Below are 144,179 nucleotides of genomic sequence, written 5' to 3'. Positions count from 1 at the left end.
CAGTTGGTTAGCGCATGCTCGGAGTACACGTCCTTGTAATCCGTCTGGCCCTGCGGCCTTGTGAAAGTTGACCTTTTTAAAGGTCTTACTCACATCGGCTACGGACAGCGTGATCACACAGTCGTCCGGAACAGTTGATGCTCTCATGCATGTTTCAGTGTTACTTGCCTCAAAGCGAGCATAGAAGTAATTTAGCTAATCTGGTAGGCTTGTGTCAATGGGCAGCCTGTGGCTGTGCTTCCCTTTGTAGTCTGATATCATCAATGTTTGGAATTAGGTTTATATACGAAAAGTTCAGGGGTCACCATGGTTGTCAGTCTTCTTCATCCCCTTCCCGAGCAGGCTCTGTTAGCCTATTTACAGTGGTGTCAGAGACACTGGAGGGACAGAAAAAGTGGTCAGCCGAGATGAACAAGACCATAGTGGAAGTACCACCAACAGGTTGTCACTGTTCACCAAGTTTTGAAAGCTTAGGAAAGCCACAAAGATGACCATCTTGAATTTATACATCGTCTCTGTTACTTCACTGAGTGCTGTGTTAGCAACGTTGTATTTATGAGTATCAGAATTTCAATGAGAAATAGTATACGTCAATGAGTAGTAACAGTGTATGTTGTTCTCCTGCCATTGGAGGACCTTGAGTCAAGCTACGTGGTTTGGAATTAGCTAGCTGGATAAAAACAAATCATATTTTGGTCATGGTTGAGATGATTTGGGTTAATATAAGTAATCTCCCTCTTATTGGATTCAGATCAGGGTGATAACAACAGCATGTCATTACACAACCTCTGTTGTTTTTCTTGTCAATAAGCTTTAATTGTGTTGGTTTCAGCCACCCTTATTTTTCATATGCGGCATCATTCAGCCTTCCTCTGTGGCAGTGACTGCCTTCGGACAAACACAGCAGATATAATATAGTGGATGGCGTAAAATACAGACCAGCTCTCACTAATAATGAAAAGGGATGGGTAGCATCCTTTGCGTGTGAAGAAATTGCAGAGAATCGGCCAGAAGAGCAGCTGGCGTGTTTGTCATGTTTTTTAGAAATGGACATCTTCAAATGTCGCTCCCCAGAGGCGACACTCAGAGGAAAGTGCTATTTATAGATAAGTCTGAATATCTTGTCAGATTTATGTTTGAACGGCTTTGCTGTTTTTGTGGGTTTGTCCTGTAAACTTGATTCTATTGTTGTGTCCTTGGAGAAACTAACAAATAAATTATTTATTCAAGAATAAATTCATGGAAGTTGGTTGACAATCAGCACTTCCACTTGAAATTAGAACAAAATGTCAAAGACAATATCCACTTGTGTCCTGAATAACTATACATGTTTGCTGTTCTCTTGCCAAACTATTTAAATACTCCTCATTTCCTGCCTGTGAACTAAAATGTATCTCTACATCATCAGGGCTATAACTGAGGAAAACATCCACCCAATGGCAGCTATGTCGTTCCCGACCCCTGCCCACTGAAGCGCCATCGTCCCACCCCAGTCCTTCAATGAAACCCATTGTTTTACAATGAGAAGGGCCATTCTAATACTCCCTGCTGTCACTTCTTGTTTCTGTAGGAGCCTACCCTCACGATGTGACAGTCGCCCTGCTATGCTCCACAGCCAAAGTTCCACTCCGATTCGTCACCAGCCACAGCGCCCATCACCACCGCTCTCCAAGTTTGTCCAATTAAGGGATGTGTGAGGACTAAGAGGCCAGGATTTCAGACCACATTAGAAAAAAACTGACGAGATCCTTGCTGGTGCAGATGGGCAGAACACTGTTGATTGTGAGTATCTTTATTGCTCTTTGTTGACATACATCTTAACTTCTCACCAGTGGTAAAGCTGCCATTCTGGTCACACACATTGGTCAATTTCCAAAGGAGCAAAAGTATTGTACGTAGGGAATGCACTGTCTCTAGCCAAAACAGACCACAACTATTTAATTCAACACTGAGTTTCCAAGAAAAAATGCATTGGAATGAGTTGTATATCAGGAGGCAGCCATTACGGGGCCAGAGGCCTGCTAATAGGTGTGCAGTTTCTTATCCCTCCGTTAACTACCATATGTGTATCCACACACCGAGCAGAAACTGTCAGGCGCATGCTGCCCTGTGTCGTGTTGCCCTCTGTTTTGTTTCATAGCAGATGAACAAATGCACTGCTGAATTATTTAGCAGCATTTTCAGCTAAATTTAAAAGTTATGACAATCACTCCTATATCGGGGACGTGATAAGTGGGATGATGTAGGTTCAAACAGGGCTACCTCCGCCCCTCCTCCTCTCTGTGCACTATTCCATTTTTACAGGGGATGGAGGGATTAGGAAAACGACAGGGGCGAAATGATCTGACAGATCCACTTATTTCAACCATCTGTGAGCCCCTGGCCCTGATATTATTAGAGCCAAATACCTCCGAGTTGAAGAGGTAGACGTTGTCTTGAGAGGGGAGAGGAGAAGGAGGTCTGGAAGGAAGATGTCGGTGAATGTGATGGAAAATCAGGAGAAATAAACTTCCGAGGTGGAAGGAGGTGGAGAGGAGTGAGTAAGCTGGCGGATGGAAAACGCCTGTGGGTGCTGCCTGACGTCTCCTGGGTACGGAGGGAAATATTGTGCTTCTCGACTTAAAAGCCTTGGGCCAGATGAATGCATTCCTCATTCTCCCCCCTGCCTTGCCCGATACAAATAAGCAATGCTGAAATAAGTCTGGTCAGCACGCTGTCTACAAAACGTACATAAAATAATTTTACTACAGAACCCAAGGAGACAACTACTACTCCTGTTAAGTGAGATCTTATTTGTTAGAAACAAAAGGTACAAAGGAATATTGGATGTATTGTTCCCAGTGGTGCCTAGTGTTTTTTAATTGTTGAATTGTCGCCTTTGGTATTACACACAAAAAAACTGTTGTATGTGACTTCCTGTTGTGTTGTTTGGCAATGGTTGAATAACTGGATTGGATAATTGTGATTTATAAAGAAATTTGTAATGAAAAAGCATAGACATTGTGTTATAATATCTTTATAACTGTAGGTACATTGGTTCCTTCTGTTCTACCGTGGGCAAATAACGTATTGTCTGTGTTGTCAGTAATGTGCTATAAATTATATTCTCATTACCTAAATAGGTGGAAGTTCAATTATTTCAGACCAGTGGTTCCCAAACTTTTTATAGTCCCGTACCCCTTAAACATTCAACCTCCACCTGCGTACCCCCTCTAGAACCAGGGTCAACGCACTCTCAAATGTTGTTTTTTGGCATCATAGTAAGCCTGCCACACACACACTATAGGATACATTGATTAAACATAAGAATGACTGTGAGTTTTGTCACAACCCGGCTCGTGGGAAGTGACAAAGAGTTCTTATAGGTCCAGGGCACAAATAATCATATAATAATCAATAATTTTGCTTACATATAAAACCTTATTTGTTCATCAATAATTGTGAATAACTCATCACAGGTTAATGAGAAGGGTGTGCTTGAAAGGATGCACATAACTCTGCAATGTTGGGTTGTATTGGAGAGTGTCTCAGTCTTTGTAACGGGTGTTCTCCTCCTCTTCGTCTGAAGAGGAGGAGTAAGGATTTGACCAAAGCGCAGCGTTGTGAAATGACATAATGATTTATTAGACAAGACGAAAACGAACTACACTTGATAATTAACAAAACAAATAAACGATGTAGACAGACCTGGACGTAAGAACTTACAATATAACGAAGAACGCACGAACAGGAAAAATGACTACACAAACGAACGAACGAACAAACAAACAAACCGAAACAGTCCCGTGTGGCGCAACATACACAAACACAGGAGACAACCACCCACGACAAACAATGTGAAACCACCTACCTTAATATGGTTCTCAATCAGAGGAGATGAAAACCACCTGCCTCTAATTGAGAACCATATCAGGTCACCCATTTACCAACATAGAAACACATAACATAGAAATGCCCACCCACACTCACGCCCTGACCGACTTAACACATACAAAAACAACAGAAAACAGGTCAGGAACGTGACAGTCTTAAATCATTTTCCACACACAATCTGTGCCTGTATTTAGTTTTCATGCTATTGAGGGCTGAGAATCCACTCTCACATAGGTACGTGGTTGCAAAGGGTATAAGTATCTTAACAGCTTGATTTGCCAAGGCAGGATACTCTGAGCGCAGCCCTATCTAGAAATCTGGCAGTGACTTCAGAGCCGCTTGTTGCAATTTCGATGAGGCTCTCTTGTTCAGATATGGGTAAGTGGACTGGAGGCAGGGCATGAAAAGGATAATGAATCCAGTCAAATCAAATCTAATTTTATTGGTCACATACACATGGTTAGCAGATGTTAATGCGAGTGTAGCGAAATGCTTGTGCTTCTAGTTCCGACCGTGCAGTAATATCTAACAAGTAATCTAACAAATTCACAACAACTACCTTAAACACACACAAGTGTAAAGGGATGGAATAAGAATATGAACATAAATATATGGATGAGCAATGGCCGTGCGCCATAGGCAAGATGCAGTAGATGGTATGAAATACATATGCGATGAGTAATGTAGGAAATGTAAACATTAATAAAGTGGAATTATTTAAAGTGACTAGTGATACCTTTATTAAATCCATGTATTAAATATATTAAAGTGGCCAGAGATTTGAGTCTGTATGTTGGCAGCAGCCACTCTATGTTAATGATGGCTGTTTAACCTCTTGCAACTATAGGGGGTGCTGTTCCGCATTAGCATATTTGTGTCTCCAAATTAAACTGCCTCGTGCTAAATTCTTGATCGTACAATATGCATATTATTGTTATTATTGGATAGAAAACACCGTTTCTACGTTTCTATAAGAAGTTGGAATTTTGTCTCTGAGTGGTACAGAACAATTTTTACAGCACTTTTCATGACAGGGTTCAGATTTCAGAAATTTTTACCTCTGATCTGGGTCTGTTTATAAGGCCACAGTGAATGCTATGAAGGAACCGACACTGCCTACGTCTTCCTCTGGGTGTCTGTACGTCATCACGTTTTCAATGAAATCGATGGGACGTTCACAGCAATATAAATGACAAAAATGATCAGAGACCCTCTTTCTCAATGTGCGCCTCAGCGTGAAGGCCATCGGACCTGTCTCGTTCCAAATCGTTTTCTAACCACCAATATTTCTCCGGTCATGTTTTCAGTCGTTATAGTTGTTAAAAAATCATAATGTAGTGAATTTGAACGTTTTATATCAATTTATATCCGTTTAGTGGCGATTTTGAGGAATTTCTTTGTTGTGCGTTCTGAAAGTTTGGACACACGTTTTAGGGAGTCGGTCGTTGGTGCTGGACATTTCGAAGGACAGAGGACATCTATCGACCAAAAGACGTTTATAACATAGAAAGGATACATTGCCCAAGAATATGATGGAAGCCAGCTCAAAGTAAGCAATATTTAATTATGATAAACCGTGTTTCTGTCGAAATATTTTAAACGCATAATTCGCCATTTTGTTTGGTATAGCTTCACTTGGCCAACCTGTATTGAAAAGTAAGGATAATTTAAAAATGTAAATCCGCGGTTGCATTAAGAACTAATTTGTCTTTCGATTCCTGTAACCCTGTATTTTTTAGTCAAGTATATGATTAGCTTTCATTAAACTGATCACTCTGATAGATGACGTCAGACATATTGAGGCTTGATTCCTAGTATTTTTATTGTGTAACCACGGTTTTATGGCTAAATATGCACCTTTTCGAACAAACTGTATATGTATATTGTAAAATGATGTTACAGGAGTGTCATCGGAAGAATTCTGAGAAGGTTAGTGAAAAAATTAATATATTTTGGCGGTGATTACGTTATGCGTCTTTTGGCTGGAATCGATGCTCTGGAACGTTGTTTCATGTGGTATGCTAACTTATCGATTTATTGTGTTTTCGCTGAAAAACGCTTAGAAAATTGAAATATGGTCTGAAATCACAAGAACTGGGTCTTTCCATTGCTATGCTTTGTCTATTTTTATGAAATGTTTTATGATGAGTAAATTGGTCATACACGTTGCTCTACCTAGTAATTCTAGTCGATTTGTGATGGTGGGTGCAATTGTAAACTGTGATTTCTACCTGAAATATGCCTTTTTCTAACAAAAACTATCCTATACCATGAATATGTTATCAGACTGTCATCTGAAGAGGTTTTTTCTTGGTTGTGGATATCAATATCTTAGTTGAGCCGAATTGGTGATAGCACCTGAAGGAGTAAGAAACTGATGGAGTTAGAATAGTGGTGTATTTTGCTAACGTGTTTAGCTAATAGATTTACATATTTTGTCTTCCCTGTAAMACATTTTAAAAATCTGAAATGGTGGCTTTATTCACAAGATCTGTATCTTTCATCTGGTGTCTTGGACTTGTGATTTAATGATATTTAGATGCTACTATCTACTTTTGAAGCTATGCTAGGTATGCTAATTAGTGTGTGGGGGGTGGGGGGTGCTCCCGGATCCGGGTTTCTGAGGCAGTAAAAGTTAACAGTCTGATGGCCTTGAGATGGAAGCTGTTTTTCAGTCTCTCGGTCCCAGCTTTGATGCACTTGTACTGACCTCTCCTTCTAGATAATAGCGGGGTGAACAGGCAGTGGCTCGGGTGGTTGTTGTCCTCGGTGATGCGTTGTGCAGATTGGACTACCCTCTGGAGAGCCTTGCGGTTGAGGTCGGTGCAGTTGCCGTACCAGGCGGTGATACAGCCCGACAGGATGCTTTCAATTGTGCATCTGTAAAAGTTTGTGAGGGTTTTAGGTGACAAGCCAAATTTCTTTAGCCTCCTGAGGTTGAAGAGGCGCTGCTGCGTTTTCTTCACCACGCTGTCTGTGTGGGTGAACCATTTCAGTTTGTCCGTGATGTGTACGCCGAGGAACTTAAAACTTTCCACCTTCTCCATTACTGTCCCGTCGATGTGGATAGGGGGGTGCTCCCTCTCCACGATCATCTCCTTTGTTTCGTTGACGTTGAGTGAGAGGTTGTTTTCCTGACACCACCCCCCGAGTGCCCTTACCTCCTCCCTGTAGGCTGTCTCGTCGTTGTTGGTAATCAAGCCCACTGCTGTTGTGTCGTCTGCAAACTTGATTATTGAGTTGGAGGCGTGCATGGCCACGCAGTCATGGGTGAACAAGGAGTACAGGAGGGGGCTCAGCACGCACCATTGTGGGGCCCCAGTGTTGAGGATCAGTGAAGTGGAGATGTTGTTTCCTACCTTCACCACCTGGGGGTGGCCCGTCAGAAAGTCCAGGACCCAATTGCACAGGGCGGGGTTGAGACCCAGGGACTCAAGCTTAATGATGAGCTTGGAGGGTACTATGGTGTTGAATGCTGAGCTGTAGTCAATGAACAGCATTCTTACATAGGTATTCCTCTTGTCCAGATGGGATAGGGCAGTGTGCAGTGTGATGGCAATTGCATTGTCTGTGGACCTGTTGGGGCGGTATGTAAACTGAAGTGGGTCTAGGGTGCCAGGTAAGGTGGAGGTGATATGATCCTTGATTAGTGACTCAAAGCACTACACGATGACAGAAGTGAGTGCTACGGGACGATAATCATTTAGTTCAGTTATCTTTGCCTTCATTGGTACAGGAGAAATGGTGGACATCTTGAAGAATGTGGGGACAGCAGACTGGGATAGGGAGTGATTGATTATGTCCGTAAACACACCAGCCAGCTGGTCTGAGGACGCGGCTAGGGATTCCGTCTGGGCCAGCAGTCTTGCGAGGGTTAACAGATTTAAATGTCTTACTCACGCCAGCCACGGAGAAGGAGAGGGGGGACTGCAGTCCTTGGTAGCGGGCCGTGTCGGTGGCACTGTATTATCCTCAAAGCAGGCAAAGAAGGTGTTTAGCTTGTCTGGAAGCAAGACGTTGGTGTCCGTGACATGGCTGGTTTTCTTCTTGTAATCCGTAATTGCCTGTAGACCCTGCCCCATACGTCTTGGACATTGAATTGCGACTCCATTTTGTCCCTATACCAACATTTCACTTGTTTGATTACCTTGCGGAGGGAATAAGTACACTGTTTATATATTCGGCCATATTCCCCAACCTCTTTCCATGATTGAATACGATGGTTTGCGCTTTCAGTTTTGCTCGAATGCCGCCGTCCATCCACGGTTTCTGGTTGGGGTAGGTTTTAATAGTCACAGTGGGTACAACATCTCCAATGCACTTCCTAATAAACTCACATCGTATAAATCGATGTTATTGTCTGAGGCTTCACGGAACATTTTCCAGTCCACATGATCAAAACAATCTTGAAGCATGGATTCCGATTGGTCAGACCAGCATTGAATGTTTCTAGTCACGGGTACATCCTGTTTGAGTTTCTGCCTATAGGACAGTATGAGCAAGATGGAGTCATGGTCAGATTTGCCGAAGGGAGGGCGGGGGGAGGGCCTTGTATGCATTGCGGAAGTTAGAGTAGCAGTGGTCCAGTGTTTTGCTCAAGCGGGTACTACAGTCAATGTGCTAGTAGAATTTAGGTAGCCTTGTTCTCAAATTAGCTTTGTTAAAATCCCCATCTGCAATAAATGCAGTCTCAGGATATATGGTTTCCAGTTTACATAGAGTCCAGTGAACTTCTTTCAGGGCCATCGAGTTATCTGCTTGGGGGGGATATACATGTCTGTGACTATAATCGAAGTTAATTCTCTTGGGAGAAAATGCGGTCGGCATTTGATTGTAAGGAATTCTAGGTCTTTTGGGTCAGCCTCTGGGATTAGATCCAATGAACAAAGGATCCGCTTCGGGAAAGTTGTATTCCTGGTCGTAATGTTGGTAAATTGAAGTTACTCTTTTATCCAGTAGTTCTTCCCGGCTGTACAGTATGTAATAACACTTAAGATTTGCTGGGCTAACAATGTAAGAAATAATACATTAAAAAAACAAATTACTGCAGTTTTATTAAGACTTGAAGCGAGGCGACCATCTCTGTCGGCGCCATCTTGTTAATTCGTCCGTTTCAGGAAAGTACCTGCGTAATTGCGCACCCAGCTCACTCAAGTGCTTCCCTAAAATCATACAATGATGGAAAGACCTGTATGTTGTCCTTGTTAATGCAGACAGAGAAGAGCTCCAAGTTCTTAATCATAACCTCAATTCTGTCCCGCACATTGAATATAGTTGCGGAGAGTCCCTGTCCTACTAGATTCAGATCATTCAGGTGAGAAAAAACATCACCCAGATAGGCCAGTCGTGTGAGAAACTCATCATCATGCAAGGGGTAAGACAAAAAAACTTTAAGCTCGTCTCTCAATAAAAAAGATGTCAATACTTTGCCCCTTGATAACCAGCGCACTTCTGTATGTTGTAAAAGCGTTACATAGACGCTACCCATATCATTGCATAATGCAGAAAATACACAAGAGTACAGGGGCCTTGCTTTAACAAAATTAACCACTTTCACTGTAGTGTCCAAAACGTCTTTCAAGCTGTCAGGCATTCCCTTGGCAGCAAGAGCCTCTCGGTGGATGCTGCAGTGTACCCAAGTGGCGTCGGGAGCAACTGCTTCCACTCCACTGTCTCCCTGTCATGACTGTTGTGCCATCAATACAGATACCAACACATCTTGACCACCAAAGTCCATTTGATGTCACAAAGCTGCCCAGTACCTTAAAGATATCTTCTCCTGTTGTCCTGGTTTCCAGTGGTTTGCAGAAGAGGACGTCTTCCTTAATATACCCCCCCATAAACATAACGGACATATACCAGGAGCTGTGCCAGGCCCGGCACGTCTGTTGACTCATCCAGCTGTAACGCATATAATTCACTGGCTTGTATTAGAAGCAGTAATTGTTTCAAAACATCTCCTGCCATGACACTGATGTCACTTTGTTGTTTGATGAAGGTATTGTCTGTATAGTATTTTTTGGCCTTTTCCCCCAGCATTGTCCCAGCCATACCCATGGCAGCAGGAAGAATGAAGTCCTCCACAATAGTATGGGGCTTGCCTGTCTTAGCCACTCGGTAGCTCACCATATAAGACGCTTCGAGCCCCTTCTTATTAATGGTATCTGTTGCTTTTATACGTGTCTTACTACTTAAAAGTTGTCTTAATTCTCACTCAAAAAACTCCTGTGGCTGATTTTTCAAATTGGCATGTTTTGTTTCTAAATGTCTGCGCAAGAGTGACACATATATCACACTGTGGCTGAGGAAAGGCACTACTCCCAATATAATATATATAACTCCCAATCAATGTAGTTCTCATCATATTTGTGCCTCTTCGATGGTCCAACGTCTGTCTGTTGTTCGGTGCTTTCCCGGGTAAGGGGGCAGTAGCTTTTCGGCTGCATCAGATGTCAGTGTCCATGCTAGCTGGGATAGCAACAAATGTAGAATTACTGATGCTAGCATTGGATGTGCTCGTGGAAGCAGAACAACTTGTGTCGTCGACAGGTGCAGGTGTAGTACTGCTGGTAATAGCAGTACTACCAATAGAGCTGGTATGTGTCTCTATGGACGCGGGCCTTACTTTTTTTAACCATTCATCTATTTTCAAGCAAACAGAATAAGCATCAGCTACGTTTGGCTACATTCGGACCGTTAGTGGAATTCCCGTGAGAGAGTAATGTTAATTATTTGACTAGGCTACCTGTATTTGACATTGTGTTGTTATTTTGCTGAAGACTAGATGGTTTCATTTTGGGGGGGGGCAGTGAAAGGAGGCTACTCAGGAAAATCTAAATGGATTGTTTTGGAGTACCCCCGACGGCATTGCGTACCCCAGTTTGGGAATAGCCGGTTCAGACCAACCAATCTGGTAGTCTCTCGTCAGATTTACAGACCGTGATTGACTGCTGTGAGGGCTAGCTTAGCTCTGCCAATCTGTGGGCCCAGTGAAATGAGACGTTGAAAGAATCCTTCCTGCTACAGACAGATTCAAATAAAGAGAGAGAGAGAGAGAGAGCTGTCACATACACACACTGAGTCCTAGAGCACGGGAGACCGGGTTGAGCTGAATCAAACTGAGAGGATGTCCTTTCCCGCTTTGCAGAGGACCACAGAGACACATCCGCCCCCACTGTTTTAGAGCAGATACAGAGAGACAGAGAGTAGGAGAGAGAGGGCTGCAGCTTCCTGGCAGCCCGCGACCCTTCAGCAACCCTGCTTATTAACAGCAGAAATACAACATCTGCCCTGCAGACCTGCAGACCCCCGAACCCTGCTATCTCTGCTCCTGTCCCGCTCTGACCAAAGCATGTAGGGGTCAATCCTGTTAAATAAATAATAATGTTTTAAAGAAGGAAAACAAACTAATTGAGTATTGTGATATAACTAAGTGTATTACCTCCACAATGACAAGAATACAGCTGGCTAGCATAGTAATTCCTCACCACTCATACTGTATGTTGGTATCTCGTTGTTGGGATAAGATGCTGGGTTGCTGCAATGTGCTGGAGATGGATTTTGGAGGGCTACTAATTTCTAATGCTGCTTCTAAGGTCTAAAATATGACATAATATCCCCTTATCACAAATACTGTACATACTAAGATGTTTCCTTATGTTAGTCCACATCCACCCCAGAAGAATTGCTATCAGATGCAACTGCATTTACCATTCTGCTGGGGTGTACAGAGTTTCTCCCTTGGCCTGGATGAGAAACACCCCAGAGACAGAGGTTTTTGTGTACAGAGTTTCTCCCTTGGCCTGGATGAAAAACACCCCAGACACAGACACTCCAGAGACAGAGGTTTTTGTGTACAGAGTTTCTCCCTTGGCCTGGATGAAAAACACCCCAGACACAGACACTCCAGAGACAGAGGTGTTTGTAGAATAAGAAATTGGAACATAAATTATAGAATGAGAACTCTGCCCCCAAAAGCATTCATTGTATTTCTCCCTGACAGGGAAAAATACACATCCATGAAATGTTCCACAACTGCATCTAAATGTGAGAAGAAGGAGCAGTGAGCTGCAGTCTTGACTTCTTACCTGAGATTCATTCATAATGGTGGGAATAAATTCCTAGGCTTGTATGTCCGCCATCTCAGAATATGAAAGGGAAACTAAAGCTTGTCACACCTTTTGTTATTTTCCAATGCGTTTGTACAGCATTGAAAAACAGCTTGGCATGCTGAAATTAGTGCTCTCTTCACAGCATAACTGTATAGCTAAAATGTCCAGATTCTAATTTGAAAGTCATGACTACCTGACTCCTACTGTAGTTACTAAAAGCAGTTAAAACAATTAATGCTTAGGGCACATCATTTACGTGATTACTTTATTAAAGCTAGTCACTACTGTACATCCATTTTTTAATGATATATACCTTCTTGAAGAAAATCCCTTACAGTTTAAATGCCTCATGAGCTTAGTTCAACTGTCATACCCCATCAGAAACCAAAATATAAGCTTGTTTTACTCCAATGTTTGTAAACAATGTAAATGTTTACAAACACTTTATAGCCTCAAGACATGGATCAAACTATCATTTGTATCTCATGGATGGTCAGTCATAGCTCCGTCTATGAATTTGAGAGTGGTTACATTTCTCCAGGCTGATCCCTCAGCATTTTACCAAAACAGAGGCTGGGTGGACGATTTGCTATTGTTTCAATTAAGGACTGGCTTTAATAGCAGGAATACATGTAATAACACATATTTTTTTAACCTTTTATTTAACTAGGCAAGTCAGTTAAGAACAAATTCTTATTTTCAATGACAGTGGGTTAACAGTGGGGTAACTGCCTGTTCTGGGGCAGAACGACAGATTTGTACCTTGTCAGCTCGGGGATTTGAACTTGCAACCTTTCAGCTACTAGTCCAACGCTCTAACCACTAGGCTACACTTAATATATCAATGATATGAGAAGTAATGTACTTTAATTTTAATTAATAGGGTTTTGCCACCTACGCTATAGTCAATACATTATGGTTATTTTCTCGAGTGTCAATTCAAGTTCAGGAGATGGAGACTAAAGCTCCATATACAAATAACTGAACTAGACATTTTTAAGTGGCTGCTGCCCTTAAAACACTTTAGATTGCTATTTCTTATGGCAAGAGTGCCACATGGTCTGTCAGACATTGCAAATTGGTTTGAAAGAGAAATGGAACGCATGGATTGGTAGTCACTTTCTTTGGCATTTCTATCAAAAGTTATGTGCTGTTTGTTTATAATGACCCATCCACTCTCTGACTGCACTTAACATCCAGCAAACTCTGTTTCCAGTAGTTTGAAGGCTAAATTGTGCACTCATGCCATTTTATAATATACACTAAATACCCCTACAATACATAGGCATTGATTTATCATCAATGGCCAAATAACAATTATTACAGTTGTCATGACGTTGGCAGTGGGGGTAGGTTTATGACAGTCATAAATACCTCTTTCCCCCCTCCCCCGTTCCTCTTCCCTACTGATGTGACATAAGAAAACCCCTTGGTTAACATAGAGATTCTGGGGACATCAGAAGGTGGGGGGGAATGAACTATATTCTGGTAATCCGACCAACTGAACATATGCGGTGGTACTTAAGGTATATTATGTCAGTTCGGTTGCCCTCTGACACATTCTCATCAATGATAGAATGACATAAACTCTACTGTGGAAAGTCTAAACGTCAGAGGTATCGGATTCACATGGAATTGTTGTTTAATTCAAATGTTTGAATATGAGATTATTTGTGAAGAGATTAAATGTAATTGTAGCTTCCAAATGAGAGATCTGGGTTTTCATAAATTTGGCTTCTGCTCAACCAGGGGCCCGCCCCTGTGAAGAGGCATGGGTTATAAACTTTTCAGACACACCCCTCTCCCTCCACTATAAAAGCCATTGACAAGAATATAACTTCCTGTTCCGGGTACACTAGGATGACGATCCGGTGTCAGAATGGTTCAGATAATAACTACAGAACTAAGCCAACATCAGAATGGACTTTGGTTGCAAATGGTATGAACTTTGAACTCGTATTCACTACTGAAGGGATACCTCCTAGCCGTTGAGTTAGCAACAGCTGCTACAAACGTAGGTTAGGAAGGACAGTCAGAGTATCCCGTCTACTACACACGACGTTACTCCAACGTATCCAGTGATCACCAGAGACATTCTTCAAAGGACAGAGGACTCGGGTTGGCGATACGGTCTTCCATCTACCACCAACCTACTGAAGCGCAGCTCAGAGTAAATATTTATTGCATTTTCCTTTTCAAATGGGCGGTAATTTAGAATGCATAAGATACTGTATTTACGATAGCACAGCTTCGGCCCTGTCCCAGTCTCCCGCCCTTTCACCAACCCGCCCCTTTTCTTTGTGTAACAAGCTGTCATATCTATTCCGCCCGCTAGGGACGTTTTTCTGTATGACGTACTTTGTAATCAAGTTATGATTTAATTGTGTATGTGTGTTTCTGTGTGATTAGTTAGGTATTTAGTAAATAAATAATTAAACCCAATTTTGTATTGCTGATTCAACTTGTTAGCCAGGATTCTTGCAGATAATCAAGGATTTACAACTTTCAGATGAGACTGAATAAACTGACGATTAAGGTGACTGCTATGGATGTAAACTATTACTAAATCTTTAAGAGTTTATTCGAAAGATAACAGCTCTATAAATATTATTTTGTGGTGTCCCTCTCTAGTTAATTAATATTTACATGATTAGTTCAATCAGGTAATATTAATTACGGAGAAATTATTTTTTAGAATAGCATGTCATAGCAATTAATCTGGCATAGTCAAAGACACGACACAGTATTATTTAGAACCTGGATAATTCTTAAGTGTGCTGCCGCTCAGGTTTTGGGAGTAATCTTATTCGCGTGGGGATTGCAGTTACAGTGCCTTCGGAAAGTATTCATACCCCTTGACTTATTCCACATGTTGTTGTGTTACAGCCTGAATTCATAGATTTTTTTCCTCACCCATCTACACACAACATCCCATAAGGACAAAGCTAAAACATGTTTTTAGAAATGTTAGCAAATTTACTGAAAGCATTATGATGCACGGCCCCGTGTCGCAAGGACCTGTACACAATTTCTGGAAGCTGAAAATGTACCAGTTCTTCCATAGCCTGCACACTCACCAGACATGTCACCCAATGAACATGTTTGGGATGTTCTGGATAGACGTGTACGACAGCTTGTTCCAGTTCCCGCCAATATCCAGCAACTTCGCACAGCCATTGAAGAGGAGTGGGACAACATTCCACAGGCCACGTTTCAACAACCTGATCAACTCTATGCGAAGGAGATGAGTCGAGCTGCATGAGGCAAATGGTGGTCACACCAGATACTGACTGGTTTTCTGATTCATGCCCCCTACCTTTTTTTAAGGTATCTGTGACCAACAGATGCATATCTGTATTCCCAGTCATGTGAAATCCATATATTTCAGAAAACTTTAACCAGACCACTCAGGAACATTCAATGTCGTCTTGGTGAGCAACTCCAGTGTATATTTGGCCTTGTGTTTTAGGTTATTTTCCTGCTGAAAGGGGAATTTGTCTCCCAGTGTCTTTTGGATAGCAGACTGAACCAAGTTTTCCTCTAGGATTTTGCCTGTGCTCAGCTCTATTCCATTTTTTTTATCCTAAAAAACTCCATGGTCCTTGCCAAGGACAAGCATACCCATAACACGATGCAGCCACCACCATGCTTGAAAATATGTAGAGTGGTACTCAGTGATGACTTGAATTGCCCCAAACATAAATTATTTTTATTCAGGACATTATATTCATTTCTTTGCCACATATTTTGCAGTTTTACTTTAGTGCCTTATTGCAAACAGGATGGATGTTTTGGAATATTTTTATTTTCTACAGGCTTCCCTTTTTTACTCTATCGATTAGGTTAGTATTGTGGAGTAACTACAGTGTTGTTGATCCATCTTCAGTTTTCTCCTATCACAGCCATTAAACTCTTTAACTGTTTTAAAGTCACAATATGCCTTATGGTGAAATCCCTGAGCGGTTTCCTTTCTCTCCGGCAACTGAGTTTGGAAGGAACCAAATAAGGAGTGAACCTGTTCAGTCTAATTCATGTGAGGCGGTGCTGCATGGATTTACCCCAGCACTAGTTGGCTGGCAGTATGCTAAAGTACCTGCACACTGTAATCCCTGGAAGATAAGACAACTAGTCCTCTGCTTAGGCGTTTTGCTGTGAGGCGCTGCCTGTGACATCCCATGGACCTGCTGCATGAAGCGACTTAATCTCACTGCAGCAGATCACAGCCTCACAGCCAACCATCACTCCCCAGAGCCAGTCAGAAGGTGGAGGTAGTGGAGACAGCCAGCCAGATCTGAAACACAAAACTCCCAGATTCTCTGCATCTCCGTAGAGGCCGACCGGGGGAGATGTATGCCCAACTTTTCGGCAGCAGTGCGGTGCGCCCCGCGGCAAAACCTCAGTAACAATCCTCGCTAAGGCAATCTCATGTCAGCTACTCTATTTTCTGGTTTAACATATGGCCACTGTGTTACGGTTTATGGGGTTAGAAAACAAGGGATTGGCTCTCAGGCCCCAAGTGATTACTAGACTTCTATAACGCAGTGGGGTTGAAAACCAATTACCACATGGCATGCGTTGCTTCTTTTCTAATTCAAATGTACTGTAACAATGTACTGTGACTGTAATGTACTATAACTGTTGTAGTAAAAAACAAACTGCAACATTAGCAATGAGTCAGAGTTAGGATGAAGAACTGCAACATGATTAATGAGTCAGAGTTAGAATGAAGAATATGGAATGCAAAGTCAGACTAAGGTACACTACATACACATAGGCATATGTACGCAAGCAATTTGAGCCGTGGAGATTTCCCTCATAACTCAGGGATCTGTGTATTGTAGAGCCTGGAGAAACCTTGAATCTCCTCTAGCCCTGAGATGTGTAAAATCAATCTGTTCTCTTCAGTTTGAGCCCTGTGAATTGGAGAAGGAATTACAATATATGCTTGAGCAGCAGCAGACCTTTTTCATTCCCAGAGTAAAGGTCTTTACCACAATATGGCAGCCTACGAGAGAATAGGAGCCATTCCCCTGCCTAATGTGTGCATTCTACTATTGCATTCCCCACCAGACAAGGACGAGCTGGGCAACAGAACATATCCACAGCTGTAATCCTTAAACAGTGCATACTGTCAGTGTCCACATAATGCCGTTAAACATACAGGATTATTATATTATTGTAATTGTATGAACGATTTGGGCTGACTTGTCTGCAATGAGTTGAGTTCAATCAATACCACAGCACAAATCATTACTCTAGTCTAACAGGTTAGGGCCATGGGGTTAAACATATACTCAGAGTAGATGCATTCATTCATCAAGCTAAAAGAGGCAACTGTATTCCGACGGGTCACGCAAGCTTGCCAGTATCATTTGTGGCAATCCAGGAACAGGATTTACAGGACATTTACAGTGGAAAATGTTCAGTGAATATAACTCTTATTATACTCACCACCCACCCACTCAGACAGATATGTGCATAGACATAACATATAGATGGCATCTGATGAAGAAAACAAGTGACTGCATAATAATCACAATGATCACACATTACCTCTGTGGCATTGGCAATATTTCAGTGGAACATCGGATTCATATCTCAAGCACGGCATACATCAAGTCAGAATCCAAATCGTTGGATTTGTGTCACTTAAACAAACCATGCAGGGGAGGGGGAAAAAGAGCCTTTTAATTGCCCAATCAGGAGGCCTTAAAGTACCATGTCTGCAGATATAGGATTGTGTGATTGAATGCAGCACTGATGGCACCTGATTACAGTTGCCGTGGTCGCATCTATAACCTTCCCTAACTTAATTAAAGTGAAATGTTCTACCTCCATCCCCTAGAATTTACGTCTGAAAGTTTTAATTTAATCCATTTCCACTGGTAATTCTGCATCCCCTGGGGTCCTCATTAGTGCTACTGGGTCCCCTGGGTGCACCATGGTTTAGCCTGCCGGCCAGACAGACTGCATCCTTCCTGCTCCCACCAGCCAGATAAATCTTCTGTAATAGACAGTGTGAAGGAAGGAACAATTGTCCCGCTGTCTTGATTGTGTGATCCTATCACTATGCTCTAGCTGGCAAGGCTCTTGAAGGGATAGGGGTTGGAGACAGAGGGTTCATGGAAACAAAGGGTTTTATTAAGAAATCCTCTCAGATGTTTCAGGGCCACCTGGTCGTGAAGGGGAATGTTGCCATGGTTACACTGGTGCATGCTTCTTTGTTATCTATTGACTACCAGTTAGTCAAACTATTCAACAATTCCATGGTTTACCTCTAGTCCTTGTACTGTATGGATCGGATTATCCTAGTCTCATTTACAGACATTCAAATTAGATAGCTATCTCGAGATTTGATGATGGCTGGCAAGACTAGATTATCCTGACTTGAAAATAGCCTCTGAGTTTGTTGGAATTGCCAGAGGAGGGCATGCGATCAAAGTCAACGGTGAGCTCTCTGCAAAGTCATCTTCCAGCCGAGTCAGTGACAGTATACTGTTCTGTAGCATCAGCAGATGCCGAAATTCTGTCAACACTGTTCTGCATGTGTCATTTTTCTGTTCCCCCCCCGCAGCGCTTTGGAATGTGACTCTGTGTATTAGATCGCACCCCTGATGTACAAGGACAGTAGAGGTAAAAGGGCTGACAAAAATATGCCAGCCATTTGGAAATTTGAGAGGGCAAAAATAGTGGAGTATGGAGAGATGAGCGTTGAAATGTCAGAGGCCCCTCATTAATAAGTGAATTTAAATTTAAGTCAAGTCATTTTCAGTTAGGCCTCTGGATTAACTTAACAAATAGGACTAATTAATTAACACTGACGTCCAGTGTGACACTTATTTGGCATTTCACCAAGCGGTTTTAAATGTCATTGCTTCTCAAAATGTTAAAATGTCAGTCTGTGCAGAGTACACTTTGAAGTTTCTGAGCAAATGCTTCAACTCTACATTCTCTAACCGGTCTATGGACAGCTGACAACGTCACTAAACGATGTGCACGCTTCAATGGGCCAGAAGGCAGTGTGTTGTTATGATTCTGGATGGCCAGATAGCTAGAAACAATGAAAAGAAGCTGCCATGTGGGGAATCGCAGGCGGCTCGTTTCAGCTAGTTTTATCTTGTTCTTGATAACATGTCTTGTTTTGAGGTATTTTGACTGACGTCACGTCTATGCTAATATGGCAAAAAAAAATGTTTGCTAGCTAACCAACAACTGTAACAATGTATTTGAGAGACAAGCGCTCATTGTGTAAATGTATTTCTGTTGTCAATTAAAATCGAAGATGAAATATAGTTTACAAACCCTGTCAGTTTTGCCCCATAGTTGGGCACGCGCTGGTTTTGTTGCTAAACAACCAACCTGTCTATTAATTGCTGAAACTGTGTCAGTTACGCTGGATGAATTGGCTACAGTAGGTTTACCTGAAAGAAACCATTCAAAACTTGAAATATATATAAAAAGAAACATCTCTCTTTATGTTGCAGCGCTATAAGGAGAGGCTAGGCATTTCTTTATACAAAAATGGTTTATATAAAGGTCACTCAGTATGGTCAAGTGACATTTATGACATTTTGCAAAAGAGACCTTTGTCTCAATGGGACTCCCTGCTTAAATAAATAAATAAATAAGATGCTTTATGTTGTGTGCAATGACATGGCATGTTTCTTTACTGAACAAAATACATGGTGGCCTTGCTTTGACTGTAATGTTCACTATTAAGTAGCTTGATAGGCCATGCCCCCCATCATTCTGCTTTGAGTATTCTGTGGTGAATGAGATACATTCATTTATACTAGCTTTTCATTTAGACTAAAATCAGCAGCTAGGCGTGTAAATACAACACACAACTCTAAATCCAGAGTAGCCAACCCAGTGGGTGTATGAAGGTCAACATGTATTCCTGCAGGCTGCATTACCAAAATGGAATCACTCTCATATAGTAAGAAAAAGTGTGCAGGAACCAACTAAGCTAGCTCTCTCTCTAATTAGCAAATCATTCAATAAAATTCCACCACAAAATTGTTTACTTCAGGGGCTGCCTTTGAGTGACAGGTTAAAAGCTAATGACAGCATGTCATACCAACAGTCTCACGAATTATGCAACTAAGAAAACAACAGGGATGTACAGAAATGGTGCCCATGTAGACTGGTAAATGATGTGTATGGTGACACACTAATGCAAGTCTACATTGAAATCAATGTCCATTTAAAGCTTATCCCCCTTATAATGGTCGCCATCGATATAGTTGATATTCAGATTCTGAGCAAAATTCATAATGTTGTCCAGGCATTTACAGTAGCTGCTTAGTGCTATTTGATGTTCATGTTAGACTACCCTGCACTTATTGTATTACAGTCATTAAATAAACACCATCAATGTGAGTGTTACTATTTAACAAAGGTTGTTATTAACACAGCCGCAGCTATCAGTTTTAGTCTGTTCTGGTATTATTCTCTCTCCTTATCATTCCTCCACCAATTATTTTCCAAGCCCAACAAAAATCATGTACTGGCTGCCTCAGCCTTGGATGAAATCCCCCTGGTTTAATTAGTGATGATCAAATTCATAATTATACATTTTCCACTCCACACAGGCATATACAGTAATTGGGGACTTTGGCTCTTGAGAACGCTTCATGTGAACAATCCATTGTCTCTCCCTCATCAGGGGAACTTAGAGTAGAGCTAGCACTAGCTACCACAGGCCATGTTGTGGTGTCTGAGAGGAGGAATGTTGGCCTAAACTCCCACTCAGTATACTAACTTTAATGAACTCATGAATCTATCTGGGAGGCTCTTGGTGCTAACCCTTGGTCCATGTTTATGAGTGGGCCTGGTCTATGGATAGATTAATCATAAATCTCGGTTCCACACTGAACACTGGGACCTTACTATATTTACTTCTAAATGGTTAATGATTATGGCAATGAACTGAACAAGTGTACAATCTACCGTTCTTTACCAAAAGGTCTGATTCTGATACCCATTATATTTTAAAATGTTCTGTAATAGTATTCAGTACAATGCTGGTAGCTCATGAAACGTTTATTTGAGATTCATCTCACATTTTCTAGATGTCATGGAACAAATTATTGCTAAACAAGCTATTCAGTGTGTCCAGCGCCTGTGGTGTAGAATAGCCATGGATCAGCAGCATACAGCTCCACACGGCGAAATAAGAGCTTGAAAATACAATACTGTTATTTTAGGACTGAGAATCAGCATTTAAAAAATGAGCTGGTATACAATGTAACTGATGGTGTATTACTGTATCAGACAACTCAAATAAGTACACAATGAAAAAATAAAGGAAGGATGAAGTGAATACAGTGTTATGTGAGTAAAGCCTATGGATATTTTTCTGAAAAGATTCTGCTTGGTTGTACGTCACTGTTCATGCTGCATTATGGTGCTCTGTGAGGACAACGATGGCAAGCAGTATCCCCCACACAATGTACATGTTCTTTCTGTCCTAAGATCTCCAACAAGAGACAGAAGACTTAACCTTTTACTTGTTTTCCTAATCATATTAGGAACGGCCACACATGAGCCCCTTAAGCAAAAAGGTCCGAGAGGGTGTGGTATATTGGCCATACTGTTGAAGTCGGAAGTTTACATACATTTAGGTGGGAGTCATTAAAACTCGTTTTTCAACCACTCCACACATTTCTTGTTAACAAACTATAGTTTTTGGCAAGTCGGTTAGGACATCTACTTTGTGCATGTCACAAGTAATTTTTACAACAATTGTTTACAGACAGATTATTTCACTTATAATTCCCTGTAACACAATTTCAGTGGGTCAGAAGTTAACATACACTAAGTTGATTGTGCCTTTAAACAGCTTGTAAAATTCAAGAAAATTATGTCATGGCTTTAGAAGCTTCTGATGGCACTGACATAATTTGAGTCAATTAGAGGTGTACTTGTGGATGTATTTCAAGGCCTACCTTCAAACTCAGTGCCTCTTTGCTTGACATCATGGAAAATCAAAAGAAATCAGACAAAAATTGTAGACCTCCACAAGTATGGTTCATCCTTGGGAGCAATTTCCAAACGCCTGAAGGTACCACGTTCATCTGTACGAACAATAGTACGCAAGTATAAACACCATGGGACCACGCAGCCGTCATACCGCTCAATAAGAAGACGCGTTCTGACTCCTAGAGTTGAACGTACTTTGGTGCGAAAAGTGCAAATAAATCCCAGAACAACAGCAAACGACCTTGTGAAGATGCTGGAGGAAACAGGTACAAAAGTATCTATATTCACAGTAAAACGAGTCCTATATCGACATAACCTGAAAGGCCGCTCAGCAAGGAAGAAGCCACTGCTCCAAAACCGCCACAAAAAAAGCCAGACTACGGTTTGCAACTGCACATGGGGACAAACATCGTACTTTTTGTTTTCATCAGTCCATTGGTCTGATGAATCAAAAAAAGAACTGTTTGACCATAATGACCATCGTTATGTTTGGAGGAAAAAGGGGGAGGCTTGCAAGCCGAAGAACGCCATCCCAACAGTGAAGCACTGTTATGGGGGTGCTTTGCTGCAGGAGGGATTGGTACACTTCACAAAATAGAAGGCATCATGAAGCATGAAAATGATATGGATATATTGAAGCAACATCTCAAGACATCAGTCAGGAAGTTAAAGCTTGCTCCCAAATGGGTCTTCCAAATGGAAAATGACCCCAAGCATATCAATCACAAAGCCCTGAACTCAACCCTATAGAAAATGTGTGAGCAGAACTGAAAAAGCGTGTGCAAGCAAGGAGGCCTACAAACCTGACTCAGTTGCACCAGCTCTGTCAGGAGGAATGGGCCAAAATTCACCCAACTTATTTTGGGAAGCTTGTGGAAGGCTACCCAAAACATTTGACCCAAGTTAAATCATTTAAAGGCAATGCTACCAAATACTAATTGAGTGCATGTAAACTTCTGACCCACTGGGAATGTGATGAAAGAAATAAAAGCTGAAATAAATCATTCTCTCTACTATTATTCTGACATTTCACATTCTTAAAATAAAGTGGTGTTCCTAACTGACGTAAAACAGGGAATATTTACTAGGATTAAATGTCAGGAATTGTGAAAAACTGAGTTTAAATGTATTTGGCTAAGGTGTATGTAAACTTCTGACTTCAACTGTACCACAAATCCCTGAGGGGCCTTATTGTTATTATAAACTGTTTACCAATGTAATTAGAAGAGTAAAAATAAATGTTTTGTCGTACCTGTGGTATACGGTCTGATATACCACGGCTGTCAGCCATCTGCATTCAGGGCTTAAACCACCCAGTTTATAACATGAGACATGTGATGACCTGATCTTTACCCTTTGCCCGAGGTTTCGGTTTCAGTCCCCATGGTCCTATGGGACGTCTGTGTTCTTCCTACCCCAGGTGTGAGTGCCTAATCTCGGGTTCAGCCAAAAGAAGAGTCCCTGGCTGAGCTGTTGCAAATAAATTTGAGGGGAAAGTGGTAGACCGGCTGGCCAAGGCCTGTGGTTATCAGCAGAGAGAAAACCTGCCTTGGAATGGGCGCCTAAATCTTTCATCAATGCTGAGGAAGCTGGCCATCAATCAAGTGCAAAGTGCGCTGAAAATGGCTTACTTAACTATTCCTGAAAATTAAACAGCCATTCTCATCTAAATCAAATGGGAAAGTATACTCCCCGCCGCTCTTTGGAGTGATTAAGTTATTATGCAGCATTAAAGTGGACAGTGCGCTGGTCTCGTGTTAAGCAATGCGAAGAGTGTAAATCTACATGGGCTGACTTAACAGTAGGTGGAAATGAGGCGGTCTTGCATCCCCACATCCATTAGGCACATTTAGAGATGGATTACCTTTGATTACATGTCAATTTGCCCATTTTCCATGCAGCATAAACCTACTATAGGGAAATTATCATTCTTATAATAAATTGAAAATTCTTTCTGTAAAATGCCTATATTGGGGGGAGAAGTATTTCGTCACTTTGCTCTGAATTTCATATTACCAAGACATCAACACAACATCTGCCCAGACTTGGTTGGAAAACAAAGTCCTGTTTGAATCTGTCACTCTCTGTGAATCATAGCCATTGGACCAATATGTTGTGGCATTTTACTCTGCTCCAAGGGTACTCTATAGGCCCAAGTTGTTTTCTTCCATTTACCTTCATGGCTTCTGGAAATAGAGAAGGATATAAACACAATGGAGGCATCTGAGATGTACAGTTGCAGTCGGAAGTTTACATATACTTAGGTTGGAGTCATTAAAACTTGTTTTTCAACCACTCCACAAATTTCTTGTTAACAAACTATAGTTTTAGCAAGTCGGTTAGGATATCTACTTTGTGCATGACACAAGTAATTTTTCCAACAATTAATTACAGACAGATTATTTCACTTATAATTCACTGTATCACAATTCCAGTGGTCTGAAGTTTACATACATTATGTTGACTGTGCCTTTAAACAGCTTGGAAAATTCCAGAAAATGATGTCATGGCTTTAGAAGCTTCTGATAGGCTAATTGACATCATTTGAGTCAATTGGAGGATATCTGTGGATTTATTTCAAGGCCTACCTTCACACATTACTGTGCAGCCGTATTCATCGACCTGGCCAAGGCTTTCGACTCTGTCAATCACCACATTCTAATCGGCAGACTAAACAGCCTTGGTTTCTCAAATGACTGCCTCGCCTGGTTCACCAACTACTTCTCTGACGGAGTTCAGTGTGTCAAATCGGAGGGCCTGTTTTCCGGACCTCTGGCAGTCTCTATGGGGGTGCCACAGGGTTCAATTCCGGCCGACTCTCTTCTCTGTATACATCAATGATGTCGCTCTTGCTGCTGGTGATTCTCTGATCCACCCTACGCAGACGACACCATTCTGTATACTTCTGGCCCGTCCTTGGACACTGTGTTAACTAACTTTCAGACGAGCTTCAATGCCGTACAACTCTCCTTCCGTGGCCTCCAACTGCTCTTAAATGCAAGTAAAACTAAATGCATGCTCTTCAACCGATCGCTGCCCACACCTGCCGCCCGCCCAGCATCACACTCTGGACGGTTCTGACTTAGAATATGTGGACAACTACAAATACCTAGGTGTCTGGTTAGACTGTAAACTCTCCTTCCAGACTCACATTAAGCATTTCCAATCCAAAATTAAATCTAGAATCGGCTTCCTATTTCCAACAAAGCATCCTTCACTAATGCTGCCAAACATACCCTCGTAAAACTGACCATCCTACCGATCCTCGACTTCGGCGATGTCATTTACAAAATAGCCCCCAACACTCTACTCAACAAATTGGATGCAGTCTATCACAATGCCATCCGTTTTGTCACCAAAGCCCCATATACTACCCACCACTGCGACCTGTACGCTCTCGTTGGCTGGCACACGTATCACACTCGTCGCCAAACCCACTGGCTTCAGGTCATCTTCAAGTCTCTGATAGGTAAAGCCCCGCCTTATCTCAGCTCACTGGTCACCATAGCAGCACCACCCGTAGCACGCGCTCCAGCAGGTATATCTCTCTAGTCACCCCGAAAGCCAATTCCTTCTTTGGCCGCCTTTCCTTCCAGTTCTCTGCTGACAATGACTGGAATGAAATGCAAAAATCACTGAGGCTGGAGACTCTTACCTCCCTCACTAGCTTTAAGCACCAGCTGTCTGAGCAGCTCACAGATCACTGCACCTGTACATAGCCCATCTGTACATAGCCCATCGAACTACCTCATCCCCATACTGCTTTTATTCATTTATCTTGCTCCTTTGCACCCCTGTATCTCTACCTGCACATTCATCTTCTGCACATAAATCACTCTAGTGTCTAATTGGAATATTGTAATTACTTCGCCACCATGGCCTATTTATTGCCTTACCTCCCTTTTCTTACCTCATTTGCACACACTGTATATAGATTTTCTTCAACTGTATTACTGACTGTATGTTTTGTTTATTCCATGTGTAACTCTGTGTTGTTGTATGTGTCGAACTGCTTTGCTTAATTCTTGGCCAGGTCGCAGTTGAAAATGAGAACTTGTTCTCAACTTGCCTACCTGGCTAAATAAAGGTGAAATAAAACAATTATTAAAAAAACTCAGTGCCTCTTTGCTTGACATCATGGGAAAACCAAAATAAATCAGCCAAGACCTCAGATAAAAAATTGTAGACCTCCACATGTCTGGTTCACCCTTGGGAGCAATTTCCAAACGCCTGAAGGTACCACGTTCATCTGTACAAACAATAGTACDCAAGTATAAACACCATGGGACCACGCAGCTGTCATACCGCTAAGAAAGGAAACGCATTCTGTCTCCTAGAGATGAACGTACTTTGGTGAGAAAAGCGCAAATTAATCCCAGAACAACAGGAAAGGACCATGTGAAGATGCTGGAGGAAACAGGTACAAACGTATCTATATCCACAGTAAAACGAGTCCTATATCGATATAACCTGAAAGGCTGCTCAGCAAGGAAGAAGCCACTGCTCCAAAACCGCCATAAAATAGCCAGACTACGGTTTGCAACTGCACATGGGGACAAAGATCGTACTTTTTGAAGAAATGTCCTCTGGTTTGATGAAACAAAAATAGAACTGGCCATAATGACTGTCATTATGTTTGGAGGAATAAGGGGGAGGCTTGCAAGCTGAAGAACACCATCCCAACCGTGAAGCACGGGGGTGGCAGCATCATGTTGTGGGGGTGCTTTGCTGCAGGAGGGACTGGTGCACTTCGCAAAATAGATGGCATCATGAGGCATGAAAATGATGTGGATATATTGAAGCAACATCTCAAGACATCAGTCAGGAAGTTAAAGCTTGCTCGCAAATGGGTCTTCCAAATGGACAATGACCCCAAGCATACTTCCAAAGTTGTGGCAAAATGGCTCAAGGACAACAAAGTCAAGGTATTGGAGTGGCCATTACAAAGCCTTGACCTCAATCCTATAGAAAATGTGTGGGCAGAACTGAAAAAGCGTGTGGGAGCAAGGAGGCCTACAAACCTGACTCAGTTGCACCAGCTCTGTCAGGAGGAATGGGCCAAAATTCACCCAACTTATTGTGGAAAGCTTGTGGAAGGCTTTGGTTTACCCAAGTTAAACAATTTAAAGGCAATGCTACCAAATACTAATTGAGTGTATGTAAACTTCTGACCCACTGGGAATGTGATGAAAGAAATAAAAGCTGAAATAAATCATTCTCTCTACTATTATTCTGACATTTCACATTCTTAAAATAAAGTGGTGATCCTAACTGACCTAAAACAGGGAATTTTTACTAGGATTAAATGTCAGGAATTGTGAAAAACTGAGTTTAAATGTATTTGGCTAAGGTATATGTAAACTTCCGACTTCAACTGTATATACAGTAAACAGAAGGCAAATAGAACTTGGTGTGCTTCTGTTCCTTATATTACTGTAGCTCATTATGTTACAGTATTTCTTTGTATGGAGTGCCTAGATTAAGTTATAACACAAACCCTCATGCTAGTACTGTATGTGCACCCACATGACCACATTAATGGACACACACACACACACAGAAAACTATGCTCATCCTTGAATTATGGAACCTATTATTTGCAGAAATTGTATCTATTTTTCATACAGTATATGGCCCATCTTGGTTTTCTATAGCTGTATTAATTCTGTCTTCTTCTCTGAATCCAATACAAGCACAATAGAGAACACAATGAAAAGTAGAGACTGTAGAAACCACTCAGCCAGGCTGTCCATTCTTGGTCATTTCAAAAGCAATTAAGGCCGTGTGAATCAATACCTCACAAATCCAGAATTAACATTTAATGACACCTGCAGGCGAAGTACTTTTTTGGTCTGTGACAGGAACATCGATAATGACCTATTGCAGCCCCTCTATTAGAAAGTCCCCAAGACGTCATTGAAAACTGTTCCAAAGCCTGGCCATTTGGTAGGAGACCAATACATTAATAAGTAGGAGTGAATGATTGGACAGACAAGGACATAATAATACCTCCTCTGTGGCTCTCCAACTGACTCCAACTGTAGTCTCTACATCAAAATGATGCCCTGGTGAAGTGGCTAGGAAAATATGGTATTATTATTGGTATCCCAGAAATATGAGCAGATGGGAGCCAACGGGATCTCAAGTCTGAGGCAGGCTCGATTACGAACATGGAATGTTGCCCCTTTAGTAACCCTCCAATCGGCAACAGGAGTCTATAGTAACACTCCAATAGGCAACAGGAGTCTACAGTAACTCTCTAATAGGCAACAGGAGTGTCTGCCATAATGGTTTCATCTACCTTGTCCTTGCAGATACGTAAGAATTAGTCATTGCGGGAAAGGAGGGAAGGGTGCTGTTCCATTTTGGATATAAATCAAATCAAAGTTTACTGGTCACGTAATGCTTATTAGCTACTAACAAAGCAGTAAAATGTCAAACAGGTACGCAATAATCAATAAAAACAACAAAAAAAATTAAAGATCAACAAGAAATGTCGAAACATATCTAATTATCAACCCAAATACCACTGTAACAGTAATCCAAATGCAATCTATATGTACGTACACCGGATGAATCTACGCAAGATATACTAGGAATGATATGTACGCAGTAGATATATTAGAGTAAGCTATGTCAAGAATAAGGTATATAAATAAATATGTAGTGTGTATAAACAGTGTAACTAAAATGCAATGAACAGTAGTAGAAATATTAGAATGAGCTATGTTGAGAGCACACTACATAAAAACACAGTACAAAACCCCATAGCAAAACGGATAGAATTGCATGAAATTTGCTTCCGGGCCTGAATCCAAAATATAATTAATATATATGTTGAGAATGATTTGTATAGACAGTATGTGAATAGAAAAGGTGTGTATAGCAGTAGTTACATAGGATGAGCCATGACTACAATACAGTATATACTGTACATTCAAAGTGGGTAAAACAGCATGTAAAAAATGTGAGTGACCAGTGTTACATGACTATGTACATAGGGCAGCGGTCTCAAAGGTGTAGGGTAGAGTACCGGGTGGTAGTCAGCTAGTGGCAGTGTCTGAGGTTCAGGGTAGGGTACTGGGCGGAGGCCGGCTAGTGATGACTGTTTAACAGTCTGATGCTTGTGGCATGTATTCATGGATGCAAAGGGAAGCCAGGCTTCCCCCAAAAAAATTGCAAAGAAAAAATACAAAATCTAAAAATATATATTTCGTCTCTCTGTGTTTCATAATTTTACTTCAATTCTTAAGAGGCTGAATGTATCTCACAGGAGAAAGCATCCGAGCGAGCGAAACAGCGCCCCTCTGTCTTTCTACGTGTAGCCCATCTATCTGATGCGGTCTGGTCCAAACGAGTATGACATTGTTGCCGCCCGTGGCATTGAAGGAAAGGGAAGCCAGAGAGCATCTGGCCTCTCTTGACAAAAAAAGGATACAAAATTAGCCAATCAGTGTTGAGCTAAACTGAGCAAGATCAACTGTGAATGGTCCTGGCGTACCAAAAAAAAGTTTCAAAGGACGCCAGGTTTGATTTGGCGTCACTCCTATCAAATCCCATTGAAAGCATACGTCATTGACAGAAAAACTTGAATTGTTGCATCTGGTTGTTGTTGTTGTCCTCTGGTGGCTAGCTAGCCAAAATTGTCCCTTTCCTAAATTAGCCATGGATGGGGATAGGTATTTGGACTTGTGGTTTTACGTAAATCTCCGTACCTGCCAATGATTATAACGGCGATTCTGATCCAACCATTAATTCACACATTGTTGTGCCCCTGGCCTGAGAGGATGGAAGTTCAATATGTGGCTAGATGTAGGCCCAGAAGGCAAATGTTAACTAGCTAACGTTGCCCATGAATGGAAGTTAGGCTAGCGAGCAAACATTTTAGCCAGGTATCCTAGGACAACAAAAAAATAAAAGCGTGTACTGTATGACAGAGTGATAGACTGTTTTGTCAACATGAAAGAGAGGAGGATGGCATTGCTGTTTCTCGACAAGTATGTTGAGTTAAGATGTTTTTCTACTTGCACGAAAGTGCACACACACACACACACACACAGAAATCAGAACCATCCATGGACAGCCACAACATATTTAGCTTACGTTGATCGGACTAAATAGTTTTTGGTATCTTTTAGTTATCACTGTATAAGACTAAGCAGAGGTAATTTGATGATGTTGAAATGTGCTGGAATAGTGGAGGCAGCTCCTGTTTTGTTTACGACTTGTGGTAACTCTTCGTGGTTCTAAATCAGTAGTTGTTTATTTGTCTGAAACATAATGTCGGAAACATAACCTTGCTTGACCATGCTGTAGGTCATGTAACTGTCTGTTACTGTACATTCAATATGCTTTGTGGACTCCACTGGACAGAGGTTGTTATCCGGTTTTGTGACAAAACAAAGATGTGGTTGAATTTATTCTGCCACTGTGTCTTCTCATTGTCTCAGCCTTTAGGCTTATCTAGCACGGTCAAAAGGCATATGAATTAACAGGTTATAGAGCAAACAATGCAATTATCACAACACATAGGTTCAGGGCAGGGTACTGACCAGAGGCCGGCTAGTGGTGACTGTTTAATGATAACAATCTTGTGGTATATTGTGACATCCATGTCTCCTGTCTATATGAAAGTGTAAAAGGGGTGAGAGAAGAGAACGATATGTAAGACTACTATTTAGTATGCCTGGTATTGAGCTGGGACTACTATTTAGTCTGCCTGATATTGAGCTGGGACTACTATTTAGTCTACCTGGTATTAAACTGGGACGACCAGTCTACCTGGTATTGAGCTGGGACTACCATTCAGTCTTCCTGGTATTGAGCTCAGAAATTGGCATTGAGAGACATGCCGAGATTAGAATCCAGAGTCTTCACGTTTCTCATATCAACAGATGGGAATTTGGGAATGTTCTGACATGATTTTTCTAAGGATTTCTTGATGATTAAGACCATAGCTTCATCATATTCAATTAAGATGTATAACATAAGACTGTAGAGAGAAGATGAAGGCTGTCAGGATGCATCTGTTTTCTAGTTCTTTTTTAAAAAGAAAAAATGGAGTGAAATGTTGACAACTTGTTGTGTTGTACAATATCCAGGTTGTGTTCATCTTATTCTGGTTCATCACAATGTGTTGAACTGTGGAAAGGGAAGGTGTTCTTGCAGCTCTCCCATTGAGAAACATATACCCTACATCACTGTGTTTTGTGAGCATGGATTCAGTGACAATAGCAGCAAGCATGGATCTTTTTCTCTTTCTTCAATACATTGAAGTATTATCCATCGGTTCCACTTCTAGTCAGTCCATTCAAAATAGTGTTCATGATTGTCATCCTTCAATCTGATTGGTCTGAATTCTCAGAAGACATTCTTCAATTTGAGGAGAGATTGTTTAGAAATCTTGTGCACATCGAGCACATCCAACCAAGCATATACACCCCCTACCATAAACACCCCCTACTAAGCATATACACCCCCTACTAAGCATATACACCCCCTACCAAGCATATACACACCCCCTACCAAGCATATACACACCCCTACCAAGCATATACACCCCCTACCAAGCATATACACACCCTACCATATACACTCCCTATCAAGCATATACCCTCCCTACCAAATTACCAGGTCAGAGGCAATTTGCATTTATACTATGCCTCAATAAAAGACTGGGCCCCTGTTGTTCGCTCTGAAGAAGATAAAAGAAACATCTTTGCAGTTCATTTGATCTTCCATCACAAAGTCTAAATATATACACCCAGTCGCATCTGCAGCCGACCAATATTTGAGCTGCAGCCTACACAGAAAACCTGACTCAGTTTAGCGTTCCATGGCATTCATTCATTCATTTGTCATTCATTCATTCCCATGATTTTGGATGAGATAGGATGCTAATTGTTTCATAACATCACCATTCTCCATCCACAGCACCAGACTCTTAGCAAGTGACAAGGCTGTATGCATTTCTCCCAGTCTCCACATCTTAGGGAGAAATAGAAACAACCTGTCACTGCCACATATACCTCCTGTAAACAGGACCCACTGGGCACAGACATCAGTTCAATGTTTAGTTTTGATTTACATTTGATTGATTTGTCAAGTATCCTGAATTCAACATGAAATCAATAAAAAAAATGTCACCATTTCATTGGATTTAGGTTAAAATGCCCTTTTAGTTGATGACTTTTTACAAATCCAATACGTTTCCATGTAGACTCAAGGTCATCACGTCGATTTTTTGGGTTGAAATGACATGGAAACAACGTTCATTCAACCAATTTTTGCCAAGTGGAGAATGACGTAAGCCCTGATTGGAGTTCTGTACTATAGTCCTCTGCTGCGCCTGCTCTTGAACAGTAGTTCTGTGATGGTTGAGACAGGGATATTACATTGTGGATGCACATGCAGCTGAGGTAGATTGATTGGCAACCTTGTCAGATACTTCAGTACAGTTATTGATGCCTAGAGTTGGTCTGAATGGCATCCTAATGTGACTGATGTCATGTCTTCCTATAACGTGACTGACGGATGACGTCATGCGGTGACTAAGCCCTGGCCAGTTGTCTTCCATCCAGGTCTCAGGGTGGTGTTTCCTGGCTGTATGAGGAGGCATGGCTGGCTGAGATGTCGTGGATGATCACACCACTCTGCTCGACGTGCTGCTGCTGTGCGGGCCTGGCTCCTCCAGCTGCACCATTGCATCACTGATGGTGCCATGATCCAGTTCTAACTGTGGGTGAGGAATCATAGTAATTTACCATAATCATCAACATGTTTAGCACAATACATTATAGCCATTGTTGTAATATGGCCATAGGCCTGTTTATGACAGGTTTTAATGAGTGCAAAATACCATATTAGTCTCACCGCATAGATTCCTTCCACAGCACAAACACATTGATCCATCTAATCCGTCTAATCAAACACTGATTTTCCAAAGCAATGAAATGTGCATATGCAAAAATTATTAAATTATTTGTTCCAGATAGTGCCTGTCTGTATACCACAGGAGTCGGGTGGCACCTTAATTGGGGAGGATGGGCTCGTGGTAATTGCTGGAGCAGCGGAATTAGTGGAATTGTATCAAATACATCAAACACATGGTTTCCATGTGTTTGATGCCATTCCATTTACTCCATTCCAGCCATTATTATGAGCCGTCCTCTCTTTAGCAGCCTCCACTGCTGTATACAGTTTTAGATACTCAGGCAGCACAAATGGCAATTTCCACTGAGGACTTCCCTGTCTACTCTCCACTGAGGCAGGAGAAAACTGCTTAAAACTCTTCTTGCCCCATTTCTTTATCAGTGGAAGGCTTTTATGGGGCTTATGTCTCATCAGATGCATTCACACTTTGGAAATTAACTCTTTTGCCTGACAGGATGTGTATAAGTTGAGTATTTTTACGCCTGGAAGATTAATAGAATTAACGTGGTATTATGTTGCTGTGCTAAAAGACTGTCCCCTTCATCATGGTAAAATAAGTTAGTGGTTCTCTCAGCCAAGCCACCACATCTTGTAGAGTGGATCATTTAGCTAGCGGCCCTTATTGACATGTTTGTCGCTCCTCCTCTCTCCTGGCAGGTAATGACGAGACATAAAACCAATCCTGGAGATGCCGAAGAGAAGAGACATTCTTGCCATCGTGTTGATAGTGTTACCGTGGACTCTGCTCATCACCGTTTGGCACCAAAGCGCAATCGCTCCGCTGCTCGCCATCCGCAAGGGTATATCCTCCACTTTCTCATAGGTCCTCTGTTGAATGGTGTAGAAATATTCAATAGCTAATTCATCCAATCCAATCAGGTCACATGCCCAGTTACAGAACATCATGGTACAGTACATACAGTACAACACATGCCTTCCACAGAGTCTGTTACAGATCCCTATGTGGTGGTCTGCATTATCAGACTGTAACATAGGTCATTTGTCAGTTAAGGCTATCAAAAACGCACTTCTTGGTAAGTGTCCTTTGATTCACACAGCCCCATCTGCAGCTTGTGCTTGGTGCTATGGTCTTCAGCAGTCATTCAGATAATCTATTTAGCAGTTAAACTGTAGCAGACTTTTCAAATCAAAAGGAGACTAAATTAATTTCTAATGCCCTTTAATCAGCATCTGAAATAGTAATAATCATAATAATCACTGCTCCCTAATAGCTTTCAGGCAGGCTTTATAGAATCTCCTGAGTTGGTGTTTATGTGGCTCCCACATACTGTTCACAAGCCTGAGACGTTATCACACACTCACATTATGAACCCCCTTCTCCATAAATGTGACCCCAAGTGACCGTAATAAACGAACAGTCTGATATGTCAAGTACAGTACTCTGTCTAGTGAACAGAACCATATTAATAGGCCCAATGCATCTGTTTGTTTTTATCTCAATATCACATCACTGTGATTGTTTTCAATTAAAATGGTCAAAAAGAAACAAAAATAGCTTCTTAGCAAACAGCAATTTCTCAATCAAGAATTTAGCTAGGACTGTCTGGGAGTGGTCTGAGTGAGGTGCCTAATTATTCCATCCTCAATGTGGAAATATACATAAAACACAGGTAAATCACATTTTTGACTTCACTGTGCCTTTAAGGTGACCGTAAATCAATAGCGTTCTTTGCCTCCTTTCATTTGGCATCAAGGTGAAATGTAAGATGTAAAATTGGCAGGTCTCCACAAATCAACTGGAGCCGTTCCTTTGTTTTGTCTTAAGAGTAGCAGGGGTTTGCCAGAATGCTTTCTGTCAGCCACCGCAGAACATCTGGCCCTCAGGAGATTGTGTGAATCTGCTGTGTGATGTAGAAATATCATGTTTCTGTCTGAGGTGAGAACCTCCTCTCTAACTGAGCACTGATAAAGACTGCCATGAACTATGGAACAATGTGGAGAAATGAAAAATGAACTACGTTAATGATCCAATAATGATATTAGATCCATCATAGAGAGCTATGGGAAGCCACAAAATCATAGCTCCACTACTGGAATAGGCCCTGTCCCTGCCATGGCTGTTATAGCTGAATGAGTAGGGGCAGCCAGGGGAGCCGCTGCCCTAACCAAACTGTAGCCATGTTGTCCGCTCACGTCACGCTGCCTGCTTTCACTCTTTGCTGCCTGTCACCACCTAGTAAAAGAGATCTTTATCATACCAAAGAGGCTTGCAGTACATCAGCACCGACTCTCAGGTACTTGCCTCTTGGATTGTGCCACTTGAGATTATACAGTGGGAAACCCCTCCCCCGGGGCGTGCTAATGCGTTATGTCTTTCTGTTCCCCTGCAGATGACGGAGCCGACGGAGGGCGGAGGGAGGCGGGCCAGGCCAGCGACTCTAAGGAGTACTGCTCCTCTGATAAGGACATAGTGGAGGTGGTGAGGACGGAGTACGTGTACACACGGCCGCCACCATGGTCCGACGTGCTGCCCACCATCCACATCATCACCCCAACCTACAGCCGCCCGGTCCAGAAGGCAGAGCTGACGCGGCTGGCCAACACCTTCCTCCATGTGGCCAACCTGCACTGGATCCTGGTGGAGGACTCTCAGAGAAGGACCCCGCTGGTCACACGCATGCTCAGGGAAACGGGCCTCAACTACACCCACCTGAACGTGGAGACTCCCAGGAACTATAAGCTGCGTGGGGACACACGGGACCCCAGGATACCCCGGGGCACCATGCAGAGGAACCTGGCGTTGCGCTGGCTCAGAGAGACCTTCAACTCCAACAGCAGCCAGGCGGGCATTGTCTACTTCGCTGATGACGACAACACCTATAGCCTGGAGCTGTTTGAGGAGGTCAGTCCAGGCCTGGGGCTCAGTGGCATCTCATTGCTACGTCTGGTCCACTATATTCCCTTTAGTAACACTGAACACAATGGTAGTGGGGAGTTTACAGCAAATAATTTAAGAATTAATCACATTTATTTTAATTTGGAACCATTTTTCCACATTGAATGATGGCTACTTCTACTCCTAGTAGTAATAGGTTGTGGTTATTGCCTGAAGTATTTTGATTCCCATTACCAACAACAGTGGTCCAAGGATAAGTTTGAACTTGGTAATTAGTGCCTCAGGCCATCCATTTTGACTCAAGACACATTGGCTTGGCTTGAATGGATGCTGTTGGGCCCTGGGGCACTAGCCTCAGGTCTTGTTAGTGTGAACGGGGCAGGTTGTAAATGATGTGCTCTGTATCGATGGGCCTGTCATTGCCTGATTTCCAGGGAAAGGTAGAGTGCTCTCCCTCTCCCTAGTAGCCCTCCATCACTTACACCCAGCACCAGCACTCTTTATAGGGGAGAGTAACGACCTAAAGGGCTGAGCTTGAGCTAGCTGCCTTTGGGCTGACCGATAGAGAGAGTCAGTGAGAAACCACTCAGACCCAACTGACAGAGCAGTAAATATCGGTAACAGGTGTAAGTCATGGAGGGGATGGCTTTGGAGACAAGGCAGAAAACAGCTACATGTGAAGGGGTTTAAAGTAGACATCCATCCAAGAGATTGCATGTTGTTATGATCTGGACATGAATTAACCTGACTGGAAAGATGCCAGCTTGTTCAGCTTGACCTGACATTTGAAATATGAAACATTTTACAAATGAAATCATTCATTGTCATGAACTCTTGCCCAGACTTGGCAGTAATTCAATATGGAAACACGGGTTACAAATACAACAGCTGAATAAAATACGTACAGCAAGGAACTATAATGGCCAACCTAACCTTCTGGTATTGCACCATTACATAACATTAAGCAGATGCTCTTACCCAGAGCAAACCAGACCATGGGGAAACATTCCATGATGAGAGACATGGGCAGAGACTCTGCTGTAAATTGTGAAAATTAAAATAGCTCATGAAATATGCATCTGCCATAGTTAAACTAAATCACAGTAAAGGGGTGCATTAATTATTAAGCTTTCATAAAAAAAATGCTTATGTTGCCTTTCCAAAGCCACAAGGAATACTTACCGGCAGCGCCTGCCTTTTATCATATCTAGCCTTCTTCTTCAGCATCCACATTCAACATTGTGAACCAGATCACTAAGAATAGAATATATCACCTAAATCGAATACTTTTTTTAGATCATAAAATAAGTATTTGATCTAAAAGGTAAATATGATATTGCTTCTGGTTTAGGCATCATTGGGTGTACTGATGAAAATGGGGCACCGTTTAGGAGTTGAACTAAGCCATCAATTCCATGTATTAAAGACAGATAATCAACCTATAGCAGTATAATCACCCGCCAGCAGTATCAGCCTATTTCTGATGACAACTCACTTTAGAGCTTCTGTGAACCAGTACAGATCCTCATCTCGTCACCCTCTCCTGTGCTCCAGATTGATTAATACACCTCGATGTCTACCGTCTCCCTTTAAAGTTTGGGATTAGTTTCCTTTGTTGTGCTCAGACTTCAAGAACATAGGCAAGCTGTCTCTGTGGGCCTCCCCATCACTCACATCGCCCCAGTAAAGGAAAGAGTTTACACACACACAGACAGAGAGAGAGAAAGAAAGAGAGAGAGACAAGAGGAAACTTAGCAGAAACACTTAAAATCCAGAAAAATGGGGTAGCACTTTGTGGCATTTCCATCAGCTCAGCTCTAAACTGAGGAGACTGGGTGCCGTTTTAGCACTGATTCCCATTAGTGGCAGCCTTGGAAACATTCATTTTCACATTGTAGCATGGAGGGAGACGGGCAACGCCCCTGATGATGCCTGAGACAGTTTCATTCAAGAACCAAACCCTTGAGGAAAACAGCTATTTCACTCGTAGGAAAGATGCATGATCTAAACTAGTGATAAAGGTCCGTTTTCTAATTATCAGAAATCACACATGACCCTTGAGAGAAGGTGATGTCATCCCTAACACACAATTATGTGAAATATTATCTGGCTGGCTAGCCTGGCAGAGTCCTGTTCTTGGTGGCCCAGATGTGTTTCCAAACTGCACTCATAAACCCGGGCCTCCTCCATCCTGTTCTCACACACGTGTCTCCTCTCTGATCCCCTGGGCTGGTGGGTTATCATCAGATACGGCTAGAATACTGGGACACACACAGAGCGAGCCCCGTTTCCAGAGTGTTGTCCCACTCAGCACACACACACACACACACTCATCTCCTCTCCCTGCTAAACACCTCATTTAAAAAGCACTTCCACAACAGTACACCAGCACCTTTATTATTGCTTCTGCATTGAGTAAATTACTCAACAGTTCAGCCCTCCTCATTAGAACACTTCCTTTCATGATTTGGGCGGCTCTCTTTCGCTGCTAGTGGTGCAGAAATACAGTCGACAAAGAGCGGGCGGCCGGGAGATCGTTTGATACTGGAAGATTAAAGGACAAACCTGAGCCTCTGAGGAACGGAAGAGGCTCGGCACCTTTCAAGCATCTCCTCAACCAACCTGCTCTTCTTCTCCCAATCCACTCTGTATAATGGCCCTGGTCCTCAAACCCACTTAGCTCTGTCCACGTTTACTCTTCTTAGGCTGGGTCCAGCACGGTGGCCCTGTAAGGCTTCTGTGATACATGCAACATACACATCATAGCTCTCAGATTTTCTGGCTCGATTTGTATCATTGTTTGGAATTAAAACTATTGTTTCCTGTAATTAATGTATCTTGCCTTGTTGGCACATCTCATATAGACACTGATACACTGATCCTGTTCATTAAAAATACAAACAGTGCAAAGATGCTTAACTCTCTCTGTCCTCTCTTCTTCTCTATCCAGATGAGGTCAACAAGGAAGGTATCTGTATGGCCCGTGGCCTTCGTTGGTGGTCTGCGCTATGAGTCGCCCAAGGTCAACGCAGCAGGCAAGGTGTACGGCTGGAAGACCGTATTTGACCCTCACCGGCCCTTTGCCATCGACATGGCAGGCTTCGCCATCAACCTGCGGCTCATCCTCTTCAAGCCCCAGGCCTACTTCAAGCTGCGGGGAGTGAAGGGAGGCTACCAGGAGAGCAGCCTGCTCCGNTGATGTCATCCCTAACACACAATTATGTGAAATATTATCTGGCTGGCTAGCCTGGCAGAGTCCTGTTCTTGGTGGCCCAGATGTGTTTCCAAACTTCACACAGACACGTCTCCTCTCTGATCCGCTGGGCTGATGGGTTATCATTAGATACGGCTAGAATACTGGGACACACACAGGGAGAGACCTGTTTCCACAGTGTTGTCCCACCCACCCACCCACCCACCACACACCTCCTCTCTCCACTGCACACCTCATTTAAAAAGCACTTCTACAACAGAACACCAGCACCACTATTATTTCTACTGCATTGAGTGTGGATACATTACTCTACAGTTCACCCCTCATTAGAAAACTTCCTTTCATGACTCTCTCGCTGCCAGTGGTGCAGAAACACAGTCGACAAAGAGCGGGCTGCCGGGAGATCGTTTGATGCTGGAAGATTAAAGGACAAACCTGAGCCTCTGAGGAATGGAAGAGGCTCGGCACCTTTCAAGCATCTCCTCAACCAACCTGCTCTTCTACTCCCATCCACTCTGTATAATGGCCCTGGTCCTCAAACCCACTTAGCTCTGTCCATGTTTACTCTTCTTAGGCTGGGTCCATCACGGTGGCCCTGCAAGGCTCCTGTGATACATGCAACATACACATTCTACATTTTAGCTTCTCTGACTCTATTTGTATCATTGTTTGCAATGAAAACTATAATGAATGTATTTTGCTTTGTTGGCACATCTTGTATAGACACTGATATACTGATCCTGTTAATTAAAAATACAAACAGCGCAAATATGCTTAACTTTCTCTGTCCTCTCTTCTTCTCCATCCAGATGAGGTCAACAAGGAAGGTATCTGTATGGCCCGTGGCCTTCGTTGGTGGTCTGCGCTACGAGTCGCCCAAGGTCAACGCAGCAGGCAAGGTGTACGGCTGGAAGACTGTATTCGACCCTCACCGGCCCTTTGCCATCGACATGGCAGGCTTCGCCATCAACCTGCGGCTCATCCTCTTCAAGCCCCAGGCCTACTTCAAGCTGCGGGGAGTGAAGGGAGGCTACCAGGAGAGCAGCCTGCTCCGAGAGCTGGTCACACTCAATGACCTGGAGCCCAAAGCTGCTAATTGCACTAAGGTAATGCACAGCAGATAGAGCAAAACAGATGCTTTCTTTTTACATGTTATACTCTGTAATTTTACACCAGAATATCCTCATTTTATCTATTGGTAATTTATATAATGTCAGGCAAATGAGAAATCCATACTCTGATGATCCTCTGGTGGATCCAACCTTACTGCAGAGGCAGTGGCAAGTTCACTCTCTCCAAAACAACTTTATATACAGTGGGGAGAACAAGTATTTGATMCACTGCCGATTTTGCAGGTTTTCCTACTTACAAAGCATGTAGAGGTCTGTCATTTTTTATCATAGGTACACTTCAATTGTGAGAGACGGAATCGGGGAAAAAAATCCAGAAAATCACATTGTATGATTTTTAAGTAATTAATTTGCATTTTATTGCATGACATAAGTATTTGATACATCAGAAAAGAAGAACTTAATATTTGGTACAGAAACCTTTGTTTGCAATTACAGAGATCATACATTTTCTGTAGTTCTTGACCAGGTTTGCACACACTGCAGAAGGGATTTTGGCCCACTCCTCCATACAGATCTTCTCCAGATCCTTCAGGTTTCGGGGCTGTCGCTGGGCAATACGGACTTTCAGCTCCCTCCAATTGGGTTCAGGTCTGGAGACTGGCTAGGCCACTCCAGGACCTTGAGATGCTTCTTACGGAGCCACTCCTTAGTTGCCCTGGCTGTGTGTTTCGGGTCGTTGTCATGCTGGAAGACCCAGCCACGACCCATCTTCAATGCTCTTACTGAGGGAAGGAGGTTGTTGACCAAAATCTCGCGATACATGGCCCCATCCATCCTTCCCTCAATACGGTCCAGTCATCCTGTCCCCTTTGCAGAAAAGCATCCCCAAAGAATGGTGTTTCCACCTCCATGCTTCACGGTTGGGATGGTGTTTTTGGGGTTGTACTCATCCTTCTTCTTCCTCCAAACACAGCGAGTGGAGTTTAGACCAAAAAGCTCAATTTTTGTCTCATCAGACCACATGACCTTCTCCCATTCCTCCTCTGGATCATCCAGATGGTCATTGGCAAACTTCAGACGGTCCTGGACATGCGCTGGCTTGAGCAGGGGGACCTTGCGTGCGCTGCAGGATTTTAATCCATGACAGCGTAGTGTGTTACTAATGGTTTTCTTTGAGCTGTTGGTCCCAGCTCTCTTCGGGTCATTGACCAGGTCCTGCCGTGTAGTTCTGGCTGATCCCTCACCTTCCTCATGACATTGATGCCCCACGAGGTGAGATCTTGCATGGAGCCCCAGACCGAGGGTGATTGACCGTCATCTTGAACTTCTTCCATTTTCTAATAATTGCGCCAACAGTTTTTGCCTTCTCACCAAGCTGCTTGCCTATTGTCCTGTAGCCCATCCCAGCCTTGTGCAGGTCTACAATTTTAACCCTGATGTCCTTACACAGCTCTCTGGCTTGGCCATTGTGGAGAGGTTGGAGTCTGTTTGATTGAGGTTGTGGACAGGTGTCTTTTATACAGGTAACGAGTTCAAACAGGTGCAGTTATACCAGGTAATGAGTGGAGAACAGGAGGGCTTCTTAAAAAAAACTAACAGGTCTGTGAGAGCCGGAATTCTTACTGGTTTGGTAGGTGATCAAATACTTATGTCATGCAATAAAATGCAAATTAATTACTTAAAATCATACAATGTGATTTTCTGGATTCCGTCTCTCACAGTTGAAGTGTACCTATGATAAAAAATTACAGACCTCTACATGCTTGTAAGTAGGAAAACCTGCAAATCGGCCAGTGATCAAATACTTGTTCTCCCCACTGTATATAACCAGGTGCTAAAAACGTCCTCGATCCATTAGGTCACTGGCGAGGCTCCCCACACTAGTGGTGTGGATTGTAAAAGGCTTCAGGGCACAGTGTAGTGTTTCAAACCCACTTCATCTCCGGCCTGGCTGTTTCTCTGTCTGCCCTGGCCCCAGAGCCCAGCCGCTAAGCCTCTCCCTGGGCAGAGAGGAGTCGGACAGGGGCCTTAGCCCACCACCACTCACACTCACATTATGGGATATTCAGCCTGATTATATTCAGGACTCCTGGAGGGGAGTAGATGAAAAGAGCAGGGGGGCATCCTAGCATGCATTCAGCCCAGATGAGCACAGGGAGAGGGATGGGGGATGAGCCGTGCTCCGGCACCTCTCCTCCTTATAATCTACCTCTTCAGACGCAAGTGTGACTATTAACCTCATCTACACCTGGGTAAAGTGGGAGTTGGCTTCTGGTGGAGGCAGCTCAAACACACCTCATGCATAATTCATTACTGATGTGGAGGAGATGAAAGGTAGGGCTACTCAGAAACTGAGGGGAAGAAAATTAGCTCTACACGTCGATTCTTTTCCACCATCAATCTCCTGGATGTGTGTCCATTTTCCAGGGCCAATTCATCCCACTCCAAAGGCTTGATTGGGGCTATAGTTACCGGTACGTGACGCACCCAAAAGAACTGAGCTGCATCACTTTACAAAGAGCCAAAAAGGGGGCACTCTATTCCCTATCATATAATGTTGAGCTGACACGCCGGAGTACATTCTTACATATAGGTTTCCTATTGTACAATCTGTACTGCTCTTGTTGCTATATATGGGAGTAGAAGAACATCACCGCAGCCCATGCTGAGAGAGGAGAGAGGAGGGGTGAATGGGATCAGGAGAGAGGAGGAGTGAATGGGATTCAGGAGAGAGGAAGAGTGAATGGGATCAGGAGAGAGGAGGAGTGAATGGGATCAGGAGAGAGGAGGAGTGAATGGGATCAGGAGAGGAGGAGTGAATGGGTGTGTGTTTGATCGTGAGAGTGCTGCCTGATGCTGATTCTTTTCTCTGATATTTCTCTACAGATTCTCGTTTGGCACACTAGGACGGAAAAACCTGTCCTTGTAAATGAGGGGAAAAAAGGATTTACAGACCCCAACGTGGAGATTTGACGTTGTCTCCTCGGGCAATGGTAGAGAGAGAAATTATTCAAATGAGGTCACATCTCAGACATATTTTACTCATTTATAAAAAATATATATTTTTAGGACCTCTGGCGAACAGGAAAATGGTAAGCGCCCCAATGATAAGCACATTTCGGGATATTGTTTGACTTATCCATTGCTTTTAAAGACACCCACATTTTTGGGCTAAGAAGGTCACCAATAACTGTAAGCGTTATTACATCCAATTGATCTGTACTGCAAATTGACTTAATTATGAATGTGTTTAATTTCTCAGTGAGTCCCTACTCTCTGTTCCAGGTGGTTGTCTAATATGGACCCTGAGAAGAAAAAGAGGCCATCGCCCAGTGCAAACAGTGTTCATGTCTTAATCATCTCAGAAAAGACTGCCTCTGGGGCAAAATCCTAATCCCCTTGACTGAAACTAAACACTTTTAATATTGGGATTAAAACAGTATAAATGTATCATATTAAAGCACAGATTAGTTCAAGATGGCAATATTTATCAGGTTAAATGTTGCTAGCAGCACCAACATCAAGCAGACGGTGAGAGCTGAGTCATTAAGGATCAACGGAAGATCGATGCTCTCGGAACCTGCATGGTACCATACTGCGTCTGTAGTGTCCTAACACGAGACAGCACAACACAAACATTGCAGGGAGAGAGGGAGTTAGGCAGCCAATGAGATGGAACATTACTGGCCTGAACAGGCTAATGAGATATCCATTGTCTTTCCTTCTATAGACGTGGATCTACAGGGCAGGGGATGAGATCCTGAGATCTTAGTAGGGTCTGTAAGAGACTGGAGGATCTGATTGAACACTGAGCCCCTGGACACCTTTAATAGACATGTACTGAAATGTCCTCCACGTCTTCAGACCGAACAATACTGGAGAATCCGAACAAGTAATCTCTCAGAAGAGCAATTCTACTTTCAGCAAACACTGAAAGTTCAAATAGGGAAGGAATGTCATTTTTGTATAACTAAAACTGTCTGCTTTTATTTAATTTGTTTGTTTTTGGTGTTTACATACATTTTCTTGCTAGTTCAATACTATTGACTTGACTCTTGCCTCCATTTTGAAAGCTACAGATGTGGCACCATCCATTTTCAGTGTCATTCTCAGACAGGTCATTCAGTGTGTACTGAAGCTATTCACTTGAAATAAGTGACATCAAGATGGGCTCCTAATGCTTGGGAGGCACACAATATTACAAGTCAACGTCCCAAAACTTAATTTAACACTTAAAAGCACCAGTGACTGTGTTCCTAAGTGGCAAAACGTGTACATACTAATTTAACACAGGAACAATTAGAGGACTCATAGTAAGGTCCTCTTAGATAAAATGTAACAACTGTATTTATATAAATGTAAAAATCAAAACTAAGAATTGACTTAGGCATTGCCAATAACACCTCACTGTATGACCACTGGCATAGCACATGTTCTCTCCTGTTTTTCCATCACATGACATGGACAGTATAACGGCACATCACCAAGTTGGGTTAAACCTAACGTTGTAACCATGTTACAGTATTCACATTACCCAATGATGAGCACTTTGGCAGATGGCCATATAGTATGCTGGTTTATATAACCACAGTAGCTAACTAGTAGAGTAGGACAAAATAAAGCATTTGACATTATCCAAGCTAAAGGCACTGACAGTACAAGTCGAGATATACAGTAAAATCTGCATAAGTATCCAGGTTCACAGTGCGTATTGCCTACGTAAGTTAGATATTTGCGCTACATCTATAAGCCCAGTGCAGTGTAGAAATGTTGCTGAATACTTAACCACAGTTTCATCAGAGGTAGACAGAATCATGCTAAAATGTTTCCAAGAAACATCTGTCATTCATTAATGCGTCTATGAACTGTAGGCAAGTAAGAAGGCAAATCAAATATTAAAAAACATGAAAACTAAACTGCTTTGGACAACTACTAGCAAGATACCCCATGCTAGAACCCCAGTCTGCAACACCATTCCAGCCATGAATGCTCGATCCTAGTTTTTTGCCCTTACAAAACTGTACCATATACGGGTTGAAGTTAGTTTTGTGACAATTCTTGGCAATAGCAGGCAAAACTTAATGACAAGCACAATTTAATTGGTGTCATGCTCAGCTACACCTTCAGCTACAGTATTAAGGTTTCATGTCTGTTTCAATTTCTTCATGGATCCTTCAGTTATACCTCAAATGTAGCGGAAGACACTAATGGCAAACTATGAAAAAGGAAGATCAATGACCAGGATAGTTATGGCCTATTAACTTATCCAAAGTAGTATGAGATCAAATACGCTTTTCCCATCAGTTACTGTTCCCCCATTCGATATGGCTCCCCACAAAAATATGCTCCCCCATCAGGTCAAGTGGACATACCAACATGTAATTTCTGATCATTTCTATTCAATAGTATTGTTTCATTAAAGAAGTCAAAGCGAATGTTTTGAGATCAAACAATGTGTGTGGCTGTTAACGTTCATGTTGACCTCATCTTTAGGCTTTGGATTGCACAGCAGTACCATTAAGATCATTAGGAAAGAATCAATGTCTTCTGATCTGTTTCCATTCAAAATGTCAAGTGAAGTCTGTCTATTTATGCGAAAATCTAAATGAATATATTTATTTATGTATTTATTTGAAGTATGAATGTCCTCTTGTCAAATTGAATTATAATTGAACGTTTATTTGTCCATGTTTGCCCCCACCCCCTTTTTTCATCGCTGCCTCTCAGCCACTGAGGTTCAGAAACCACACACAGACAAGCTCTGAGGTTACATTTAAGTTCGTGGGCAACACCAAACAACTGAGACACAACATTTCATTATTTACCATTAATTCTGTATTGCTCTGACTTCAATTGCCATCAATAGCCTTCATTTTCAATTACCTTTCTTAGAATTGATTGTGTTCATTAATGTGATTTTAGGAAAAATGTTTGGGCCTGTCTAGAGAGCCCTGCAGAGATGAACCCAGAAAACACTAAGACATGAGTTATACATAATGAAAGTGCAATTTCAACTCTTCGATATTTAATGGAGCTTGCTCCTACACTGTTGTAATCACATAAATAATCATAAGTTAGCTGTAGTACTCTGACGGTACAAAACTCAAACTTCTCCTTCCATCTCTGGCTTTCTCACACTCTCACAGTTCGATCAACGAGCGATACTGTTCTGACCATCAGACACGGCTTTAATGTAATGGAACAGCCTTATCCAGTGTTTAGCTTCGTAGTGGTACATACATAATGTAACAAAGGTGATGGTTCATACAAGGCCCTAAATGCTTTCTTAGGGCAAATCACTATTTCCGCCCCTTCCTTTACCTACTTTGATCCACAGTCATCTTCCATCCTTGTGTGAATCACTTCTTCTGCATGTAACTCTAAAGGTTGTTCATTTCTCCTCAAGACTCCATCTCAGAGATACCATATGGCATTTATCAAGAAAAATAAACAACTGAAAAGTGAAGTACTTGACAAATGTCTTTTGTATTTGAGAGTATCCACTGCACTGATGGTTCAGTTTAATTCACCATCACACGTCACCGGTTAATCTCAAAAGAACAATCTGTGTATTTGTTTTAATTGTCCATTCAAAGAAATACAATGTCAAGTAGATGTGTCCTTGAATCCGGACAAACACCTATACATTAAAATACCTGAAATCTCCAAATTAGTATCTCTGACACAATTCTCACAATACACATATGGAATGGTAATGCACAAACAACAAGCACAAAATAGATATTGCTGTACAGATACTGCAGTGGCCCATCATATATAATGAAGGCACAGTTACATTTACAAGCTCTAGTAGGATGCTTTATTAGTCTGGATCATTCAGAGGGTGGGGCTTCCCAACAGGAAATAAATGCCATGTGCAGTGATGTGCATCGATTCTGAGTAGCTATCTAGCTAGGTCCCTGATGGCAGGCAGTGTGTGAAAATGTGAGAGGATGGAACTCCTAACCATACCTCCATTCCACTAGGCCATCCTCACTATACGTCAACAGTCATTCCAAGGTCAGGCTTGCTGGCGAATTGGATTTTACCATCAGCTTCTAGCTCCTCAAACACAATGACCTGAGATCAACAAAAGGCTTTGAAACACAGCAGAGGTCAATACAGCCGAGGCGTGGAACCAACACGTTCAGAGGGAAGAGAAGTCGCCTGAGGACTATTCCCGCAAAGCACTGCCAAGTTCAATATCATCAAACCCACAAACTATTGACCTGTGATGTTCCTAACAGAGGCATCTGAGTGAACTCCTGTGTAGGGTGTTTTTCCAGGGAACTAGTTAGACAGAAAGGCAGTATCAGTTACGGCATCAGTATCTGATTGTTTCCTCAGTTAAGCCAAGGTCCAGGGAGGTAGAGGGTTTGCTGGGGACCGATGGACCAGTGGCGTCACAGATTCTGCCCGTTGATAAAGACCACTCCTTTACTCCAGCCCTATGAATGGAATTCACTGTAATCAGTGGCTAAAATAGAACTTGGTTCTATTTGTAACGCTTGATGAACTGCAAGTCCCGCCTCTCCCATCTCCTCATTGGTTTTTAGGAGCATGATTGAAAGATGAACTGAGGTCCACATTCTAATCCAGCTGGTTCTGGTAATGCACCTTAAAGTTGTTTGTCAACTGCCATATAAAGTCCACAGAAGAAGAAGAAGCCTGAAGGAGGAGAGATTACTAGCAACGAACTCGGTTTACCCTTGTATCTGTGGAATAATTGTCGGAGTAGAGAACCCTGTGCATTTCAGGTAAAATAACATCCCAATGTTTATATACCAGGATATAAATTAGCTAGCAACAGCAAAATAGCCAGCTAAATTGCCAATGTTTAATGCTTTTCAACCTGTCCCCAAATGAATAAGGTTGGTTCAGAGTTTGTTTTGATATTTCAACCTGCGTGTGGGTGGACAAAATTAGCTTGTGCGTGAGCGGTCTGGTCAGCTTGTCAGAGTTTAAAGTTTCTCTAGGACCTTCTTTCATCACTACGTTGGTCTCATGTGTGATATGCCTACTACACTAGCTATCAATAAATCAGAGATAGGCCTACTATACTACACATCAATAAAAAGTATGGACAGGTGGGGCTCTCTTTCATAAGCACAGACCCTGTTGGGCTGCTTTACTCACAGGCAGTCTGATGAAGGTGTCTCTGGGATGGCCGCCCACATACAGCATGCCCTGGAAGAACCCTGGGAAGGAAGGAAAGCCTCTGGGAGACAGAGTTCCACTGGCTTGCTGCACTCAGTCTGAAACATGGGAGGAGATCACCCTATTATAACACAGGAAATCACTGACTAATATGATTCCTCATTATATTTATTAATATAACGAGATCATTTGTGAGAGTGTACAATGGCATGACTTCAGTCGTGGATATATAAATGGTTTAATTCCACTTCTGATCTTCTGATGTAGTGTTGTTCTTAGTGGGCAGGCATTTTCAAGACAGCGCTAATTTCCCAGCTGATTATAATGGGTTTTTAACATGGCAGTGGGAAACCACATGAAAAATCTGTTTTTTCTGCAATCTGGCATTGTAATTCTACGCTCAGAGAGAACCAAGAAGATAATCAACAGAATCCGAGCTAGGCAGGAGCAATGACAGACTCAGAACAGAACAAATAAACATGGGGACGGAAATTGAAAGATGTTCATGATCAGTACAAACCTATTTACAAAGCCAGGCTTCATACCCAGACTATGAATGATAAAGCCTCATAGCGGGTTATTGTTCAACTCAATGTCTCCGACAAGACCTGAAAAATAAGCCAAGGCTGAAATAAGGCGGTCTTTGATTTTCTACATTGTGGTTAATTAGCTGCTTTTGAGCACCTATTCTGAAAGGATTTACCAATAGATGTGTCTAGTTATACTACCACAAGGCTATCACTGACCCAGAAACAGTAGGTAAAACTATCGAATTGCCTTTACGCTGTTCATCTTGGAGTTTACCACAGTTCACTCTCCCACAGTTCTCCACATGTAAACTCAATGTCCTCTCCCCCTTCAATGGAAAGTACATGAAATATGTGGAAACAATTGGACGTACTATCTACAGTCCACAATGCAAAGTAGACTAACTAGAGACAGTAGAGGAAACGTGGCTTTCAGTTGAACTGAAGATAATAATTGATCAAGTCCAATCTGCTGCTGTGCTATAGGACAGCATGGACTTGTTTTCCAATAACAGGCAGGTGCAAAGTTAGTGATTACGATTCTTCTTTGTTAGAACAACATTTGTCTGGAAACTTTGTTGGCTTAATCCTGGCACCTTAGTAACACACTCATTGATCAGCATTACCAGAAGCTTTCACCTCTATCATGGTGTTGAATATAAACTAGCCAGTTTAGAAAGCAGCTCAGCAGCACACCTATAGACTGAATAGAATAAAATAATGGGTTATTGTCACATACACCGGATAGCTGCAGTGAAATGTGTTGTTTTACAGAGACAGCCATAGTAGTATGGTGCCCCTTGAGCAAATTAGGGATAATTGCCTTGCTCAAGGGCACATCAGATTTTTCACCTTGTCAGCTCAGGTATTCGAAACCAGCAACCTTTCGGTTACTGGCCCAACACTATAACCGTTAGGCTACCTGTCGCCCGAAACACACTATCACTACACCTTCCCATCAGGCAGTGCAAACTCCAGCATCTTATAGTCCAGAACTCCAACAAAGAGTTAGTCCACAAACACCTAGAAGACAAGACAAGTTTATTAGTAGAAATAATTTACTGACAGTGTGTGCATCATAGGGTACTTGACATTTTCTAATATCATGACATAATTACATCATATCATGTAGCTGTGTGTCTGTACTCACCAGGGCTCTGTCTTTAACATTGTTCCTGGAGTTCAGAAGGTCTCCACTGCTGATGGTGGTCTCATATAGAGTGTAGTCATAGGACTGACCATTGCTATTGTTGACAGGAAGGTTCTCCATGTTGACTGCTTTTTGACTTCAAGGGTTACAGCAGGACAAAACAACAACAACATTCTTTCTAATTTGACATGATTATACATTACATGATACAGTGACTTCAGAAAGCATTCATACCCCTTGACTTATTCCACATTCTGTTATCTTAAAGGCTGAATTCAAAATGGATTTTCTTACCCATCTACACACAATACCCCATAATGACAAAGTGAAAACATAATTTTTGGAAATTGTTGCAAATTTAATTGAAATACAGAAATATCTCAAGTATTCACACCCCTTTGCTATGACACTCCAAATTGAGCTCCGGTGCATCCAATTTCCTACAAGTTGATTGGATTCCACCTGTGGCCAACTCAATTGTTTGGACATGATTTAGAAATAAACACACCTGTCTATATAAGATACCATGAAGTCCAAGGAACTGTCCGTAGATCTCCGATCTATGTGATGAGGCATATATCTGGGGGAGGGTATAAAACAATTTCTAGAGTGTTGAAAGTTTCTAAGAGCACAGTGGTGTCCATCATTGGGAAATGGAAAAATATGGAACTACCCAGACTCTGCCTAGAGCTGGCCGTCTGACCAAACTGAGCAACCGAGCAAGAAGGACCTTGGTCAGGGAGGTGACCAAGAACCAAATGAACACTCTGACAGAACTACAGAGTTCCTTGGCTGAGATGGAAGAACCTGCCAGAAGGACAACAGTCTCTACAGCACTTTAAAAATCTGGGCTTTATGAGAGAGTGGCCAGACGGAAGCCACTCCTGAGAAAAAGGCACATGACAGCAAGCCTGGAGTTTTCAAATAGGCACGTGAAATACTCAGAGCATAAGGCAAAAGATTATATGGTCTGATGCGACAAAAATGTTACTCTTTGACCTGAATGCAAAGCGCTATGTGTGGAGAAAACCAGGTACAGCTCATCACCCGTCTAACTTATCCCTACCGTGAAGCACCGTGGTGGCAGCATCATTCTATGGGGATGCTTTTCAGCGGCAGGGACTGGGAGACTGGTAAGGGCAGAGGGAACAATGAATGGAGCCAAACACAGGCACATCCTTGATGAGAACCTGTTTCAGAGTGTAAACAACCTTAAACTGGGGCAAAGATTTACATTCCAACAGGACAATGACCCCAAACATACAGCTAAAGCAACGCTGGAATGGCTTCAGAACAAGAATGTGAAAGTCCTTGAGTGGCCCAGCCAAAGCCCAGAATTGAATCCCATTGGAAATCTGTGGAAAGACTTGAAGATTGCCGTTCACACCACTCCCGATCGCACTTAACAGAGCTTGAGAAACTCTGCAAGGAAGAATTGGAGAAAATCCCCAAATCCAGATGTGTACAAAGCTGATACTGACATACCAAAGACGACTCAAAGCTGTAATCGCCACCAAAACTGCATCTACAAAGTACTGACTCAGGTTTTTTTCCCCCACCTTTATTTATCCAGGTAGGCCAACTGTGACCTGGCCAAGATAAAGCAAAGCAGTGCGACAAAAACAACACAGAGTTACACATGGGAATGTGTAACTCATCTGAATACTTATGCAAATTTGATAAATTACATTTTCAATAAATTTGCAAAAATTTCTAAAAACTATTTTCTCACCCATCTACACACAACTCATTATGGGTTCTTGTGTGTAGATGGGTGAGATAAACAATATATTTAAATCAATTTGGAATTCAGGCTGTAACACAACAAAATGTGGAATAAGTCAAAGGGTATGAATACTTTCTGAAGGCACTGTATATTTAATATAAAGGTCAAGCTCTATTTTTAGACAGCCAATTACTATAAATCTGAAATAAAAAAATTCTACAAGTGTGTCTGGATCTAGATGTTGTGAAAATAATTGTTGTCTCAGAAGGGAGCAAATTACAGCAGCGGCTAGTGAATAATTAATGGTTTAAGCAAGTACCAGACGTGCTGCTGCATCTGCCCACAAAATAAAAAATGAAGAGAGCATGTAAGGAGGTCTAGGGATACAGTATACAACCAATTCTAGTGATACAGTATACAACCAATTCTAGGGATGCAGTATACAACCAATTCTAGGGATACAGTATACAACCAATTCTAGGGATACAGTATACAACCAATTCTAGCGGCTCACCTTCTCAGTAAACTGCAGGCTCTCCCATAGTGACAGATGCTGCTGAATGATGACAGGCTCATACACTCTCCTGGCCTGGAGAGAGGAAACCTCAGGAAGCTTCTCACCTGAGCAGGCGCCGCCAGGGATTTTGGGCCCCTTGAAAATATATCACATTGGGCCACACCACAACAGGCCACACCAACCCTGCGCAATTGCTGTAACCACACACCTCCAGAACCCAATCGACCCATTCAAAGCTTTAAATAACTACCTTTGCAGGCTTGCAACTCTCTTGTAGTCCAATATTTACTGTACGATATTTACTGACAGTGAGCTGTGAAAATATAACACTGTGCAGACATGCATGCAACATTCTGCATACAGTGGAATTCACTATTTGATGCAAGACTGATAACCTCTATAAGAAATGTGCTAAAGGCCTTTTACAGTCTAATTGTAATTGTAATGGTAAAATTCTTGAATTGAAAATTCTCTTAACATGAATGACTTAAATTCTCTTAAAACTTAAAACAAATATAACTTAAATATATATTAAACTCCTCAATTAAAATAAATTAACATTAATCATCTATAGAATTATATAACAAACAAAATTAAAGCAGCAGCAGATTTTTAAACTAAGTATACATACCAACTAGAAAATAAGCAGCTGTAAAAGTGGAAATTGAAAACGAAATGGAAATGAAAAGGCCTGATGGTGGCGCTAGAGGAAAGGTCAAGTGGTCACCAAATCAATAGGTGTCTTCCACTTGGGGTCTTGATTGTGCACAACAATTGTTATGGCAATCCAGCCATTACTTTGAGATATATCTTGTTCTCAGCCTGTGGGCATCATATGTGTAGTGATCCAATATCCATAGCCATGCCATTTAACATTTATCACTGGGCCTTGCTCAGCCTTACTCACCAAGAGCCCAGCGCCAAGCCTTCTTGCTAGCAACGTCACTGATCAAGTCTTTGAAGTCCAGCTTTCTAGCTAACTGACTTTCAATGGACCGCAAAGCCTGTCCTTGGACATACTGGACCTCAAATAGTTCCAGTTTAAGCTTACTGAAAGTTCTCTCGCCACCAGCAGTCACAGGCAGTGTGCAAAATATAAGTAAAGCAATGCACACTTCTCCAAAAATGCTTTGCAGCTGCATCTTACAAATTGCATTCAGGAGACCAAGAGGGGACAAGTTAGGGGAGAAAGTTGCAGCATACAGTTTTCAGGTGTCTTACTTCATTTTGAAACTCAGGTGTAAGATCTCTGGAATACTTCATGATCAGTGTTTGGCACACAGAAGGGACTTTATCCTCACTAATCTGCCCAACTTTCAGAACAGAAAATTCTTCAACAATTTTTGCAGTGTTGTGGAACCTAGTGTCCAAGTCACTTATGTTGTCCATAGCAGTAAAAAACACTGTTCCGAAACACCGTTGCTGCACTGTCCTGAGCTGTCTCCTCTTCAGAGGTCTCATCATGGAATCTCTTCCTTTTCCTCTGGCGGCTGTGTTCCTTGCTAAATTGAGGTGGAACATCCATTTGCGTAGCAATCAGTGTTGCCTCAGACAGGAGAGACTCCCATCCATCTCTAAGAGCCTGCATCTCTTAATTTAAGTCTCTAATATTGGCTGCCTCTGTGTCAAGTGAGATTTTTCCTTTGCATTGCAGTACCTGCAATTATGCAAACTGACATGTCATTCAACACAATGCTGCTCGCCTCCTTCAGTTGGGAGTAGGGCTGGTTCAGAGGTATGGGGATGGGGAGACAGGGCTGCTGAGCCTGAAGCTGCATCTGTTAGCACCAGGCAGGGACAACTGATTTAGTAGGAATAGCTTGCTAAAAGTTTGCCTGCATTGATTAAATGCCAGCTAAAAACACTCAGAATTTTCTGTGAAGATATTCAGGTTAGGGCGCAAAAGTAGCCTATTTCACTATGGACCAATACAGCGGCTCTCTGGATGTTTACTTTTTTCCAAAAACAAGAAAATAGTACATTGTAAATAAAATATTATATTAATGATAATAGGTTAATAATTTAATATTGTTCTAATAATTTTGTAGGGCCCCTGTCAGTCACAGTCACCCCTCTTATATCAGCAAGCTAGCACTCAGATGGGAGGGGTGGGAATAATTTAGGCGTGTCCTTAAAACATGATCAAAAGTGCAAATTTCAGGCACCGCTGGTAGGGATATTTACAATCAACCCAAAGCAGATTTTAGTTGTAATGCAGATGGTTATGGCATGAATTGACAGCGGAACGCAGCCTGTCCAGCCGTGACGCACACTGCCTATATGCGCATGGAACAAGAGTAGTCGAATGTGTTTTTGGTGCCTGTATACTTCGTACAGTATTTAGAAACATAAAAACTCATGCTTTTTCGCTATTTAGTTTTATTTGGGTAAAAACCAAGCATAGCTTCCCCTCTTCTCAATTAAGGCTTTTTTTTCCTGCCCAATGCAATCGCGAAGTAGTCAACTGTCGATAAAGGGTTTGGCTCCTGAGACCACTTGGAAAAAAATCTTAATCACCAAAGCATTATTAAAATATAAAGTTTGAGAGGAGTAAAACACTGAGCTGACATTCCCTTTTTATCTATGCATTGTAGGCAGGCCCACATTATTTTAGCCATGCAGGTCCCGTTTTGGCATGCGTAAAACCCCCTCCATGTAGGCTACTTTTCATGCCCATCAGGAAACGAGAGATGAGAACCTCAGGTAAATACCGGTGAAACTCGTATTTAGAAGTTATCTGTAACATGTAACAATTGTTTGTTGTCCGTTTCATACAGTATGTTCAAAACCCAAGCCCTCCCTTAGGACTACTATAACTGCTGGTTCAACAGCAATGAGTGTCGTTTTATCCTGGTGATTTTATGATATCAATTCATTTTACATGTATTTATTTATTGTTGTTAAAATAAAAAAGATTAGTTGTAATAAAATGTTACGAAAAACAAACAATCTTATTAGAAGGATTCACCTTCCTGGTTTTATGGTTACAACGTCCGTAGCGCGCATGCAATGCAACTTCTGGATATGTGTGAACGCGATGTGATCTGTAAAATGGTTTCGATTATGTTCATAAATAATAAGCCTATTTGGAGGCAGTTTAACGGTGATTGGACATTCCCCCTTTCTCTTTATATTGGATCTTTGTCCAGCTCCTGTGAAAAGTTTGGATGTGCGTAAAACTCTCCATAGAATGCGTTGTTTTAATATTATATGCCCACAGGGAGACATTATGTTTCCTTTAAGTGTATCTATTGATAACAACTTGTTGTTTTGTTTAGAATTTGATTCGAATTATTCGTTCTCTTTTTAGGCCTAATAAATCATTTAATTAATCTTGCTTATTGACAATGTTTGGCATGTCCATGCTCAGACAAAATGCAATGTACAGTAGGCCTAGCCTCTATATCAGTGTGAATGCTACTGAAGCCATGCAATTACTTAGAACAATGTGTACTGCAAATGGGTTCAAGTTAATTAACGTATTTAGCAAAGATAGGTCTACATTTTGTTATTTCGTTTCTGTAAGCCATTTAACAAACTATAACGGACTAACATTGGAATTGATTCCAAGGTAATACATAAAATACCGTAGATATGCAACCACATATTTCCCCATGGAGCACGTTCTGATTGGCCAGTAATGGGCCAAAGCCTCAACACACACACACAACTTATTTAATCATCAAAACTCAGCCCATTCGCGCCAACGCCAGCAACTGCGCCAATAATAGTAATAGTGAAAATAGCAAAAATACCACTGAACCTATAGCGCTACCGCCTACCCTTAGATTTACCATTGCCTTAGGTTTGTTAAAATAGAGCCCCTAACTGTTAGCTATATATTGAAAATGAACTGTTTATTCAGACTGAGCGGTTGCTAGGTAACAATATATATGATCAGTTACAAGACAATTGCATCTATTTATTTTTGTCACAACATAATCATTTCATATGATCATTTTGACCTCTGCATAAAAGTGGTATGTGACAAATGACAACTCCAGATCAATACAGAAGTGGAAAACATCTGTGACTCAGGAAATAACCCATGCTTTTAAGATCATTTCTGGGAAAGCATCTGAGCTTGACAGCAGCTGGTAGTACATCACACAATCAAACCCATCCTCCCTTTTCCAACTGTTTGAGGTGATTGTTGCTGCTTTCTAAGAGATGTCCTCCAGCACTCTTTAAGGTGTTGAAGCACTGAGAAACCTGCAGCCACTCGGGGTTACTGGTGGAAAGTGCTCCCCTCCCAATATGTTCAAAAGTGGATAATGGGTGGCAGAAATCACCTAGCCCTGAAATGGCATTCTGTGTTTACAAGCAGAGTATTTTTATGGAGCAAATTGTAGTTTCACACTCTTGTTGTTGTTTGACATTGTGTGAGCTGCCTGACAAAGTTATCTTCAGCTGCAGGTATATAAACTTGAAACATTCATGTTATTGGATTCTACAGTGGATTGGTATTTTGGGAAAAGTGTATTAAGATTTAGCTCAATTTAAAGAATGTTGTGCAATTTGGACTGCCTGCCATATGCATAATCAAATCTTATTACCTTGGCTTTTAACCACTGCTCTGTCAAATATTAAAGAAGTCTCAAGGTATTGCTCACCTGAGGTAGAGTACCATATGATAAGCTGTAGACCACACGATCTACCAAGAGAGTTCTCATCTATATTATTCGTTGCAGTCTATTTACCCCCACAGACCGATGCTGGCACTAAGACCACACTCATCGAGCTGTATAAGGCCAAAAGCAAACAAGAAAATGCTCATCCAGAAGTGGCGCTCCTAGTGGCCGGGGACTTTAATGCAGGCAAACTTAAAATAAGTTTTACCAAATTTTTACCAGCATGTCACATATGCAACCAGAGAATTTTTTAAAACTCTAGACCACCTTTACTCCACACACAGAAACGTGTACAAAGCTCTCCCCCGCCCTCCATTTGGCAAATCTGACCATAATTCTAGCCTCCTGATTCCTGCTTACAAGCAAAAACTAAAAGCAGGAAGTACCAGTGACTCGCTCAATATGTAAGTGGTCAGATGACGCAGATGCTACGCTACAGGACTGTTTTGGTAGCACAGACTGGAATATGTTCCGTGATTCATCCAATGGCATTGAGGAGTATACCACTTCAGTTATCGGCTTCATCAATACATGCATCGATGACATCGTCCCCACAGTGACCGTACGTTTATATCCCAACCAGAAGCCATGGAATACAGGCATCGAGCTAAAGGCTAGAGCTGAAAGCGGGACACTAATCCGGATGCTTATAAGAAATCCCGCTATGCCCTTAGACGAACCATCAAACAAGCAAAGCGTCAATACAGGATTAAGATTGAATCCTACTACACAGGCTCTGACGCTCGTCGGATGTGGCAGGGCTTGAAAACTATTACGGACTACAAAGGGAAACCCAGACGCGAGCTGCCCAGTGACGCTAGCCTACCATATGAGCTAAATGCCTTTTATGCCCGCTTCAAGGCAAGCAACACTGAAGCATGCACGAGAGCACCAGCTGTTCTGTATGATAACGCTCTCGATAGCCGATGTGAGCAAGACCTTTAAACAGGTCAACATTCACAAAGCCGCGGGGCCAGATGGATTACCAGGATGTGTACTCAAAGCATGCGCTGACCAACTGGCAAGTGTCTTCACTGACATTTTCAACCTCTCCCTGACCGAGTCTAATACCTACATGTTTCAAGCAGACCACCATAGTCACTGTGCCCAAGGAAGCGAAGGTAACATGCTTAAATGATTACCGCCCCGTAGCACTCATGTCGGTAGCCATTAAGTGCTTTGAAATGCAGTGTTATGCAGTGTTATGTTTTTTTACGTGTTATTTCTTACATTGGTACCCCAGGTAATCTTAGGTTTCATTACATACAGTCGGGAGGAACTACTGAATATAAGAGCAACGTCAACTCACTATCATTACGACCAGGAATATGACTCTCCCGAAGCGGATCCTGTGTTTTGCCTTCCACCCAGTACAATGGATCGGATCCCAGCCGGCGACCCTAAACAACAACGCCATAAAAGGGGCAAACGGAGCGGTCTTCTGGTCAGGCTTCGGAGACGGGCACATCGCGCTCCACTCCCTAGCATACTACTCGCCAATGTCCAGTCTCTTGACAACAAGGTTGATGAAATCCGAGCAAGGGTAGCATTCCAGAGAGACATCAGAGACATAACGTTCTTTGCTTCAAGGAAACATGGCTCACTCGAGAGATGCTAACGAGTCGGTGCAGCCAGCTGGTTTCTTCACGCATCGCGCCGACAGAAACAAACATCTTTCTGGTAAGAAGAGGGGCGGGGGGGGGTATGCCTTATGATTAACGAGACGTGGTGTGATCATAACAACATACAGGAACTCAAGTCATTCTGTTCACCTGACTTAGAATTCCTCACAATCAAATGTCGACCGCATTATCTACCAAGGGAATTCTCTTCGATTATAATCACAGCCGTAATATATCCCCCCAAGCAGACACATCGATGGCCCTGAACGAACTTTATCTGACTCTATATAAACTGGAAACCACACACCCTGAGGCTGCATTCACCGTAGCTGGGGATTTTAACAAGGCTAATCTGAAAACAAAACTCCCTAAATTCTATCAGCATATCGATGTGCTACCAGGGCTGGTAAAACCCTGGATCATTGTTATTCTAACTTCCGCGACGCATATAAGGCCCTCCCCCGCCCTCCTTTCGGAAAGCTGACCACGACTCAATTTTGTTGCTTCCAGCCTACAAACAGAAACAAAACAAGAAGCTCCCGCGCTCAGGTCTGTTCAACGCTGGTCCACCAATCTGATTCCACGCTTCAAGACTGCTTCGATCACGTGGATTGGGATATGTTCCGCATTGCGTCCACAACAACATTGACGAATACGCTGATTCGGTGAGCGAGTTCATTAAAAGTGCATCGGCGACGTAATACCCACAGCAACGAATAAAACATTCCCAAACCAGAAACCGTGGATTGATGGCAGCATTCGCGTGAAACTGAAAGCGCGAACCACTGCTTTTAACCAGGGCAAGGTGACCGGAAACATGACCGATACAAACAGTGTAGCTATTCCCTCCGCAAGGAAATCAAACAAGCTAAGTGCCAGTATAAGAGACAAAATAGAGTCGCAATTCAACAGCTCAGACACAAGAGGTATGTGGCAAGGTCTACAGTCAATCACGGATTACAAAAAGAAAACCAGCCCCGTCGCGGACAAGGATGCCTTGCTCCCAGATAGACTAAATAACTTTTTGCTCGCTTTGAGGCAATACTGTGCCACTGACACGGCCCGCTACCAAAACCTGCGGGCTCTCCTTCATGCAGCCGAGGTGAGTAAAACATTTAAACATGTTAACCCTCGCAAGGCTGCAGGCCCAGACAGCATTCCCAGCCGCGTCCTCAGAGCATGTGCAGACCAGCTGGCTGGTGTGTTTACGGACATATTCAATCAATCCTTATCCCAGTCTGCTGTTCCCACATGCTTCAAGAGGGCCACCATTGTTCCTGTTCCCAAGAAAACTAAGGTAACTGAGCTAAACAACTACCGCCCCGTAGCACTCACTTCCGTCATCATGAAGTGCTTTGAGAGACTAGTCAAGGACCATATCACCTCCACCCTAACTGACACCCTAGACCCACTCCAATTTGCTTACCGGCCCAATAGGTCCACAGACGACGCAATCGCAACACACGCACACTGCCCTAACCCATCTGGACAAGAGGAATACCTATGTGAGAATGCTGTTCATCGACTACAGCTCAGCATTTAACACCATAGTACCCTCCAAACTTGTCATCAAGCTCGAGACCCTGGGTCTCGACCCCGCCCTGTGCAACTGGGTACTGGACTTCCTGACGGGCCGCCCCCAGGTGGTAGGGTAGGTAACAACATCTCCACCCCGCTGATCCTCAACACTGGGGCCCACAAGGGTGCGTTCTGAGCCCTCTCCTGTACTCCCTGTTCACCCAGACTGCGTGGCCATGCACGCCTCCAACTCAATCATCAAGTTTGCGGACGACACTACAGTGGTAGGCTTGATTACCAACAACGACGAGACAGCCTACAGGGAGGAGGTGAGGGCCCTCGGAGTGTGGTGTCAGGAAAATAACTTCACACTCAACGTCAACAAAACAAAGGAGATGATTGTGGACTTCAGGAAACAGCAGAGGGAGCACCCCCCAACCACATCGACGGGACAGTAGTGGAGAGGGTAGTACGTTTTAAGTTCCTCGGTGTACACATCACGGACAAACTGAATTGTCCACCCACACAGACAGCGTTGTGAAGAAGGCGCAGCAGCGCTCTTCAACCTCAGAAGGCTGAAGAAATTCGGCTTGTCACAAAAGCACTCTTCTACAGATGCACAATCGAGAGCATCCTGTCGGGCTGTATCACCCCCTGGTACGGCAACTGCTCCGCCCACAAATGTAAGGCTCTCCAGAGGGTAGTGAGGTCTGCACAACGCATCACCGGGGGCAAACTACCTGCCCTCCAGGACACCTACACCACCCGATGTCACAGGAAGGCCATAAAGATCATCAAGGACAACAACCACCCGAGCCACTGCCTGTTCACCCCGCTATCATCCAGAAGGCGAGGTCAGTACAGGTGCATCAAAGCAGGGATCAAGAGACTGAAAAAGCTTCTATCTCAAGGCCATCAGACTGTTAGAACTTCTTAGGGATAGGGGGCGACATTTTCACTTTTGGATGAATTGGTGCCCAAATTAAACGGCCTCGTACTCTGTCCTAGATCATATGATATGCATATTATTATTACTATTGGATAGAAAACACTCTGAAGTTTCTAAAACTGTTTGAATTATATCTGTGAGTAAAACAGAACTCATATGGCAGGCAAACTTCCAAACAGGAAGTGAAAATTCTGAAATGGGTCACTGTGAAAGGCATCGCCTATTCAAATGCCTTATATTTATGGATCTGTATGCACTTCATACGCCTTCCACTAGATGTCAACAGGCAGTAGAACGTGGAATGAAGCGTCTAGCCTGATGTGGGACCGAATGAGAGCCTTTGGATGTGACAGGTCAGGCATATTGCCAGTCCTTGCCATGCACACTGGGAATGTCATGTCCTTGTCTGCAATGCGTTATTATAGACATGAAGAAATGCTCCGTCTGGGACGTTATTGGTATATATATGAGAAAAACATCCTGAAGATTGATTCTCAACTGAGTTTGACCAGTTTATTCGATTTGTAATATCACTTTTTGAAGTTTTCGTTCATTAGCTTAATGTTCTATGGACACATGTACTACACATGCTAGCCAAAGTTGCTAATTCGACAGAAGTAATGGACATTATAAAACAAAAAAAACTATTTATTGTGGAACTAGGATTCCTGGCACTGCATTCTGATGAAAGAACATCAAAGTAAGGGAATATTTATGATGTAATTTCGTATTTCTGTTGACTCCAACATGGCGGAGAATGGCTGAGCGCTGTCTCAGATTATTGCATGCTGTGCTTTTTACTAAAGTTATTTTTTTAAATCTAACACAGCAGTTGCATTAAGAACCAGTGTATCATTAATTATATGTACAAACATGTATTTTTCATCAAAGTTTTATGATGAGTATTTCTGTATTTCACGTTGCTCTCTGTAATTATTCTGGCTATTTTGGAGCCATTTCTGAACATGGCGCCATGTAAAACCATGATTTGTGGCTATAAATACGCACATAATCGAACAAAACATAAATGTATTGTAACATGATGTCATATGACTGTCATCTGATGAAGTTGTTCAAAGGTTAGTGATTAATTTTATCTCTATTTGTGGGTTTTGTGAAAGCTATCTTTGCTGTGAAAAAATGGCTGTGTTTTTTTGGATATGGTGGTGAGCTAACATAAATATATGTTGTGTTTTCGCTGTAAAACATTTTAAAAATCGGACATGTTGGCTGGATTCAAAATGTGTTATCTTTCATTTGCTGTATTGGACTTGTGATTTCATGAAATTATATTATATAAACAGCCACCACTAACATTTAGTGGCCGCTGCTAACATACTGACTCAACTCCAGCCACTTTAATAATGGGAATTGATGTAAAAATGTATCACTAGCCACTTTAAACAATGCCACTTAATATAATGTTTACTACCCTACATTACTCATCTCATGTACATGTTATACTGTACTCTATATCATCTACTGCATCTTGCCATCTTTATGTAATACATGTATCACAAGCCACTTTAAACTATGCCACTTTATGTTATATACCCTACATTACTCATCTCATATGTACAGTGGGGAGAACAAGTATTTGATACACTGCCGATTTTGCAGGTTTTCCTACTTACAAAGCATGTAGAGGTCTGTCATTTTTATCATAGGTACACTTCAACTGTGAGAGACGGAATCTAAAACAAAAATCCAGAAAATCACATTGTATGATTTTTAAATAATTAATTTGCATTTTATTGCATGACATAAGTATTTGATCACCTACCAACCAGTAAGAATTCCGGCTCTCACAGACCTGTTAGTTTTTCTTTAAGAAGCCCTCCTGTTCTCCACTCATTACCTGTATTAACTGCACCTGTTTGAACTCGTTACCTGTATAAAAAGACACTGTCCACACACTCAATCAAACAGATTCCAACCTCTCCACAATGGCCAAGACCAGAGAGCTGTGTAAGGACACAGGGATAAAATTGTAGACCTGCACAAGGCTGGGATGGGCTACAGGACAATAGGCAAGCAGCTTGGTGAGAAGGAAACAACTGTTGGCGCATATTTTAGAAAATGGAAGAAGTTCAAGATGACGGTCAATCACCCTCGGTCTGGGGCTCCATGCAAGATTTCACCTCGTGGGGCATCAATGATCATGAGGAAGGTGAGGGATCAGCCAGAACTACACGGCAGGACCTGGTCAATGACCTGAAGAGAGCTGGGACCACAGTCTCAAAGAAAACCATTAGTAACACACTACGCCGTCATGGATTAAAATCCTGCAGCGCACGCAAGGTCCCCTGCTTAAGCCAGTGCATGTCCAGGCCCGTCTGAAGTTTGCCAATGACCATCTGGATGATCCAGAGGAGGAATGGGAGAAGGTCAGTGTCTGATGAGACAAAAATAGAGCTTTTTGGTCTAACTCCACTCGCCGTGTTTGGAGGAAGAAGAAGTATGAGTACAACCCCAAGAACACCATCCCAACCGTGAAGCATGGAGGTGGAAACATCATTCTTTGGGATGCTTTTCTGCAAAGGGGACAGGACGACTGCACCGTATTGAGGGGAGGATGGATGGGCCATGTATCGCGAGATCTTGGCCAACAACCTCCTTCCCTCAGTAAGAGCATTGAAGATGGGTCGTGGCTGGGTCTTCCAGCATGACAATGACACGAAGCACACAGCCATGGCAACTAAGGAGTGGCTCCTAAGAAGCATCTCAAGGTCCTGGAGTGGCCTAGCCAGTCTCCAGACCTGAACCAATAGAAAATCTTGGGGGGAGCTGAAAGTCCGTATTGCCCAGCGACAGCCCGAAAACTGAAGGATCTGGAGAAGGTCTGTAGGAGGGTGGGCCAAAATCCCTGCTGCAGTGTGGCAAACCTAGTCAAGAACTACAGGAAACGTATGATCTCTGTAATTGCAAACAAAGGTTTCTGTACCAAATATTAAGTCTGCTTTTCTGATGTATCAAATACTTATGTCATGCAATAAAATGCAAATTAATTACTTAAAAATTATACAATGTGATTTTCTGGATTTTTGTTTTAGATTCCGTCTCTCACAGTTGAAGTGTACCTATGATAAAAATTACAGACCTCTACATGCGTTGTAAGTAGGAAAACCTGCAAAATCGGCAGTGTATCAAATACTTGTTCTCCCCACTGTATATACTGTACTCTATACCATCTACTGCATCTTGCCTATGCCGTTCTGTACCATCACTCATTCATATATATTTATGTACATATTCTTTATCCCTTTACACTTGTGTGTATAAGGTAGTAGTTGTGGAATTGTTAGGTTAGATTACTCGTTGGTTATTACAAATACAATTTGATTTGATTTGAAAGGCTGGTCATGGCTCACATCAACAGCATCCTCCCGGATGTCCTAGACCCACTCCAATTCAAATACCGCCCCAACAGATCCACAGATGACGCAATCTCAATCGCACGCCACACTGCCCTTTCCCACCTGGACAAAAGGAACACCTATGTGAGAATGCTGTTCATTGACTACAGCTCAGCGTTCAACACCATAGTGCCCCCGAAGATCATCAATAAGCTAAGGACCCTGGCACTAAACACCTCACTCTGCAACTGGATCCTGGACTTCCTGACAGGCTTCCCTCAAGTGGTAAGGGTAGGCAACAACACCTCTGCCACGCTGATCCTCAATAATGGGGCCCCTCAAGGGTGTATACTTAGTCCTCTCCTGTACTCCCTGTTCATCCACAACTGTGTGGCCAAACACGACTTCAATACTATCATTAAGTTTGCAAAGACAACAGTGGTAGGCCTGATCACCGACAACGATGAGACAACCTATAGGGAGGAGGTCAGAGACCTGGCAGTGTGGTGCCAGGACAACAACTTCTCCCTCAATGTGAGCAAGACAAAGGAGCTGATTGTGGACTACAGGAAAAGGCAGGCCGAACAGGCCCACAATAACATCAACGGGGCTGTAGTGGAGCAGGTCGAGAGTTAAGTTCCTTGGTGTCCACATCATCAAACTATCATAGTCCAAAACACACCAAGACACTCGTGAAGAGGGCACGACAACACCTATTCCCCAGTCACCCAAGTCATAGACTGTTTTATCTGCTACCGCACGGCAAGCGGTACCGGAGCACCAAGTCTAGGACCAAAAGGCTCCTTAACAGCTTCTACCCCCAAGCTATAAGACTGCTGAACAATTAACTCTTCTTGAACTGCACTGTTGGTTAAGGGCTTGTAAGTAAGCATCTCACAGTAAGGTCTACGCTTGTTGTATTTGGCGCATGTGACAAATAAAGTTTGATTTGCTCCGACAGCATCTATGTCCTTTTTGAAGAACAAGACTATTTAATGTTGTTATTAAACCAAGTGTTAGATATTCAATTGAAAGTATTCTCCTTCTATTCATGGACAATTATTATAGACAATGTTTTAGTCTGTGACCACAGGTTACGCATTCCTCACAAAACTCATATGAGATGAGAGCCAAACAATAGCAGATATCAAGTAGGTTCTAAATACAGAATTAGGTGTACTTGTACATTCAGGTCCCTGATGCTATAGAAACAGGAGATAGGCTCCTGTTGAGCCATGCCGGCTCGCAAAAGCCATGGCTCGTGTAAGGCTGCTTACTTACACAGGGTATGCATGACTCATGAGCTGAGAGCCAAACAGCAAATATCAAGTAGGATCTAAATACAGTATTAGGTAATGTATATGTGGTGCTGAATAGAACATAGGCACTCTCCTACGCTTTAGTGCTTGCTCTCATCCAGGCCAATGCTCATTGTTCTACATACTACACAATGTAAGGATGAAACGCGTAAAGATAGCCCTGAAGATCTTAGTTTACCGGGAGCCTAGGCTGGATACGTGTAAACTTGTTCTGACTGTATGTTTGATGGGTGGGAGATGTTCCTAAACCGTTAATCTGATGCCCCCTCCTATTCTTACTGTACTATAGTCCTCGGGGGGGTCCACCAAACCCAGCATCAATCTCACACATACTCATCTCTGATTGGGCAAGACAGACTCAATGTTCCCCATAGGGCCTTACTAAGTGACTTTGGAGAACGATACAAAGAAGAGCCCCTCACGGCAACACTCACTGTGGTAGCGGCTCAATACATTCCTCAGAAGAGTGTACTTGGTGGTGTAATCCCCTGCCTCAGATAATGGAGCATCGTAATCTGAAAAGATAATGCCACTATCAGAACGGCACGAGGAGCGAGAGGCGGGGATACCTCCTCCCGTGGCCGATGAGTTTCTCTCTGCTCCAATCAAACATCTCAAGCCAGCAGGAGACATATTTTGTGGTTATCTTGACATATGCGGCTGCAGGAGTTTGGATGGAGGCAAGAGGCAGTCGAGGAAATAAAATGTAAATAGAGACTACTGTTAAACTTGAAGGTCAAAGAGCAGGTGCCAATGTGCCACTGTTACTAATGTTTGACATCAACGTCATTCTCCTCTGAGGAGCAAGGTCATTACAGTGTCAACAGTCGCAAAGAGGATATAAAACCCATCATGCCATCTTTCATTTACATTTCCCATGCATTTTATTAGCTGATAAATTAATTATGCAGTGAGTGTTAAAATGCAGCCTGAGGTCAAGTGCTGTGGAGGAGTGACACCACCATCTACTGGCCTTTACTAACAGTACAGTGACAGTATATTACTGTAACCCTGCTTGTATAACTGGCTGGTGTAAAGTCTTTATCAGAGTTATGTTTCAATAAAGCGAAATAACAAGGTCAACTATGAGAACACATTGATTATAAAACAAGTGGACAGCAAGTAATATAAAGATGCAAATAGAATGTACCATAGCTTGTTACCATTGGCTTAGGCATGGGTGTGGCAATTGCAAAGGCCCCGTTCATGAAGCCAAAATTTGTTCCTCCGTGGAACATGTAGAGATTGATTGATGCATCCTCTTTCAGGATTTCCGTCACAATAGCAACCATGTCTGCCAAACAGAGGGTAACAAATGAGAACTCACTACTGGTGGGTATAGAGACAGAGTAAGAGCTTTATCATATCCATTGCTATAAACTCTACCTCTATATACAAGAGCTGTGGCAGGTAGCCCAATGTAAAACAAAAAGTATGATAACATTTGACAAGCAACCGACCTCGTTCCAAGCATCCTATTGCCCGTAAATTCAGTTCAATTGCAATATGGAATAAAACCCTGCCACACCTTATTACATTTAACTATAACTCATTGTAGGGACAACCAGATCCCCATTCAAAATCACCTCCTTCACCATACTGATTAGCTACACATATTGCATAGAACAGTGGTTCCCAAACTGTTGGGCGTGTTTTGTTAAGGAACTCAGTCCGGCTTTAAACTTACTCTTGAAAGTCATAATACTAGAATGCACAAGGTGCAAATTCGAAATTGGGTAAAACATTTTTTTAAAGTGTGTTAAAAACTGATAAATGTTCTTTACACCCTGTCATGACGTTGCCCTCTTTGGGTACAGCGAGCACCATCCCCCTCTCTCTGTCTCCTACACCCAGGCTGCTGCGACCTCAGGTCGTAAATTCCTGGAGGAGATTATCTTCTCATGGCCACAGTATAGAGAGAGAGTGAGTTTTCATAGAGAGAACAAAGGAATTTCTTCCACCTCACAGAACTGGAGGTCCGAACAGTTCTGTGAGGTGGAGGAAATTACGTTCTGGAGAACGTATAAAAGATCGGTGAAGAATCCAGCTACGAACTGGTCCGGTTGGTACAATTTTGTGAAACTCATGGGAGACAATACGGCCACATTACCATAATGCTGTTTATACAATAGCCTCAGATATGAGGCTTACATCTAATTGTTGTATAAGATGAATGAGTGAGGAAGATACTGTTTGTGAAATTGTGTAATGTGATTTTGGACTGTTTAATGAAGGAAACTCCAATTCCCTTTGGAGTTTAACTAAATCAGAGGACCACCCATGAGCACAGTTATGGTCTTGCGTCCTGGGACAGGCCCTTTTCTGCTCTTCCGAATAAAACCCCCACACGGGTTTTCTATCACGAGACCAGCTTACGAGAGGGCCAAGGTTTGAGAGGAGACCATAAACCTAAGGTTTGAGTAGATGGCTGAATCTTTTAACCACACCACGTGGTTAAACTCTTAGACTATCGATACCGACAGAATAAAAACAAGTCTTTGATATTAATTACTAGTCTGCAGCTAGGAATTCGGTATCATTGAACGCGAAGACCGACAACCGGCGAAACATATATTCTATAACGACATGAATGAAGGTCACTCTGAACTATCCATTCTATGTCATGTTTTGTCTTTGATCATGTCTTGTCCCTGTGCTTCCCTCTGCTGGTCTTATTAGGTTCTTTCTCTTTCTCTCTCTCTATCGTTCCGTTCCTGCTCCCAGCTGTTTCTCATTCTCCCTACGACCTCATTTACTCTTTCACACCTGTCCCCTATTTTGCCCTCTGATTAGAGTCCCTATTTCTCCCTCTGTTTTCCGCTCCTGTCCTTGTCGGATTCTTGTTTGATGTTTGCTGTTTTCCTGTGTCGTTGTTTCGCCCTGTCGTGTTCTTTGCCTTCTTCAGATGCTGCGTGTGAGCAGGTGTCTATGTCAGCTACGGCCAGTGCTTCCCGAAGCGACCTGCAGTCTGTTGGTCGCGTCTCCAGGCGTTCCTCTCTATTGACGAGAGGATTTCAGTTTCCTGTTTTGGATTACATTGATTATATCCAGGAGAATCATTATTGTTTATTACTGGAATAAAGACTCTGTTACTATTACGTCGCTTTTGGGTCCTCATTCATCAGCATAACAGAAGAATCCGACCAAGATGGACCCAGCGACTATGGATTCTCTCAACACTGCCGTCGAGTTCCAGGGAGCAATGTTCGGCAGACACGAGCAAATTGTTTGCTGCTCGTCATGCCGTTGAGACCCTGGCCGCTCGTCTCCGATCTCTCTGGACAGTTTCAGAGTCTTCGTCTCGTGCCACCAGCTACTTCCTGGTCTTCCGAGTCTCCGGAACCTAGGGTATAACCCACCCTGTTACTCTGGGCAGCCCACTGAGTGTCGCTCCTTTCTCACCCAGTGTGATATTGTGTTCTCTCTCCAGCCCAACACGTACTCAAGAGAGAGAGCTCGGATCGCTTACGTCATATCACTCCTTACTGGTCGGCTCGGGAGTGGGGCACAGCTATCTGGGAGGCAAGGGCTGAGTGTTCTACGATTATCAGAACTTTAAAGAGGAGATGATACGGGTTTTTGATCGTTCAGTTTTCGGGAAGGAGGCTTCCAGGGCCCTGGCTTCCCTATGTCAAGGTGATCGTCCATAACGGATTACTCTATAGAGTTTCGCACTCTTGCTGCTCCAGTGACTGGAACGAGCCGGCGTTGCTCGCTCGTTTTCTGGAGGGACTTCACGCTGAGGTTAAGGATGAGATTCTCTCCCGGGAGGTTCCTTCCAGCGTGGACTCTTTGATTGCACTCGCCATCCGCATAGAACGACGGATAGATCTTCGTCATCGAGCTCGTGGAAGAGAGCTCGCGTTAACGGTGCTTCCCCTCTCCGCATCTCAACCATCTCCTCCCACCGGCTCAGAGACTGAGCCCATGCAGCTGGGAGGTATTCGCATCTCGACTAAGGAGAGGGAACGGAGAATCACCAACCGCCTTTGCCTCTATTGCGGTTCTGCTGGACATTTTGTCATGTCATGTCCAGTAAAAGCCAGAGCTCATCAGTAAGCGGAGGGCTACTGGTGAGCGCTACTACTCAGGTCTCTCCATCAAAATCCTGTACTACCTTGTCGGTCCATCTACGCTGGACCGGTTCGGCTGCTTCCTGCAGTGCTTGATAGACTCAGGGGCTGAGGGTTGTTTTATGGACGAAGCATGGGCTGGAAACATGACATTCCTCTCAGACAGTTAGGGAAGCCCACGCCCATGTTCGCCTTAGATGGTAGTCTTCTCCCCAGTATCAGATGTGAGACACTACCTTTAACCCTCACTGTATCTGGTAACCACAGTGAGACCATTTCCTTTTTGATTTTTCGTTCACCTTTTACACCTGTTGTTTTGGGTCATCCCTGGCTAGTATGTCATAATCCTTCTATTAATTGGTCTAGTAATTCTATTCTATCCTGGAACGTTTCTTGTCATGTGAAGTGTTTAATGTCTGCTATCCCTCCTGTGTCTTCTGTCCCCTCTACTCAGGAGGAACCTGTGTATTTGACAGGAGTGCCGGAGGAATATCATGATCTGCGCACGGTCTTCAGTCGGTCCAGAGCCAGCTCCCTTTTCCTCACGGTCGTATGATTGTTGTATTGATCTCCTTCCGGGGACCACTCCCCCTCGGGGTAGACTATACTCTCTGTCGCGCTCCCGAACGTAAGGCTCTCGAGGATTATCTGTCTGTTTCTCTCGACGCCGGTACCGTGGTGCCTTCTTCCTCTCCCGCCGGAGCGGGATTTTTCTTTGTTAAGAAGAAGGACGTACTCTGCCCCCTGCGTGGATTATCGAGGGCTTAATGACATAACGGTTAAGAATCGTTATCCGCTTCCCTTATGTCGTCAGCCTTCGAGATTTTGCAGGGAGCCAGGTGCTTTACTAAGTTGGACCTTCGTACGCTTACCATCTCGTACGCATCAGAGAGGGGACGAGTGGAAAACGGCGTTTAACACTCCGTTAGGCATTTTGAATACCGGGTTCTGCCGTTCGTCTCGCAAATGCTCCAGCTTGTCTTTCAGGCATTAGTTAATGATGTACTGAGAGACATGCTGAACATTTTTGTTTTCGTTTACCTTGACGATATCCTGATTTTTTCACCGTCACTCGAGATTCATGTTCAGCACGTTCGACGTGTACTCCAGCGCCTTTTAGAGAATTGTCTCTACGTGAAGGCTGAGAAGTGCGCCTTTCATGTCTCCTCTGTCACTTTTCTCGGTTCTGTTATTTCCGCTGAAGGCATTCAGATGGATCCCGCTAGGTCCAGGCTGTCAGCGATTGGCCCGTCCCTAAGTCACGTGTCGAGTTGCAGCTTTTTCTCGTTTCGCTAATTTCTATCGGCGTTTCATTCGTAATTTCGGTCAAGTGGCTGCCCCTCTCACAGCTCTGACTTCTGTCAAGACTTGCTTTAAGTGGTCCGGTTCCGCCCAGGGAGCTTTTGATCTCCTCAAGAAGCGTTTTACTTCCGCCCCTATCCTGTTTACTCCTGACGTCACTAAACAATTCATTGTCGAGGTTGACGCTTCAGAGGTGGGCGTGGGAGCCATTCTGTCTCAGCGCTTCCAGTCTGACGATAAGGTCCATCCTTGCGCTTACTTTTCTCATCGCTGTCGCCATCGGAACGCAACTATGATGTGGGTAACCGCGAACTGCTCGCCATCCGCTTAGCCATAGGCGAATGGCGACAGTGGTTGGAGGGGGCGACCGTCCCTTTTGTCGTTTGGACTGACCATAAGAACCTTGAGTACATCCGTTCGGCCAAACGACTTAATGCACGTCAAGCTCGTTGGGCGTTGTTTTTCGCTCGTTTCGAGTTCGTGATTTCCTATCGTCCGGGAAATAAGAAACACAAGCCTGATGCCTTATCCCGTCTCTTTAGTTCTTCTGTGGCTTCTACCGACCCCGAGGGGATTCTCCCTGAAGGGCGTGTTGTCGGGTTGACTGTCTGGGGAATTGAGAGACAGGTAAAGCAAGCACTCACTCACACTGCGTCGCCGCGCGCTTGTCCTAGTAACCTTCTGTTCGTTCCTGTCTCTACTCGTCTGGCTGTTCTTCAGTGGGTCACTCTGCCAAGTTAGCTGGCCACCCCGGCGTTCGGGGTACGCTTGCTTCTATTCGCCAGCGGTTTTGGTGGCCTACTCAGGAGCGGACACGCGCCGTTTCGTGGCTGCTTGTTCGGACTGCGCGCAGACTAAGTCAGGTAACTCTCCTCCTGCCGGTCGTCTCAGACCGCTTCCATTCCTTCTCGACCATGTCTCACATCGCCTTAGATTTATTACCGGTCTGCCTTCGTCTGCGGGGAAGACTGTGATTCTTACGGTTATCGATAGGTTCTCTAAGGCGGCACATTTCATTCCCTCGCTAAGCTTCCTTCCGCTAAGGAGACGGCACAAATCATCATTGAGAATGTGTTCAGAATTCATGGCCTCCCGTTAGACGCCGTTTCAGACAGAGGTCCGCAATTCACGTCACAGTTTTGGAGGGAGTTCTGTCGTTTGATTGGTGCTTCCGTCAGTCTCTCTTCCGGGTTTCATCCCCAGTCTAACGGTCAAGCAGAAAGGGCCAATCAGTCGATTGGTCGCATATTACGCAGCCTTTCGTTTCGAAACCCTGCGTCTTGGGCAGAACAGCTCCCCTGGGCTGAGTACGCTCACACACTCGCTTCCTTCGTCTGCTACCGGGCTATCCCCGTTTCAGAGTAGTCTTGGCTACCAGCCTCCTCTGTTTTCGTCCAGCTCGCAGAGTCCAGCGTTCCCTCCGCTCAGGCTTTTGTCCAACGTTGTGAGCGCACCTGGAGGAGGGTCAGGTCTGCACTTTGCCGTTACAGGGCGCAGACTGTGAGAGCCGCCAATAAACGTAGGATTAAGAGTCCTAGGTATGTCGCGGTCAGAGAGTGTGGCTTTCCACTCGTAACCTTCCCCTTACGACAGCTTCTCGCAAGTTGACTCCGCGGTTCATTGGTCCGTTCCGTGTCTCTCAGGTCGTCAATCCTGTCGCTGTGCGACTGCTTCTTCCGCGACATCTTCGTCGCGTCCACCCTGTCTTCCATGTCTCTTGTGTCAAGCCTTTTCTTCGCGCCCCCGTTCGTCTTCCCTCCCCCCCCCCGTCCTTGTCGAGGGCGCTCCTATTTACAAGGTACGGAAGATCATGGACATGCGTCTTCGGGGACGTGGTCACCAGTACTTAGTGGATTGGGAGGGTTACGGTCCTGAGGAGAGGAGTTGGGTTCCATCTCGGGATGTGCTGGACCGTTCGTTGATTGATGATTTCCTTCGTTGCCGCCAGGGTTCCTCCTCGAGTGCGCCAGGAGGCGCTCGGTGAGTGGGGGGTACTGTCATGTTTTGTCTTTGATCATGTCTTGTCCCTGTGCTTCCCTCTGCTGGTCTTATTAGGTTCTTTCTCTTCTCTCTCTCTTATCGTTCCGTTCCTGCTCCAGCTGTTTCTCATTCTCCCTACGACCTCATTTACTCTTTCACACCTGTCCCCTATTTTGCCCTCTGATTAGAGTCCCTATTTCTCCCTCTGTTTTCCGCTCCTGTCCTTGTCGGATTCTTGTTTGATGTTTGCTGTTCCTGTGTCGTTGTTATCGCTCCTGTCGTGTTCTTTGCCTTCTTCAGATGCTGCGTGTGAGCAGGTGTCTATGTCAGCTACGGCCAGTGCCTTCCCGAAGCGACCTGCAGTCTGTGGTCGCGTCTCCAGGCGTTCCTCTCTATTGACGAGAGGATTTCAGTTTCCTGTTTTGGATTACCATTGATTATATCCAGGAGAATCATTATTTGTTTAATACTGGAATAAAGACTCTGTTACTATTACGTCGCTTTTGGGTCCTCATTCATCAGCATAACATTCTAACCACGACAGAGACAGAGAGGGCGGACAAACTCTCCAACAGAAACAAACTTTTCAACAGAGATCCCGACGACACACTGAGCGTAAATATATATAGTGATTGCAATTATTCCCAAATGAGTGAGCGTTCATGTGCAAAAGATTAGCATTTCAATTGTTATAATTATCAACTTTGTAGTGTCTCATCTCAGTTGACCCCCACTTCCCTTTTTGTCCACCAAGCCCACTAGGGAAATGCCGTTATCATTTCCTTGTAACTATCTACTGTTTATTTATGCATTTCTGTGAATTACTTAGTTAGTAAATAAATATTTTAAGACAATTGATGTATGGATGACTCATAGTGAAGACTGGGTTCATGCAGATAACCAACAATTTACGACGTTTGGAATGAGACTAACATGAGGTAAATAATTCATTAATTCGAAGACTAAGTGATCAGATATTCAAATATCTGAAAGTTATATTAGGAAAATTATAACTTTATAATCTGAATATTTTCCTTGGTGCCCCGACTTCCTAGTTAATTACAGTTACATGATTAATCAGTTTAATCGCGTAATAATAATTAGAGAGAGTTATTTGATAAATAAGTCTTCAGTTTAATGATGCCAAAGACACGACAACCCCATGACAAAATGTGTAGAATTTCAGGAAATAAGCTCAAAACCTGCAATGTTCCCTCCACCAACAGGAGGGATGTGAACAGTTTGTGTCATGAACAGTGCTTGTGCCCATAGAAATAGATGTGGTGCGTGCACGCAGGGGTGGGGGGGTGATTTCCAGTGCTGGAAGGGCCCCCCCACCCCCGAGTGAAAAGGTTTGGGAACCCCTGTCATAGAACATAACGACGTGTTTAATTAGACATTCAAATTCAGCTGACTTTACTGATTTAAATCAAGGGCAGCAGGATAATGAATAACAAAGTATGGAGTGACAGAGCATGACTTGATTAGCATCCTGTGTGTGCGAGATAGACGTGGATGCTGATGGCAATGAAAGGAGGACAAAACCAGGCCTGAGGACCAGAGTTATCAGTGGCTGTTGTTCAACATAAGGACAGTCTGGAGAATCTACATGACATTAATACACATCTACAACTGTGTGCCAAGCTGTGTGACGACTGACAAGTATTTACTGCAGTGATGCATTATCTAATGAGAGGATCTTGAAAATTGAGCTTTTTTTTAAGGATTCACCATCATGTAATTTGTCAAGTATGGCCAAAATATCTCAAAGCTAGCAGTGGCTACAGTGGTATGTGATTGGTGTGTGTGTGTGTGTGTGTGTGTGTGTGTGTGTGTGTGTGTGTGTGTGTGTGTGTGTGTGTGTGTGTGTGTGTGTGTGTGTGTGTTAAATGGTTAGTCAGTGGCCCTTTCACATACTGTACTGTTCCCTTCTGAGAGGGGCTGAGTCACTCTTATCTAACAAGCTGCACACATGTACAGTGCATGTAGGTTAACAATAGGGGCTTTGCAGTTTCCATTTATTTTTAAGGTTCTAGACCAGGGGTGTCCAACCCTGTTCCTGGAGAGCTACCTTCCTGTATGTCTTCGCTCCAACCCCAGTTGTAACTAACCTGGTTCAGATTATCAACCAGCTAATTATTAGAATTAGGTGTGCTAGATTAGGGTTGGAGTGAAAACTACAGGATGGTAGCTCACCGGGAACAGGGTTGGTGAGCCCTGTTCTAGACACTGAAGGCCAGTACAAAAGCATAACACAGTATAAAACAGTATACAAAAGACAGCTTGGTTCAGCTGAAATTGACTACGTGCATCATAATTGAAGTTTAGGGGGAATAAAGACCAACTCTGGTTTATGATGCTTGGCTTGGAAACAAGCACACATGGAAAGCATATTCATCTCTGACAGAAACATACCACAAAGGAGAACTGACCATATGCTAAGCACCATGTGACCAATCTATTGAGTGTGACTCATGCGGTGTGGCAAAGAGATCGTACTGCTTGAGGAAATATGACTTACCCTCTGCAGCAAAAACATGGTGAAGGTCACCCCAGCGGTCAAACCACTCAGACCAATACTCCATCACCATCTTGAACTTCTGGGGCTAGAAGAATGGGAAGAATAATGTTCAACAGAGAACTACAAATAAACTAAATATATGTTACTCCTTGTAGACACACTATTTTCTCCTTGAACATCAGGGCCCAGTTTTTTTATTTTATTATCTGATTGGATTTTGGCAATCTGATAGGATTAAATGCATAGCTATTTCTATGCATGTAATCCTTTCCGATTGCTGATCAGATAACTTCTGAAAAACTGTGCCCAGACTATAGGCATCCCAAGACTGTGGTTCAAAGCAATTTATTACACAGATTAAGACAAAATAGCTAATATCCTCTGTTTTATCTACAGGTGTCAGATGAAACTGAATAACTGATCAATTACAAAGCTGGAGCTGGATAAATCTAATGATAAATATCAGTAGATGATCATCTGAACACAAGTCAATACATTCGCTCACTTGAATTGCATCCAGATACTTGAATCCCTCTGGGCTCAATTCAACGTCTATTCCACGTTGGTTGAACGTCATTTCATTGAAATGACCAACGTGGAATAGAGGTCGAATTGACGTCTGAGCCCAGTGGGATACTGTCATGCTGTATTTTATTTGTGTATGTTATGCAATTACTGTATGTACTCTACGTTGAGTCAACCAGTGTGTGCCCAGTGGGATGCTACAGTGACTTCCATGCACAGGAAACTGCTTTGCATTTTAACAGTTCCTATTTTTGCCTTGTTTTCTCCCAAGCTTAATCTGTATCTAGGTAAACAGCACATTCCCTCATCTCATCGATCTCCTTTGTGTTTAGGCTTCAAGTGGAAAGGGAATTAATCAAGGCGCAGTTCTAATGAAGCCTAACAGCAGCGGCCTGACGCACACACACATCTATCCTTGGCACAGACAGAGCCCTTGTGCTATGGGAGAATACCACAGTTCAGGCAGAGTCTGCAGTGTCAGATGGGCCAGAGGCTCTACTATAGTGCAGCTGTCTGTCTGTTTGTCCAGTCAGTACAATACCTCCATTCACTCCCCCGTGCTTCAGCCCATCCTGGTTATCTGAGGTCAGGAGCAGTTCCTCGATCCCCCTGGACAATAGTGCCTAGAACAAGGATCTCATTTCAATCATGCTCATATTTCCAAGTAGATATCCTACTATTGCAAATGCAAATAGTTGTAGTGAAATCAAGATAAAGTGATGCACAGAGTGTGCTTGCGTGTGCGTGTGCGTGTGTGTGTGTAATAAAGCAGATGCACTGCACTGTCTTACCTCTTTTATGTATAGCATGTATTCAACATCTTTTGCATAAGAGCAATACTCATTCTCCACTTGAACTGCTATAATTGGGCCCCCCTTGGAGTACTGAGAGTTTTAAATAATAAATCAAATAAGAGCAGAGCTTTCAAATGACTCCTGAGTAAGTCAAGCATACATTTTCAAAGCCTTTGGGATTGATAAAACACCAAGCTTCACATTTTAAGAATATTTTTGTATTTTGATAGCCATAATCAACGACCATATGCGGTCACATTGTTGTCACTCACAAATGAACAGGAAAAATGGAAACCCTAGTGTAATTAATAGAAGAGTAGTGAGAAAGTGAGAAAGGATGAACCTGATATGGTGCAACTCTTGGAATGAGTTGATCAAAGAAGGAGTCAACTGCTTCTGTGAAACCTGGGTAGGTTGTTCTCAACTTCATGTCTGGATCACACAGCAACCAACTAGGGAGAAAGCAATACTTAACTCTAATGTTATCAACAATGTATGCAGTTACATTTAAATACAGGTTGCACTGATGGCATTCATGCATAATGACTGCATTGATTGTTAATGTGCTTCATAACAGTGTGAGTTTAATGGATTTCCAAATATCTATAATCTGGTTGACATAGTGGTACATACTGGGACATTTCTGGACCAATTACCCTTCCTCAATCAATTTTAGATGATGATCAGAGTCAGTCAAATTACTCTCATTGAAGGTGGAAGCTCAGGAAATAACTGTTTTCATTCTCTCTGTGTGTGAGACATATTGGTTTTCCCCCTTAGATCTATAATTCTATTTATCCACATTACTAAGGAATGTGGGACTGTAACTCTTTTACAGAGACCTGACTGTAAACACCAATGTAGCTGATTGAATAAATGACTAGTCAATGAGGGAAATAACACCACACTGGAAAAGAGCATCACAAAAATGGATGAGGAAAAATGGATGAGATGTCGTATAGGGGGACCTATCCAACAGGGAGTTGAAACCAACCTGGGCTAAAATGTTAAAATCTGGGAACATCTAACTTGGGCATCCCTCCTAAGTCCCACTCAGCACAGATGTAGGGTCCTGGCCGCAGAATCACCCAGAGCCCCAACTCTGCTGCTAGCCTGATGTACGCCCTGAGAGACACAGAGAAAAGAAGAGAGACAAAGCTCAACAGCTTTATCAAACATTTATCACAAAATCATATAAATGTCTTCCTTACTTTAAAATCCCTCTCTTTTGCTCATGCAGGTTCCATGGCACATATCTGAAAGATAAAGCAGTCATTCTCAGTATCCCTCCATAGTAGAGCTGCAGTGAGTGGTGGTATAAGAGGACATGAGGTGTTCTGTGTGTCCCTACGTGGTGAGAGTGTTGACCCCACAGGCCCTCATCTTCAGCAGCCGGTCCTCCCAGTAGGCTCTGGGGACACGGAAGTAGTGGATAGAGCCCCCCAGGATGTGAAAGGGCTCTCCCTCCAGAGTGAACTGAAAGGAGTTGGCCCTCATGCTCTCTACCTCTGGGTGTTGGCTGGAAGAGAAAGACAAACTGCTGGTCAACCCAGAAAGTTAGACTATATAGGAGTCATAGGAACTAGACAATGGCAATCTAAGGTGAGTAAGTAAGTATTTATAATTCTTGTGACAAGCATACAAGACACACCCAACAGATTTAGAAAAATCAACAAAGCTTTTAGCATACACTACATACATGCTACTCCTCGTCTTACAAGAATGCAAATCTATATTTGAATATGAGTGAGACGTACATAGTCAATTGTTCACACTGTTGCACTGTGGAATGAGTGCTGAACTGAGCCATAAGAAATGGCAACATACAAGCTACATGTTTGTCTACACAAAGGTTAATGTCCATAGTAGGTGGGTCAGGTGAAAGTTCATGATGGGGTAAATTAAAGATATGGAATGGCTTTGTATTAACTAGACTATCAAAAGTATTGATTGCATATCATTTCTCACATTTGTAGTCCTACCTCTTCTATGTAATAATATTTAACAATCTGATAATATTTTGTCATTAAGAATGGTCTTTAATAGCATTACCTATAATAGATTGTCTTTAAATAACCAGTTTTAAATGGTCCGTTTGGGATACTGGTTGCCTATTGATGCATTTGCAGGTCCATGAAAACACGAGGAAAAACAAACAAATAGGACATAACTTTCTACATACTCTCGAGACCTGCCCATAAAGTCTTACCACAGACAGAATAATGAGACAGCTATTTCACCGGATGTATAAATGTGAAGCATCCGCTTGGCGGTTCCACCCACTTGAGAGGAAGCCCATTAGCCGGCAGTGGGAGAAGATGGAACGAGATGGCTTTTGTCCGACATTCTGCACATTTTCTCATCGATTAAACATTTTTCTGTTCGCAAAACTATAATATTTTACGAACAGAGTAGACACCTTTTTGTAGACTCTACCCGTTGCCAAAGTTGTAAAAAATTGCGTTGTTGCATACGCGCACTTCGCAGAGTAGACGTTACCTAACGGGAATATGCAAATATAGGTTATAACGCACCAATAGGGTCTCGATAGCTCGTGCTTGGCTCTGCCCACCTCCCTACTTGTTCTGCCCACTATGACCCCCTTGTTTCCATTTTAAACGACAGGCTGTGGTCTTGATTTAGTATCTTGATTTAGTTCCAACAATCTTTGGCCTTACCGTATGAATTCAAATAAAATATATCCGAGAATGGCATACCGCTGTCGTGTGAGAGACAGCCTGACGACCATGGATGCATTAAAAATGGTTTACGAATAACTTTACAGCGTTGCAACAGCTGGTTTGACAGCCCACGCCTTCAAAGACCACACCGGAAGAACAGGAATAATACTATACTGTACAGGCGATTCACTCAAGGGGAAAATACAGGTGAGAGCTATAGACCATAATGAATTAAAATATAATTTTCACCCGAATTACACACAACTCCAAACCTAATGCAAGTGGTAAGTCTGACTCAGTTCTGACAAAATCCACAGTGTTTCTCATTAGGCTATCATAATTCGATTTTTAGCAGGCAGTAGCCTTTAGTTTACAATGTCCGTGTTAGGCGTAAAATATTGCTCGCTTTCAATAGGCACTATGAAACGGATAGTTGCAATATATTGTATCACGTTTTGTCCTTACATCAAAATCAGTAAAAAGACAGGTCAGGCGAACTTGCAATACAGGAATCTTACCATTTGGTGCTATAACCTAGATTGTAATGGGGAAAAAACTCTAACGTTTTATCCATGTAACCAGGGTTGTCAGGTCAAGCTAAAAATTGTAGCCTAATGATCATTCAAAACCCGACCAAAAGGCCTGAAACTATCCCGATTGTATTGTTAAGCAAGAGAGGAGTTGCGTATTTAAACAATAAATCATTTTCCCATAACGATATCGAGTCAATTAAGGAATATCATAGTAACGACGCATAATTCGTTTTTCCTAAAATGTTTTTAATTATTGCAAGCTGTGAGGTAAATTAATTTGAATGTGTCAAGAGAAAATATAATTTGCCTTTATTAAACTCGCCAGATCATTTTCCATCAATGGATGTCGATTTTGTTTGACTGCTATGATTAAGCAATAAGGCACAAGAGGGTAAGGTGGCCAATATACCACGGCTATTCTTATGTATCACGCAATGCGGAGTGCCTGCATACAGCGGTTAGCCCTGGTATATTGGCCATATACCACAAACCCCTGGGGTGCCTTATTGCTATAATATACATGGTTACCAACGTAATTACAACTGTAAAAAGTAATTTGTCATACCGGTGGTATATGTCCTGATATACCACGACTTTCAGCCAATCAGCATTCAGGGCTCGAATCAGGTTTATATTTGTAAATGAATCCTCTTTGCGCATGCACATAACTGTAGATAAATCCGACAGGAGAGTTTGAGTGATGAAAGTTGGACAGAGAATCTCAATCTCTGAGCAAGAAACACTTGGACAAACATTTTAAAAAACAAAAGTTAAGCTATTTCTGGCAATTGTTGTTTTATTATTTGCCAGATGTTAAGACTACAAACCGTTATAAATGGCCCATCTGCGAGATTAACTTGTCATTTCAATAGGCATAGGCTGCAGACTAAAATCTGGGTTTACGAATGTTATTCAATTTTGCCATGGTTTGCTTTGATAAAGACAGGTACCCTATAGCCCCTGATAGGCCTACATCTCATTTCAGACAGTCTACAGTAGTAGGCAAGAGGTAAACTGAACGATTTATCCGCTTCCTTAGTTCATATTAACAGGCTAATTTATTCAACATGAATAGCAAGGCAATTTTGAGGTAAGAAGTCAATGAGGGAAATAACACCACAGTGGAAAGTGGGTTGAGATTTCTTGTTGTTGTTCAAGACCAATTCATCCGGTTCACGGCACCAAGTTTTAATTTCACCTTTATTTAACCAGGTAGGCCAGTTGAGAACAAGTTCTCATTTACAACTGCGACCTGGAGTGTTAGCGTTGATGTTATTCTTCGATAACATAGGCCGCAAAGCAAATCAGGGGGGAGAAAAATATATTTATTCAAAGATAACAAATCATAGTTATGTTGGGAAGTAGCTGGTCATTCTTCCCTGTCCTCAGTGTTTCTCTCCACTGAGACAGGATTTMGTTTTATACCCCCAACCCTAGCCTGTGGTTGACTAATTCCTGCAATAAAATGTTCCCAATGGCCAGATAACAAGTATCCCATTTCAGGATCAATGTATAAACAATTTGAACTAATGAGAACTTGCCACATGTAGCTATGAGTCCAGGACTGAAACCCCTATACAGATTCTAAACAGATGTTGAACTGAAAAACAACTATTTCCATTGATCATTATTTCCCTCTTGGCCTTTTAATCCTCTGTGTTGTGTATTGATCTTCAAATATTCTTACACATCCAACAAGTTTGTAGAGTCATAAGCTTGATGTAATCATTGCGTGCTAAGAATATGGGACCAAATACTAAACTTTTGACTACTTTAATTCACATAAGTTCATTTGTCCCCTAAGATGGGGGTACTATGTACAAAAAGTGTTGTAATTTCTAAACGGTTCACCCGATATGGATGAAAATACCAGTCAGTCTGCACTTTAACGTCATTGTATTGAATCCAAAGTGTTGGAGTACAGAGCTGTGTCACTGTCCCAATACTTTTTGGAGCTCACTTAAAAATGTATTGATATTCCTATGGACTTGTGCAAGTTTCTAGTCATCTGTTTTATGAAAACACTTAATAGGATAACATTGCATATATTTATCAGCTCACATCCATGACTACTCACATGTACATATACATTTGACATGTTTGAAGATACTGCAATTATTGATCATAACATCTTCAGAAATAAGCAACTCTGACAGCTTTTTGGGCAGATTCTTTATCCTGGGAATTTAATGTCTTTATACACTACCAATCAAAAGTTGAGACACCTACTCAAACAGTTTTTTTTGTTTATTTGTACTATTTTCTACATTGTAGAATAATAGTGAAGACATTTAAAAAAAATTATGAAATAACACATCAAAATATATTTAATATATGAGATTCTTCAAAGTAGCCACCCTTTGCCTTGATGACAGCTTTGCACACTCTTGAAATTCTCTCAACCAGCTTCATGAGGTAGTCACCTGAAATGCATTTCAATTAACAGGTGTGCCTTGTTAATTTGTGGAATTGCTTTCCTTCTTAACGCATTTGAGCCAATCAGTTGGGTTGTGACAAGGTAGAGCTGGCATACATTAGATAGCCTTATTTGGTAAAAGGCCAAGTCCATATTATGGCAAGAACAGCTCAAATAAGCAAAGAGAAATGAAAGTCCATTACTTTAACACATGAAGGTCAGTCAATCTGGAACATTTTAAGAACTTTCAAAGTGACTTCAAGTGCAGTCGCAAAAACCATCAAGCGTGATGATGAAACTGGCTCTCATGAGGACCGCCACAGGAAAGGAAGACCCAGAGTTACCTCTGCTGCAGAGGATAAGTTCATTAGAATTACCAGCCTCAGGAATTGCAGCCCAAAAAAATGCTTCAGAGTTCAACAGACACTTCAACATCAGCTGTTCAGAGGAGACTGCGTGAATCAGGCCTTCATGGTTGAATTGCTGCAAATAAACCACTACTAAAGGACACCAATAATAAGAAGCATGGAGGAGGAGGTGTGGGGGTGCTTTGCTGGTGACACTATCTGTGATGTATTTAGAATTCAAGGCACACTTAACCAGCAATGCTACCAGAAGATTCTGCAGCGATACGCCATCCCATCTGTTTTGCGCTTAGTGGGACTATCATTTGTTTTTCAACAGGACAATGACCCAAAATACACCTCCAAGCTGTGTAAGGGCTATTTGACCAAGGAGGAGAGTGATGGAGTGCTGCATCTGATGACCTGGCCTCCACAATCATCCGACCTCAATCCAATTGAGATGGTTTGGGATGAGTTTGACCGCAGAGTGAAGGAAAATTGTGAAAGGGCTTCTGTGGGGTTAATGCATGAATCCTGTGATGGCTCTGTATCTGCAAATCTTTTTAAAATCCTGTTCTAGCTGTGTGTGTGCGCAATTGGGAGATTCTATCACCAAAATTACAATCCAAAAACATAGCCACTACGTGTAATTATATGGCTAAGCTTACACCATTTTTAATGTCAATAGTGTTAGGTGGTGCTTTCAAAGTTGGTTATATATTATAATTTGAATGGTAATATCATGGCCTTTAAGAACCACTTGTCAAACAAAGTTTAAAATGTATCAGGGTTTCCTTTTTAAAGCAATTTATACAGGTAATTCTGATTTGTACATGTTCGGTTGGCCTGAACATTCCAAAAATGTGTCTGATTGATAACGGAATCTAAGCTTTCCAATGATACAGTGCATTTGGAAAGTATTCAGACCACTTGACTTTTTCCACATTTTGTTACGTTACAGCTAGTGATGCACCGATATTATATTTTCGTCCGATTCTGATATTTTCCTTGACAAAAAAAAACCGATACCGATATTTAAAATTTTAGCTGCCTTTTAAGCATTCTAGTACAGTTAAATAGTTAACACACAGACATGGATGCAGCGGTTCTTGCACTGCATCTCAGTGCAAGAGGCGTCACTACAGTCCCTGGTTCGAATCCCGGCTCTATCACATCCGGCCATGATTGGGAGTCACATAGGGCGGAGCACAATTGGCCCAGCGTCATCCGGGGTTGGCCGTCATTGTAAATAAGAATTTGTTCTTAACCGACTTGCCTAGTTAAATAAAGGTTACACAAACAGACCCAAAAATGATTTGGTTGGCATTTACGTATGTCCCCATTACCAGTAAAACATAATCAAAACCTATTTCTTTCACTAACTTGCTGTGCTGTTTCGTTGTTCGTTTCTTCAGTTTCATTCTCAACCAGGATTTCTATGGAACGCTGTTTGGGTCTTTGCGTGTCAAAAAAGATACGCAAAAATTAATGCAGGCGTTAAATGATTGTGACGTGCAGTCAAATAGTGTTTATATATATATATATCCTCATTAATCTACAAACAATACCCAAAGCAAAAACAGGTTTGTAGAAATTTTGCAAAAATAATTAAATATCACACTTACATAAGTATTCAGAAACTTTACTCAGTACTTTTGTTGAAGCACCTTTGACAGCGATTACAGCCTTGATTCTTCTTGGGTATGACGTAGGGCTGGGAGATATGGCAAATAAATTCTCATGATATTTTTTCATTTGATAATTATCACAAACATTATTTGATTAATATTAAAAGTTTCATATCTCCTTCAGAATCAAGAATGCCTGAACAAACCGAAGGCTTCTTATTTATTGTCAGAAGTAGAACTCAAAACATTTTAACTCCACTTTTTTTATAGCTGTAAACCCTTACAAGTCATGAAAAAGAAATAAAAAAAATAGTGCAAGTCAATATATGCATTATAACTGTTAGCCTAATGCCACTACACAGTTCATGTTGGGGTAGTTGTCTTACAAGCAAGAAAGACAATACTGTCTAGCTTTAATGGTAATTATCACAATTTTAATCAAATAATGTTTAAAAAGGGTCAAATCTGCTTCAGACTCAAGCCTGCCTGAACAAACCAAAGGCTTTACTGTTTCTTATTTGTTAGAAGTAGAAGAACTCACAAATAACATTTAACTCCACTTTTTCAAAGCTATAAACCCTTACAAGTCATGAGCAAGAAATAAAAAAACAGTGCAAGTCAATATGCATTATAACTGTTAGCGCATCACAGTTGAAGTTGGGGTAGTTTTCTTACAAGTTACAAGCAAGAAAGACAAGTCTGGCTTTAAAGCTGTCCTATGGCAGGTCACTATGTTGCCACCTGTGCTAAAAACACGCTCTGGGGGGGGAGCTGGTCGCAGGAATGCACAGGTAGCGCTTTGCCAGGTGGCTGACTTTGGGAAAGTTTTTTGGGGTGGATCTTCCACCAGTCCAGTGGATTGGTTTCACTGTCAGCATCAGGAGACTGAAGGTAGCAGCTAAGTTCCTTTTGTACCAGCTCGATTTCAGTAAGACCTGTGGTGGTGGAGCATGGCTTTTTGAAAAAACTGCCGAGTGACTCTCTTTTTATCTGGCAGTTGTGGTGAAGCAGCAGCGACGTCTCCCTGTGCTGGGCTTGGGTTTTCATGTCCCTCATTGACCATCTCTGAGACAGCTCTTGCTTTTATGTGGCCCACCTTCTCGTCTTTGATGTAGTGTGTTTTAAACCGAGGATCGACTAACGAGGCTATGTCCAGGAGGTCATCTGTGGCTAGGTCATCATATTTCTCATTCGGGTGAGCTCTGTTATACCATCATCAGGTTTCATGACCTCTGTATTGAACGGGTGTAGTACTGGCAAAAAATCAGCCGGCTAGACAATCTGGACCCTCTCTTTCTAAAATGATCTGCCGAAATTGTTGCAACCCCTATTACTAGCCTGTTCAACCTCTCTTTCGTATCGTCTGAGATTCCCAAAGATTGGAAAGCTGCCGCGGTCATCCCCCTCTTCAAAGGGGGAGACACTCTTGACCCAAACTGCTACAGACCTATATCTTTCCTACCCTGTCTTTCTAAGGTCTTCGAAAGCCAAGTTAACAAACAGATTACCGACCATTTTGAATCCCACCGTACCTTCTCCGCTATGCAATCTGGTTTCAGAGCTGGTCATGGGTGCACCTCAGCCACGCTCAAGGTCCTAAACGACATCATAACCGCCATCGATAAGAGACATTACTGTGCAGCCGTATTTATCGACCTGGCCAAGGCTTTCGACTCTGTCAATCACCGCATTCTTATTGGCAGACTCGACAGCCTTGGTTTCTCAAATGATTGCCTCGCCTGGCTTACTATCTACTTCTCTGATAGAGTTCAGTGTGTCAAATCGGAGGGCCTGTTGTCCGGACCTCTGGCAGTCTCTATGGGGGTGCCACAGGGTTTGATCCTCAGGCCGACTCTCTTCTCTGTATACATCAATGATGTTGCTCTTGCTGCTGGTGATTCTCTGATACACCTCTACGCAGACGACACCATTCTGTATACTTCTGGCCCCTCTTTGGACACTGTGTTAACTAACCTCCAGACGAGCTTCAATGCCATACAACTCTCCTTCCGTGGCCTCCAACTGCTCTTAAACGCAAGTAAAACTAAATGCATGCTATTCAACCGATCACTGCCCGCACCTGCTCGCCCGTCCAGCATCACTACTCTGGACGGCTCTGACTTAGAATACGTGGACAACTACACATACCTAGGTGTCTGGTTAGACTGTAAACTCTCCTTCCAGACTCACATTAAGGATCTCCAATCCAAAATTAAATCTAGAATCGGCTTCCTATATCGCAACAAAGCATCCTTCACTCATGCTGCCAAACATACCCTCGTAAAACTGACCATCCTACCGATCCTCGACTGGTTGATGGACTCAAGAACATCTATATCTGTATAGGTGGGAGCTAAGTGCCAGGTCTTCTTGTCACTGGACAAGACCTGTGAAATGGCTTTCTCCTCCTCCAGTACTCTTTGCACCCTCTTTTGATGTGATACCCAGCTGGTAGGCAACTCTGTCACCAACTTGTGCTGGGGTAGGTTGTGTTATTTTTGAGCAACTGCCAGGTCTCTTCTTTTTACACGAATAGGAAAAGGCACCTGCCACTTTCTTACACACTCCAATTGCTCGATCCAGCCTTTTGTCTCTACCCATTCTCTAAGAGAACTTGAGATTTTAATAGTTAAAATCACAATAATCCCTTTAGTTATGTACAAATGTAATATTTAACATAATCAGTTGATGAAAAAAAATGCACATTTAGTTTCATCTAACACAATATACACAATTGACAAGGTTACTTACCAATGGCCAAGTGCAGACGATGTCCAAAACATTGCAGTCGGGTCCATTTTGTTGATTTGAGCGGCCTTCACCACGTTCGCACCATTATCCGTTGCAGACCTGTCTGTCTTGACTGAGTCCCCAGGAGGCGAGAGCATCAATGAGCCCATCTGCTATAGCGTCACCCGTGTGGTCGCTGGGAAAGTATGTTTGAAGGCATTTATTTAGAAGATTCCACTCTATCAATATAGTGGACAGTGATGCTAATATAAGGCTCTGACGTGCGACTACACCACAGATCAGTAGTAGTAGCAAAATACGTTAAATCTGTCTTGAGCTGTTCCTCAACTTTTTCCCTACACTCAGCGTAGAGTTTAGGCAGTGCGGTGTGAGAAATGTTTGCGGCCAGGGACAACGTACCTGGGTCAATTAAATTGATAAGCCTCTTGAAACCTTCCTTTTCGACTGTGCTAATTGGTAGCATGTCCTTAGCAATGCAATACATAATAGCATTTGTGATGTCTTTGTCTTTTCGATGTTTGCTCGTAGGGCATAAACACTGTCAGTGTTGACTGCTTCGGGCGACCATCCCTAGATTGGCTGGTGCCTGAGGGGCGTTTATCAATGCTGTGGCGCAAACTCAAACTTTCTGCATGTTCCAAAGAGTGATTTTGCATCAGATGGTGAAAAGGTTTGTCGTATTACCAGACTTGGTAGCCACCTGTCTACGGCACAATTTGCACCGAACATTGCTCTGCTCTTTGTCCGACTTCAAAAAGCCAAAACACTTCCAAATAACTGAAACAGTTGAACCCTTTTTTATCAATAATTTCTTAGTTGAAAGCTGCTCCTTCCCCATGGCTATCACTGCCACTTTTCGCCTATCACTATTTTTTTGTGGTTTAATAGTGGCTACTTCATCACTCGAGGTGCAAAGTGGTTTTTAGTGGGCATATACACTACGGTTCATAAGTTTGGGGTCACTTAGAAATGTCCTTGTTTTTGAAAGAAAAGCACATTTTTGGTCCATTAAAATAACATCAAATTGATCAGAAATACAGTGTAGACATTGTTAATGTTGTAAATGACTTTTGTAGCTGGAAAAGGCAACACATTTTTTTTTATTATCTACATAGGTGTAGGCCCATTACAAGCAACCAAACTGTGTTCCAATGGCACGTTGTGTTAGCTAATCCAAGTTTATAATTTTAAAAGGCCAATTGACCATTAGAAAACCTTTTTGCAATTATGTTAGCACAGCTGAAAACTGTAGTCCTGATTTTAAAGAAGCAATAAAAATGTCCTTCTTTAGACTAGTTGAGTATCTGGAGCATCGGCATTTGTGGGTTCGATTGAAACTGAAGATGTCGTACAACACTGTGTACAAATCCCTTCACAGAACAGCACAAATTGGCTCTAACCAGAATAGAAAGAGGAGTGGGAGACCCCAGTGCACAACTGAGCAAGAGGAAAAGTACATTAGAGTGTCTAGTTTGAGAAACAGACGCCTCACAAGTCCTCAACTGGCAGCTTCATTAAATAGTACCTGTAAAACACCAGTCTCAATGTCACCAGTGAAGAGGCAACTCTGGGATGCTGGCCTTCTAAGCAGAAATGTTTTGGTACCCTTCCTCATATCTATGCCTCGACACAATCCTGTCTCGGAGCTACACAGACAATTCCTTCAACCTCATAGCTTGTTTTTTTTCTCTGACAGGCACTGTCAACTGTGGGACCTTATATAGACAGGTGTGTGCCTTTCCAAATAATGTCCAATCAATTGAATTTACTACAGGTGGACTCCAAGTTGTAGAAACATCAAGGATGATCAATGGAAACAGGATGCACCTGAGCTCAATTTTGAAAGTCTGATAACAAATGGTCTGAATACTTATTTAAATAAGGTTCTCTTTTTTTTTATTGAGGAGAAAATATATATATTAATAGGAATAGAGCTAAGCACAGACATTTTCCTCTAGGAATCTGCATGTAAATAAGATATTTCTGAATAAATTTTCAATACATTTGCAAACATTTCTAAAAACTTGTTTTTGTTTGTCATTATGGGGTATTGTGTGTAGATTGATGAGGAAGAAATATAATTTCATCAATTTTAGAATAAGGCTGTAGAGGTCGACCGATTAATCGGGGCCGATTTCAAGTTTTCATAACAATCGGAAATCGGTATTTTTGGGCGCCGATTTTCCTTTATTTATTTATTTTTTAAATTACACCTTTATTTAATCTTTATTTAACTAGGCAAGTCAGTTAAGAACACATTCTTATTTTCAATGACGGCCTAGGAACGTTCTGCCTCGTTCAGGGGCAGAATGACAGATTTTGAACCTTGTCAGCTCGGGGGATCCAATCTTGCAACCTTACAGTTAACTAGTCCAATGCTCTAACACTGATTACATTGCACTCCACGAGGAGCCTGCCTGTGCCGCGAATGCAGTAAGCTAAGGTAAATTGCTAGCTAGCATTAAACTTATCTTATAAAAAACAATCAATCAATGACTGTCATTGCTCCAATGTGTACTTAACCATAAACATCAATGCCTTTCTTAAAATAATACCAATATATATTTTTAAACCTGCATATTTAGCTAAAAGAATCCAGGTTAGCAGGCAATATTAACCAGGTGAAATCGTGTCATTTCTCTTGCGTTCATTGCACGCAGAGTCAGGGTATATGCAACAGTTTGGGCCGCCTGGCTCTTTGCGAACTAATTTGCCAGAATTTTACGTAATTATGACATACAATTGAAGTTGTGCAATGTAAACGGAATATTTAGACTCATGGATGCCACCCGTTAGATAAAATACGGAACGGATAAACGTTTTGTTTTCGAGGTGATAGTTTCCGGATTAGTCAAAGGTATATGGTTTAGAGAGAAATAGTCGACGCGTTATAATCCCTGTAATAACTTGCGGCTGAACTTGAAGGGGTTCCTTCGTTATTTACCGTTCTGTCTTCCATAGAGAATGTCTTGATCTACTTCAAATAAGGTCTGTGTTTCGTGCAGGCTTAAACCTCCTCGACATTTTGATCCCTGTGTAAATCTCACTAGGATAAGGTAACGTTTGTCAACATATTTTCATAAATCCACTCTACATTTTTTTTTATCTTCGCTTATATTTAGCCAATATTGATCAGAGTTACCTTGTCCTATGGATATCTACACAGTTATAAAATTGGCACGGTGGTGTAAGCCTACACGAAACACAGACCTTATTTTAAGTGAATCTAAAAATATCCTATAGAATAAATGAAGGAACCGCTTTTCAGATTTTGCTAGAAGGTGTCATGGGAATTTGACTCGCACTTTGGTCGTCAATTCTTACCATGCCCATTATTAAAATAGGATTTCCTGCATATAGAAATGACAGTTTTTGTTTTCAACATTAATCACAGGTAACTTAAATTCAATTTTTTTTTCTCTATTTTTAATCAAACAGTTGAGAGTATTTGTCTCCTAAGCAGACTCTTCAGTATCATTGTCACTTCAGAGCTGTGTGTGTGTGCGTGTGTATTTATGTATTATATTAAGTTAAAATAAGTGTTCATTGTTCATTCAGTATTGTTGCAATTGTCATTATTACAAAAATGTGTGTGTGTATTATTTATATATATATATATACACTGCTCAAAAAAATAAAGGAACACTTAAACAACACAATGTAACTCCAAGTCAATCACACTTCTGTGAAATCAAACTGTCCACTTAGGAAGCAACACTGATTGACAATAAATTTCACATGCTGTTGTGCAAATGGAATAGACAAAAGGTGGAAATTATAGGCAATTAGCAAGACACCCCCAAAAAGGAGTGATTCTGCAGGTGGTGACCACAGACCACTTCTCAGTTCCTATGCTTCCTGGCTGATGTTTTGGTCACTTTTGAATGCTGGCGTGCTCTCACTCTAGTGGTAGCATGAGACGGAGTCTACAACCAACAAGTGGCTCAGGTAGTGCAGTTCATCCAGGATGGCACATCAATGCGAGCTGTGGCAAAAAGGTTTGCTGTGTCTGTCAGCGTAGTGTCCAGAGCATGGAGGCTACCAGGAGACAGGCCAGTACATCAGGAGACGTGGAGGAGGCCGTAGGAGGGCAACACCCAGCAGCAGCGACCGCTACCTCCGCTTTGTCAAGGAGGAGCACTGCCAGAGCCTGCATAATGACCTCCAGCAGGCCTCCATCTTGCTCCTTTGCACCCCAGTATCTCTACTTGCACATTCATCTTCAGCACATAAATCACTCTAGTGTTTAATTGCTATATTGTAATTACTTCACCACCATGGCCTATTTATTGCCTCACCTCCCTTATCCTACCTGATTTGCACACACTGTATATAGACTTTTCATACTGTATTATTGACTGTATGTTTGTTTATTCCATGTGTAACTCTGTGCTGTTGTATGTGTCGAACTGCTTTGCTTTATCTTGGCCAGGTCGCAGTTGTAAATGAGAACTTGTTCTCAACTAGCCTACCTGGTTAAATAAAAGCTGAAAAAATAAATAAAATAAATACAAATGTTGCAAGGACCTGTACACGATTCCTGAAAGTTTAAAATGTCCCTGTTCTTCCATGGCCTGCATACTCACCCAACATGTCACCTATTGAGCATGTTTGGGATGCTCTGGATCGACGTGTACGACAGTGTTCCAATTCCCACCAATATCCAGCAACTTCGCATAGATGTTTTAGAGTAGTGGGACAACATTCCACATGCCACAATCAACAGCCTGATCAACTCTATGCGAAGGAGATGTGTCGTGCTGCATGAGGCAAATGGTGGTCACACCAGATACTTGCCTTGTTTCTCTGATCCAGACCACACCCTTACCATTTTTTAAGGTATCTGGGACCAACATATGCATATCTGTATTCCCAGCCATGTGAAATCCATAGATTAAGGCCTAATTAATATATTTCAATTGACTGATTTCCTTATATGAACTGTAACTCAGTAAAATCTTTGAAATTGTTGTATGTTGAGTTTATATTTTGGTTCAGTGTAGTTCATGGACCAGACCTCCACATTTGGGCCTTCAGGCTCACTTGGGATGACGATGTGATTTTAGTGATTTTCTTGAAGGTCTATGTCCCTAGAGTGGAAAATGTGTGATAGCAGTGCAGCAATGGCAGCTGTCTCTGTGTTGTCACTATCACCCCTTCACTCCATTCATTTTTCACATTGTTTTTCATTGGATAAAATCCCAATGTCAGTATAAAACAAGTTATTGCTTACATATAGCCTTTAAATCATATACAATGCATTCGGAAAGTAAATAAATACAGTATGGGGATGAGGTAGTTGGATGGGCAATTTACAGATGGGCTAAGTACAGGTGCAGTGATCTGTGACCTGCTCTGACAGCTGGTGCTTAAAGCTAGTGAGGGAGATATGAGTCTCCAGCTTCAGTGATTTTTGCAGTTCGTTCCAGTCATTTCCTTCCAGTTCTCTGGGGGTGACCAGTGAGATATACCTGCTGGAGCACGTGCTACGGGTGGGTGCTGCTATGGTGACCAGTGAGCTCAGATAAGGCAGGGCTTTACCTAGCAAAGCCTTGTAGATGACCTGGAGCCAGTGGGTTAGGTGACGAGTATGAGGCGAGAGCCAGCCAACGAGAGCGTACAGGTCGCAGTGGTGGGTAGTATATGGGGCTTTGGTGACAAAACGGATGGCACTGTGATAGACTGCATCCAATTAGTTGAGTAGAGTGTTGGAGGCTATTTTGTAAATGACATCGTCGAGGATCGGTAGGATGGTCAGTTTTACGAGGGTATGTTTGGCAGCATGAGTGAAGGATGCTTTGTTGCGAAATAGGAAGCCGATTCTAGATTTAATTTTGGATTGGAAATGCTTAATGTTAGTCTGGAAGGAGAGTTTACAGTCTAACCAGACACCGAGGTATTTGTAGTTCTCCACATATTCTAAGTCAGAACCGTCCAGAGTAGTGATGCTGGACAGGCGGGCAGGTGCGGGCAGCGGTCGGTTGAAAAGCATGCATTTAATTTTACTTGCGTTTAAGAGCAGTTGGAGGCCACGGAAGAAGAGTTGTATGGGATTGAAGCTCATCTGGAGGTTAGTTAACACAGTGTCCAAAGAAGGGCCAGAGGTATACAGAATGGTGTCGTCTGAGTAGAGGTGGATCAGAGATTCACCAGCAGCAAGAGCGACATCATTGATGTATACAGAGAAGAGAGTCGGCCTGAGAATTGAACCCTGTGGCACCCCCATAAAGACTGCCAGAGGTCCGGACAACAGGCCCTCCGATTTGACACACTGAACATTATCATGCTGAAACATGAGATGATGGCGGCGGATGAATGCCACGACAATGGGCCTCAGGATCTCATCACATTATCTCTGTGCATTCAAATTGCCATTTCTAAAATGCAATTGTGTTCTCTGTCCGTCGCTTATGCCTGCACATACCATAACCCCACTGCCACCATGGGGCACTCTGTTCACAATGTTGACATCAGCAAGCCACTGGCCCACACAACGCCATACACAGTCTTCCATCTGCCCGGTACAGTGAAACTGGGTTTAATTCGTGAAGAGCACACTTCTCCTGCGTGCCAGTGGCCATCGAAGGAGAGCGTTTTCTCACTGAAGTCGGTTACGACGCCAAACTGCAGTCATTTTGGTGAGAACGACGAGCACACAGATGAGCTTCCCTGAGACAGTTTCTAACAGTTTGCAGAAATTCTTTGGTTTCATCAACTGTCGGGGAGGCTGGTCTCAGACGATCCTGCAGGTGAAGAAGCATAATGTGGAAGTCCTGTGCTGGCGTGGTTACACGTGGTCTGCGGTTGTGAGGCTGGTTGGACGCACTGCCAAAATCTCACTAGCAGGGATGTAAACATGTGTGCACAACATTTTAGAGAAATTCGCTTTTTGTGCATATGGAACAATTCTGGGATCTTTTTATTTCAGCTCACAAAATATGGGACCAACACTTTACGTGTTGCGTTTATATTTTTGTTCAGTATACTATAGCTTCAACACAAAACGAACAGCAGTGTTCTGAAACAACAATGGTTTTCCTTGTTCAAAGCATTCTAGGCCTTTCTTCATTGTTCTCCATTCGTTGAAGCCGTCCGCGTGAGCTCTGCTTCAGTAGATGGGTATAAAGCCATACTGAAAATTATTTCAGCTTTAGACTTTGTGAAAATCAACGTAGAAGGTAAGATTCTTAATTTTGACATTAGCTGAGATTGGTCAATCTACATAAGGATATTTATTATGTGTTGAATTGACTGTCTTAGAATAACATAGCATATATTATGACCAGAATCGATAGCTATCATCATACAGTATATTACAAGTTGTATGCATTTATTAGTCCCTACACAGTCGCTCTAATTCTTGTCTTAAGTGTGATTATTCATAACATTCATAAGAGATTCCAACAGTGGTTTGTCTGTTTCTTCCAGCCTGCAGCCAGAGGTGAGGAGAATGAGCCAGAAAGAGGGTCTGAGGGCCAACTCCTTTCAGTTCACTCTGGAGGGAGAGCCCTTTCGCATCCTGGGGGGCTCTATCCACTACTTCCGTGTCCCCAGAGCCTACTGGGAGGACCGGCTGCTGAAGATGAGGGCCTGTGGGGTCAACACTCTCACCACGTAGGGACACACAGAACACCTCATGTCCTCTTATACCACCACTCACTGCAGCTCTACTATGGAGGGATACTGAGAATGACTGCTTTATCTTTCAGATATGTGCCATGGAACCTGCATGAGCCAGAGAGAGGGGTTTTCAACTTCCAGGACCAGTTGGATTTAAAGTAAGGAAGACTTTTATGATTTTGTGATGAATATGTTTGATAGAGCGGTTGAGCTTTGTCTCTCTGCTTTTCTCTGTGTCTCTCAGGGCGTACATCAGCCTAGCAGCAGAGTTGGGGCTCTGGGTGATTCTGCGGCCAGGACCCTACATCTGTGCTGAGTGGGACTTAGGAGGGCTCCCCAGGTTGTTACCATTACTTTAATCCTTTAACTTTGTAGCAGGGGTCAAATCAAATCAAACTTTATTTGTCACATGCGCCGAATACAACAAGTGTAGACCTTACCGTGAAATGCTTACTATACAAGCCCTTAACCACCAATGCAGTTCAAGAAGAGTTAAGAAAATACTTACCAAATAAACTAAAGTAACACAATAAAATAACAATAACGAGGCTATAATACAGGGGGTACCGGTACCGAGTCAATGTACGGGGGTACAGGTTAGTCAAGGTAATTTGTACATGTAGGTAGGGGTGAAGTGACTATGCATAGCTAATAAACAGTGAGTGTACAAAACAAATGGAGGGGGAGGTGTCAATGTAAGTAGTCCGGTGCCCATTTGATTAATTGTTCGGCAGTCTTATGGCTTGGGGGTAGAAGCATATAAGGAGCGTTTTGGTCCTAGAATTGGCGCTCCAGTACCGCTTGCTGTGCGTTAGCAGAGAAAACAGTCTAGAACTTGGGTGACTGGACTTTTTTTGGCTATCCTTATATAGGCCTGTTATATAGGTCCTGGATGACGGGAAGCTTGGCCCCAGTGATGTACTGGGCCGTACGCACTACCCTCTGTTGCGACTTAGGGTCAGATGCCGAGCAGTTGCCATACCAGGCGGTGATGCAACCGGTCAGGATGCTCTCGATGGTGCAGCTGTAGAACTTTTTGAGGATCTGGGAACCCATGCCAAGTCTTTTCAGACTCCTGAGGGGGAAAAGGTGTTGTTGTGCCCTCTTCACGACTGTCTTGGTGTGTTTGAACAATGACAGTTCGTTGGTGATGTCGACATCAAAGAACTTGAAACTCTCGACCCACTCCACTACAGCCCCGTCGATGTTAATGGGGACCTGTTCGGACTGCCTTTTCCTGTAGTCCACGATCAGCTCCTTTGTCTTGCTCACATTGAGGGAGAGGTTGTTGTCCTGGCACCACACTGCCAGTTCTCTGACCACCTCCCTATAAGCTCTCATCGTTGTCGGTGATCAGGCCTACCACTGTTGTGTCATCAGCAAACTTAATGGTGGTGTTGGAGTCGTGTTTGGCCATGCAGTCGTGGGTGAACAGGGAGTACAGTACAGGAGGGGACTAAGTATACACCCCTAAGGGCCCCCAGTGTTGAGGATCAGCATGGCAGACGTGTTGTTGCCTACCTGGGGGCGGCCCGTCAGGAGGTCCAGGATCCAGTTGCAGAGGGAAGTGTTTTGTCCCAGGGTCCTTAGCTTAGTGATGAGCTTCATGGGCACTAGGGTGTTGAATGCTGAGCTGTAGTCAATGAACAGCATTCTCACATAGGTGTTCCTTTTGTCCAGGTGGGAAAGGGCAGTGTGGAGTGCGATTGAGATTGCGTCCTCTGTGGATCTGTTGGGGCGGTTTGCGAATTGGAGTGGGTCTAGGACAGGTATTCCCAAACTGGGGTACGCGCACAATTCAGCCAGGGGTACGCCAAATAAAAATGTGATTTGTATATATTTTTTTTAATAGCCCAAACTTTTGAACTGTAGTGTATCTTAAAAATGTCCTTGTTTTTGAAAGAAAAGCACCAAAAAAAATGTCCATTAAAATAACATCAAATTGATCAAAAATGCAGTGTAGACATTGTTAATGTTGTAAATGACTATTGTCGCTGGAAGGCTATCATCCCGGAGTCGCCTCTTCACTGTTGACATTGAGACTGGTGTTTTGCGGGTACTATTTAATGAAGCTGCCAGTTGAGGACTTGAGGCGTCTGTTTCTCAATCTAGACACTGTAATGTACTTGTCCTCTTGCTCAGTTGTGCACTCCTCCCGCTCCTCTTTCTATTCTGGTTAGAGCCAGTTTGCTCTGTTCTGTGAAGGGAGTAGTACACAGCGTTGTACGAGATCTTCAGTTTCTTGGCAATTTCTCGCATGACATAGTCTATTCTTGTTCTGAGAAATGAAGGCTGACGAGTTTTAGAAGAAAGGTCTTTGTTTCTGGCCATTTTGAACTTGTAATCGAACCCACAAATGCCGACGCTCCAGATACTCAACTAGTCTATAGAAGGCCAGTTTTATTGTTTCTTTAAACAGCATAAACCGTTTTCAGCTGTGCTAACATAATTGCAAAAGGGTTTTCTAATGATCAATTGGCCTTTTAAAAATTATAAACTTGGATTAGCTAACACAACGTGCCATTGTAACGCAGGGGTGACGGTTGCTGATAATGGGCCTCTGTACGTTTATGTAGATATTCCATAAAAAATCTGCAGTTTCCAGCTACAATACTCATTTACAACATTAACAATGTCTACACTGCATTTTTGATCAATTTGATGTTATTTTAATGGACAAGTTTTTTGCTTTTCTTTCAAAAAGAAGGACATTTCTAAGTGACCCCAAACTTTTGAACGTGTGTGTGTACATTTTGGGTGAGTTTTTTTTTTTTTCTCGCCTGAGTAGCCTCGTTTCACTGCCAAAAATAAAAATAAACCATCTGGTGTTCAGCGAAATAACAACACAATGTCAAATACAGGTAGCCTAGTCAAATAGTTAACATCCAATCATATTAACTGTTACTCTCTCGCGGGAAACCTTCACGCATGCACAGACATTTAGAAACTAAACATGACAATTTTGACAACATGACAATTATTTTATTATTATAAAAAAAATTACCCCCAATTTCGTGGTATCCAATTGGTCGTTACAGTCTTGTCTCATCGCTGCAACTCCCGTATGAATTCGGGAGAGGTGAAGGTCTAGAGCCATGTGTCCTCCAAAACACAACCCAACCAAGCTTCACTGCTTCTTGACACAATGCCCACTTAACCCAGAAGCCAGCTGTACCAATGTGTCGGAGGAAACACCGTACACCGTGCCTGGCCCGCCACAGGAGTCGTGGAGGACATCCCTGCCGGCCAAACCCTCCCCTAACCCGGACGACGCTGGGCCAATTGTATGCCGCCCCATGAGTCTCCCGGTCGTGGCAGGCTGCGATAGAGCCTGGACTCTCATCAAAATTGCAACAAGCAGTTATGTGAAAATTTTATTTAATCAGAAGCCACTGCCAGATTTCTGTATAGGACTGCTCTGAGTTTCTTGCCTTGGGAAATTGCACTGTTAAGACACTGATGCTCTCTGCAACCACGTACCTATAAGGAGAGTGGATTCTTGGCCCTCACTAGCATGAAAACTAAATACAGACACAGACTGTGTGTGGAAAATGATTTAAGACTGAGACTCTCTCCAATACAACCCAACATTGCAGAGTTATGTGCATCCTTTCAAGCACACCCTTCTCATTAACCTGTGGTGAGTTATTCACAATTGTTGATGAACAAATAAGGTTTTATATGTAAGATGGCTAAATAATGAGCTAAATAATTTATTATTATTTGTGCCCTGGTCCTATAAGAGCTCTTTGTCACTTCCCACAAGCTGGGTTGTGAAAGAAACTCACACTCATTCTTATGTTTAATAAATGTATCGTATAGTGTGTGGCAGGCCTACAATGATATCAAAAAAACATTTGAGAGTGTGCTGACCCTGGTGCTAGAGGGGGTACGCAGCTGGAGGTTGAATGTTTAAAGGGGTACAGGACTATAAAAAGTTTGGGAACCACTGGTCTAGGGTATCCGGGAGGATGCTGTTGATGTGAGCCATGACCAGCCTTTCAAAGCACTTCATGGCTACCGACGTGAGTGCTACGGGGCGGAAATCCTTTAAGCAGGTTACCTTCGCTTCCTTGGGCACAGGGACTATGGTGGTCTGCTTGAAACAACATGTAGGTATTACAGATTCAGTCAGGGGGAGGTTTAAAATGTCAGTGAAGACACTTGCCAGTTGGTCCGCGCATGCTTTGACTACATGTCCTGGTAATCCATCTAGCCCCGTCGCTTGGTGAATGTTGACCTGTTTAACTTCTACTTGCTACGCATCCCGGATCCGGGAGCACCCCCCACAGTAAAAAAGCTGACTAGCATAGCCTAGCATAGCGTCACAAGTAAATACTAGCATCTAAATATCATTAAATCACAAGTCCAAGACACCAGATGAAAGATACACATCTTGTGAATCCAGCCATCATTTCTGATTTTTAAAATGTTTTACAGGGAAGACACAATATGTAAATCTATTAGCTAACCACGATAGCAAAAGAACAACTTTTTTTTTTTTTCACCATTTTTTCCTGCATAGGTAGCTATCACAATTTCGACCAAATAAAGATATATATAGCCACTAACCAAGAACAACTTCATAGATGGACAGTCTGATAACATATTTATTGTATAGCATATGTTTTTTTAGAAAAATTTGCATATTTCAGGTATAAATCACAGTTCTACATTGCAGCTGCAATCTGAAATAGTGCCGAAGCTGCCAGAATAATTCAGAGACCAACGTCAAATACCTAATTACTCATCTTAAACATTTCTGAAAAATACACAGCGTACAGCAAATGAAAGCCCAACATCTTGTGAATCCAGCCAATATGTCAGATTTTTATTGTTTTACAGGCGAAAACACAATATAGCATTATATTAGCTTAGCACAATAGCCAGAAACACAAGCAATTTACCAGCAGCACAGGTTAGCGATCGTAACAATACAGCAAAATATATATAATTTTGGACTAACCTTGATATACTTCGTCAGATGACAGTCCTGTAACATCATATTACACAATGCATATAGGTTTGTTCGAAAATGTGCATATTTAGCAGCACAAATCGTTGTTATACAATGTGATCAGTGGCAACAGGTCATGCATTCTGGCCGGCGCCATCTTGGAAAGGCACCTAAGTTTACGAATATTTATCGATTTAGATTGACTAAAAAATACAGGTTGGACAGCAAATGAAAGATGCATTAGTTATTAATGCAACCGCTGAGTTAGATTTTTAAAATTAACGTTACTAGACATACAGTGTGCGTTACAGCCAGACTAGTGCCGCAATAACGGCGGACAAATGCGTTTACATTTTTCCACATAAATACGGAATAACATCATAAATAGTTCTTACTTTTGGACGAGCTTCCATCAGAATTTTGGCAAGGTGTCCTTTGTCCAAAAGAATCGTTGCTTGGTTGTAAAACGTCGTCTTCAACTTCGGAATTAGCAGCTAACAATAGCTATGTGGCCACAACATTCCCAAATCCCCAAAACGCAATACTAAGGAAATTCCGAAAATAGCAATATACTCGCATAAACTGATATAACTCGGTTTAAAATAACTTCGTTATGATGTTTCTAACACCTATATCGAATTAAATTACAGACGGATATAGCTAAGGCCGATAACTGAGCGTTTCAAAATGCCATCTTGAGGTCTTGCTTTGCGCAATGACGAACGACGAAAAGAGAGCGCACTTCGTTCCTTGGCCTTTTATAAGCTCTGAGAACTACGTAGACACTCCATTCCACTTCTCATTGGTTACTGACATCCAGGGGAAGGCGGGTGCAGTTCATGTCGACTCATAGGATACATACAGAGCTTTAAACTGATCTGAGAACAGAGCCTCGTTTGCAGACCTTCGCAGTTCCTGTTCCTGTCGCTGCAGAAAGAGTTCTGGTTCACCCACAGACATAATTCAAACGGTTTTAGAAACTAGAGATTGTTTTCTATCCAATAGTAATAATAATATGCATATTGTACGAGCAAGAATTGAGTATGAGGCAGTTTAATTTGGAGACGATATTTTCCAAAGTGGAAACAGCACCCCCTAGATTGAGAAAAGGTCTTGCTCACATCGGCTACCAAGAGCGTTATCACGCAGTCATCCAGGACAGCTGATGTTCACGTGCATGCTTCAGTGTTGCTTGCCTCGAAGCGAGCATATAAGACATTTAGCTCATCTGGTAGCCTCGCGTCACTGGGCAGCTCATGTCTGGGTTCCCCTTCGTAGTCCTTAATAGTTTTCAAGCCCTGCCACATCCGTCGAGTGTCAGAGCCGGTGTAGTAGGATTCAATCTTAATGGTTCGTCTGAGGGCATAGCGGGATTTCTTATAAGCGTCCAGATTAGTGTCCCGCTCCTTGAAAGTGGCAGCTCTAGACTTTTAGCCCGATGTGGATGTTGCCTGTAATCCATGGCTTCTGGTTGGGATATGTGCATACATACATTCACTGTAGGGAAGACGTCGTTGATGTACTTATTGATGAAGCCGATGACTGAGGTGGTATACTCCTCAATACCATTGGATGAATCCTGGAAAGCAAACCAACATGTTGAATGAGACATCCTTATAATGGTTATTTTCTTTTAAGCTGGCTGTTACGTGACAAAAACATGAAGTTGAGGACAACCTACCCTGGCTTCACAGAAGCAGTGAACTCTTTCTTCGACAAACTCATCCCAATAATTAAGCCTCTACAAGTACGTAAATTAGTTGCCTTATTATCCAAGTTATTAAGTCCTGATATCTGTTAGAGCGGTTCGCAGGGGTGTTAGTGGGCTAGCTGTGAATACATGTTGTCCTCTTTGCTTTATAGTTTGAAGAGGGAGGCCCCATCATTGCAGTTCAAGTGGAGAATGAGTATGGCTCATATGCAAAGGATGAACAATACATGCCTTTTATAAAGGAGGTACTGTGATACTGTACTGTTTCTCACCATCTGCATCATACTGTATGCCCAGTATAGACTTTTTCAGTGACCTATAAATGTATAGTGAAACTGTATTCTCATTGGCAGGCTCTACTATCCAGAGGAACCAATGAACTCCTGCTGACATCAGACAACCGGGAGGGGCTCAAATGTGGAGGAGTGGACGGAGGTAATGGTTTTCTATTGCTAGATCTTGATATTTGGTCATGTACATTGTAGCACATATTTGTGCCATTTCATTTGCTTTCAATAGAGTAATGATGCTGCAAGAAAATATCCTTCTTTAGTCTACATTGTTCTTCACTTGAACCCCTCCTCTCTTAAGTTCTCAAGACGGTAAACCTTCAAAGACTGGCCTACGGAACAATACAATATTTAGCGTACATCCAGGTATAGTGCCAATGATTCTCTATTTTCTTCTATTTTGTCTTGCATCTGAGAACATAGTGGTCCAAAGACTAAGTGTGACTTTGCCCTTACTGTAGCCCCAGAAACCTCTGCTTCTAATGGAGTACTGGTCTGGGTGGTTCGATGTCTGGAGTGAATCTCACCACGTGTTTCCAGCAGAGGGTAAGTTTCATTACAAACTAGGTTATGATCATGTCATATAACCTCTAGTTATAGCAACTCTTAAAGTTCATCCATATTTTACACTTTGTCATTTCGCAGACACTCTTGCCCAGAGCAACTTACACTAGTGAATGCATACATCATATTTTGTTTGTATTGGTCCCTCTTGGGAATCGAACAACCCTGGCATTGTAAGTGCCATGCTCTACCAACTGAGCCACACAGGACCATCCATCCATCAATCTAAGGACTGTATGATTGCCCACCGTCTAGCATTGATTCGGTCTGTCTCCTTTTCTGGTAGACATGTTGGCTGTGGTGTCACAGATACTGGAGCCAGGTGTATCCATCAACCTCTATATGTTCCATGGTGGAACCAGCTTTGGCTTCATGAATGGAGCTGTGGCGAACCTTGGCACCTACAAACCTCAGGTCGGCAGCTACGGTAGGTTTTATTTATCCTATCAAATGTAATATTACTTGCAAAGAAAAAAGTTGTCATCTGAATCTTTTTTTTTTTTTTTTTTTAGATTATGATGCTCCGTTATCCGAGGCTGGAGATTACACCACCAAGTATCAGCTCTTGAGGAATTTATTCAGCCAGTTTCACAGTAAGCTTTCTCTTTCAAACATTCACATAAAATACTATTCACGTTTTGGAAAACAGGCACCATATGCAATTTGAGAAAAAATGGCTAGCTGGCACATGTATCTGTGTGTCTCAGGTGAGAAGCTTCCTGAGGTTCCCTCTCTCCAGGCCAGGAGAGTGTATGAGCCTGTCATCATTCAGCAGCATCTGTCACTGTGGGAGAGCCTGCAGTTTACTGAGGTGAGCTAAGGGTCAAGTAGCATGCTGTCAGCTGAGACCTGGCAATACTCTATCTCTTCAAGGGTTGATGTTGATTCCATAATGTTCTTAATTTAATTGACTGCACTACATTGACATTGTTTCATCATCAAGCCCTTGAAGTCAGAGAAGCCTGTCAACATGGAGAACCTTCCGGTCAACAGTAATAATGGTCAGTCCTATGGCTACACTCTATATGAGACCACCATCAGCAGTGGAGGCCTTCTGAACTCCAGGAACAATGTTAAAGACAGAGCCCTGGTGAGTACAGACAGACAGCTACATGGCATGAATGCACTATACTATACTATACTGTATGACAATACATCATTTGTACTAATACAGTTGGCTTGTCTTCTAGGTGTTTGTGGACAGACACTTTGTTGGTGTCCTGGACTATAAATCGGTGGAGTTTGCACTGCCTGATGGGAAGGTATGGTGATACTGTGTGTTTAGATTCAGGCTATAGGTGGGCTGCTGAGCTGCTTTGTAAACTGGCTAGTTTATATTCAACACCATGATAGAGGTGAAAGCTTCTGGTGATGCTGATCAATGAGTGTGTTACTAAGGTGCCAGGATTAAGCCAACAAAGTTTTCAGACAAATGTTGTTGTAACAAATAAGAATCGTAATCACTAACTTTGCACCTGCCTGTTATTGGAAAACAAATCCATGCTGTCCTATAGCACAGCGGAAGATTGGATCAATTACTCTCTGCAGTCCAACTGAAAGCCACATGTTCTTCTATTGTCTTTGGGTACTATGCATTGTTGACTAGTACATCAATTAGTGGTTTCCACATGTTTTATGTATTTTCCATTGAAGGGAGAGCGAACATTGAGTTTACTTGTGGAGAACTGTGGAAGAGTGAATTATGGGAAAGCCCTAGATGATCAGCGTAAAGGTATGCTATTCTTAGTTACTACCACTTTAACAATCAGAATTCCATAGCACAAAGCGTACATTAAAGGCACTGTAGACCTTCAGGTTTAATCCTGAAGGTCTACAGTGGATAGACCTGAATGCTCAACAAATAGTGACCGTATCCATGAGGTCTTGGAATAATTGCATTGTTACTCGCCCATGCAGATCTTAATCTTTAGTTGCATTATCACCCTGTTCTAGGTCTGGTGGGAGATATTGTATTGAACCACGTGCCTCTGAAGGACTTTACAATCTACTGTTTAGATATGAAGCCAAACTTCCTAAAGAGGTTTGTCCTGATCATTTAATTTATACAACAATAAGGTCCATTCTGGCTCTTACAGTTTATCATTTAAGTGATAATGCCCGGGTGTTGTTAGGCCCGAGACAAAGTCGAAGGCCGGCAGCACACCTATATCCTGAATTGAAACGCACCAGCTTCGAGGGCATTATCACTTTTATACAACGGGTTACCAACATATTCAAATAATGATTGACACATTTTCATGAACTTCATTTTGATTAATTTATTCATACTATTTCATCCTTCAACGAGATATCGTCCTGACACAAATCTAGGGTTGCTACCCAAGCCGGCTGGTCGTTCGTTCTATCGGTTTGGTTGCCAGAGACACGACCCAGTCGTTAAGTCCTTTTTGTTCTGCATCTATGGACTTGACCCAGTCGTTCTTTCTAAATGTTCTATTGCCGTACTGGCTGGCAACGTTCTTATCCCTTGCTTTCTAGCTAGCCAACTATGGCTCATTTACAGTCATGTCAAACAGTGCAGCCAGAATAACAGCAAAGTACCTGCATTTGCATTTGTTTTTGCTGTTTTCTTGTGGCTTTTATTTGGATACATTCATAAGAATGAGCTAATGATGCTCGATTTCACCTGGCACAGAAAATGTGCTCTCTCGTCAGGACACGGTTGTTCAGAGAGTTAGCCAACAACACAGCTAACACAATCACTTCAAACTGAAGCTGGAAAGAAAACAAACTAGCTGTGTTTAGTTTTACCTGTTTTTTTTATGGACATTTCTTTGTATATGTCCATAAAAATTATGCTGATTCATGATTTCGACTGGCTGAGAAAAGCTGCATATCTGTCTCATTCCGACTTCCGATCCCTACACGTTAATTACTATGAGACAGCTGGAGATCGAATTTCAATATTGAAACAATGTTGCAAATGTCAGAGATACAGACTGCAAGTTTTATACAAATCTCCGCAATTGAAAACCAATTACTCGTCTAAAAGAAATGGGATATGATGTCTAGATGCTTTTTACAGTGGATATTAAGATTATAAATTGTCTGCCTGGGCTGAGACAGTGGATTGCATAGTGAGATGGAACAGAGTAAATATACATTTCACCATCATAGCTTTCATGGTGGTAACTTGTGGAAAAGACACCGACTGGAATGCGGTTTTAACCAATCAGCGTCAAGGATTAGACCCAACCGTTGTATAACTGTTGTCATTGTAAGTTTGACTGGCATATCAGGTTGTCTTATAGGCCCAATGCAGTCATAAATGGGATTATTCTGTGTTTTATATATATTTCCACACTATGAGGTTGGAATAATACTGCAAAATTGTAAACATTTGCATAATGCCCTTTTAGTGTAATAGCTGTTTGAAAAGACCACCTGAAATTTCAGCCTGTTTTGGTAGGAGGGAGTTTTGGCCTTCCATGGTGACATCACCATGCGGTAATTAGTTAATAGACCAATAAGAGAGTTCAAAACCTCTCTGCCAATAAACAGCTAATTTTCAGTTTTCCCCTCCCCACTCAGACCACTCTCAAACAGTCCAAGCAAAATTCTTGCTTGAGAAATTGCCCTTTGCTAAGAAGCTATTTTTGTTTATTTTTTAATTGAAAACAATCACAGCAAGGTCCTTAATTGTTACCCATAAATGACTTCATATTGAGATAAAAATGACTGCATTTGACCATTAAAGTTTAGATGATTCGTATTGTAATGCTAGTCAGTGATTTCCTGTGTTATAATAGGGTGATCTCCTCCCATGTTTCAGACTGAGTGCAGCAAGCCAGTGGAACTCAGTCCCCCAGAAGCCTTCCTTCCCAGGGTTCTTCCAGGGCATGCTGTATGTGGACCGCCATCCCAGAGACACCTTCATCAGACTGCCTGTGTGTAAAGCAGCCCAACAGGCTCTGTGGTTATGATAGAGATCCCCACCTGTCCATACTGTGTCCCTGCTGGTTTATTCGTATAGTATGGTAGACCTATCTCTGGTTTATTGGTGTATAGTGTAGTAGGCCCATCCCTCATCAGACACACATACTGATGAAAGAAGTTCCCAGAGAAACTCTAAACTCTGATTGTCAAGTCACTGATTACAGTGTTTCCGTCCACAGGGCTGGAGTAAAGGAGTGGTCTTTATCAACGGGCAGAATCTTGGACGCCACTGGTCCATCGGTCCCCAGAAAACTCTCTACCTCCCTGGACCTTGGCTTAAAAGTGGAAATAATCAGGTAGAATTGAAAAAAAGCTCCTTTAATTTCTAATAGATATAGGGTTCTAGTCTTCTGAGGTGTTTTCAGAAGTTCTCATGTTTATACTACCATGTATTCTTATAAAGTGTGTATCAGACTTTATTTCTACAGTTCATCCTCAAATCAAGACACGTACTGATACATTAACAGGCTAGAATGGTTTGTTTAATGGATCCTTTTTTCATTATTTTAGATCATTGTGTTCGAGGAACAGAAAGCTGATGAGAAATTAGTATTTGTTGAAAATCCTGATCATGGAAAAACAATTGATGTATACAAATATCCATTTTGTGTTCTGCTTTGAAATGATCAATATTTTAAATAAAATGATGACACAGCAATTTCTTATAACATAGTAATAACACGGTAATACAAAAGCTATGATTACCTTAACACACTGTATGTAATGTTGTTATTGTGTTATGGGATGGGTCTACCACTGAATGTGATGATAGACATGTATTTTTATGTAGTCTAGAGCACAGTCATAAGGCATGTTACATATACTACCGTTCATAAGTTTGGGGTCACTTAGAAATGTCCTTGTTTTTAAAAGAAAAGCAACAACAAAAGAATCCATTAAAATAACATCAAATTGATCAGAAATGCAGTGTAGACATTGTTAATGTTGTAAATGACTATTGTAGCTGGAAACGGCAAATTTTGATGGAATATCTACATAGGCGTACAGAGGCTCATTATCAGCAACCATCACTCCTGTGTTCCAATGACATGTTGTGTAGGCTAATCCAAGTTGATCATTAGAAAACCCCTTAGCAATTATGTTAGCACAGCTGAAAACTGTAGTCCTGATTTAAAGAGCAATAAAACTGGCCTTCTTTAGACTAGTTGAGTATCTGGAGCAGTATCTGTGCCATTGGAACACAGGAGTGATGGTTGCTGATAATGGGCATCTGTACGCCTATGTAGATATTCCATTACAAATCGGCTGTTTCCAGCTACAAGAGTCATTTACAACATTAACAATGTCTACACTGTATTTCTGATCAATTTGATGTTATTTTAATGGACCAAAAATGTGCTTTTCTTTCAAAAACAAGTACATTTCTAAGTGACCCCAAACTTATGAACGGTAGTGTACATACATTAAAAGACAAGACATTGAGTGGCGGAATGTAGACTATTACAACAAAGAAAAGTGAGATGGAAGAGATAAAGGACAACAAAGTTCAAAGGTAAAATGCAGATGTGTAAAACATTCAAGTTTCAGTGCCTTCCTCTAGTTGTCTGGATAGGCAGTGTTATTGTCCATCTAAAATGAAATATAGATGAAAAAACAAACCACTTGATTTCACATTTACAGTATTTGTCTTGAGTACTGCTAGGCATACTTTTGCTGTTAGGTTGACTAAAAAGGTATTTCATTGTATTTAGATGAACACAATATAGTTTGCAGCTCATCTTGAATGGTAAAGCTCAGGTTATTAGTGCGTAAACATTAGCCTACAATATTTTCAGAACTGGTCATTTTATTTTATCATAAGTTCTTTATTATAAAGTTATTACAGAGAAGAACAATCTGGCACGCCCCTTCGTGTATTTTATTTTATTGGATGAATTGCTTGTATATCATAGATTTAAAATCATTCTTATTACAGATTATCCATTATATTGACCTCTGTTTATCATCTATCCTGATTTGCCTAGTCACTTTTACCCCTACCTACATATACACAGTGGCGACATGTCATTCAGGGCAGGTTAGGCTTGCCTGTTTTGCATGTTATTTTGGCATTAGTACATGTCAGTTTGCAAACAATGTAACAAAAAATGTATATAATTGAATTAATAAAGCCACATACAAACATGGTTTCTTTTTGGTTTTCTTGAGTAAGGCAACTCCAAAATGCAGGTGTTTCAGCCTAGCTCAGTGCTTTCTGTGGTGGTGGGGCAAGCCAACAGAAAATACGGAGCGTTGCGCTGTGATTGGCTCAGTGTTCTGTCACTCATGGGGGACACTACGTCACCGCCAAGTCTAAGGGTAGACCCCGAAAGGCTCAAGGTCATTGGCCACATAAAATGACGTCAAATCACATAATATGTACAGTAGCTTTGATTGGAGTGATGTCAATATACTTTCAAAATCTTAGCTAGCAGTCATCATCATGAATCATCTCGACAATCTACTGGCAAATCCTTGTCATATGAAGATAAATAATTAAGAGAAATCATGGAAAAAATGTATCTGCTCATCGGCCATTGGGCATTAACATTACACAACAAGTTGGAAATCGCAAATTCCACAATGAGTGGTTTGGAAGGAAGGTGAGTCCAAAAATGTATTGTAAACTGCTGCATAAATTATGTAATATGCCAGGGAGATATGTATACTGTAGCTAGGAAAGTAATACTAAGTGTATGTTGTGTAGTAAGCTGTTAGTAGCCCATGTGCCGCACCCTAATAATTTGGTCCCTTTTCCCCTCTTAATTTCGCCTGCTGTTCTGATTTGGTGGTGCACATGCAGCCTATAGCCTGTTTAGAGAAATGTAATCATTGAATATTGTAAGAGCCTTCATTGTCTGCTTATACGCCCCCGTTATTTATCCTACGGTTCTTGGTGTACAGGGAGAATACTAAGAACAGTCCATGTTCTGAATTCTGTTGCTGTACATTTCAAAAGTGCTGTACAAGTAGTTATATTGACAATGTCCGTCCTAGCTTGCTCATTAATGTCTTAATCGAAATTACAGATGGCCTCTTATCCGCTCGTCATTCCCTTATGCCATAGTTTGTACATCTCAATTGTCAGTAGAAACCACAATTGTTTAAACAAGTAAGCCATATCAGTTATGTTTTTTTAAAGCAGTAAATTAGGCTGAATTAACTGTAGGCTCAAAATGTAGGCCCAACAGTTTGTGGGCACCGGTTGTCACCGTTATAGTGCAATTCATGTATTGGTTAGTGTTGTGTAGTAGCTTTGCTGGCATGCATAATTATTTTTCAAAGATTTGCCCCACCAATATTTACATGCTAAAATTGCCACTGTGTGTACATAATACCTAAATTACCTCGTGCCCCCTGCACATTGACTCGGTACTGGTACTCCTTGTATATAGTCTTGTTATTTTGTATTACTATTTCCTTTTTAATTTTAAAGCAAATGTTTCTTACTTTTTAACTCTGTTGTAGTCGGTATGGCTATATCGTAAGAGTTCATGAAAATAATGTTTTTGGGGGGGGTCTTTAATTTAAGGTTAGGGTTTAAAATCACATTTTAAGAAGATAAATTGTAGAAATGGGCAAGGTTTATGACTTTGTGGCTGTGGTAACTAGTGATGACCAGGTACAACTCTGATATAAAGTTGCCGGGATGTCAAGTGTTCTACTCGATTCGGCAAAGGTAAGAATATCTGGATTATCTAATTTTAGCTAAATGTAGCAATGAATAAATTGGCAAAATGTATTTAAAGGGACAATTCTGTGAACTGTCTTGTGCATGTTTTAAAATAACACAAAACCTGTTATCAAAGGTGTCAGCTAGAGATAATGTGCAGGAGCTTGCAGGGATTTGTAGTTTTGCATGATGTCTACTTTGACGCTAATTAGCATTTTCGAATGCGAGTAAATAGAGACAAATATATTGATAAAAGACACCTTGTCGGAGAGATTTACATGGTTATCAAAGCGTCACGCCAGGGTAAGCCTACACGAAACACAGCACTTATTTTAAGTTTCTAAAATCCTCTATGGGGAAAATGAATGGTGGAAAAACGAATGGAACCATTTTGCTGTTTGACCGCTAGGTTTTATGGGTATTATGGTACCTGTTGGGCTTTATGAATCCCCATACAAAAACGTTCTTGGTGGGAGAAAAAAACTGGGGGGGGAAAACACCTGCTGGAGAAGGCATATTTTGGGCCCAATTATCTCTCACACTTCGCCTCTTCCTCTGTTTTTATTCACGATCCCAGTAGTTGCGGAACACTGCGTTGTTGACCGGGAATATCCATTTTGCGACATTTGCGTCAACAGTGAGCAATAGCAATCATCGGTCATTTGAAGTTGAAATACGGTGGTTAGTTTCATTGCACTAACGGGTGGAGTATGGTTTACGCGTTTCTTGTACAGTAGGCTAGTAAATGGTGCATTTGAAATGCCTGTCTATAAATTGTAAGGTTACTAGGATGTGCGTTGGATGAACAGCAGCCTAAACCGGAGAGCTATTCGATCAGGATAAAATATTGGATACTGCTTTTTATTTTAGGACTTGCTTCCGTATTTTGACACATTGTGGTCGGTTGGAAATGGAGATTGCCACCGCACTGGGGTGTTCTGTTGGTTTTGCCTTCGGAGGACTAGTATTTGTAGCGTATAAACTTGGTTTACTGTATCAGTTGTTTCATAAGGTAAGTCCCTTCGGTGTAAACAATTACATTCTAACTTGGCTTCAGCCTGCTCACTTGCTGTCTTAACTCTGAAACTCACCTGCAACCTGACATTCTTAGAAGCAAAACAGCTTGCTCTTACTGTACCTTACTACAATGTCTGTATTTTTTTCACCTAGCCTTAGTAGGTGAAAGGTAACCCTGCTGCATGTGAGAGAACTTTTAACTGCCTTGTGGCTAACGCAAAGGCCATGACGACAGTGCAGGTTCTTCAGAAGTCATACATTGGCCACATAAGGTGCATTAGGCCTACAAGGACAATATGCAGTTCATTGATAATTACAAGATACTGTAGTGATAAATAAAAAAACAATAGGCCTTTCTAGTTTATGACAGCACTTTTCAGTTAATTAAATCAAATATTCAGAGTTCATGACTCTGATTTTGAAGTCTGCCTGTTCAATTATTTGCCTGAGTCCTCTACTTCTTCCCCCAGACTGAGACCCAGAGCCCTCGCCATGGTGGGGAGAGTGTGGCAGAGGTTCTGCGTGCCCATGGGGTTAAGTTTGTCTTCACCCTGGTGGGGGGGCACATCTCGCCCATCTTGGTGGCCTGCGAGAAGCTGGGCATCCGCATTGTGGACACCAGGCACGAGGCTACTGCCGTCTTTGCAGCTGACGCAGTAGCCAGGCTCTCTGGTAAATAAGTAACATGCATAATATCGCAGACACTGACAACTGTAAGGTATTTATCTGAACTGTCCGGGACTGGTTTAACTTGCTTAGTGCACTATAGTCTACTCATTTATTCATACAGTAACATTGACACTGTCAGTGATTCTCCCTCCAACAGGCACTGTAGGTGTAGCTGCAGTGACTGCTGGCCCAGGCCTGACTAACACAGTCACAGCAGTGAAGAACGCTCAGATGGCCGAGTCTCCACTGCTTCTCTTGGGGGGAGCTGCTGCAACACTACTTCAGGTGAGAGTCTGAGGGCTTTTACTGGTGTAGCTGCATGGGGGGTACCCTAGTCCTAACGTTAACACTAAGGCTAAGGTCACGCTGCACCAGCAAGTTCTACACAACAAATTACCATAATCCTGCACTGTTGAGTTGTGACTGGGTGAGCACACTCGTATGATTCCCCCTATCCATTGTGGAGGTTTTACCTCTTGGTGAACTTTTGTTGTGCAGGGTAGAGGAGCGCTGCAGGACATTGACCAGATGTCCCTGTTCAAGCCGCTGTGTAAGTTCTGCGCCTCAGTGAGGAGTGTGAAGGACATCACCATCACTGTGAGGAAGGCCCTAGCCATCGCCCAGTCTGGAACTCCAGGCCCTGTGTTCATAGAGTTCCCCATTGACACACTCTACCCCTTCCACCTGGTGTCCAAAGAGTTCGGAGTGAAAAACCCTCCCAAGGGAATAATGGGGAAAGTTGTCACTTGGTAAGTAATCAGCAGAATTGTGCTTGACCATGCTTTCACACATCCCTAGTGATTTGTGGAAGTAACAGATGCTGTATTTTTTCTTCCATAAGGTACCTCCACAATCACCTAAAGAACTTGTTTGCTGGGGCCTGGGAAACCAGAGACGTGTCCCCTCTCCCTGTGCACATCCCTCAGGCCACAGACAATGAGGCAAGACTAACTCTAGCCCTCAGTCGTTCTCTAACAACTGTGAGAAAGGCTTGATTTGGTAGAAGCCGACAGTTCATACTGTAACCAGTTAGTTTTCCAATAGACATGAAGGTATGTTTTTTATATATCCCTTGTGGCTCAACCTCTATTGATCTGTCATCAGGTACAAAAGTGTATAGAGCTGGTGAGCAGAGCCAAGAAGCCTGTTATCCTACTGGGGAGCCAGGCAACACTACCTCCAACACCTGCAGACGACATCAGGTATTTCAACAACCACATTTATATTACACAAGACATCAGCAGACTTCTGGTCCATTCAATGCCAATTCATATAGTTGTCCTGTAACAGGGCGGCCCTGGAGTCCTTAGGTATCCCCTGCTTCCTGGGTGGAATGTCCCGTGGCATGCTGGGTAGGAACAGTCCCTTGCACATCAGACAGAACAGGAGGGATGCCCTGAAGGAAGCAGACCTTGTGCTGCTAGCAGGTGAGACAAACTGTGACCTGTAAGTTTTGTCTTCATACAGTTTTTGTGTCTTTGAGGCAGTCTCACAATGGTGGTATGTGTTCCAGGAACTGTATGTGACTTCCGATTAAGCTACGGCAGAGTGCTGAACAGGCGCAGCAGGATCATTGCTGTCAACAGAGACAAGACTCAACTTCTGAAGAACTCTGACATGTTTTGGAAGCCCACTGTGGCCATTCAGGGTTGGTACTGATGACTGAATTGTCCAATCAGAAGTCTTATGTGCTTTCACAAAATGCTGCCACTACCTCTTTGGGCTATTTGGTCTTGTGGAGACTCCCATTTCTGTCTGTCTTTTAGGAGATGCAGGCTCCTTCCTACTCCGCCTCTCCAAAGGCCTTAAGGGCCACACATGTCCAGAGGATTGGCCACAGAGTCTCAAAGCAGGAGATGTCACCAAAGAGAAGGCTAATCGGTACACTTGTGGAATTCATTCAGCAAGTTGGGCAGAAATCCAAGTTGTTTTTTTGTATACCTAACCAATGACCTCCATGCAAATGACTACAGTTAGTACATCTAGTGCACCAACCACAGACAGTACAGGCTGTGTTAGTTCCCTGTGAATGTGTGTTTTGTTCTGTGTGTTTTCCGTGCAGGGGGAAGGCTGATGAGAAGACGGACCGCCACCTGAACCCCCTGAGTGTCCTGCACCGTGTGGATGAGCTGATGGCTGACGACAGCATCATAGTGGCGGATGGGGGCGACTTTGTGGGCAGTGCTGCTTACATCATGAGACCAAGGGGCCCACTCCGCTGGCTGGATCCAGGTCAGGATCCTCAGTGGACAGTGTTATGAGTTTAGTTTTTTAGTTTAAAAAAAATATATGTGTTATATAATGTGGTCACTTGAGTAAGAGAGGTATTAAACATGTACAATAAAACAAGTAGGACTTGTGAACCCTGGATGTTCTTGATATCTTAATGGATGATTACCTAATGTTTGTCATTCTAACAGGAGCATTTGGAACCCTTGGTGTTGGAGGAGGGTTTGCTCTGGGAGCCAAGCTGTGTCGACCTGAGTCAGAGGTACAGTAGAATACCAAGCATCCTTTATCCATAACTATTTTATACGGGTTTAGGTTTGTTTTTTTCATGTTGTGAAACACCATGTATGGTTTTGGTTGAGTTTAGCTGACTAAGTTTCTCATTAAGGTGTGGATCATCTATGGCGATGGATCCCTGGGATACAGTGTTGCAGAATTTGACACCTTTACCAGACACAAGGTACAGTAATAACCAATTCACTATTCAGACCAATTTATCAACTAACTAATCATGCATTCAGACCAGTTAATCTGCTTTGTCCCTCTCTCTCCCAGACGCCAGTAATTGCTCTGGTGGGGAACGATGCCTGTTGGAGCCAGATCGCCAGGGAGCAGGTTCCCATCCTGGGAAGCAACGTGGCCTGTGGCCTGGCCTTCACAGGTCTTTATGTTGCCTACTGTACCCTCATTGCCACCATATTGGGGATCTCTAGTGCCCATACTCACACATGCAATGTCTCTGTTGGCCTATATCATTTCTTTGGATGTCATGTCACATATCCAATTCACTGTCTCTGTTCTCCCCTTTCCTAGATTACCACATAGTTGCAGACGGTTATGGAGGCAAAGGCACCCTAATTGGTCGCGAAGACGAGGACAAGCTGGATGACATCATAAAAGAGGCACAGAAGGAGACCAGACAGGGAAGAGCCACACTTCTCAATGTTCTCATAGGGAAGACCAACTTCAGAGAGGGCTCCATCTCTGTGTAGAGTAGCTCAAACAGACTGCAACCCCTGGGGTCTCTGTCTGGACCTGTGGGTCCTAAAACCTTCCCACCTTGCCTTGAAACACATATGTTCACATGCTGTGGAACAGTATAACTGCTGTATTTCTCTGGTGAAGAAGGGAAAACAATTCAGGAACTCAATCTTCTCAACCTTTATCAGCCTTTCAAACAGCTGTGAAGATGAGTTTTGATCATGGACTTTTTGGTTCTTTTTGCTGGAGAGAACCAAACTTGACATGTATGCTTTGGAAAATGAACTACGGCTGGCTTTGCTGCTGTTATTATGTAGTAGGCCAGTATCCTTGCTGTATTGACTTCAGATTGCCTATTGATCTACTGAACTCTACCTTGAAGCTGGCCATTTATTTTGAAAAACCAAATAAAGTGAATTTTGGAATGGCATGTCCTTCATAGAGATATTTAGGGAAATGAATCATACACTAACCTACAAGTCTCAGCAGGGTTAACAACAAGATAATACAATTGTAATCATTTAATTTAAATGGTATGGCTTTGATTATTGAATGTGCTGTAAGACTGCACTGATACATCAATCAACAGAATAGATACACAAATACAAGACGCCCTATGAAAGAGGAAGGAATTTAAACTGGAAGATTTTACCATTTGGGTAAAATTTTATTATTATGTAATATACTGATTGTAACACTTCAATACTTTTTTTTACCCCCAATTTTATGGTATCCAATTGTTAGTAGTTACTGTCTTGTCTCATCGCTACAACTCCCGTACGGGCTCGGGAGAGACGAAGGTCGAGAGCCATGTGTCCTCCGAAACAACCCAAGCAAGCCGCACTGCTTCTTAACACAGCACGTATCCAACCCGGAAGCCAGCGGGCACTGCACCTGGCCTGCCACAGGAGTCGCTAGTGTACGATGAGACAAGGATATCCTTACCGGCCAAACCCTCCCTAACCAGGACGACGCTAGGCCAATTGTGCGCCGGGCGTCGGCTCGAACCCAGAGTCTCTGGTGGCACTGCGATGCAGTGCCTTGGATCCCTGCGCCACCCAGGAGACGACACTTGTAGACTTTGAACAATTAATCTAAAAGCAAACCATAATATCCTATTATCCAAAACAGTCATAGAACATTAATAGAGTAGAACAATCATTTAACAAGACTTGGTAGTATGGTAACGTAAAACTAGCAAGTTCGTGACTATATAGCCAGAGACATATAGAGATCTGTATGTACAGTAGCTCTGCCTATAGCCAACACAATCTTGACATCTGAGTTGATAAAAAGGTAAATGATAGAGGATAAGGAGGGCAGTGGAGTGGATAGTGTAGTCATACACTGGTCAGTATCTCAGAATTAGACAACCAATGTAGTTGGTGTCACAAAGGCACCACTCAATAGAGGGGAAAAAACAACTACATTTACATTATTCTCTATTGCAACGACAAAAATAACTGTTCCTATAATCCCAGTGTTCGGATTCCAGAACTGATGACTAAATGCATTGTGTCAACATTGAAAAACAAAGGAGGCATACTAGTATCACTGTGCTTATGTAGAAGATCACATATTATATAATCAAATACCAAATGCTAGTGCAACAGATTCTCAGATTCAGGTCAGGTCAGGTGTCTTCCAATCCCTCTCCTTACAACAACCCAAACATTATGAATAGTACATTCAAAACAGAAAAATATTACAATTCTCAAAACACTCAAATTTAAGGTGGACTTCAATTTGCACAATCAGGATAATGCAGAATTCCTTAAAATAGGTCAACCTGAAATAGTATGAGCAGTGTAATAAGTCAGATTTTATAATTTATTTAAGATAATGATCAATACCCAAATGGTAAAATATGGTAACATCTTCCAGTTTAAATTCCTTCCTCTTTCATAGGGCGTCTTGTATTTGTGTATCTATTCTGTTGATTGATGTGTTAGTGGAGTCTTACAGCACATTCAATAATCAAAGCCATACGATCATCAATTATATACCATAGGGTGTGATGATCCAAATTGTATTATTATTATTTCTCTCCATTTACTTTGGTTGAAACAAGTTGAGTAATTATATATCTCCTTGATATATGAATGATTGTTATTTGTGTGGTCTTCTCTTAACTCCTTTTCCAGCTGTATGTTCTCCTCTGCACCTGTAGACCTCTTTATTATTCTCTACTAATCCAGGGAGAGTTGCCTCCTATCAACCTTTCTATGGTGAGCAGTGCCCCTGCCGATTCTTTGGAGCACATGCAGAGCTAGAGCTAACATCAGGGCTTGCAAAGGATTTTCATGTGTTCTGGGTTGGTCCTACTTTCCTATTTCCTCAAGCAGTACTAATGGAATTAACTGATTTCATGCAGATTTCTTTAGTATTTTTGTCCTAATGTTTTTACAGCAGTAAACTGTCTTAGTAACCTTTGGCCTGCTCCTTGTGGGTGCAATTCTCATAATTACCAGCAGATGGTGCACTCACCATTTTTGGTGTGTAAGCCACACGTACGCTATTATTGGTATCCTCAAAGTAGGCTAACTAACCAGTGGTGTTAAAATACTTGAAAGTACTACTTAAGTAGCTTTTTTTGTCTGTCTATTTATATTTTACTTCACTACATCCCCAAAGAAAACGATGTACTTTTTACTCCATACATTTTCCCTGACACCCAAAAGTACTTTGAATGCTTAACATGACAGAAATTGTTCAATTCAAGCACTTATCAAGAGACCATCCCTGATCATCCCTACTGCCTCTGATCTGATCTCACTTTTACTTGAGTCATTTTCTATTAAGGTATCTTTACTTTTACTCAAGTATGACAATTGGGAACTTTTTCCACCACTGTTACTAACACCAATCACCCTTTACATAAACTTTCTTGTTTAACAAGGATGTTCATCTGTTTAATTAAGTCTGTGTCCATACCGCCGTGACAATATCTAGCTACTCTCTTAAACCCCTTTTTTATGACAAATGGAATATGTGAGTGATTCTGCATCTACGGGCACTTCTATGTCCTCTGGGTTCGTTTTTGAGATTTTCTTTATATGTTAATTTCACATAAGTATTTTAGATACTTTTCAGATGTATTTCATACCTCAATTTCATTGTTTTGCCCTTGTCCCTGGCCCAGACTTGAGCTTCTACTATGTTTTCTTATGAGAAAACAATAATTACACATTATACAATGTTATCTACTAGAGAAAGAGTCAATTAAATAACATCTATTTCAATATTTATTGTGAGTATGCCCTTTTGTTTTTTCCCCCAAAAAATATATACCTGTCCTTTGGTAGTGGTGTCATTTCCACCACCAAGGGCAAATTCCTCATTAATAGTTTTTTCAAGAGAATGTTAATTTAGTTACCATGGAAACTAATTGTGACACTGACACTATATGCTGGCTGTAATACTAGCCAAAGCATGCTAAGCAGTCTGTCTTTTTCCTCCAAAAACTGTAGAAGTGTCATTTCCATCACAAATGTAACTGGTGGAAAGGAAAAATATTAGTTTTTTTTAAACTTTAGGCTTACTTAATCATGTTTTAAAGAAAATGCTCCAAGGTGAAAACTTAAGTAGTATTTTTCTTTGTTTATAGAAGATGCCACATAAAACAGCACAGAGGTCACAGACATAGAAACAAAACAAAAAATGATCCTATACTATACCAGGAACATCTGCAAAAAGACAGGAAGAGGTACTGGAAGAAAAACGAGAAGGGAAATATCTCTGAGCTTACAAAGCCAGAACAAAGAAGAGAATGCCATGGAAATGCAGCAAACTGAATAGAAGACAGACTTGAAAGAGAACAGTTGCAATGGAGACCTACCTGTCAGGCAACACACCACCTCAGTCACCAGATGACTTCCAGCCAGAACATGAGGCCAACATACCTGCCCCTGATGCATGCCCTGATACCCCTTCCTCATTCTCTGCAACAGGAATGAGACGTCGAATACTTGCTGGAAGAAAAAACATACAGAGATCCTTGCATGACAAATGTCAAACTTGATAAAGCTTTACGGAAAGCTGAGGAATACAATAAAATATATAGTAGTACAATAGACTTAGATATCGGCCATATATCCTGCCTATAGTTTACTAGGGTACACCCAACTCTCTTAGTCTGAGGGTCTCAGATTTCAAAGTTCAATAGCAATATTATAAACATGAATCCACAGAAAACACAAACCAATTCACAAATATTGACATAAACCACTATGAGATGGAATCAAATGTGAGTGACTGTGCCTATCAATAAACACTGTATGGTGTTTAAGTGTAGCATGTGTTTATAACAATCCCACTGCAATGTATGATGCGATGATGTCTCGCAAGAAAAATCCTACCACACCGTAGTATGGCAGTGCAAATTCTGTGTTCTCCAAGGAAAGTAAATACTCGAATGCAAATCTTATTGATGTCCTGGGTTAGGGCGGCTCGCCATCCTTGCTGGAACTGAATCCATACAAAAAAATGACAAAATCCTGGCAATCTTTCCCTCAATCCCTTGACAGCACGTTTGTATAGGTAAGTGAGTGTTAATATCCAGTTCTCTCTTTTTTATTTCAGTTTTATACAACTTCTCAACGATTTGAAACTAAGTTTTTCTTCCATGGAATGGCGGTAGCTCTTCACGTTACGTTCTAACGTGACGTTAGGAGAGGGACTAAGAGAATATTGAGTTTTGATTGGCTCAAAATAAACTGCTCGTCATGGAGTTTCTGACAGCTGATTTGTAATAGCTGTCAATTTAAACATCAATATAGTATAATATGATTGGTTACTGGAATCTCACTAGGAACGATAAGTATTCCAAATTAGTTGACCTGCGTTACAATGGCCTGGTCAAAGCCGCAAAAAGAGAATTGGGATTTTCAGCAAAAGCAATGAGGGCAAATGAAAACAGGCCAACAAGTCTTCAAAACTCCGGGAAAAAGCAGTGGAACAGAATTAGCACAGCCACAGAAGAGAAAATCACTAGATTCTATGAACGTGACGACAACAGTAGAGCAACAACAGGGAAAAAGGACACACTAACGAGCAAGAAGAAAAATAAGCAGAAGCGCTTCCTAAATGGCACAATTCAGAACCTTTATCAGAAGTTTAAGAGGGAATATTCACAGATTAAAATGTCATACTATGAAATCTGCAAGAGATGTCCCTTTTGGGTTGTCAAGCCAACAGTCCAGGATAGGGACACATGCCTCTGCAAAACCCACACCAACCTCCAGTTCATGGCAGACAAGCTACAGTATCACAAAGTGATCAGCTGCAGCAATATTGAAAACCTTATTGAGTCTTTGTGCGGACCTGAAGAAGGACCTTATGAGGACCTGAAGAAAGAGTGTATGTACAGAGAGTGTTCCCTTTGCCAAGCAAAAGAGTTTTAACATCTGACTTTGATGCTGGTGAGCAGACATGGTGGTTTGTGGAAAAACAAAGCTGAAGAGCGATAGAAGAAAAACAAAGAGGGAAACATGGAGAAGTTCACTGTACATTTGACAGTAAAAGGAAATGTGTGTGGCACACTGTAAATTCTACTGGAGGACTTCTCCAAAGGATTGAAAGACAAGTTGGAGAAACAATTGTACAATATTCAACACCAATACTCCAAACTGAGAGAATGAAAAGAGAATCTGCGGAAAGAGGAGATCATCATGCATATTGACTTTACAGAGAATGACCTGTGTAAATACACCAATTAAATCCAGGCAGTTCACTTGGTGATTCTCACAAGCAGGTGACCCTCCATACCTGTGTTGGATATACCACAAATGAGACAGTTTCACTCTGATCACTGAGCTCTTCTATGCGGATGACCCTCTGCAATCTAGGCCCATCTGCTTGAGCTCTGCCCATCGGCTACTTTTTCAATCTTACTTTGTCTTATATTAATTAAATGTTTGACAATGTATTATGAAGTCAAGATCAATGATATTATGAAGCCAAGATCAATGAAATAATGATGGGGAAAAACCTTTGGAGTACTGTAAATGAAATTATGGACAGAAAAACAAATTCAACTCCATCTTTCATCGAATCAGATGGCTTATTCATCACAAAACCATTTGATGTTGCCAATTATTTTAATGATTACTTCATTGGCAAAGTGGGCAAACTTAGGCAGGAAATGCCAACAACGAACAGTGAGCCATCATATTCATGCATAGAAAAACAATTAATGAAAGAAAAGCATTGCACATTTAAATTTTGTAAAGTTAGGGTGGGAGAGGTGGAAAAATTATTGTTATCAATCAATAATAACAAACCTGGCATTGACAACTTAGATGGAAAGCTACTGAGGATGGTAGCTGATTCTATAGCCACTCTGTCATATCTTTAATCTGAGCCTAGAGGAAAGTATTTGTCTTCAGACCTGGAGGGAAGCCAAAGTAATTCCGCTACCCAAAAGCGGTAAAGCGGCCTTTACTGGTTCTAACAGCAGACCTATCAGCTTGCTGCCAGCTCTTAGCAAACTGTTGGAAAAAATTGTGTTTGACCAAATACAATGCTATTTCTCCATAAACAAATGAACAACAGACTTTTAGCATGCTTATAGAGAAGGGCACTCAACATGTACTGCACTGACACAAATAACTGATGATTGGTTGACAGAAAATGATAAGAAGAAGATTGCGGGAGCTGTACTGTTAGATTTCAGTGCACACTTTGATGCTATTGATCATAACCTGTTGTTGAAAAAACATAAACTACCGTTCAAAGGTTTGGGTCACTTAGAAATGTCCTTGTTTTTGAAAGAAAAGCAATTTTTTTGTTCATTAAAATAACATGAAATTGATCAGAAATACAGTGTAGACATTTTTCATGTTGTAAATGACTATTGTAGCTGGAAACGGCTGATTTTTTATGGAATATCTACATAGGCGTACAGAGGCCCATTATCAGCAACCATCACTCCTGTAATCCAATAGCACGTTGTGTTAGCTAAATCCCAGTGTATCATTTTAAAAGGCTAATTGATCATGAGAAAACCCGTTTGCAATTATGTTAGCAAAGCTGAAAACTGTTGTCCTGATTAAAGAAGCAATAAAACTGGCCTTCTTTAGACTAGTTGAGTATCTGGAGCATCAGCATTTGTGGGTTCGATTACAGGCTCAAAATGGCCAGAAACAAATAACTTCCTTCTGAAACTCGTCAGTCTATTCTTGTTCTGAGAAATGAATGCTATTCCATGCGAGAAATTGCCAAGAAACTGAAGATCTTGTACAACGCTGTGCACTACTCCCTTCACAGAACAGCGCAAACTGGCTCTAACCAGAATAGAAAGAGGAGCGGGAGGCCCCGTTGCACAACTGAGCAAGAGGACAAGTATATTAGAGTGCCTAGTTATAGAAACAGACGTCTCACAAGTCCTCAACTGGCAGCTTCATTAAATAGTACCCGCAAAACACCAGTCTCAACGTCAACAGTCAAGCGGTGACTCCGGGATGCTGGCCTTCTAGGCAGAGTTGCAAAGAAAAAGCCATATCCCAGACTGGCCAATAAAAATAAAAGATTAAGATGGGCAATAGAAAACAGACACTGGACGGAGGAACTCTGCCTAGAAGGCCAGCATCCCGGAGTCACCTCTTCACTGTTGACGTTGAGACTGGTGTTTTGCGGGTACTATTTAATGAAGCTGCCAGTTGAGGACTTGTGAGACGTCTGTTTCTCAAACTAGACACTCTAATGTACTTGTCCTCTTGCTCAGTTGTGCACCGGGGCCTCCCACTCCTCGTGTTGTGGCTTTTCAACCTTTGCCATATCGTGGATTCAGAGCTATCTATCTAATAGAACTCAATGGGTTTTCTTTCATGAATGCTTCTCTAATGTGAAACATGTAAAGTGTGGTGTACCGCAGGGCAGCTCAATGACCTGCCACTGGCATTAAACAAAGCATGTGTGTCCATGTATGCTGATGATTCAATCATATACGCATCAGCAACTACAGCTAATGAAGACACTAAAACCCTTAAAAAAGAGTTGCAGTCTGTTTTTGAATGGGTGGCTGGCCCTGAAATTCTCTAAAAGTAAGAGTATTGTATTTGGTACAAATCATTCCCAAAGTTCTAGACCTCTGCTGAATCTGGTATTGAATAGTGTGGCTGTTGAATAAGTTGAGGCGACTAAATAACTTGGCTTTACTTTTAGATTGCAAACTGTCATGGTCAAAACATATAGATTCAATGGTTGTAAAGATGGGGAGAGGTCTGTCTTTAATAAAGAGATTCTGTGCATTTTTGACACCACACTCCAAAAAGCAAGTTCTGCAGGCTCTAGTTTTGTCTTCTCTTGATTATTGTCCAGTTGTGTGATCGAGTTTATTTTGTAAGATTAGGGAGGTAAGGCAATAAATAGGCCGTAGTGGCGAAATAATTACAATTTCGCAAATAAACACTGGAGTGATAGATGTGCAGAAGATGAATGTGCAAGTAGAGATACTGGGGTGCAAAGGAGCAAAAAAAAATATATATATATAAATAAAATAAATAACAATATAGGGATGAGGTAGTTGGATGGGCTATGTACAGGTGGAATGATCTGTAAGCTGCTCTGATAGCTGATGCTTAAAGTTAGTGAGGGAGATATGAGTCTCCAGCTTGCGTGATTTTTGTAATTCGTTCCAGTCATTGGCAGCAGAGAACTGAAAGGAAAGGTAGCCAAAGGAGGAATTGGCTGCAAGGAAAGACCTAATTAAGCTGCAGCTGGCCCAGAACAGAACGGCACGTCTTGCTCTTCATTGTAATCAGAGGGCTTATATAAAGAATATGCATGCCAGTCTCTCTTGGCTAAGAGTTGAGGACTCTTTTTATAAGAAACATTAATGTGTTGAAAATCCCAAATTGTTTCTGTAGTCAATTTACACACAGCTCTGTCACACAACCTTACCCCACCAGACATGCCACCAGGGGTCTTTTCAGTCCCTAAATCCAGTACAAATTCAAGAAAGCATAGAGTATTATATAGAGCCATTATTGCATGGAACTCCGTTCCTATTATGTTGCTCAAATGAACAGCAAAAACAGATAAAGCAACACCTCACGGCAAAATGCCTCTCCCTTATTTGACCTAGACAGTTTGTGTGTATGTATTGATATGTAGGCTACGTGTGCCTTTAAAAATATTTTATGTAGTTCTGTCCTTGAGCTGTTCTTGTCTATTAATGTTCTGTATTACGTAATGTTTCATGTTTTGTGTGGACCCCAGGAAGAGTAGCTGCTGCATTTGGAACAGCTAATGGTGATCCAATTATAATTTGTTTTTACATAGATGTCATTACTACCACACCTTGTCATTTCCACCACATCCATATTTTTTAGGTAAATTAGTATATTATGTAAAATTTACATTGATTGAATTGTTTTAGACAGGGAAATTATATGGTTGTTATCCGAATTTCACAAAAAGGTTGGGTGGAAATATCTTATTTTTCATGATGAATAAATGTTTTCAGCTGTCACAAAGGCAAGTTTAAACATGTAGGCGTCGTGTTGAATTATACATTTTAGGAAAAACAAAAGAATAACTTAAAATAATATTATAGAATGTGTCAGGACCCGGTGCGAGAAACAGTCACTAATAATCGTCAGAACCCAGAAGATGAGACAGACACAGCAGTACTAGAGATGGTGGTTTAATTAAAGAACAAAATCTTCAGGCAAAGAAACTAAATCCACAATGTCCAAAAATAAAGCCAAGAGGCACAAAATGGAAATCCTCAAAAATACAAAAGAAACTCCACAAAGTGGTAAAAAAAAAACAGCAGGGAAAAACAAACCTCAAAAGACTACTCAAATAATACACAAGAACTAAACCAGAGAACCTCTGGAAAATCCAACAAGAGAAATATCTGTATAAAACAAGGCTTGGGCTGGGGCTGGGTGCTAACTTACAAACACTGAGCAAGGAACTGAGGAACACACAGGGTTTAAATACTAACAAGGGAATGACCTACAGGTGCAAACAATAATTAGAGCAAGAAAAACAAAAGGTACAAAAAAGGTGCAATGGGGACATCTAGTGACCAAAACCCGAACAGTCTTGGCCAAAACCTGACAGAATGTACAAATGTATAAGAAATGTGTTATAAATGAATTGTATGATATTTTATATTCAACTAAAATGGACCCTGGGTACCCTGTTTTTATGCATTACATGAATGGTATGCCTAATCATCATCACAAAGAGCCATCATCAATGTTGTTTTTGTGCAACTGCTTGAATAATCCTCTTGTTTACCCGGATCTCAAGCATGTACTTTTCAAGTGTCATTTTATATCTGTCTCAGTCATAAATATTAGTCCCACATAAATGTATCAACGATTTATGTAATATATGGAAGGGAATAGAGCTGGAGACGCACTGTGGTAAGGGCTAAAAGGCTATTGAAGTCAAAACATAAAATTATTCCCATGCATTTTCACAGAACAAGAGGGTTGATGATTTTAACTCATCCCTGAAACCCAGCTGATGGTCGGTCTGTTGGTGTTTATCATGCTGGTTACAGCCACAGCCAGGTGTGCTCTCTCAGGATGACTGATAGGATAGGCAGGCACCAGATAACAGATATGGGAAACTGTAGGCTACATGCTGTTAGCCTCTGCCACAGGTTTTCACCAAAAACCTGAGAGAAGCCTGGAGCTGAGTCTACCACGCTGTTTGATAACACACGTCTCCAGAATGGGAACATTTGAAGCCACTCTTGTCATCCTCATACACAGTAATACTGAGCCTCCTTTATTTCCGTCATACATTTTCTGTGCCCTTTCTCAGGCTGTGGCTATGAGCCTTTGAGAGAGCTGAAACCTCTTCCATTAGAGAAAAATGCATTTGCTCTCTTATGGACTCTGTCCAAATGAATTACTCCAAGAATACTACTGTGCAACATAGGTCAGTCTCCTAGTTTCAGAATGGTGTGAGTACAAAATCTCAGCAACATGCATGCCTCTGTTTCCAGGGTGGTGGTAGTAAACTTAGGTTTGCTTAATATAACAGATGCACACAATTGCAGGTCCGGCGAACAGTTTATGGTGGGCAACAAAACTTCTTAACAGTATTGTGAGTAAATAGCATGGTCTCCCTCTCTAATTGACTACCAGTGACACGGAGTAGCATTATATCTAAAATTTTACAAGCTCTCAGCAATCAATGCAACACCATATGGTCATAGGTCATGGGCGGGTACTGTGCTACAACTCTGAGATAAGTAGTTTGTCATTTGCATACTGTGTGTGTGTCACGCCCTGACTTTAGTTATATTTGTTTTCTTTATTTTGGGGGTTAGGTCAGGGTGTGACAAGGGGTGATTTGTTTAGTTTTTGTATTATCTAGGGTTTTCTTGTCTAGTGTTTTTGTTATCTATGGGGATTTTGGATTGTCTAGGGGTTTGTAGGTTTATGGTGGCCTGAGTTGGTTCCCAATCAGAGACAGCTGTTTCTCGTTGTCTCTGATTGGGGAGCCTATTTAGGTTGCCATTTTCCATGTTGGTTTTGTGGGTAGTTGTTTTCTGTCTTTGTGTCTGCACCAGACAGAACTGTTTCGTGTTGGTCTATTTTTGTTATTTTGTCTTAGTGTTCTGAGTTCAAATAAATATCATGAACACGTACCACGCTGCGTTTTGGTCCGATCCTGACTACTCTTCATCAGACAAGAAGATTGTTACAGTGTGAAAGTGATAGGTCTCAATTTCTGGAATTAGGCAACTGGTCTAGCTCTAAAATAGATAGTCCTTGTCCAAGCACATTCAACAGTGTCTTACGTAACTGCATTAGATATGAAGACCCCCTCACCGTGCATTATCACCCATTTGCCATCTAAGCCAAATTGAACCATCAGGTTATCTTCTTCCAGTCAGTCTTTTTTGGAACTTTGTATCCAGAGAATTTCACTCAGGGATGGGCAACTGACAATTGTCTTTGGAAGAATTTCCAAAAACAAAAAAAATCACATATTTTAGTTGAGAGTTAAAATAGTAGAATACACAAGGCAATTTTGAAATTTGGTTGTGCTGCATCAGCAATTTGTCTCTTATGTCAATCACTGACAGTCACTCAAATAGCTCGTCAGTTAACATTTTTTAGATTGGTAAATTAGTCTWGCCAGCTATCTAAACTTGTAGTAATCATGGTTTAATTACCAACCTGGGCCCCATTGATTTTGTTAGACATTCTCACTCAGATATACACTATGGCAAAATGTGTAGAATTGCAGGAAATTATCAGTAAATCTTCAACATTTTCTCTCCACCCAATGGCAAAATGAGTAGATTTGCATGAATGTAGCTATAAAATCGATAAATATTCTCTCTACCCCATGGCTAAATGGGTAGAATTGCAGCAAACTTGGTTTAAAACGGTAACATTTCCCCACACCCGGTGGCGAAATGAGTAGAATTGCAGGAAATGAACTATAAAACATTTCACTTATGTCCCCCAAAAGGCTAGAGCCGGCTCCTCAATGTGTGGGTATGGATGTAGGTACGCAAACCGGCGAGCCACTGCGGCCCCTCTTTGTGTGACCCCCACCCTCATCAAAGTTGCCGATCCCTGATCTAGCTAATATCACAATGGGCTGATCGTAAGTGGGGAGGTGGGGTTAAAACATTGTTTACCCCTTTCCAGAATGTAGAGAGCCAGTGGGATTTACAGTAGGGCGCTGAGCACATCCCTTGCCTTGTCCAACTCTGTCACAACACACACAGTCAGACCTCCAGCTGCATATGAGTCGACAGGTTGTGTACACAGGGGAAGTCGACTGAGAAAATTTGATAGCTAAATAGATTTGCTAAGAATAACATCTAGTAGACAAAGGCACTCCGACTTCCCCATGTCAAGTACAACAATCTCAAATACCTGCTTTTAAAGCAGGATATGTCCGTAGTAGACTGTACTGGATTTTTAACTCGCAGTTGCAAGTCAGCTGACGTTAACGGGTCGTCTGCTAGCAAGTTGAATATTTCCTCTGACCAAAAAAGCAACTTGGAGTTATCCGGGTAAGTGTAAATACTTGTGTGAATTTAACTAGCCAATGTGTCATATTTCGCCGTTTTAGTCCAACTTTAACGTCATTCTAGCTAGTCTGTACAGTACATTGAACTTTTGCCAACTGGTTAGCTAACGTCAGCCAATTCTTCCTGACTGCGTTCTTCCCGTCCTTAGTAAGTAACTAGCCAATTTAACTAGGTAAAGTCAGCTAGCCAGTAACGTTATAGCCAAAGTATACTGTGTACAGTTAGCTAAAGTTAAGCTGACTTTAGTTCATTGTTGTCATGCGGAAATTTGGGATTCAAATTTCGCCATCATGAATGAACACGTCACCAAAAAATGTTTTTCCTTGGAGTGAAGTTTTTGTCTCCAGGAGGAAAGTATCGTTCTTATTGAGCCCCAAGACTACTATTATTGCAATAAAGATACAATAAATTGGCCTCAAGACAGACTTTGGAAGTAATACAATATGAAGATAATTTAGCTAATAGATTACGCCGAGATTTTTCACTTTCAAATTGTATTTTTTATTTAACTAGGCAAGTCAGTTAAGAACAAATTATTATTACAACGACAGCCTCACTCGGATGACGCTGGGTCGCGGTTCTATGGGACTCCCAATCACGACCGGTTGTGATACAGCTTGGAATCGAACCAGGGTCTGTAGTGACGCCTCTAGCACTGAGATGCAGTCAGTGCCTTAGACCGCTCTGCCACCCATTAGCCCAAAATGAAGCCACACCAAACAAAAAACTGATTTCAAAGTTTAACAAACCATAGAACATTGCACTACTTGAGGACTACTTTTAACAATTTTTACAAAACACATTTACAGGAATAACTGTGCAGATACAAAGTCTGGTAACACAGAATTTAACCGAGGGAGATTTTACCGCTTTGTTACCAAATTTAGCATCTGCACAGTTTTTCCAGTAAGTGTTTTTTTTTAACTGTAAATTGTTCAAGGTAGTCATTGTACATAGAGTTGTATGGTTTGTTAAACTTTGAAATCAATAGTTTTTGTTTGGCATACATTTTAAAGTGAAAAATCTGAATCTAATTCTGTTATCGTGGAATTGCCCGTAGTTCGGCATCTCAGTACTTGGTGATTAAATCTTCTCTGGTGTGTAAGGTTAGCCCCATGGATGTTCCACTATGTAATGCTAGTTAGTGTAAGGTGAATCTGATGCTCTGCCTTTGGTAGTAATGGGGACAGTGGCACACTGCCCTGTAAAGGTGCTGTTCTATGTATGATACAATTAACTGAGATCATGACTCTGTGGTTACTCCAGATTGCATTTCACTTAAGTTATTGCTTTGATGGTATTGTATGTATATTATTTCTCATGGTTGTCTTACAGGAGCCGAATGGCCTCTGTTGTGGCCTCTGTTGTGACTGTGAAAACCGAGAAGCGGCCTGCTCCTGCTGACCCTCAGGATGTTGACTCCAACACCAAGAAACCCAGGTAACAAAAATTGATATGAGTAGCCTACATTTAGTACTCAGTTCCTGTTTATGTGCCAAAACATTATTGGTATGTCACTGGTCAGGAGCTTTTTCTCTTAGTTCCTGTTCCTAAACCCATTCTTTATCTTTTCAGCCTAGGTTTGAGTTCAAACAGCAACAAGTAAACTTGCCATGATTTGTTTAACCTTCATGTTGTCTAAGGATTTGGGAACCATCAATGGAACCATCACTCAATCTCTGCCTGCCCCAAAGGAAACTGCTGCCCAGCCTGAAGACCAAGCGGGCCTCCGAGCTGGTCCTAGTTATTGGTACAGGGGTGAGTTCAGCTGTGGCCCCTCAGGTCCCCGCGTTGCGCTCCTGGAAGGGTTTGATCCAGGCCTTGTTGGACGCGGCCAACGACTTTGACCTCCTAGAGGAAGAGGAGAGTCGGCGTTTTCAGAAGAGCCTGAAGGACGACAAGAACCTAGTCCACGTGGCTCATGACCTCATCCAGAAGCTCTCTCCGGTAAGGCTTCCCTTCCCCCACTCCTTTGCACACACAGACAGCCAGACGTGGACAGGACACTGCCAATACACTGTCTCCAGCTGGTTGAGGCACACCAGTGTCGTTCATTGTAAACTTTCCTGTATTGGGATTTGTAATCCTAGTGGGAATGACAGTGGCAAGGAGTCAGCATAATATCTAAATTCGAAAACATTTGATTCAGGTTTTTCAACCTGTGTTCTTTGTAAAAGGTGATGCCCTAACCAAAGTACAGCACTGATAGATTACAACAACAACACTTCATCGTTCATTGCGTTGTTTTCAAAGCCACTGACAAGTTGGCTCAACCAGTTCTGGCACTTTTAAGGCCTGTTATTTTATTCGCTAGATGAAGAAATCCCCCCCAGTGAACAACCACTCATTGATTTCTCAATAAGTCAACGAACCAGTGGACCGTGACTAAATGATGGAGAAATTCAAGGGGAAAACATTTAGGGATTTCCGTACCAGCCCATATCCCCGTCATACCAGGTTGGCTCAAACCATAACTGCTTGATGAGGTCTTAATACCATCTGCCTTCAGTGTTAGTCATGTCTCATCGCATCTTTCACATTGCTTAAACATGCTCTGTTTCAGCAGCCTGCCTGTTGCCACAAAGGGAACAAACATCCCATTGTGGGTTTATCCATAGTTTTTATTCCGGTTCACAATCATGCAGGCCCGTTGCTGTTGGCTATGGATTTGGGAGGGCTTTAACGTTTTAATGGGAGTGCTGCTGCCTAGTAAAAAAATATGTTTTGTAATCATGGAGTAATGTGAATCCGGGAACACCAGCCACTGCCAAGGTTTTCATTCAGCCTCAGAATAACAGAGCGCCCCACCAGACTAAATAGCTCACAAGAGGAGACATGATTATCAGGTGATTACACAGCCATGGACCCTGTGGCAAATATTTTTCTGTTCTTACTTAGCAAGCAATGGTTCTCCACAGGCCTGTCTGTACATGTTCAGCATCTTATCAGTATGGGGTACGCAACTTTAGCTGAACATAATTCACTGTATCACAATTCCAGTGGGTCAGAAGTTTACATACACTAAGTTGATTGCCTTTAAACAGCTTGGAAAATTCCAGAAAATTATTTAATGGCTTTAGAAGCTTCTGATAGGCTATTTAACATTATTTGAGTCATTTGGAGGTGTACCTGTGGATGTATTTCAAGGCCTACCTTCAAACTTAGTGCCTCTTTGCTTGACATCAAAATCAAAAGAAATCAGCCAAGACCTCAGAAAAAAAATTGTAGACCTCCACAAGTGTGGTTCATCCTTGGGAGCAATTTCCAAACACCTGAAGGTACCACTTTCATCTGTACAAACAATAGTACGCAACTATAAACACCATGGGACCACGCAGCTGTCATACCGCTCAGGAAGGAGACATGTTCTGTCTCCTAGAGATGAATGTACTTTGGTGCGAAAGTGCAAATCAATCCCAGAACAGCAGCAAAGGACCTTGTGAAGATCCTGGAGGAAACGGGTACAAAAGTATCTATATCCACAGTAAAACGAGTCCTGTATCGACATAACCTGAAAGGCCGCTCAGCAAGGAAGAAGCCACTGCTCCAAAACCGCCATAAAAAAGCCAGACTACGCTTTGCAACTGCACATGGGGACAAAGATAGTACTGTTTGGAGAAATGTCCTCTGGTCTGATGAAACAAAATTAGAACTGTTTGGCCATAATGACCAGTGTTATGTTTGGAGGAAAAAGGGGGAGGCTTGCAAGCCGAAGAACGCAATCCCAACCGTGAAGCACGGGGGTGGCAGCATCATGTTGTGGAGGGGCTTTGCTGCAGGAGGGACTGCACTTCACAAAATAGATAGCATCATGAGGGATGAAAATGATGTGGATATATTGAAGTAACATCTCAAGACATCAGTCAGGAAGTTAAAGCTTGATCGCAAACTGAAAAAGCGTGTGCGAGCAAGGAGGCCTAGAAACCTGACTCAGTTACACCAGCTCTGTTAGGAGGAATGGGCCAAAATTCATCCAACTTATTGTGGGAAGCTTGAGGAAGGCTACCCAAAACATTTGACCCAAGTTAAACAATTTAAAGGCAATGCTACCAAATACTAATTGAGTGCATGTAAACTTTTGACCCACTGGGAATGTGATGAAAGAAATAAAAGCTGAAATAAATCATTCTCTCTACTATTATTCTGACATTTCACATTCGTAAAATAAAGTGGTGATCCTAACTGACCTAAAACAAGGAATTTTTATTCTGATTAATTGTCAGGAATTGTGAAACTGAATTTAAATGTATTTGGCTAAGGTGTATGTAAACTTCCAACTTCAACTGTAGATTCTTGTAGAATTTAATATGCTGAATTTAAAGACAAAGAAACACTTTGAAAAGAGGACTCTCTTAGTTTGAGGACTCTTGTAGAGTGTAGAAGGAGAGATTTGTCATCGCTTCGCCTTTTTTAGTCTTTGGTCACATTGTTGCCCAACGGGCACAGATGTCAATTCAACGTCTATTCCACATTGGTTCAACATAATTTCATTAAAACAACATTTATTCAACCAGTGGGTGCTTGTTCACAGAACCGCTGAAGAGAACCAAGGCTTCTGCAAGGAGGAGTGTCCCGCGTCTCAAGAAGGGATCAAATACCGAGTGGGACACAGCAGTTTAACCCAATGGTATTGGTGCTGCAACGAGGGCAATCCAAACAATGTAAATAACTGGATTAGGATTGTGTTTTGGCACATAATGTCGGTTAATGAGCCTAATCTGAAGGTTAGACTTAATGTTTGTGACCTACATCCTTTCATGCTGTCGTTGAATGACCTAGGCAAAATACTCTTGGCAATTATATTACAACTTTCTCTGTTTAGGACTAGATTGGTTGAAAACAACTCAACTTTAGGGTTGAATCCTAGGCTATATCAATCTCAAAATCAGGATCGGAGCATGGTACTATACCTTATTTGGTCGTTACATAAATCCTGAAACAAAGGAGAATTTGTTCAGTGCAGAAGTCAGCAGCAGGGTGGGTGGATAGCTAGATGCTTGCCCTTGGTGATGATGCCTTCCTTCCTGTGGAAAGGGATCCTGTTATTAGTTAATTAGCCCACTAGATCTCTAATCTCTACAGTCCAGCAGTCGGCCAGGCAGCTGGCTGTGCTAAACTCACCTCGACAGTGCTATTCATAGCAGGCCAGCACTTCTATGTTTTCCTACAGCCATTGCCAGGTAGTGTGAGCGTTTTGCGTAGCTCTCGGTAATGAGATTTATCCATTACAGACAGCCATAATCTCATGGCTACTCAAACATCCTGCCCACCAACTCTTTGCTCCATAGCCATAATGTTTACCGTGTATAGCAACTGTTTACATGCCACATCTAATGATCGAAAAACATTTTCACCTTTCATTTACATGACTACCACAACCAGTCATAAATGCTTTATTATACCTTTAAAAAAACTGAAAATGCTTTTATAAAATGTCTCCCTCCTAGTAGTTAAGTACCAGCAGTATAATCTGGTCCCAGAAATGCAATACACACCCACTAACCCCTATTCATTGTGTTCCTGCCCTATCATTGCAGAGAACAGGCAACGTGCGGTCCACCTTCTTCAAGGACTGCCTGTACGAGGTGTTTGACGATCTGGAGTGTAAGATGGAGAATGCGGGGAAGCACCTTCTCCGCTCCGTACTGCAGCTGATGGAGAGTGGAGCGCTGGTCCTCACCACCAACTTTGACAACCTGCTGGAAATTTATGCAGCCCACCAGGGATCGAAGCTGGAGTCTCTGGACCTCACAGATGAGAAGAAGGTAACAACATATCCCTTTTCCCCTTTGGAAAGATATCTGTAGTCATGGCCTTGTGTGCTCTTTAGGACCAAATTCTAAATTGTGTGCATAACTGACTTTCATTGAAATAACACATCATGGATTGATGCCAATTGGGAATTTGCGTGAACATTTTTGTTACAGTATGTCATGTGTGCAGATCTAGTCTCTGTTTCTAAAGCTACACTAGCACACCACTTCGCTATGATGTAATTGGGATTGTTATCATTTAAAGAAAATCCCTAACTGAAAAAGTTACATTTTTGGACGAAATTAAAATCACAGTGGAGCTATTACAAAACTACAACTAACAGGTTCCGATCCTCATAAGGGGAAAAATGTAACATTTAACAAATACCTAACACAACATTGCTGTAACATTAGTAGGAGGAGATATGCATCTTTCAAATTATTTGCCAATGGAACTGCATTGTCCCCTAGCGAGCATACGCTCAAACATACAGCTGAAGTCGGAAGTTTACATACACCATAGCCAAATACATTAAAACTCAGTTTTTCACAATTCCTGACATTTAATCTGTGTAAAAATTCCCTGTTTTGAGTCAGTTAGGATCACCACTTTATTTTAAGAATGTGAAATGTCAGAATAATAGAGAATTATTTATTTCAGCTTTTATTTCTTTCATCACATTCCCAGTGGGTCAGAAGTTTACATGCACTCAATTAGTATTTGGTAGCATTGCCTTTAAATTATTTAACTTGGGTCAAATGTTTTTGGTAGCCTGCCTCAAGCTTCCCACAATAAGTTGGATGAATTTTGTCCCATTCCTCCTAACAGAGCTGGTGTAACTGAGTCAGGTTTCTAGGCCTCTTTGCTCGCACACACTTTTTCAGTTCTGCCCACAAATGTTCTATAGGATTGAGGTCAGAGCTTTGTGATGGCCACTCCAATACCTTGACTTTGTTGTCCTTAAGCCATTTTGCCACAACTTTGGAAGTATGCTTGGTGTTATTGTCCATTTGGAAGACCCATTTGCGACCAAGCTTTAACTTCCTGACTGATGTCTTGAGATGTTGCTTCAATATATCCACAATTTTCCTCCTCATGATGCCATCTATTTTGTGAAGTGCACCAGTCCCTCCTGCAGCAAAGCCCCTCCACAACATGATGCTGCCACCCCCGTGCTTCACGGTTGGGATTGCGTTCTTCGGCTTGCAAGCCTCCCCCTTTTTCCTCCAAACATAACACTGGTCATTATGGCCAAACAGTTCTAATTTTGTTTCATCAGACCAGAGGACATTTCTCCAAACAGTACTATCTTTGTCCCCATGTGCAGTTGCAAAGCGTAGTCTGGCTTTTTTATGGCGGTTTTGGAGCAGTGGCTTCTTCCTTGCTGAGCGGCCTTTCAGGTTATGTCGATACAGGACTCTTTTTACTGTGGATATAGATACTTTTGTACCTGTTTCCTCCAGCATCTTCACAAGGTCCTTTGCTGATGTTCTGGGATTGATTTTCACTTTTCGCACCTAAGTACGTTCATCTCTAGGAGACAGAATGCGTCTCCTTCCTGAGCGGTATGACAGCTGCGTGGTCCCATGGTGTTTATACTTGCGTACTATTGTTTGTACAGATGAACGTGGTACCTTCATGCGTTTGGAAATTGCTCCCAAGGATGAACCAGACATGTGGAGGTCAACAATTTTTTTTATCTGAGGTCTTGGCTGATTTCTTTTGATTTTTCTCATGTCAAGCAAAGAGGAACTGAGTTTGAAGGTAGGTCTTGAAATACATCCACAGGTATACCTCCAATTGGCTCAAATTATGTCAAGTAGTCTTATCAGAATCTTCTAAAGCCATGACATAATTTTCTGGAATTTTCCAATCTTTTTAAAGGCACAGTCAACTTAGTGTATGTAAACTTCTGACCCACTGGAATTGTGATACAGTGAAATAATCTGCCTGTTAACAATTGTTGGAAAATTTACTTGTGTCATGCACAAGGTAGATGTCCTAACCGACTTGCCAAAACTATAGTTTGCTAACAAGAAATTAGTGGAGGGGTTGAAAAATTAGTTTTAATGACTCCAACGTAAGTGTATGTAAACTTCCGACTTCAACTGTATCTACATCACCTAATTTAATGATTTTTTTCGTAACGTTTAAATTATAAAACAATTGCCATTTAAATGTTAAGAAATGTTTTACATTTGTCATATCTATAGAATTGGGCATGTGGTGTGGACACTGGAACATAGGTTTTGGTCCCCTTTGACCTTAAGATGGCATCAGAGCTGTTTTTTTTTTTTCACCTTTATTGAACCAGGTAGGCTAGTTGAGAACAAGTTCTCATTTACAACTGCGACCTGGCCAAGATAAAGCAAAGCAGTGTGACACAAACAACAACACAGTTGCACATGGAATAAACAAACAGTCAATAATACAATATAAAAAGTCTATATACAGTGTGTGCAAATGAGGTAAGGCAATGATTAGGCCATAGTGGCAAAATAATGACAATATAGCAATTAAACACTGGAGTGATAGATGTGCAGAAGATGAGTGTGCAAGTAGATTGACTCAAATGATTAGGGACCCCTGTTCGGGGAAGTTGTCTATGAAAGACTGAGGTCATGACAGTTTAACTATACTACAATGTTTATGCTCACAACACAGGGAATGCTCTTACACATGAAACATGTTGAAGGCGTATTAAAGGCAAATTCAAGGGAAGGTATTTGATTCAAAGCCCAACATGTCTTCTAATATTGTTGCCCTTCTAATATGGTGTCCTTACACCAGAGAAAATGGTCAACGTATTGACCTGTGAAAGTACAGTATTTTGTCTCTGACAGAAGTAGTACTCTACTATTATGTCGTTAGTATATATTGAGGTCAAATTTTCAAACGTCCTCCAACATTTATGGATTAATCAATGTCAGAAATAGGAACTAACATGACAAATATATTTTTCCTTTAAGCAGAACTTATAAACACTATTCCTACTCTCTCCTTAGCAGGGACCTAACATTGATTGTTATTTATGTAGAAGCATTAAAATAATTGACATAAGTCTATGTATTTATCAGAAACCTGTGATAATGCCCTTCAGGTGTGGTATTTATGCTCTGTCTCCATCAGAACAAATATCCCGTCTGACATTAGTTTTGTTACTCTCTACCCAGTGAGAACAGGTATTGGTGCGATGGACTGTGAAATGTGTGTATGTGCAGGTCCTGGAGTGGGCTCAGGGGAAGAGAAGTCTGAGCGTTTTGCACATTCACGGTGTTTACACGAATCCCAGTGGCATTGTACTGCACCCTGCTGGCTACCAGAATGTACTGAGGAACACTGAGGTCATGGTGAGCATTGAGACAGGCAGCCTTTAAATGATACCCTGGAAATGTTTTAGCTCTTAGCAGTTGCTAATGTTTAAAAATAATAATTTTTCAACCAATTTAAGACCCATCTCATTGTGTTAAATTTAAGTAAAGTAAATTCTGTCAGTGTCTTAATGAAAACTGAATTATCTTGGTTCAACAGAGGGAGATCCAGAAACTGTATGAGACCAAGTCGTTTGTGTTCCTGGGCTGCGGGCGGACGGTGGACGACACCACCTTCCAGGCTCTGTTCCTGGAGGCGGTCAAACACAAGTCGGACCTGGAGCACTTCATGCTGGTGCGGCGCGAGGACGTTGGAGAGTTCAAGAAGCTGCGGGACAACATGCTGGACAAGGGCATCAAGGTCATCTCCTACGGCAATGAGTATTCTGACCTGCCCGAGTATTTTGAGCGGCTGGCCAACGAGATCTGCAACCGCGACACCGTCACTAACAGCTGGGGTAAGGAAGTCCCTCTGGTACAATTTATAGGAAGGGGAGAGCCTTTTCACATACAACTTACCAGTTTCAGTGAAATTACTCAAACTCTCTCACTGTATGTTTAGTAATCATACAGTATCCACTTCCTACAATAGATCACTTATTTGGTGATATGTTACTGTAGGTCATAAAACAATTATCTATTTAGGGCTTGGATCTCCTCTTACGGTGATGCTACTGAGGAATTATATTTTAGTGAGCCAAGTTGCACATTTTCCTGTGTTTAAACATGAATAGCTCCTTTGTTTGCCCTCACTATTTATTGTTAATTTGTTGATTTCATTGTGATTTTCATAGGATCTCCCTCCCAAGAACAGGAAACCCAGAATGGCTTTCATTCACAGAAGTGCCTCCTTCAAGGTTAGGATTGTGTACAGGCTTACCTAATGCATGGCAGTCTGTGGTAATATACAGCTGTTGGTTCTCCTTGGTCTTTTACCTGTTCACCTTCTTTCTGCCCAGACTATTCTTCTTGACAGGCACAAAACAGGTGGGAGTATCAGTCCTTTTCATCCACCGTTCCTTCATAGAGTTCAGTCTACTACTCAGGTCTGGTTTCATTGGATCTACTACAACTCCTCCATTGCAAATATGGGCCAGAAGAGACCATGTTACTGCTCTAGTCACCCGCTTATTGTTTTTATTTTCTTCTGTACTAGATTGTCATGACAAAGGGAAAGATCCAGCCAAGGAGCTAATAGGAAAGTAAACTGAAAGCAGCTGTCCAACCTGGCAACTTAATGTAAATGTAGGCCTAACGGAAATAGATGTGTGAAGTAGGGATGACATAAGGACTGGTTTCTCGCACATAATTTGGAAATGAATCCTGTCCTGAATGATGGCTGGAGAGTCAGTCCAGTGGACCTAGATGTGATAGTTTCTGAAGAGAAGCAGGCGTGGGGAAAATGTAGCCAATATATAGCGTAAGGGCTGTTCTGATGCAGCGCCAAGATACAGCCTTTTGCCACAAACCCCTGAGGTGCCTGCCTTATTGCTGTTAGAAGCTACTTACCAACATAATTAGACCAGTAAAAATAAGTATACGGTCTGATATGCCAATCAGCATTCAATCCACCCAGTTTCTTTTTATGCCTTTTGTATTTTTAATACTGCATGTTTTGTGAAATGTAGGTATTTAAGTGCTATTTAAAAAAATATATATAAACACTTTGGTATCATACACCCGACTCTTCCTTTTCCATTGTGATCCAGACCACACTATCAGCATTTGTTCCAAGGTTGGCATTGTAAAACATATAAAAGGAAGTAAGTTGTTCCATGCCATCATAGCAGCTTTATTTAGAAATGTTTACATTCTCAAATGACAAATCTATATAACTCTTGATTCTCATTGCACTACTGCAAATGAAAAGGGACTGGACAAATGTAAGACTTGTATTTGTTTTCAAAATGACAAAGGGGAAGAAATTGAAAGAATCTAAAGTCGAGGCCTCCTAGTGCCCCAGTTGTAGACCCATGAAGCCTCTGGAGGACAACCCCAACAAAATGTCAGTCATTTTTTCAACTCCACCAAACTGAAGGATCACTCAAGTCTCCAATTGCAGAGGAAGAAGGGGGCATCGGGATGGGGGTTATAGCAGTCCATCCAGAGAGCGAGAAACAGAAGGTAGTTACTGGGTTTGTTGAAGTTTCAGATCTCAGCAGACAGACGGTCACCCGTGTAGTGGTGATGCTTCAGGGAAACTGGAGAGATAGGATAGGCACTATGGTCACTAAGCTTTCCTCGGGAACGGGGTGGCTGCTGAAACGTGTCACATCCAGCAAGCCTTCATAACTGACATGTTCTCGTTGAAGTGAAGGGGGAAAACAGACACCAAATGCCAGGAAGTGAATTTGACAATCTGAGTAACCTGTGAGTGAGGACAAATAAATATTCTCTATTTGATTGGATAAAAAGTCAGGAAATGTGTCTCTTGAACTTCACTGCATCACTTTAAAGTAAAATTGAGGTACTTTTGAATTTGGCCCAACTGTTTACAGATAATGCAAGAGACTCTTCTTGCTTAAAAGTCAACACCCACCACTTTCCCAGATGGAGTTGGGAGGAAGCTTGTGTGTTTTGCGTTTGGTGCTATGTGGAGGGTTAGGATGTGAGCCACAGGACAGGGTTAGCAGGACCGGACATCTCGAAGCGCTGTGTTATGATAGTGGTGAACACAGATGCAGGCAGCAGCCACTCAGGCCTTCATGAGGGCGCCCACAACAGCACGGGCGTTGAGGCTCCGCAGGTCATTGTACGTCTGCCCTGTGCCCACAAACACAATGGGCTGGCCTGTGATGTAGGTCATTGAGATGGCAGCGCCAACCTGAGGGGAGGAGTGACATCAGCTTTGCAACCAAAAACCATGCAGACTTCTGTTCTGACAATCCGATAAGGATGTCAAACAGCATTTAAAAAGCTTAGACTTCCTATCAATAAAAAACATTGTTTACAGGGACTTCTGTTAACCCATAATAATCTAAGCCGGGGTTCTACTAAACTATATGGAATTATTTTCTTATGGTTATACCAAGGATAATTTAGCCAATTGATAGAGTAAAAAAAAAATATATATATTAGATTTTTGGCTTTACTATTAACACATTGAATAACAGATTCACTACATGGAAAAAGTCACCCCAAAATATAAAAAGTAAGTTTGTTATGAAGTGTCTGTATTCAAATAACATACGAACCTTGTCATCAATGGTGTCAAACTTGGTGAGAACGATCCCGTCGATGAGACGAGGCTTATCAGACATGGAGTGATCAGCCAGCGCCTGGTTAAATTTCACCTGCAAGTATAGTATCGCAACATAAGACAGCTATGCAAATCAACAAAAACAGTTACAGTATATATATATATTTTATTTTTAAAGGCGGCAGGTAGCCTAGCAGTCAAGCGGACTGGGCCAGTTACCGAAAGATCGCTGGTTCGAATCACCGAGCAGACTAGGTGAAAAAGCTGCCGATGTGCCCTTGAGCAAGGCACTTCTCCGGTAAGTTGCACTGGATAAGAGTGTCTGCTAAATGACTTAAATGTAAAATGTGCCCTCTGCACGAAAAATTAAAATACCATTTGGAAAGTATTCAGACCCCCTGACTTTTTCCATATTTTGTTATGTTACAGCCTTACTCAGATTAAATTGTTTTTTCTCCCTCCCTAATGTACACACAATAACCCATATTGACAAAGCGAACAGGTTTAGAAATGTTGGCAAAAAAAAAAGTAATATCACATAAGTATTTAGACCCTTTACTTTGTCGAAGCACCTTTGGCAGCGATTACAGCCTTGAATATGACGCTACAAGCTTGGCACACCTGTATTTGGGAAGTTTCTCCCATTCTCTGCAGATCCTTTCAAGCTCTGTTAAGTTGGATGGGGAGCGTCGCTGCACAGCTATTTTCAGGTCTTTCCAGAGAGTCCGGGCTCTGGCTAGGCCACTCAAGGACATTCAAGACCTGTCCTGAAGCCACTCCTGCGTTGTCTTGTCTGTGTGCTTAAGGTCGTTTTCCTGTTGGAAGGTGAACTTTCACCCCAGTCTGAGGTTCTCCCATCTCCACAGAGGAACTCTGGAGCTCTGTCAGAGTGACCATCAGGTTCTTGGTCATCTCCCTGACCAAAGCTCTTCTCCCCCAATTGCTAAGTTTGGCCGGGCGGTCAACTCTAGGAAGAGTCTTGGTGGTTCCAAACTCCTTCCATTTAAGAATGATGGTGACCGCCACCAGAGTCTCTGGGTTCGCGCCCAGGCTCTGTCGCAGCCAGGCCGCGACTGGGAGGTCCGTGGGGCGACGCACAATTGGCATAGCGTCGTCCGGGTTAGGGAGGGTTTGGCCGGTAGGGATATCCTTGTCTCATCGCGCTCCAGCGACTCCTGTGGCGGGCCGGGCGCAGTGCGCGCTAACCAAGGGGGCCAGGTACACGGTGTTTCCTCCGACACATTGGTGCGGCTGGCTTCCGGGTTGGAGGCGCGCTGTGTTAAGAAGCAGTGCGGCTTGGTTGGGTGGTGCTTCGGAGGACGCATGGCTTTCGACCTTCGTCTCTCCCGAGCCCGTACGGGAGTTGTAACGATGAGACAAGATAGTAATTACTAGCGATTGGATACCATGAAAATTGGTGAGAAAATGGGATAAAATGTAAATAAAAAAATAAAAGAATGGTGACCACTGTGTATTTGGGGACCTTCAATGCTGCAGAAATATTTTGGTACCCTTCCCCAGATCTGTGCCTCGATACAATCCTGTCTCAGAGCTCTACGGACAATTCCTTCGACCTCATGGCTCGGTTTCAAATCCTGTCACATACACATGGTTAGCAGATGTTAATGTGAGTGTAGCGAAATGCTTGTGTTTCTGGTTCCGACAGTGCAGTAATATCTAACTAGTAATCTAACACTAGACCCAACAACTACCTAATACACACAAATCTAAAAATGGGGAGAATGAGAGAGACTGAAAAACAGATTCTCGGGCCCAGCTTTGATGCACCTGTACTGACCTCGCTTTCTGGATGGTAGCGGTGTGAACAGGCAGTGGCTCGGGTGGTTGTTGTCTTTCATGATCTTTTTTGCCTTCCTGTGTCATAGAGGGCAGGTAGTTTGCGTCCGGTGAAAGCGCTGTGCAGACCGCACCATCCTCTGGAGAGCCATACGGTTGAGGGCGAAGCAGTTGCCGCATCAGGCTGTGATACAGCCCGACAGGATGCTCTCGATTGTGGATCTGTAAAAGTTAGTCAGGGTTTTGGGTGACAAGCCAAATTTTTTAAGCCTCCTGAGGTTGAACCACACTGTCTGTGTGGGTGGACCATTTCAGTTTGTCGTTGATGTGTACGCCAAGGAACTTAACTTCCCACCTTCTCCACTACTTTCCCGTCGATGTGGATAGGGAGGTGCTCCCTCTGCTGTTTCCTGATGTCCACAATCATCTCCTTTGTTTTGTTGACGTTGAATGAGAGGTTGTTTTCCTGACACCACACTCCGAGTGCCCTCACCTTTTACTGTACCTGTAGGCTGTCTTGTCGTTGTTGGTAATCAAGCCCACTACTGTTGTGTCATCTGCAAACTTGATGATTTAGTTGGAGGCGTGCATGGCCACACAGTCGTGGGTGAACAGGGAGGACAGGAGGGGGCTGAGCACGCACCTTTGTGGGGCCCCAGTGTTGAGGGTCAGCGAGATGGAGATGTTTCCAATCTTCACCACCTGGGGGCGGCCCGTCAGAAAGTCCAGGACCCAATTGCACAGGGCGGGGTTGAGACGCAGGGTTAAATGCTGAGTTGTATTCAATGAACAGCATTCTTACATACAGTTAAAGTCGGAAGTTTGCATACACTTAGGTTGGAGTCAGTAAAACTTTTTCAACTACTCCACAAATTTCTTGTTAACAAACTATAGTTTTGGCAAGTCGGTTAGGACATCAACTTTGTGCATGACAAGTCATTTTTTCAACAATGGTTTACAGACAGATATCACTTACAGTGAATTACATCACAATTCCAGTGGGTCAAAAGTTTACATACACTAAGTTGACTGTGCCTTTAAACAGCTTGGAAAATTCCAGAAAATGTCATGGCTTTAGAAGCTTCTGATAGGTTAATTGACATCATTTGAGTCAATTGGAGGAGTACCCGTGGATGTATTTCAAGGCCTACCTTCAAACTTAGTGCCTCTTTGCTTGACATCATGGGAAAAGCAAAATAAATCAGCCAAGACCTCAGAAAGAAGTGTAGACCTCCACAAGTCTGGTTCATCCTTGGGAGCAATTTCCAAATGCCTGAAGGTACCACGCTCATCTGTACAAACAATAGTACGCAAGTATAAACACCATGGGACCACACAGCCGTCATACCGCTCAGGAAGGAGACGCGTTCTGTCTACTTGAGATGAACGTACTTTGGTGCGAAAAAATGCTAATCAATCCCAGAACAAGAAAGGACCTTGTGAAGATGCTGGAGGAAACGGGTACAAAAGTATCTATATCCACAGTAAAACTATCCCTATATCGACAACCTGAAAGGCCGCTCAGCAAGGAAGAGGCCACTGCTCCAAAACTGCCATAAAATAGCCAGACTACGCTTTGCAACTGCACATGGGGACAAAAATCGTACGTGTCCTCTGGTCTGATGAAACAAAAATAGAACTGTTTGGCCATAACGACCATCGTTATGTTTGGAGGAAAAAGGGGGAGGCTTGCAAGCCGTAGAGCACCATCCCAACTGTGAAGCACGGGGGTGGCAGCATCATGATGTGGGGGTGCTTTGCTGCAGGAGGGATTGGTGCACTTCACAAAATAGATTGCATCATGAGGGAGGAAAAGTATGGGGATATATTGAAGCAACATCAAGACATCAGTCAGGAAGTTAAAGCTTGGTCGCAAATGGGTCTTCCAAATGGACAATGACACCAAGCATACTTCCAAAGTTGTGGCAAAATGGCTTAAGGACAAATAAGTCAAGGTATTGGAGTGGTCATCACAAAGCCCTGACCTCAAGCTCATAGAAAATGTGTGGGCAGAACTGAAAAGGCGTGTGTGAGCAAGGAGGCCTACAAACCTGACTCAGTTACACCAGCTCTGTCAGGAGGAATGGACCAAAATTCACCCAACTTATTGTGGGAAGCTTGTGGAAGGCTACCCGAAACATTTGACCCAAGTTAAACAAACAATTTAAAGGCAATGCTACCAAATACTAATTGAGTGTATGTAAACTTCTGACCCACTGGGAATGTGATGAAAGAAATAAAAGCTGAAAGAAATCACTATTATTCTGACATTTCACATTCTTAAAATGAAGTGGTGATCCTAACT

At 42.2% G+C, this 144,179-nt stretch overlaps 6 protein-coding genes across 11 annotated transcripts in view; 4 read left to right on the top strand and 2 right to left on the bottom strand.

Moving 5' to 3' along the window:
- The first annotated feature begins 33,565 nt into the window (after positions 1-33,565).
- Positions 33,566-43,514, top strand: LOC111960700 (galactosylgalactosylxylosylprotein 3-beta-glucuronosyltransferase 1). The gene is made up of 5 exons (XM_023982872.2): positions 33,566-33,700; positions 35,252-35,763; positions 39,781-40,077; positions 42,931-43,037; positions 43,330-43,514. The coding sequence occupies exons 1-4, from the start codon at positions 33,589-33,591 to the stop codon at positions 43,015-43,017; spliced, it is 1,008 nt and encodes a 335-aa protein (XP_023838640.1). The 5' UTR covers positions 33,566-33,588; the 3' UTR covers positions 43,018-43,037; positions 43,330-43,514.
- Positions 43,515-46,498: 2,984 nt separating this feature from the next.
- Positions 46,499-78,936, bottom strand: LOC111960702 (beta-galactosidase-1-like protein 3). 2 transcript variants are annotated; one of them, XM_070438914.1, is made up of 12 exons: positions 78,764-78,936; positions 78,063-78,230; positions 77,923-77,967; positions 77,706-77,836; positions 76,459-77,163; positions 75,393-75,477; positions 66,680-66,810; positions 65,951-66,031; positions 52,119-53,899; positions 49,879-50,014; positions 48,181-49,751; positions 46,499-47,492 (listed from the first exon to the last, which is right to left on the bottom strand). In XM_070438914.1, exons 5-8 carry the CDS (start codon positions 76,462-76,464, stop codon positions 65,975-65,977), a joined length of 279 nt encoding a protein of 92 aa, XP_070295015.1. In that variant the 5' UTR covers positions 76,465-77,163; positions 77,706-77,836; positions 77,923-77,967; positions 78,063-78,230; positions 78,764-78,936; the 3' UTR covers positions 46,499-47,492; positions 48,181-49,751; positions 49,879-50,014; positions 52,119-53,899; positions 65,951-65,974. The 2 variants fall into 2 exon arrangements, with proteins under 2 accessions (XP_070295015.1, XP_070295011.1); XM_070438910.1 differs by lacking the exons at positions 46,499-47,492; positions 48,181-49,751; positions 49,879-50,014; positions 52,119-53,899; positions 65,951-66,031 and having other exon boundaries at positions 66,498-66,810.
- A 45-nt stretch (positions 78,937-78,981) lies between these two features.
- On the top strand, positions 78,982-108,310 carry glb1l2 (galactosidase beta 1 like 2). 2 transcript variants are annotated; one of them, XM_023982867.2, is made up of 19 exons: positions 78,982-79,599; positions 94,493-94,678; positions 94,774-94,842; positions 94,929-95,024; positions 101,280-101,388; positions 101,505-101,597; positions 101,706-101,787; positions 101,944-102,008; positions 102,104-102,188; positions 102,493-102,633; positions 102,719-102,799; positions 102,914-103,017; positions 103,150-103,296; positions 103,397-103,468; positions 103,860-103,938; positions 104,160-104,247; positions 106,000-106,114; positions 106,343-106,459; positions 106,674-108,310. In XM_023982867.2, exons 2-19 carry the CDS (start codon positions 94,515-94,517, stop codon positions 106,782-106,784), a joined length of 1,818 nt encoding a protein of 605 aa, XP_023838635.1. In that variant the 5' UTR covers positions 78,982-79,599; positions 94,493-94,514; the 3' UTR covers positions 106,785-108,310. The 2 variants fall into 2 exon arrangements, with proteins under 2 accessions (XP_023838635.1, XP_023838637.1); XM_023982869.2 differs by lacking the exon at positions 94,929-95,024.
- Positions 108,311-109,771: 1,461 nt separating this feature from the next.
- On the top strand, positions 109,772-115,157 carry LOC111960698 (2-hydroxyacyl-CoA lyase 2). Of its 2 annotated transcripts, none has more exons than XM_023982866.2 (14): positions 109,772-109,842; positions 111,324-111,525; positions 111,680-111,807; positions 112,021-112,271; positions 112,364-112,463; positions 112,627-112,724; positions 112,813-112,949; positions 113,036-113,170; positions 113,289-113,403; positions 113,585-113,754; positions 113,943-114,013; positions 114,140-114,211; positions 114,307-114,412; positions 114,565-115,157. In XM_023982866.2, exons 1-14 carry the CDS (start codon positions 109,813-109,815, stop codon positions 114,741-114,743), a joined length of 1,794 nt encoding a protein of 597 aa, XP_023838634.1. In that variant the 5' UTR covers positions 109,772-109,812; the 3' UTR covers positions 114,744-115,157. The 2 variants fall into 2 exon arrangements, with proteins under 2 accessions (XP_023838634.1, XP_023838633.1); XM_023982865.2 differs by lacking the exon at positions 109,772-109,842 and adding an exon at positions 110,259-110,848.
- Positions 115,158-127,366: 12,209 nt separating this feature from the next.
- On the top strand, positions 127,367-138,555 carry LOC111960697 (protein FAM118B). 3 transcript variants are annotated; one of them, XR_002876888.2, is made up of 9 exons: positions 127,367-127,735; positions 129,089-129,193; positions 129,397-129,700; positions 133,291-133,518; positions 136,729-136,857; positions 137,039-137,336; positions 137,673-137,735; positions 137,838-137,924; positions 138,035-138,555. XR_002876888.2 is itself a non-coding variant. In XM_023982862.2 (8 exons), the coding sequence occupies exons 1-8, from the start codon at positions 127,614-127,616 to the stop codon at positions 137,849-137,851; spliced, it is 1,263 nt and encodes a 420-aa protein (XP_023838630.1). In that variant the 5' UTR covers positions 127,367-127,613; the 3' UTR covers positions 137,852-138,555. The 3 variants fall into 3 exon arrangements, 2 of the variants coding, with proteins under 2 accessions (XP_023838630.1, XP_023838631.1); XM_023982862.2 differs by having other exon boundaries at positions 137,838-138,555; XM_023982863.2 differs by having other exon boundaries at positions 127,514-127,735; positions 129,448-129,700; positions 137,838-138,555.
- A 754-nt stretch (positions 138,556-139,309) lies between these two features.
- Positions 139,310-144,179, bottom strand: part of LOC111960696 (signal recognition particle receptor subunit alpha) — a 14,317-nt gene continuing 9,447 nt past the window's right edge. Inside the window, exons 13-14 of the mRNA XM_023982861.2 lie at positions 140,073-140,171; positions 139,310-139,702 (exon numbers count right to left, since the gene is read on the bottom strand). Of these exons, the coding sequence (XP_023838629.1) occupies positions 139,574-139,702; positions 140,073-140,171 (228 nt within the window). The 3' untranslated portion in view covers positions 139,310-139,573. The remainder of the gene's footprint in view (positions 139,703-140,072; positions 140,172-144,179) is intronic.

Source organism: Salvelinus sp. IW2-2015, linkage group LG4p (genome assembly GCF_002910315.2).
Source record: "Salvelinus sp. IW2-2015 linkage group LG4p, ASM291031v2, whole genome shotgun sequence".
NCBI classification, from domain to species: Eukaryota; Metazoa; Chordata; class Actinopteri; order Salmoniformes; family Salmonidae; genus Salvelinus; species Salvelinus sp. IW2-2015.
This window is presented reverse-complemented; position numbering and strand designations above follow the sequence as displayed.

Bases quoted from the DNA above. Each gene is read 5' to 3' on its own strand.
- LOC111960700 (XM_023982872.2), top strand. From the start codon at position 33,589: ATGCCGAAGAGAAGAGACATTCTTGCCATCGTGTTGATAGTGTTACCG. The intron at 33,701-35,251 runs GTATATCCTCCA...GTTCCCCTGCAG, and splicing joins GCTGCTCGCCATCCGCAAGG to ATGACGGAGCCGACGGAGGG. The intron at 40,078-42,930 runs GTAATGCACAGC...ATTTCTCTACAG, and splicing joins AAGCTGCTAATTGCACTAAG to ATTCTCGTTTGGCACACTAG.
- LOC111960698 (XM_023982865.2), top strand. From the start codon at position 110,747: ATGGAGATTGCCACCGCACTGGGGTGTTCTGTTGGTTTTGCCTTCGGA. The intron at 113,171-113,288 runs GTTGGTACTGAT...TCTGTCTTTTAG, and splicing joins GCCCACTGTGGCCATTCAGG to GAGATGCAGGCTCCTTCCTA. The intron at 114,413-114,564 runs GTCTTTATGTTG...CCCCTTTCCTAG, and splicing joins CTGTGGCCTGGCCTTCACAG to ATTACCACATAGTTGCAGAC.
- glb1l2 (XM_023982867.2), top strand. From the start codon at position 94,515: ATGAGCCAGAAAGAGGGTCTGAGGGCCAACTCCTTTCAGTTCACTCTG. The intron at 95,025-101,279 runs GTTGTTACCATT...TTTTCTTTTAAG, and splicing joins GACTTAGGAGGGCTCCCCAG to CTGGCTGTTACGTGACAAAA. The intron at 102,009-102,103 runs GTATAGTGCCAA...CCCTTACTGTAG, and splicing joins AATATTTAGCGTACATCCAG to CCCCAGAAACCTCTGCTTCT.
- LOC111960697 (XM_023982862.2), top strand. From the start codon at position 127,614: ATGTCCGTAGTAGACTGTACTGGATTTTTAACTCGCAGTTGCAAGTCA. The intron at 127,736-129,088 runs GTAAGTGTAAAT...GTTGTCTTACAG, and splicing joins AGCAACTTGGAGTTATCCGG to GAGCCGAATGGCCTCTGTTG. The intron at 137,337-137,672 runs GTAAGGAAGTCC...TGATTTTCATAG, and splicing joins CACCGTCACTAACAGCTGGG to GATCTCCCTCCCAAGAACAG.
- LOC111960702 (XM_070438910.1), bottom strand. From the start codon at position 78,208: ATGAGGGCCAACTCCTTTCAGTTCACTCTGGAGGGAGAGCCCTTTCAC. The intron at 77,968-78,062 runs GTAGGGACACAC...TTTATCTTTCAG, and splicing joins GGGGTCAACACTCTCACCAC to ATATGTGCCATGGAACCTGC. The intron at 77,837-77,922 runs GTAAGGAAGACA...TGTGTCTCTCAG, and splicing joins CAAAAGAGAGGGATTTTAAA to GGCGTACATCAGGCTAGCAG.